Source organism: Mixophyes fleayi, chromosome 5, assembly GCF_038048845.1.
Source record: "Mixophyes fleayi isolate aMixFle1 chromosome 5, aMixFle1.hap1, whole genome shotgun sequence".
Taxonomy (NCBI): Eukaryota; Metazoa; Chordata; class Amphibia; order Anura; family Limnodynastidae; genus Mixophyes; species Mixophyes fleayi.
In genome coordinates, this window is record NC_134406.1 from 116,974,483 (window position 1) to 117,118,661 (window position 144,179).

Sequence of the window (144,179 nt, forward strand, 5' to 3'; positions counted from 1 at the left end):
CAAACTGCAATCAGCGGTTTAAAAACTGCTCAAGCGATTAAAGTGCTTGCGACAACCTACCCATTTTAATCATATTTCAATATTGAACGATTTGATACTCCCCTTTACAAATGAAAAGCACATATGTGACCCACCCAAAATGGGCATGAAACACAATTTGTTTTGTGATTTTAACAGCACCAACCACTGGCTCATATGCCTCCTTTTACCATACTTGCATCAAATCCAGCTGCACACACACTCACGATTAAATCAGTGCAAAAAAAATAAAAGTGTGTTGATATAATTATATATATATATATATATATATATATATATATATATATATATATATATATATATATATTATATCTATATCAACACACACACTATATATATATATATATATATATATATATATATATATATATATATATATATATATATATATATATTTTTTTTTTTTATTTATTTTTTTTTAAAAAGACACTGTAGTTTAAATATACCGTTTGCCAAGGCGTGTGTGCGTGTTTTTAACTGTCACATTTGAAAATATTTTTTCCAACACATTCAAGACACTGGCCATTTGACAAAACAAAGTAGACAGGCTAATCACGGAAGCACTATATAATGTCCGTTGGATAGACATCCTGGATGACATGCATGATGTACATTCAGAAAGTTTCCCTCTAGCATCAACTCCAAGCAGCGTTTAAGCAACTCTGGGGGAAGCAGCATTGTTTATGCTTTGCAGGCTAAATGAATAGTTGATCAGGTCATTCACAAACCTTTATGCGAATTGACAGAGAAAACTTGAGGTGCAGCATGAAGAAAATTATTATTATTATTACATAGTAGCTGCACTTTACTAAGTGGAAGATTTACTAAATATTCTAGCAGGGAAAAGAGGAGGTGTTATATTAGCAAAAAAATAATAAAAATCAGATTATAGTTATCTTTTATCCAGTACATTTTAGAAAGCTAGAATACGATTGGTTGCTATGGGCAACACCTTCATTTTTCCTTTATAAGTTTTAATTACTCTACCCATAAAAAAGATGTATCCGAAACAAATAACAGTTAAGCATGGTAGCAAAATTCCAGGTGCCAAGTAGTTGTGATCAGTTACCACAGGTGTTAAGAAAATACCACAAATCAAATGCAATTGTTTCTGACATGTGGTGTGTAACCAGTGCTTCTACCTGCGATTGACCCACTTGAACATAAGTAAATGAAGCATGTAGTGTTTAAAAGATTCTGTTATGCCACCTCTCCAGACCACAAATGGGAAAAGAAATATATTCTATTCACATACAAGTTTACAAGCTTTTAAAAGTGTTAAAAAATGGTTTAACGCCATTGGGTAGTAAGCATTATGCACCGAAAATGAAAATATAGGGCACCTGTCAGAACACACACACACTGCCAGTCCCAAGCTACCAAGTTATACATATTGTTAAGACACGTTGTAATTTGGAATAAGTCAACATTACTTCTAATCACAACATTTAATAATTGCAAGTTTCATAGACCAGACAAAAAGCAGTGGGGTATACAGAAATCAATTGCCACCTAACCTATATTTTTGGTTTAACTTAGATGTTATACAGACACAAAGAAAAAAACATGGAACAGGGATGGGAGTAGTGAAAGAGGATATTAAAATGATTGTGTTACAGTAAACAGACGGTGGCTCAGTGGTTAGCACTTCTGCCTCACAGCGCTGGGGTCATGGGTTCAATTCCCGACTATGGCCTTATCTGTGTGGAGATTGTATGTTCTCCCCGTGTTTGCGTGGGTTTCCTCCCACATGCCAAAAACATACTAGTAGATTAATTGGCTACTATCAAAATTGACCCGTGTGTGTGTGTGTGTTATGGAATTTAGACTGTAAGCTCCAATGGGGCAGGGACTGATCTGAGTGAGTTCTCTGTACAGCGCTGCGTAATCAGTGGCGCTATATAAATAAATGGTGATGATGATAATCTTACTGACTGGATATTAACTAATTTATACTAGGATACTTATCAGTACACTAGTTAAACCTTCTTCAAACCACTTTTACCATCTAACAGGAGCAATTTGTAGTTCAAAGTAGTGTGTCTTGTTTCGGTTTTATATTCCGCTACCGTCAATGAATATCAATGTTTTGGACACAAACATAGTCAAAGTTTTTTAGATAAAGAAAACAAGATACTCAAAACATGACCCATAGAATCTCCATCAAAATATGTGCCAGTACAACAATTTGATTTTAATCCTCCAGTTGTTACCAAATGTTATTTGTCAGCAACTTCAAGTTTTCAGTTTGTTCAGACTTGAGGTTACTGACATGGACCCAAATTACAAAAAAAAAATCACTTAAAAATATGGAAATTAAACATATTTTATTCTACAGTATCACCTCCAAATATAGAAGTGCAGTTCGCACTGCTTAAAAAGTAGTCTGAATGTTTTCTGCGTGCATGTATCAAACTATAGTCAATGTTATTACGTCAAAACGCCACAATTCGTGGCATAAGGTTTTGACACCACTGACAAATCCAGATCCGGGTCATACACATCAGTTCATGTTCACTAATTCCACAATACTTATGTACCACAATTATAGCCGCTCTCTTCATTTACGTCGTGCTGTTGTGCCACAAAGGCTATAAATCAGAGCACTGATCCTGGTGTGTAAAGACCAACCCTGTCCTGCCAGGAAGATACACAAACCTGCCCAATACACAGCACAGGCTGGACTGTGCCTCATCCACCCTATCGCCCAACCATGTATCCCAGTCGAGAGAACACTCACCCGCAGTCTCCGGTAGCGGCACGATCACCAGGAGTAGGGAAAGCCCTAGAAATCCGGTGGAGCCGGCCGCACTCATGACCCGCAAATAAAGTGTAATCATCACATCACCTCCTCGGAGTCTCCGCTCCCTTCGCTGCTATGTACGAGCCTAGCTCCGTTTCACTGTCTCTCGCGACTTTTCCGCTATCCGAACCGCCCTTCCCGGTTAGAATGTTTTCTATTGGACGACTGGGGCCAGGCTAACTGTCGCCCGTCTTCGGCTTCCAAAACACTAGTTGTGACGTAGTGCCCCGTCTATTCACCGCTCCCCGCCCTGTACATACACACTCACTTCCCCCGGACCACGCCCGTCGGGAGGTGGTGTCTCTGCGCAGCTCCACTCCAATGACTGCTCCTCTGACCGCGCTTCAGCTATGCGGGGAATGATAGTTAAGGAGCAGAGGAAAACAAAGAACTCGACTTTGTCTTGGCCACAATATAAAAGAGCTTTATTAACTAGTGTGATGAAATCAGTGAGAACTCAAACTGATTTATTGCTTTATCTGTCAAATATATTCAGTAAATCTTAAATGGGATTCTGTATTTACATTTTTTTAGTTCATTTGTAGATACATTGTTTTAACGGGGCCGCTCCATATAAGGATGCAGTAAGCTTATCGCAGTCAAGCATGAGGCTCTAGACCTTGTTTACTGGTAAAATATGAAGAGAAACTGGTGAACTGACAGTAAAAGCAGCACACCATGCAGGGACGTCCAAAGGGGCACATTTATCATTCATCTGCAAAAATGAGAAATAGTTAACAATCCTTATCGCATGGATAAGGATTGAACTATTTCACAAATTTATTAAAAACGGATCACAGAAACAGCAGTTTTTTCAGATAAAAAAAATCATACTTACCCCCCTCTTCGGAAGCGCTGTCTCAGGATCTCCTACTGGTCATCTTCGTTCCTCTTCATTCTTCAATTGCGCATGTGCAGTTCAAAGATCCCCACTCTGTCTCTGCAACTATCGTTGCAGAGAGCAAGCGGTGAGTGACAGGGAGGGATCATGTGAACCCTCCACACATGCACTGTCCAGCTCTGCTCTTCGGAGCAGAGCTGACAGCATTGGATTTTTTCAACTTTGATAATGTACGCCAGCTTAAAAAAAAAATGTTTTTTGGGATTTGTTAGATTACGGCCAGAGCAGTCACCATACTGTTGAATGGTGACTGCTCGCAAAAAAGATCAGGAGTGCAAAGCAGCAGATATCCATGATATCTGCTGCGATGCACCTTTAATAAATTTGCGGAGGACACATCGGGGCCTGATTTTCACGGTAAGTGCCGGATAGAGCACTACCGTGATTTCTTAAATATGCCCCTAAAAGGAATGACAGCTTCAGTCTGCTAAAAGGAATGCCAATAGACTTCTATGATAGAAAATTGTAATTTTATGTATATTTTAAAAAATCTTATACTTATTAAATATATCTTTCACACACTTATTGCTAAGGTACTTGGTCATGTTTTACATGTGGAATGACGGACAGTTACTATGGAATGACAGCTGTTTTATACGCTATGTCAATGCAGAAATATCAGTAAAAACTTGCATTTCTCCCAAAAAAACACCCCTATTTCTACCATATCCCCTAATCTCACACACTAATCCCTTTGCATATGCGCTCCCCCACACCTGTTCCCCACCACACAAGTCTCATAATGTGGAATGACGGACGATTAATGTGGAATGACAGCTGTTTTATACGCTATGACAATGCAGAAATTTGCACTAATATGCAAAGGGATTAGTGTGTGGGATTAGGGGATATGGGAGAATTAGGGGTGTATTTTTGGGAGAAATGCAAGTTTTTACTGATATTTCTGCATTGACATGGCGTATAAAACAGCTGTCATTCCACATCTGACCACTGCTTACAGGAGGAATGTAACAATGTCGGTACCCGTCGGTGGGCCCAGGGTGTGTCAGGGTCATTGTAACACTCTTTCTTCTAACTGCAATGGCCTGTGATAACTTATTTGGTTGAGATTTATTATTTGAAATGAAGTGTGTATATACTATGCTTCTAATGTTGTTTTATGAGATATTATGATATTTACTGGGCTCCTTACGAGCTGATGGACGACACTGGATTGGATGGATGATGTAACTCCCTGTTCAATTTAATAAGAATGGGGGATGGGTCATAGATTATTTAAGTGTCATGGGGATTAGTGGAATAGTTGAGAGCCAATTCCCCATAGTGTCCAATCCAGCTGTAACCTTGCTGTAAATCTCCTTTTCTCATCTTCTGCTTTTCTGTTTGCAAATTCTTTCGTTATTATTATTCTTTGCTGTCCTCATTCTTTACATCTCTCTCAGTATCTCATTCTTTTCTTATAGAGAGATACAAAATATATAGACACTGTCCCAAAGGTCCAATACTAGTTATTATCTCACCCACGGGACAAAGATGTTTTTGACAACGGACAGAATTAGGGGTACACACACTACACTGACATAGTCATGAAGATAGCTAAAGGTTTTGTTTTTATGTTTATAGAAGCTGCTGATTTTAAGCAGGAGTTTTTGGTGTGGAAATATGATTTGTTTTATAGATTGCATGTGGTATCTGCCTTTCTAAGTTCTGCCTAAACTAAACTTGTCTCCTGAACAAAGTGTGCCTCTGGATGCACAAAAGGTGGAAGGAAGGAGACAGGAGACTAGTTGAAGGTGATTTAAGCAGACATACAGATATACATGATTGTGTGGAACATTTAATTAAGATTGTTGCCACAAGACCTGACATAAGTGAAACCCTTTAAAAAAATTTAAATTGTCATGTTTTATATTTTTCATAGACAGACATGTACTGGTTATTGTTACAGTTGATAAAGGTGCTAGAAAAATGTACCCCTTTGCCCTCACTTAGCCAAGCAGCTGAACTTGTGGGATTCAGAATGACGTGAATTGGCAGAGGGCAAATCAATTGATATACTGTACATGTTGAGGCGACTGAGGAACTGTTATGACAATAGCAGTACATGAGTAGAACACTCACATTACATGAAGGACAGTGACACAGTTACCAACTGAAGTAGCTGTTATTTAAGTTAAAGCTTACACACATGAATGTACCTGACTTTAATAACAGGGCGGACATAGCTGTCAAGTGGGCAGCAGGTTTAAACATGACAACCAACAAATCAATGTTTTGGTTTTTTTTAATGTTTTTTTTTTTAAAATGTAAACACACATGAATTAGCTAATATATGAGATTTGTGTTACCTGAAGAAAAAAGCGTTCTGGCAGATGAAGGGATGTGGTCAGGAGTCCTCTGGACCCTGGAGAGATGGACAAGGTAGGTCTGTGGCTCCCAGAATGTATCTTCCAGGCCTAGCTGAAGCAGCACATGGTCTGACTGGGTAAAGAAGGTATGTGCAAGCATACTAGTGTGCATCAGACGTTTCTTCTCAAGCTAGTAGGAAAGCAATGTCCTGCCTTACTTGATTGAGAGAAAAGGTCAGGAATACAATACCAATAGAGCCATCCCATACCCCTCCTACAGATGGACTTTCTCCAGGTAAAACAAATCAACTTCATCCAATTGCCACCTTGCAGGATTCTCATATATATACTGGTGTACTGATGTACATTTATCTGGGTAAAAGTTTATTGAAATGTTTCTAATATTGCTGTGTCATATTTCTGTTAGTAATATATTGTAGCCCTAGACTTATAGAGAAGGTCATAGGGGTATTCGTTCTTACTTGATAATGGGTATAATGTATGAGCAGTGATAGTAAGTTACATACTTTTGATCAGCCACAAACCAGTGGGAAAATAGAGTAAATGGTACTAGCTAGAACAAATTGAATAGAATCTTTGGCCACAAGTCCTCCCCACTATCAGAATCACTCCTAAGCCACCTGTTACCTTTTGAAAATACTTTTGACTTTCCCTGAGATGAGTTTATAATGGAGAGACTGTTCAAGATCTTGTAAAGGAAAACAAATAGTGAGACAGCAACAAAAGACGTTCGAAATACTGTCTCCTGATACGTTATACTAACTGTTATGAAGTTGGTCTGGGAGAGTATGTTATTGTTAGGAACCCCTCTAGCCGGTACAGCACAACCCGGAGTCTGCTCTGCCAGTCAGGTGTTCACTGGAGCCCCTAGTGGTGGGGACAGACTTGGCCGCAGACAAGCAGAGGCTCGTGAAGTGCGTACCGACTAGGGAGAACCCAGGAAAGCGGAGTGAAGTCCAGGCAAGGGTCGAGGGCCGGCAGCCGACAGGGAATCCAATACACAAGCCGAGGTCAAGGGTCACGAGCAAACAGGAAGGTCGGTAAACACGCCAGAGGTCGGGGTCACAAGAAACACAGGCAGGGTCCAAATCCAGGCAAGGGGTCATACACAGGCAATCCAACACAATATCCAAAGGACAGGAGCAAGGAGCAGAGCAGGTCAGCAGACTGATGACAGAAGCTATAACCGACAGTGAAGCAGCAGACCACACTGCCTTAAGTACCCAGATGGACCAATCAGGGCTTGCCCCTGGATTGTGCACATTTGCAGGCTAATTGCCTGCTATACCAAAAAACAATCAGGGCTTGGCCCTGGCATACACATTTGCTGGCTAATGCCTGCTAATTCAGCCCACAGACTGAATCTAATTGTTCAACAATATGCGCGTGCGGGGACGCCGCGCTGATGAAGCGTCCGGCCGTTGCCTTGCCTTGGAAGTGACATCCTGGTCATCAGGGTGACGGCCGGGACGTCAGAGGGCACAGGAAGCGAGCCGCGGCGGCTGTGGATACCGCCGCGGCTCGTGACAGTACCCCCCCCCTTGAGGAGGGGTCAAGGAACCCCGACACCCAGGTTTCCTAGGAAATTTTTTGAAAAATTCCTTGAAATGTTTTGAAGCGCGCAGTCGTCTTCGCGGGACCCAGGACCGCTCCTCTAACCCGCGATTCTTCCACTGCACTAGGAAGTGCACCTGACCCTGCACTTTTTTAGAGTCGAGAATCTTCTGGATAATGTATTTTGGTGGTTTGTTCATATTTCTCACAGGCAAACTTGAAGGCTGAGATTGGTTCGGGTATAGTACCGGCTTAAATAGAGAGCAATTAAATGTGTTGGGGATCCTCAGTGAAACAGAACTCTTTAATCTGAAAGCTACCAGATTAATCTGCTTGATAATCATGAACGGACCAATGAATTTAGGCCCCAGTTTCTTACAAGGCTGTCTAAGCCTAATATTCCGTGTTGAAAGCCACACTTTCTGGCCCACTTTGAATGAGCAGGTGGTACAGTGGCGATCCGAATTCTTTTTAGAGAAAAATGAGGCTCGTTTTAAAGATCACTGAACTTTCTTCCAGATACTTCTGAGATCTGTAGCTGTAGAACGTATCTCTGGAATACCAGCGGACCTGAGCGAATATAAAGAATTGGACCTGGGGTGGAAACCAAAATTACAGTAGAACGGAGAAGTATGAGTGGATGAGTGACAGGAATTGTTGTACGCAAACTCTGCCCAGGGTAACAGAGAGGACCAGTTGTCGTGGAATTCTGTGGTGTATAATCGTAGAAACTGCTCCAGGGACTGGTTAACCCTCTCAGTTTGGCCATTAGATTGAGGGTGGTATGCAGATGAAAGGCTGATTTTGATTCCAAGAAGGGTACAGAAAGACTTCTAGAACTGTGCAACAAACTGAGAACCACGATCTGAGACAATATCAACAGGAAGACCATGGAGTCAAAATATATGTTGGACAAAGAGAACAGCCAGATCTCTAGCGCTGGGAAGTCTGGTTAGCGGTATGAAATGGCACATTTTACTGAAACGATCTACAACCACCCATATGGTGTTATGTCCTGCAGAGGATGGGAGATCAACGATGAAGTCCATTGATAAGTGTGTCCAAGGTTTTCAGGGAATGTAAAACAGAACAAGCTGAAGGAGAGTTGCACAAGTCTTACAGGAGAGGACAAAGTCTCTGACATCCGCAGATAATGAGGGCCACAACAATGGATTCCAGGATGCCCGGCTGTCTTGTTGTCATGTGCCTCAGAAAGGACCGCTTTTCTCACGTGGACTGGAACAAACAGACGGTTCCCTGGAGTATTAGCAGGAGCTATCTTTTGGAATCTATGGAGCGTCATACTTAAATCCTGAGTTAGTCCGGCATGGATTATAGAGGAAGAAATGATAGGCAGAGGATCAGAAACAGGAACCTGATGCGACATAAAGCTCCTAGACAGAGCATCTGCCCGGACATTTTTAGAACCAGGTCTGTACGTAATTACGAAGTTGAAGCGGGTAAAGAAGAGTGCCCAGCAGGCCTGTCTGGGATTCAACCGTTTTTGCCGACTGGATGTACTGTAGGTTCTTGTGGTCCGTAATCATGGAGATAACATGTACCGCTCCTTCTAGCCAGTGACGCCACTCCTCAAAGGCCCACTTAATAGCTAATAGCTCTCGGTTGCCCACGTCGTAATTCGCTTCAGCAGTAGAGAATTTACGAGAGAAGTATGCACATGGATGTAAACGGTGAGTGTGAGGATCCTTTTGAGAAATGATAGCGCCAGCACTGGCATCGGAGGCATCCACTTCTAATACAAAAGGAACATCTGGATTGGGATGTCTAAGGACTTGAGCAGATACAAACGCTCTTTTTAAGGCTTCAAATGCAGTTACCGCCTGAGGAGGCCAATTAGTGGGATCCATCACTTTCCGGGTAAGGGCGACAATAGGAGCCACTATATCAGAAAAACTGTGGATGAACCTTCTATAATTTGCGAAGCCCAAGAACCTCTGCACGGCCTTGAGATTGTTCCCAGTCGAGAATGGCTTGGACTTTAGTTGGGTCCATGGAGAAGCCAGCAGGGGAGATGATGTATCCCAGAAATGACACCTTCTGTACCTCAAATTCGCATTTCTCCAATTTGGCGAAGAGATGGTGGTTTCTAAGTTTTTGGAGAACCTGCTTAACATGACTCCGATGCAAGGACAGCGACTGAGAGTATATCAGGATGTCATCCAAATAGACAACAACGAAGTGGTCGAGAAATTCACGGAGAACTTCATTAATCAAGTCTTGAAATACAGCAGGTGCATTACTGAGGCCAAATGGCATGACCAGATACTCGTAGTGGCTGGAGTGTGCATTGAATGCCATCTTCCATTCATCTCCCTCTCTGATGCGGATGAGGTTGTATGCTCCACGGAGATCGATTTTGGTGAAGACGGTGGCACCTCTTAACTGATCGAATAGCACTGAGATGAGAGGGAGAGGATAGGTGTTCTTGACTGTAATTTGATTAAGGCCCCGGTAGTCAATGCAGGGCCGCAGTCCACCATCTTTTTTTGACACAAAGAAGCATCCAGCACCTACAGGAGATTTGGATGGCCTGATGAACCCCTTCTCAAGATTTTCCTCAATATAAGCTTGTATGGCCTTGGTCTCGGGACCAGAGAGAGAATACAACCGCCCCTTAGGCAACTTGGAACCAGGAATCAGCTCGATAGCACAGTCGAAGTCTCGATGAGGTGGTAAAGTGTCAGCAGCCTTTTCGGAGAACACATCCCAGTACTCATGATATTGTGAGGGAAGTTGCTCTGGAATAGACTGGATCACACGCAGAGGCAGAGTCAAGCAAGACTGTGTACAATAAGAGCTCCACTGGACAATTTCTCCTTTTGCCCAGTCCACGACAGGATTATGACGGGAAAGCCACGGATGGCCCAGGATCAGCGGGACTGACGGACAGTCGATAAGGAAGAGGGTTATGGCCTCGGAATGGAGAGCTCCTATGTTCAGTTGTAGTGATGGAGTCTCCCAAACAATTTTACCTCCAGGCAATGGACTCCCATCTAGGCCACAAACTGTAACTGCAGAACGAAGCTTCACCATAGGAATCCCAGCAGAACGGGCAAACCCGATGTCAAGGAAGTTGCCTGCAGCTCCACTATCAATGAAGGCCGACAAGGCTACTGAACTGGCACCGAAAGTGACTTGTGCGGGAATAAGGACAGCATTCTTTTGGGAAACAATTTGGAAGCCTAAGTGGACCTCTCCCAGACATGCTCCTTTTTCAGGTTTGTATGGACAAGAGCAGGAGAAGTGGCCTTTATTGCCACATTAAAGACATATGCCTTGTGACCGTCTCTTGTCTCTTTCCTCAGGAGGGAGGCGAAACGCCCCTGACTGCGTAGTCTTCTCAACATCCGTTGAAGCTGGAATAAATGCAGATGAAAAAGAAGATGACTCTTTCTCTGTCCTCCTCTCCTTGATTCTCCTGTCAATTTTAATAGCGAGCTGCATAAGACTCTCCAACGAGGAGTGGGAAGGATACTGCACAAGTGAATCCTTTATCTCCTCTGACAGTCCTAGGCGAAACTGGCAGCGTAATGCTGGGTCATTCCATTCACTGTCAGGCGACCATCTGCGGAATTTAGCACAGTAGTCTTCTGCCAGACGCTGGCCTTGCTTTAAGGCCCGTAGATGAGCCTCAGCAGAGGCAACTCGATCTGGATCATCGTAGAGGAGACCTAATGCGTTGAAGAAAGCTTCCAACGATTGCATGATAGGACTCGACTGTGGTAGGGTGAAAGCCCAGGACTGGGGGTCACCCTGCAGGAGGGAGATGACAATTCCTGCTGTTCTCTGCTGTTCTGAACCAAAAGACCGAGGTTTCAGCCGAAAATAGAGTTTGTAGCTTTCTTTAAAGTTCCGGAACAGGGCTCTATTTCAGGGGGAACCGGTCCGGCAAATTTAACTTGGGTTCATCAACAGAACCGGGAATGGGCAGTGTAGTCTGGGAGTCCTTCTCATGAGAGGACAACTGCTGGGACAATCCCCAGACCATTTGGCACAGGGTCTCAACATGACCCGCTAGGGCTTGGAAAGGAGACGATTTGGTTCCGCTTTCTTCCATCCCAACTTCGTCTCTGGAACGTCTGTTTTGGGCCGGTTATAATGTTAGGAACCCCTCTAGCCGGTACAGCACAACCCGGAGTCTGCTCTGCCAGTCAGGTGTTCACTGGAGCCCCTAGTGGTGGGGACAGACGCGGCCGCAGACTAGCAGAGGGTCGTGAAGTGCGTACCGACTAGGGAAAACCCAGGAAAGCGGAGTGAAGTACAGGTAAGGGTCGAGGGCCGGCAGCAGACAGGGAATCCAATACACAAGCCGAGGTCAAGGGTCATGAGCAAACAGGAAGGTCGGTAAACACGCCAGAGGTCGGGGTCACAAGAAACACAGGCAGGGTCCAAATCCAGGCAAGGGGTCATACACGGGCAATCCAACACAATATCCAAAGAACAGGAGCAAGGATCAGAGCAGGTCAGCAGACTGGTGACAGAAGCTATAACCGGCAGTGAAGCAGCAGACCTCACTTCCTTATGTACCCAGATGGACCAATCAGGGCTTGCCCCTGGATTGTGCACATTTGCAGGCTAATTGCCTGCTATACCAAACACCAATCAGGGCTTGCCCCTGGCATACACACTTGCAGGCTAATGCCTGCTAATTCAGCCCACAGGCTGAATCTAATTGTTTAACAAGTTGCGCGTGCGCGCCCGGCTTCCAGGACGCCGCGCTGAAGAAGCGTCCGGCCGTTGCCTTGGCAACGGTCGGGCGCTGGGCGGATGTGACGTCCCGGTCGTCAAGGTGACGGCCAGGACGTCAGAGGGCACAGGAAGCGAGCCGTGGCGGCTGTGGATACCGCCGCGGCTCGTGACAGTTATGGACTGTAATTTCCTACGCTCAAGTTTGACAGACAGGTACCAAGTGTTGACAACCATCATCACATCCCTAGGAGTAGCATCGAGACACTTGTACCCATTCCATCCACTGCAGATGAGTCAACACCCGGAGAAGGTTCCAATTAGACTCGTGAATCTGTTCCGGGAGACCCAAGATCGCAGTTAACAACACCTGAGCCAAGGACTTAACAAAGACTGCTATCGAGCATGGAGCAGCGGTCTTCCTGTTTTTCCCTGTCCAGTGTTTTTCTCATCTCATTATCTTTTCAGGACAGTCAATTCTTTCAATTGTGAACTGGTGACGGAGGCTGGTTCAGGTAGTGATATTGAGGAGGTGGGGATGAAGGAGAAGTTGTTAGCACAATCGATCCAGCCAATTAATCTATTCAATTCAGGGGTTAAAGGTAAATTTGTTAACCTTGGAGCTCGGAGACAGTGTGAGGGGCTTTTGTCTGAGGAGTATTGTGAGGAGTATTTTGTCGTAAGTACTTTGACCCCATAGTTGAAGAAAGGTGCATCCAGCGATGCCAGTCCAGTAATAATTCGGACTTGAGTGGGCATCCTTGAGAATGATTATCATTCTTGGGTGGGTAAGGTTTTAAATCAAACTGAGTGCTGGGTGTGCTCTCGCGTGCCTCAGAGATTATATTAAGTATGACTAGTTCTCTTTCCACTAAATATTTCTGAGGTACCGAATTATGGGGTGGGAGGTCAGTAGGGGAAAGGTAATACAGGTAGCTCCCTTAGTTTGAAGTCTCCCAATATGCGGCAGGCCGAGCACCGTTTCACGTACAAAGAAACTTGAGTATTAGGAGACTGGGAAGAACGAACAGACAGTAGCCCGCCCCACAAGTGTTGATGAAAAACCCGTTGATATTATAAGAGAGTATTTACTAACACAGGTTGAATGAGATAATAAATTACATTGTTGACAGACATAGGATGATGTTATTGGTGAACATGTATTATTTCAATGTCATCTAAGCTAAAAGACATGCTGGGCATGAAGAACTGTAGTAGAATATTCTATATTGTTGATACATATTCCATCATACCTAGTATCCTTCCAGATAATGTATTACATATGGGTGAAGGTCATACAAAAGGTTAACTCCGAGATCCAAAGATATATGTTCCATATTAAAAGAAAATTGTTTCTAGTATTGTGACTCTCTTTTGTGGTAATCTTACTGATATCCACAGACAGTGTGGTCATACGTAAGGGGGACATACATTACAGAGAATGAAACGTACTACTGATATCCTGCAATAAAATTTTAAGGTGATATTTTTGTGCATTATCAAAGGGTGGAACTGTGGAAGTCAAATAATTGAATGAAGTAAACCAAATTGATTAATGTTGTTTTACCGTGTGATTGCGATTAGTATGCCACGTGTTATGACACAATCGCACGGATAAATAATGCACACATGTACTTACACTCACACATTCACTTGTGAATAGTTCACCATAATAAAGTTCCAATACACAATCATTTATATTCGAATGTAATAGATTTAATAGTTCAATATAATAATGTTAAACCCACTTTATTGCTATCTAAGGTTCAGGATTCAGCAAACATATATGTATACATACATGTATAGTGTCATTTTAATCCTCTTATTACCACCAGACATGTGCTACAATCGGCTAAGAAATCGCATTTTCCGTATGCAAGTTATGGATGAAAGAGGAATAATTATCAAAATTGTATTGTGTGTGTAATAGACCAGTTTAAACCAGCTGTTGGAGAGCTGAACCCCACCCTTGGAGGGCATTGTTTGAACCGATCTGTGACCTGCATTATACTGGACTGTCCTGAATCCTAAACCTATGGAAACATGGCAAATCATTTCTACTGTTTTCAATGTAACGCCAACTGTATATATATACTGAGCACTGGGACTAGCATATAGTCTTATTGACCACAGACCTCAGGATTGAATGACTGTATGCTGGATCCAGAGTGCCTGCGTATGTAATCGGCTGTACTTATTTTATTAATTGTTACTCATGTACTTTTTGCTATTAAATCGCTTTGTGAGCTGGAACCACAACAATCACATTGGACAATGTTTTATTGGTAAGCGATAAAATGACTTCAATATTGGTAACACTGCAAATGCTATTGAAGGGAAAGAATGCCTTTTTGCAGATGACACAAAGATATGCAACAGGTTATACACAACCATGGGTGCCGAGAGTGGGGAGAGCAGGTACAAATTACCAGGTCCCGGCCTGCCTGGGGGGCCCGGGACCCGCACAGTCAGACAATTAAAACATTTTTTAATGGCTTTTTCTTTTCTTTTTTTCATTAGCAGGTGGCGCGCATACACTCACATTTTTTTCTTGGTGGGGTGGGCGTGTAATGGGGAAGGGAGCATGCAGACAGTTGTCAGCAGCTCCAAGTCTCCAGGCAGTGTGTGACGTCACACACTGTCCTAGTAGCCTGGAGAGGAAGGAGTTCCAGCTCTGCACCAGCTGAGCTTAGGTAAGTATGCTGGGCTGGAGGGGCTTATGATGTGTGGGGGGGGGGGAGGTTATGATGTTTCTAGTGGGTTATGATGCATATGGGGGGGCTTATGAAGTGTCTGCGGTGGTTATGATTTGTCTGGAGCGGTTGTAATGTGACGTGGTGGCGTAATGTGGCTGTGTGGGTGGTGTGATGTCGCTATGGGAGTGGCATGTTCAATGTTATGTATATATATATATCATCAACATTTATATAGCGCCAGCAATTTCTGTGGCGCTTTACAATTGGGAACAAGCATTTATAAAACAATACTGGGTAATACATACAGACAAAGAGGTAAGAGGGCCCTGCTCACAAGCTTACAATCTATATATGTATATATTACTGAAGGTGTGCTCATCTTTACATATATATATTGTGACCATGTGAGGGTAATAGGTATCATCTACCGGGGTAGATGGCAGCAAACAGCAGCAATAAAGTCATACAAGTCCATTATTTTCGGTGTAATTGACCTCAGACAGTTATATTAGCACATTCAAATGAACAAAACATAAATAGAAAAACCTTGCCTGTCTGACACTCACTACACATTTCATGTAAACCCTCTCTCAAGTGTGAAGGACCTTATGTCCCACACACACATCAAATACATATTATTGCTCACCACTGCAGAGTCTCTCAGGAGGAAACCAACCTCCTCCCCAGGTCTGAGAGACTGATTGAAGGAGAGGTGCAACCTTTTAACAGGAACATCTCAGGTGCAGCTCCTAATCAGTCTGCTCTGAGGCTGCAGACCAGAGAACCCGGACTGTTTTTTTTGTTTGGAGCCCACCCTGCTCTCTCCATACAAAACACCAGGGATGCTTACCAGCTTTTCCTAAAGCTGAACACTCCAGCTTTTCATTGCGGTTATCCACAAAATATGCACAGACATTTAAACAAGTCTTTCTTCACTGTGTCTGTCACTTTAAATTTTCAACACACACAGATACCTGCCATTCAGTCTCAAACCAGTGACTCTGTCACATATTCCCCTCCCCTGTTTCAATCCACGGGTGGAACACATGTAACCCCTAAATACACCTTCATTTCTTACCAACGACTCAAGCTGTTGACATGATGTGAGGGTACTGGCTATGGATCCCTTTCGACCCACTGTATTAGTGACATTACCAAGCAGGTCTGAGTTATTCCTCTTAGCAATCAACTAGGTTTCCCACAGCTTCCAGAAGTGGGAAACATCTCTCCCCAATATTTCATCAAATCTCAAACCAGTAACCAACCCCACCGTGACTATCACAAAACCACACTGTTTTCACATTCACTTTAGTGACATAATGCAGTGTATTCCCGTGTATGCATGTTACATCAACAGTTTTCCCTTGTCGTTTTAAGGGGCTCACCAACTCTGCTTTTACAAGAGAGATTGTACTGCCAGCATCTAGCAGAGCTTTTACCTTCTACAGTGATTTCACACATTCATTTTTCAGCCTGTTTGTCTGCATTACAGGTTAGCTAGGCACATAAAGACACACTGCGATGTACATAAGCATTATCACTTCGCACAAATTCAAAGGCACATGAACAACTAACTGCAATGTGGCCTAGGTCACCACATCTAAATCAGGTAATCACATGTCTACCAATGTTCTCGAGCCCGGAACCTTCTTGGTATAACTGGCCAGTCTCCAGGTTCTGAGCCTACAGTCTCAGTACATTTCAGTTCGTTCAACCACCCAGCACCCTTTTTCAATGGAAAAGTCTTACCAGAATCCACAAGAGGCCGACATTGCAGAACTAGAGCCTGGCGGGGTGTATTTATCACCTCTTTTGCTGCAACATACTTGGTCTGCACCACTTTCAGTGGAGACATAGATGAGAAAAGGAACTCAGCTTCCTGATGTGGCTGTTCTTTCAGCCTCTTTAACTGCTGCCAAGGCAGGTTGATAATATTCAAAGTCTGCACCACCTTTTCTTTTACGGAAATACGAACGAAAGGTGCTACCAAGTCATGGACAAACCTCTCCCAGTGATCCTTAACAATTTGTATTCTGCTGATGTTTTCAGAAAGAATCTCTTTAACCTGCTTTACTTTATCTTGAATAGATTGAGTAATGTACTGAAGGTCTTTTTGAACTTTAGACAACTGTGATGGAATTTCTGAGGTTTGCTCCTGTTGAGACATAAGAGTCTATAAGTGGAAAAGAGATTGAAGTTATCGGCTTTCCGATGCTGATATCTTTGTTGCAGCCTGGACACGAGCATTCTTTAACTCTTGTACTTCTTTTTGAGAGGCACGCTGTCAGGATCTGCCTGAAGCCCTCTGCATTGCATGCTGCTTGGTGTCACGGGCACTAGGAGTCTTGCCCAGGATTTCACCAGATGACTGGGCTTACCAGAGTAGTGAAGTTCACACAACGGTCCTCTGGTAGCGGGGTGACTAGCGGAACAGATATCACAGCAGATGGAGAGAGAATGCCAATAAATAATAGGAAAGTCAGTGACTTGCAGCAATCTTTGGTCAATGAATCAGCGACTAGCTGATATAGTGGAAAGGTAGATTTAAACACGGAGATCAGGATGGACGTGAGTAGATGCAGGGAGGTAGCAGGGAAGTCAGTGGTCTGCGTACAGCAAGTTGTACCACTGCTTATGGTGAAGAGACTTGTGCAGGTAGGTAGCGGGGAAGTCAGTGGTCTGCGTATAGCAAGTTGTACCACTGCTTATGGTGAGAAGACTTGTCCAGGTGCAGGTAGGTAGCGGGAAGTCAGTGGTCTGCTTATAGCAAGTTGTACCACTGCTTATGGTGAGAAGACTTGTCCGGGTGCAGGTAGATAGCGGGAAAGTCAGTGGTCTGCGTATAGCAAGTTGTACCACTGCTTAATAGGTGAGGATGTGTACAAGTGTTGATGAGTGGAAGCATACAAAGATAATAGGATGCAGACACTAAGAGCACAGAGGAACTTGATCCCAATAGGTATGCAGCGTATCCAACAAAGTCTATATAACGGTATGTGTGGCGCTGCTTGGTAGAGACTTGCTCAGCACAGATATGCAGGCCAATAATGGATAGTCAATCACAGTTATGCATATAACGACTGAGTAGTATGGTTAATTCCAAATAGGTATGCAGCGTAACAATAACAGTTTATAGCGGGTATGGATACCGCTGCTGAAACTTGTCCTAGCGGATATGCAGAGTAAACGAAGAAAGTCAATAACAGATAGGCATACCGCTATTCAGTAGAACAGTCTGTCCACAGGAAGATGCAGGAACTGCAGAGACGCTGGACGGCAAAGACGAGTGTAGGAACCACAGGTGAGTAGATCCGGTAATCAGAGTCCAGCTGAGGACACAGGAAGGAAACAGAAGACTGTAGCAGGTATGGAAACCAGCGATGAGTAGCACAGGGAATCCACAGAAACTGAAGACACTAGTAGTATACAGGAGATAGTAGCGTGGTATGGAAACCAGCGATGAGTAGATCAGGAATCAGCAGGAAACTGAAGACACTAGTAGAACACAGGGAACACTTTCAGAGACTCACAGGGAATGAGACTCCAAGATCAGGCAATGAGGTAATGCACACAGGTGCCTTAAATAGGGAGTTGCCTGATCAACCAATTTGGATTAAAAGCAACAGTCACAAGAGTTCTTGGGAGCTGAGCATGCGCAGTCCATCAGGATGGCGGACGGCCGCGATTCAGGATAGGTGCAGGCAGGAAGGCTAGGGAGCCACGCACCAGCGCAGAGGCACTCACGGTCCGGTGAGTGACACTTGGCAGCTCCTGCCTCCAGGACCTTGGACTTGTAGTTTATTGTAGTATCTGCAGTACCTCTATTCACCAGAGGTGCTGCTATTGTGCCTTCCTGTTCTTTACTAGGGGTTAACCTGTTGCACCAATTATCTCTTGCACCTGGGTGTTTCTTATTTTTACCTGCCTCTCTCCCTCTCCTGGGCTGGTCATTGTTGTTATATGTTGCTGTGCTGTTCCTTGTTGTGCTCCTTGTTCACCTGTTCCCTGGGATTTGCATCAGCCATTTTCCTGTTATTTGCTTTTTGCACCTCCCTTCTTTATCCACACATTCCGGTTTGTACCATACTGCATTATCTAGAAACATATCTGCAATAAATATCCTGTATTTCACCATATTCCGGGCTCCTTAGCTGTGATTTTCAGCATTGAAAAATGACAGTATGGCCAGCCAAAAAGCAGCTTTGGAGCCGTGTGAAAGATTTTGCTTCAGATTTTTATTCCTGGGACTTTTTCTGCAATTGTTTTTTTTTTTAATTCTTTATTTTAAATGTTCAGTCAATACAAAGCGTATACAATATGATATACAATATGATATATAATATTTATTTACAATGTATACATAGAAAGACATTTACATTATAATAAATTCCAGTAAGGGCGCTGTTCAACAACTCGAAACATAGATTGACCATATTTTCATTCTTTTTTTTTACTTTCGTTAAGTTTATGAATCAATAGTACAAAAGGTAAAGTGGGGGGGAGGGGTAAAGGAGACTCAGAAAGGGAAGGATAGAGGGGGGGGGAGACCACAAAAGCTAATGCAGGAGTGTGCTCAAGAAGGTGAGATGTAAATGTTAGAGGATCAGAAGATGGCGGGACAGGAGGAGGGTCCTGATCGCCGCACACGGATCATGACGGAGTTAAGGGCCAGAGGGAAACAATCGTTCTGCGAACTGCCAAGGAGCCCACACTTGGTTGAAATTATAACCTCTATCGTGTAGGTAATAAGTGATCTCCTCCATGGCTGCCACATGCCATATTTGCTTTTTGAGTGCGGATAGAGATGGAGGAGAGCTGCATTTCCAGTTAAGGGCTATAAGGAATTTGGCGGCTGTACGAATGTGTGCAGTTAGGTTTCTAGAAAATTTGTCAAGGTTTGGGGGGGGGGGGGGGGGTAGCAGAGGAGAAATATCCAAGGATCCTTTGCCACGGGAGCTTCAAACAATGTGTTGATAAAGCCATGGATCGCGTCCCAGAAGGGAGTGATAACTGGACAAGTCCACCAGATGTGTAGCATTGATCCCCTATGGCCACAACCCCGCCAGCAGTCAGGTGATGAGTAGGGGAACATTGTATGAAGTCGAGTGGGGGTATAGTACCAACGATAATACATTTTATAGGATGTTTCTTTTAGTTTGGTCGATATGGAGCTTTTGGCTATCCCCAGTCTCATGTCCTCCCAGGCCTCCTCATCTGCGGGAGGGCGAAGCTCCCTCTCCCAGTCGGCCTCATGTGAGAGTTGCGGATGAATAGTGGCTTCAAGAAAGATACTGTAAAGTTGTGATATCATACCTTTATCCATGGGGCGGAGTTTGCACAGGTTCTCGAACAGGGTAAGGGGGCGTAGTAAATATTTGGGTGGTAGGGATCATAAAAAGTGGGTGATTTGAAAGAACTCGAAAGGGTTAAGCATTCGAGCAGGGGGGAAAGGCTGAAGTTCTGCTAGGGTGAGCCATTGGCCTTGTTTCGAGAAGTCTGACGGGAATTTGAGGCCAGCCTGATTCCAAAGGCGGTATCTTAACCTGGAGAGGCCAGGAGGGAATATAGGAATAAATCAAATGGGAGTCAGGGGGGAAAGGGCAGATGTGAGTTTTATTTTAAAGGAGTAGGAATCCCAAACCTTGATATCAAATTTGGTAGTAGGGAGTAATTTGGAAGGGGGGTGGTGTATGGGGGGTAGACCCCATAGCGGGGTGGAATCAGGGAGGGCAATATATGCCACCTCTAGGTCAAGCCACAAAGTGAAACCCGAGGGGGCATATGAGGCGACAATTTGCGAGAAGTGGGAGGCCAGATAATATAGCTTAATATCGGGTAGTCCTCTGCCGCCACCCGAGATGGTTTTTTTCAGAACATTAAGCGAGACCCTAGGGGGCCTGTGATTCCAGATGAAACAAGTCAGAGCTTTCTGGATACTAGATAGGAGGGTGGAGGGGACAGCGACTGGTACGGTTTGGAAGAGGTACAGCCACTTGGGTATGATGTTCATTTTAACTGCTATGATCCTGCCCAGCCATGAGATAATGAGACGGTTCCAGGAAGCCAGATCAGATTGTGTTTTGGAAAGTAGGGGGTGGGAAGTTCTCCTGGTAAAAGAGGTCATACCGAGATGTAAGATAGACTCCTAAGTATTTTATTTTCCTGGTCTGCCATTTGAATTTGAAAGAGGTCCGCAATATCTCGGCCTCCCGGGGGGGGGGGGGGACATGGATCAGCACAGCCTCCGATTTTGTGTAATTTATTTTGTAGTTAGATATCATACTGTAGGTCTGGAGAACCTTATAGAGGTTGGGGAGGGAAATGGTCGGCTGAGAAAGCGAGAGTAGGACATCGTCCGCAAAAAGTGAAATTTTAGAGTTAATGTCTCCCACCTGCACGCCCCAAATGCTGGGGTTAGAACGGGTTTGAGAGGCCAGTGGTTCAATCACTAGAGCGAAAATGAGGGGGGAGAGAGAGAGCAACCTTGCCTTGTACCGTTTTGGATGGATATCGAATATGAAGACGTACCATTGATCAGGACTTTACCCGAGGGAAAGTAGTACAGTGCCAGGACGCCAGTGAGAAAATCACCAGTGAAGCCAAAGGCCTCAAGAGCTGCCCTCATAAACCCCCAGGAGATCCTATCAAATGCTTTTTCAGCATCCAGAGAGAGGATTATAGTAGGGGATCTGGTGTTTGCAATAGGAATGACATCAATGGCTCTCCTGGTGTTATCCCTTGCCTGGCGTCCCGGAATAAATCCTACATGGTCGTAGTGGATCAATGATGGGAGGAATTCATTTAGGCAATTTGCCAGGATTTTAGCGTATATCTTTAGGTCTAGGTTAAGGAGAGAGATGGGTCTGTAGCTTGCGCAATGGAGTGGGTCCTTTCCCTCTTTTGGGACCACTATTATTTTGGCTTCGAGCATTTCCGGTGGGAAGGAGGTCCCCGGAGGGCACCATTGTATAGGGAATGCAGGTGGGGGGCAAGCAATCTCAGAAATTTTTTATAATAGGTTGCTCTAAAGCCCGGGGACTTGCCACTTTTTTGTGATTTAATAGCAAGTTGGATTTTGTCTAGTGAGATTTCTTCATTAAGCTGTTGGAGGGCTTGAGGGGATAGTTTAGGGAGTTTAGATGTGGCAAGGAAGTCTGAAATCAGCTCGACGTTGGATTGGTGTGAGGGAGGGACCGGGGTAGATGGAAGGTTGTAAAGAGCAGAATAGTATTGTTGGAAGGCTTCTCTAATAGCTGCGGGGTCATGGAGGAGTTGGTTACTGGGATCATGGATCAATATTATATTTTTATGGGTCTTAGCTGATCGAAGCCGTGCCACTAGAATTTTGTCCGCCTTGTCCCCTTTTTCATAAACAAATTGTCAAAGCCATTTAAGGCGCTTGGCTACCTGCTTGGATAGAAGGAGATCAAGCTGGGCTTTGGTCTCGTGTAGAGAGTAATAGAAGTGTGACACAAGACATAACAATGTAAGTAAACACTTAGTAACAGGTAACACTGCAATAAAGGTAACATTAATAAGTAGTTGGGTGGTCCCGTGTAACGCTCCCCACCCGAAACATGACAGGTAAGAGAATAATGCAGAGTAACTAGGAGAGCACCATCATGGACAATCAAGTGGGTTCTACACCCAGCCAAGATGTTGAAAACCCCCCCAAAAAAAAACCAGAACTACGAGAGAACACAATTCACTAGAGTATAGGGGACCCCAGGTCAAGCGGCCACCAACCCCCCCCCCCAAAAAAATGGGGGGAGGGCCGACTGGATGCAGGGGGCACCCCAACAACAATGGGTAAAACCAACATAACCATGTGATATGTGATAGTAAAGGAAGCAATATGTAAAACAATCCAAAAAGGGGTAAGTATGGTAATAAGTATAAGTGATGTTTCTGTGTAAGCCCCTCTAATATAATAAATAGTACTAAAACAATATGGTCATGCATTTTAGAATTAAACAGGGTAAAGTGGAATCATATAGTAATACCATACGACAAAAATTTGTGAATCCTCGGGGCTGTCTCGCATGACAGCCCCCCTCCCCCCCCCAAAACAGATCAGGTGGGTTAGGAAGGCCGCTAGTTAAGTGGACGATAAGGTGGTATCTAAGGAGAGAGGCTGTGACCCCAGAGCACCCAGCAGATATGTTATAAAACAAAGTTGCCAATGAACATAAGGCCATGCAGTTTAAGGGATCTCGAGTCCCGCGGACCCAATCCCCATAGGGGAGAGAAGCCTACAGGAGCCAAGATACCCCAAATAACTTTAGAAAAGACTAATAAACCCGTATGGGTGATCTATAAAACATTAAATATAGCAGATATCGTAGCGTGAGGTGATGTACCTGTGTAGGCCTCTCTTTCTTAATCAAAGATATTGAAAAAGAGTAGGAGAGTTCACGGAAAATAAGCCTAATGGCAAATAATGAGGAAGGATGTGGGTCTTAGAACACTGAGCTGGTGGGAAATCAGTGTAGAGCCACAAGGCAAATAAATAAGGCGGATCTCGTTAGGGGAAGAGATCCAGAGTTAGACACGAGTTTTCTCCAATATGTGGCCTTTAGGCTGGATATCGGAGAAAGAAAAGGGTAACAAAGAAGAGAGTATAAAAGAATATTGAGAGTACAGAAAGACAAAACCTGACAAGGAGAATCAAGTCCCAGAGGGTACATCAGATGGTGGTGATGAAACCGGAACGGTGGTCCATTCGGTACTGTGGGAGGTCTCGTTGCTCTCTGAGGAAGAGTAGATGGATCAGAGTGGGCTGGTAGAGTGGTGGTAATTCCAAGTTTTGGAAGCAAGGACTGGGCTCCAGGGAGAGTTCTGGCTACGAGCATCGAACCTTGGTGCCAAATTAGAATGTGAAAGGGGAATCCCCTGCGGTATTTGATTTGTTGTTCGCAGAGAAGTGTAGTGATTGGCTTAAAGTCTCTTCTTTTGGCTAAGGTAAGTGGGGAAAGATCTTGGAAGATCTGAAGGCTAACATTGTCAAAGGTGATAGACTGAAGACGTCAAACTTCCTTCCTGATGTCTTCCTTCGCTGTGAAATAGTGCATTCTAAAGGATGACGTCTCTAGGTTGGGACGGATCCTAGGATTCTGGGAGCGAGGTCTCAGTGCCCGATGAGCTCTGTCTAGGAGAAGATATTCCTCAGAAGTCGAAGGGGAGAGCTGAGAAAAAAGTTTTTGGAGGTAAAGGTCCAGATGGGCATATTCAATTTGTTCCGGTATCCTTCGGATTCTCATATTGTTGCGTCGTGCTCGATTAACTTGGTCTTCTTGACCTTCTTGTATTTGAGTGATGTCTTGGCGGATTTGATGGAGATCCGAACCCACTGATTGTTGATGGGTCACCACTTCCTCCACTCTTTATTCAAGATGATCAGTTCTACCGCCTATGTCAGCGATGTATGCTTTTAGGCTTGGACTGAGGCTTTGACATCTTTCAACTCTTTAAGGAGGGATAGAAAGTCCCGGCGGGTCATAGGAGCCGAGTCCTCAGCATCAGGATCTGAATCCGAGTGATCACTGGTTCTGGCAGGAGTTTTCTGCTTGGAGAGGTAGGGGAGGAGATCTCTACTTTGGGGCTTCTTCCCCCCTCTAGGCATTGTGATCGAGTAGGGAGTCAACAAATTAGAGAGATAGCAGGGAAGGAGGGATGGTTGCTTCGCCGTATACAGTTCAGGGCCAAGGGCATATTTAGTACCCAGCCATCTGCAGCTCAAAGAACGGAGAAATTGCAGAGAGACGTGGGAGCCACCACAGTGTGAAGAACTTAGTGGCCAGGACTTTAGTAGGTTCGGTCACCACACAGTATTGGCAGCAGACAGTATGTGTTGATGAGTGGAACCACGATTAAGGCAACAGTTACCGGGTGGAGTATGAACTGAAGATTGGTGTTATCGTTTCCCTGTTGTTATGCAGGCACTGATGAGAATTATAGGCCTATAAGTATTATTTCTTAGGAAGATATAGACCACAGTGGCAGGTATTCGCCACCAGGTGGCAGCACTGGCTTTAACATATACAGGTATGGTCGATTAGGTTGATAATCCTGAAAGTTTATGCCTTTCCGAACCCCTATCCCTCCAAGGGGGCCCTACAGATTTGTGTTCCAGATAGGGGGAGGAGGTAATGACTCACCACCTAGTGAAAGAAGACAGAAGCAGGTCAACTCAGCTCCACGGTGGTAGCACAAGAGGTGTAGATCTCTGCTTAGCAGTCAATGTCCATACTGCACAATTCAGGAGATGGGCTCCGGGTGGGACCAGCAGTCCTTATCGGGGGAGACTGAAAGGAGCGCTGCAGGTGCTAGCAAGCTAAAACGAAGGTCCATTGGGCGGAGTCAAGATGGTGTCCGGGCGGTCTGAAAATCAAGGCCGCGGCTTCTCTGAACCGGTTAGGCCTCGCGGGTGCTAGCGGGCTTGTACTCTCAGCGGACCCCTTGGGGTGGAATCGGAGCACAGCGGGGGATTGCCGGCATATAGCGGGAGTAGTGCAGGCTGGTTTTATGACTCTGGCGCTGCAGCACTAGAGTATATCCAGGCCGGCAGGTGGGTTCTCTCTGGGTGAGGAGGTGCACTCTGGGACCAAGGTGAGCGATTATCGGCATCAGATCTCCCCGCGTCTCTGAGCTTGTCAGACAGGCGACGGGGATACAGGTGAATTCCGCTACCAGATCTTGGGACTCCTCGTTCGCACCCAATTAAGCACGGCTCCAGAGGGGTATCTCCAGCTGCAGTATGGCAGCGAAATCAGGCACTGGAGAAACGTCCAGGCTGTCAGGAGTTCAGGTGGCCTGCTTGTCTGTCAGTACACTGTTAGGGGGTGAGATAGCACCCCAAAAACTGTATACAAAGGTAGGAGCTCCTACAGTGTCCGTGCGGCCATCTTGGGTGCCAAGCCACGCTCTGCAATTGTTTTTATTCACTTTATCCTGCACAATGTCTGCCTTACAAATCACTAAACTACCTCAGCTACAGACTCTACAAGTAGATATAATTTTATTATGATCTCAGCTGGCTCACTTTTCTGCTTTACTTTTGGACCACTAAGGAGACTGTTAGTTTTCATTTCTCACAATTCAAATATTGTGGATTTGCCTTAACCAACTTTCTCTGCAGAGTCTGTGCAAACCGCACCTCTTAATAGTGCTATTACTAATTTGCAGTTTACCAACAACTACGATTTAACATACTCCAGGTTCACAGGTGGTCCACGCCCCCACCTGACCGAAGATGAGGGGCGGCACAGAAGAACTAACAAATGATATCTCTACTGTGCCAGTAATGTTCACTTCTTACAAGACTATCCTCTCCGCAGACCACACAGCCTACAGAACCGTCTTATGTTTTTTCCCCTCCTCATTCTCGATTTGTTTGCGCTTCACATCCCATTTCCACATTTCAGTCTGCTCTGCTCCCTGGGATGAGGGCCAATGTGCCAACTCCAGTTACTTGTCTCGATGTGCCAGTTTCTGCCGCCAATCCTGAGGTGCCAGTGTCTGCCGCAGTCCTGAGGCGCCAGTTCCAGCTACATATCCCGAGGCGCCAGTTCCAGCCGTCTGTCCCGAGGCGCCAGATCCAGCCGCCTGTCCCGAGGCGTCAGTTCCAGCTGCCAGTACCAGAATATTGGTGATAATATAGAGGCATTGTGGGTGGAAATATCCGGCGGAGGAAAAAGTTCAGAGAAGTTGCTGATAGGGATATGCTATAAACCGCCAGATATTAGTACGATTGAGGAAACCCAACTTCTACAGCAAATTGAGAAGGCTACACAACTAGGTCAAATTCGAATTATGGGGGATTTTAATTATCCGGACATTGATTGGAGTACTGAGACCTGCGGTACAGCTAGGGGAAATAGGTTTCTGAGCACACTAAAAGACCATTACATGTCCCAATTAGTAGAGGAACCAATTAGGAACGGGACTATAGTGGACCTAGCAATAACAAAAAATGTAGACGTAATATCAAATATTCAAGTAAGGTAGCACTTGGGAAACAGTTTCAGCCGTCTGTCCCGAGGCGTCAGTTCCAGCTGCCAGTCCAGAGGTCCAAGCCTCTGCCTCCACTTCCGAGTTGCCAGCCTCTGCCTCTGGTCCTGAGTTTCCTGCCTCTGTCTCCGGTCCTGAGTTTCCTGCCACTGTCTCCGGTCCGGAGTCTCCTGTCACTGTCTCCAGTTCCGAATCGCCAGCCGCTGTCTCCAGTTCCGAGTCACCAGCCGCTGTCTTCAGTTCCGAGTCACCAGCCGCTGTCTCCAGTTCCGAGTCACCAGCCGCTGTCTCCAGTTCTGAGTCGCCAGCCACTGTCTCTGTTCATGAGCTACAGCCTGCTTCTGAGGGGGCTCTGCAGCTACAGCCTGCTTCAGAGAGGGCACTGCCGCTCAAATCTGCTCCAGAGACGTTGCCAGTCAATACGGTTCAGCCCGAGTTGCCAGTCATACGGTCCAGCCCGAGTTGCCAGTCAATACGGTTCAACCCGAGATGCCAATAAATTTGGTTCAGGTAGAGTTGCCAGTCAATACGGTTCAGCCCGAGTTGCCTGTCATTTTGGTTCAGCCCGAGTAGCCAGTCAATACGGTCCAGCCCGAGTTTCCAGTTAATACGGTCCAGTTGGGCTCGGCATATTGCGGATCGGGTGGACAGATTGTTGGCAGGGGCTGGGAATGACACGGCGATTTTGGTGCATGTTGGCACCAATGACCGAGTTAGAGGAAAAAGGGGTGTTCTAAAGAATGATTTCAGGGACATAGGTCGCAAACTTAAGGCAAGGACATCCAAGGTAGTACTTTCGGAAATACTACCTGTGCCACGCGCTAGTCCAGGGAGGCAGTGGGAGATTAGGGAGGTTAATGCGTGGGTAAAAGATTAGTGTAGGAAGGAGGGTTTTGGATTCCTAGAGCACTGGGCTGATTTCTCAGTCAGTTGCCATCTTTATTGTCGAGATGGATTGCACCTGAATGAGGAGGGGGCTGCAGTGCTAGGGGAGAGGATGGTTAGAAGGTTGGAAGAGACTTTAAACGAGGCTCCGGGGGGGGGAGGGGCAAGCAAGTATTTATGGGATAGACATTGAGAGTAGCAAGGAGGAATTTAACAAGAGTCAAGGGGGTGGAGAGGGGGAAAGGGAAGCATAGCCGATAAGGAGAGGCCCTTTTTAAAGCAAAAAGAAATACCTGACAGGTAAAATGGGGGAGTTAGGACTAGTAGCAATGAATGAGCAGTATGATATTATAGGTATTACGGAGACCTGGTGGGATGATACACATGACTGGGAAGTCAACTTGGAAGGCTATTCTCTCTTCAGGAGGGATAGGGTAAATAAAACGGGAGGAGGAGTATGTCTTTATATTAAGCCAGAATTAAAACCAAGTATTCAGGAAGTTATATACCAGAATATTGGAGATAATATAGAGGCATTGTGGGTGGAAATATCCGGCGGAGGAAAAAGTTCAGAGAAGTTGCTGATAGGGATATGCTATAAACCGCCAGATATTAGTACGATTGAGGAAGCCCAACTTCTACAGCAAATTGAGAAGGCTACACAACTAGGTCAAATTCGAATTATGGGGGATTTTAATTATCCGGACATTGATTGGAGTACTGAGACCTGCGGTACAGCTAGGGGAAATAGGTTTCTGAGCACACTAAAAGACCATTACATGTCCCAATTAGTAGAGGAACCAATTAGGAACCGGACTATACTGGACCTAGTAATAACAAACAATGTAGACGTAATATCAAATATTTAAGTAAGGTAGCACTTGGGAAACAGTGATTATAATATGGTCTCATTTGAAATTAGTTTCCAGAAGCAACGGTATAAGGGATCAACTAGGACTTTAAACTTTAGAAAGTCAAATTTTAATATGCTAAAGGAGTCTATAAAGAGCATAGACTGAGAGTGGGCTGTCTTTGAAATGTTGTTGGAAACATACACGTATAAGTTCATTCCTACGGGTAAAAGAATTAAGTCTAACCCAATGTGGCTAAATAAGAAGGTAAGGGAAGAAATGCAAAGGAAGAAGCGTGCATTTAAATTGTTTAAGTCTGAAGGGTCAGAGGAGTCATTCCTTAGGTACAAGGAATGTAATAAAACATGCACAAAGGAAATTAGATTGGCTAAATTAGAAAATGAAAGGTAACTTGCAAAAGAAAGTAAGACAAACCCCAAAAAGTTTTTTAGGTATATAAATGGCAAAAGGATTAAAAAAGATAATATAGAACCCCTAATAAGTGAGACGGGTGAATTGATAAATAATACTAAGGAAAAAGCAGGTCCAGATGGCTTACACCCAAGGGTCCTTATGGAGTTAAACTCAGAAATAGCTAGACCGCTATTCTTAATTTTCAGAGATTCAATCTCATCAGGCTCAATACCAAGGGATTGGCGAATAGCAGATGTGGTGCCGCTATTTAAAAAGGGGACGAGATCACAACCAGGGAATTATAGACCTGTAAGCCTGACATCAATAGTGGGGAAACTACTGGAAGGTATTTTAAGGGATAGTATTCAGGATTATTTGGTGCGCACTAAAATTATTAGTGGGAATCAACATGGATTTGTGAGTGATAGGTCATGTCAAACTAATCTAATTATTTTCTACGAGGAAGTTAGAGGGAACTTAGACCCGGGCAGCAAAGTAGATGTGGTCTACTTAGATTTTGCAAAGGCCTTTGATATAGTGCCACACAAGAGGTTGGTTTACAAAATAAGGGAACTGGGTCTAGGAAACAACATTTGTACTTGGATCGAAAACTGGTTAGAGAATAGGGAACAGAGAGTTGTGGTAAATGGAACATTTTCTAAATGATCAAAAGTTTTCAGTGGAGTACCTCAAGGTTCCGTGCTGGGGCCCCTCCTTTTTAATATATTTATTAATGACCTTGATGATGGTTTAGAGAGTAAAGTTTCTATATTTGCAGATGACACTAAACTTTGTAAGGTAATAAAATCAGAGCAAGATGTAGCTTCTCTACAGAGGTACTTAAATAAACTGGAGGATTGGGCGGCTAAATGGAATATGAGGTTTAACATAGATAAATGTAAAGTTATGCATTTAGGGATCAAAAACAAGAACGCAATCTATAAATTAAATGGAATTAATTTAGGAGAATCTATAATGGAAAAGGATTTGGGAGTGCACGTAGACAGTAGACTTAGCAATAGCTCAATGTCAAGCAACAGCTGCAAGGCCAAACAAAGTATTGTCATGCATAAAAAGGGGCATAGATGCAAGGGAAGATAGTGTAATTTTGCCACTGTATAAATCATTGGTAAGACTTGAGAATGCAGTACAGTTCTAGGCACCACTCTATAAAAAGGATAATTTGGACCTAGAAAGGGTTCAGAGAAGGGTGCCAAAGTTGATAAAGGGTATGGAGTCATTAAGTTATGAGGAAAGGTTAGCCAGTTTAGGCATGTTTACTTTAGAAAAGAGGCGTCTAAGGGGAGATATGATTACTATGTAAAATTACATTAAGGGTCAATAGAGAACTATCATGGGAACTTTTTACCCCAAGGACTATACACAGGACATGTGTATAGGACAGGACACCCTCTAATTTTAGAGGAGAGGAAATTTCACAACCAGCAAAGGAAGGGGTTCTTTACAGTAAGGGCAGTCAAAATATGGAATTCATTGCCAGGGAAAGTGTGATGGCAGATTCAATAGATATGTTTAAGAAAGGGTTAGACAAATTTTTAGCAGAAAAGTGTATCCAGGGATACGACCGTTAATTAAAATGAAGGATAGTATCTCGCCAACCGGCTTAACTCTGTACTCCCTTCCCTAATTCACTACGATCAGGTGGGTTTTATTCCTGGCAGGCAAGCTAGGGACAATACGAGGAGAGCCATTGATCTTATCCATATACTTTTTGCTAGGAAAACCCCCTCGATTATCTTGGCGCTGGACGCCGAAAAGGCCTTCGACAGGATCTCCTGGCAGTTCATGACCCATACATTGAAGCACTTTGGCCTGACTGGAGATTTCCTGGCGGGGGTGCAAGCCTTATATCCCTCTCCCTCTGCTAGAGTTATGGTCAATGGCTCTCCTTCGGACTGCATAACGATCAACAATGGTACACGACAGGGATGTCCCCTTTCCCCCCTTATTTTTGCCCTTGTTATTGAACCCTTGGCGGCCACGATCCGAGCATCACCGGATGTGAGGGGGGTGCACACGGGGGACCTGGAGAGCAAAATTTCTCTTTTTGCTGACGATGTACTTCTGACCCTTTTGCAGCCAAGAATATCCCTGCCCAACGTATTTTCCATCATGTCCCACTATGGAGACCTCTCTTGCTATAAAATTAATATCACTAAATCTGAGGCACTCTTACTTAACCTCCCTCCCCGTGATTGCCACGACATCACCTCCCAATTTCACTTTAGGTGGCAAAAGAAAAAGTTAAAATACCTGGGGATCTACATCACCACCACCACCTATGAGTCCCTCTACCAGGAGATTTACCCGGCTCTCTTCCTCAAACTTAAAACTGATATCTTCTCTTGGAGGCCCCTAATTATCTTGTGGCTGGGCAGGATCATTACCGTTAAAATGTCTATTCTCCCTCCACTCCTTTTTCTATTTCAGATACTCCCCATTAGGGTCCCCATCTCTGAATTAATTGCTATGCAACGACACTTAGGGAAATTTGTCTGGCGGGGTAGGACTCCCAGGGTTCATCTAGCCCAGCTTAAGAAACCTACAAAATGCGGAGGTAGGGGTTTTCCTGATCTGAAGATGTATTACTGGGCAGCCCATCTCCGTTCTATTGTCACCTCCTTTGCCCCTCCGGCCTCCCATGCATTGGTGGATATAGAAGCAGCTTACCTCTCCCTACCAAATCTATCTAGTATTTGGGGCCTACCTAAACAATCTAGGCTTGCACGGATCAAACGATTCCCTACCTTACTATTTGCTGCCCAGAACTGGAAGACCTGCAAAAGCCATCTCTTTGTTCTCTCAACCTCTTTGAACATCATGCCCTTATGGCACAACCCTGCCTTCCCCCCCGGCGGACTCCGGTCCTTCTCTCTAACATGGGTCGCCGCGGGTATCAGATTTGCTGGTGACCTTCTAGATCCAGGAGGATTTATAACCTTTGATGCTCTCCGCTCCAAATTCCCCAATCTAAACCCGCTATTTTACCAATACTTACAAGTCAGACATTTTGTCCTCTCTCTCCTGTCGGGCAATTCCCCTCCATCGATTTCCTCCTTTGAGTCCCTCTGTCTCTCCTCCGCTTCAGAGAGGTATGATCTCCTCAATCTATAATTTACTTCTAGATAAACTGCTGATCTCTGGGAGGAGCCACGAAAGAGAGTGGGAGAGAGATTTGGGTCCCCCCCAGAGGAGGACTGCTGGGAGACCATCAGATCAAATGTAGCCTCTAGTTCCAGCTCTACTTTAATTAAGGAGAATGCATATAAGATTCTCTACAGATGGTATCTTACCCCTGACAGACTAGCCAAAATGTACCCAACTGCCTCCCGGCCTGTTGGCGGGAATGCGGTCATAGAGGTACCTTCTTTCATATCTGGTGGTCCTGCCCTGTCATTTCCTCCTTCTGGGATAAAGTAGCTGCTCTCCTTTCCTCCCTTCTTCAATTCCCTATCCAGAAGGATCCTTGGTCCTTCCTCCTTTGCTACCCTATACAAGACGCTGATGTCCCCTCCGCAAAATTGGCTTCGCACGTTTTGGCGGCCACTAGGTGCCTGATAGCCAAATCTTAGAAAAGCGCATCACCTCCCCACGTCTCTTCTCTAAAATCCTATGTCTGGTTACATGGAGAAAATCACTTTCCACCTACGGGATAAGGACGATAAGTTTTACCAAATCTGGGCCCCCTGGTTATACCACTAATGCCCCCAATACTGCCCCTCCTATGGGTTGAATCGTTCGTACTAGACACTTCTGTTCATAATAATCCTGCAGATAAAGCTACTCCTTCCGAGGTCTCAGACACCGACATGTTCTATTTCACTAGCACAGACGACCCCCCCCACCCCTTTCCACCCATTACCCTTTCTAATAATAAGGATATTGCCTGTGTCAATACATTTCTCCAATTTTGTGCCACATGTTGCTATGAACAGCAATTACTAACATGTGCTGTGACAGTGATTGCCTTTTTTTTTTGTATTATGTTACTGCTATCTCTTTGTATGCTGGCTGTCACCCAAGTTGATTGAATAAAAATTTGAGTTATAAAAAAAAAAATGAAGGATAGTAGTGGATATAGGGTAAAAATAGGACTACAATATTGAGTCTGGAGGGATTTTCACAATTGAAACAAATTGGCGGTTGCTTACTCTGGATCAATTTCAAATATAAGTGCAGGATCGCAGGCGATCCAAAATAGGTTGAACTTGATGGACTGGTGTCTTCTTTCAACCTCTGTTACGGACTTACCTTATCCCCGCCGCTCCGTCCAGCCGCACTTCCGCATTCAGGACCATGTGACCGCACCCGGAGGCGGTCACATGACCACAACCTAGAGGCGGGGATTTTGAATCCCCTTCTGCATAAAAACCTCACTCTGACACTCGCTGAGTGTCAGAGCAACACTTACCTGTTCCTGGCTCCTGCTCTTCGTGGATTGCAGTGTCTTCCTGTTCCTGTGTCTCCTGTGTGCTGATCTCTGCCTGTTTGACTTCCCTGGCTCTCCATTCCCTGTGTACCGACCCGGCTTGCTGACCATTCTCCTATTCTTGTGACCCGTGTACCGAACCTGGCTTGTTGACTCCGAGTTGCCTTCTGATTCTGCCTGACTCCATTCCTGTGTACCGAACCGGCTCGTTGACTCCGCTACCACCGCTTCACTCCGCTGTACTACATCTTGAGGCGAACCTGGGGACCGCGACCTGCGACTCCTGGCAGCGAAGCCCACCCCGCCTTGCGGCGGTTCTTGGTGAAAACCGGGGAGATCGTTAGACTCCGCACCTCAGGTAAGCCAGCGCTAATCAAGATTAGTAATATAGTATCCAGAATCTGTTACAGTTTGCTCTGACCATGGATACCACAGCTAAAGATCTGTTGGAGCATTTAGTAGGAAGGATGGATAAACAAGAAGCTAACCAAGAGCAACTTTTAAAATTCCTCAATAGTCTATCCACTCGCTTGGATGTTGTCCAGAACACCCTAGTGGCTGGTGGATCACCTGGGCCGGCAGTGGCCCCTGTACCTCAGGCCGCAGCAGCAGCTTCTTCCTCGCAGCTACGGTTGCCTAACCCACCTAAGTTCGATGGAGACCCTAAAAATTGCAGAGGTTTTTTAAATCAATGCTCCATACAATTCGAGCTTCTACCTGGGAACTTCCCCTCCGGAAAAACGAAAGTGGCCTATGTGATTTCGTTATTGTCCGGTCAAGCTTTAGCATGGGCTTCCCCCTTGTGGGAGAGGGACGACCCCATTCTACATAACTTCAACCTCTTCTTGTCCACCTTCAAGAAAATATTTGATGAGCCAGGAAGGGTGTCCAATGCCGCTTCCGGCTTACTACGTCTCCGCCAGGGAAACCAGTCTGTGGGGCAGTATGCGGTCCTCTTCAGAACCATGGCGTCTGAACTTCGCTGGAACGATGAGGCTCTAGTAGCTACATTCTGGCAGGGCCTTTCAGACCGAATCAAAGACGAGTTGGTATCCCAGGAACTCCCTACGTCTTTGGACGACATTATCTCCCTCTGTGTCAAAGTTGATTTGCGTTTCAAGGAACGTAATTCTGAGAAGGAACAGTCGCGGCGTAGCATGATTCGCTTAGCCCCCAACTTCCAAACCCCTGTTCTTCCCCCTGAAGAGCCCATGCAACTTGGGAGGACCCGCTTATCAGCCGAAGAGAGGGAGAGGAGATTTCGGAACAAGCTGTGTTTATATTGTGGAGAGAGTGGCCATCTTCTGAGTTCTTGTCCCAAACGCTCGGGAAACGACAGGGCCTAACGAGTTCTGGAGCTGTGTCGTTGGGCCTCTTTTCTCAGTGTCAGTCAGTTCCCAATAGTAATGATTGCCTGTCTATTCCCATTTCCCTTCAGTTAGGCCAAAAGACCTTCCCGCAGTCGGCTCTTCTAGATTCCGGAGCCGCAGGAAATTTCATTTCCGCCACAGTAGTTAAACAATTCGCTATTCCCACACAAGCCTTGGAACAACCCATCTCTCTGATGGCCATTGATGGGGGAAGAATCCCTGAGGGGTCCATCCTGGTACGCACTATTCCCCTTCTACTTCAGATAGGAGCACTTCATCGGGAGAAGATTTCTTTTTTAGTAATACAAAGATCTACCAACCCAGTCATCTTAGGACTTCCTTGGTTTCGTGCCCACTCTCCCACCTTGGACTGGAAATCTGGTCACATATTGTCCTGGGGACAGTCCTGCTTCTCTCGCTGCCTACAGAGAGTGGTTCCCCCGAATAGTCCCAGACGTACCCAAGAATTTCCTGTGACTCTCCTGCCTGAGCCATACCAAACCTTCTCTGATGTTTTCTGTCAACAAGAGGCCACTAGACTTCCCCCTCACAGAATCTGGGACTGTGGCATTGATCTGATACCTGGTAAACCCATTCCCAGGGGCCGTGTTTACCCCCTTTCCCTCCCGGAATCTAAGGCTATGGAGGAGTACATCCAAGAAAATCTAAACAGGGGCTTCATCCGCAAGTCTGCCTCCCCAGCTGGGGCTGTCTTCTTCTTCGTAAAAAAGAAAGATGGGGGCCTCCGCCCTTGCATTGATTACAGAGGCCTGAATGCCATTACCGTTAAAAATCGGTATCCACTGCCACTGATTTCTGAACTATTCGACCGGATCAAGGGTGCCACCATCTTTTCTAAACTTGACCTCAGAGGAGCGTATAACCTTATACGCATTAAGGAGGGGGATGAATGGAAGACGGCGTTTAACACCCGAGACGGCCACTTTGAATATCTGGTCATGCCTTTCGGGCTATGCAATGCCCCAGCCATATTTCAGAGCTTTATGAATGAGCTGTTTCAAGACCTCTTGTACCAATCTGTAGTCATCTACTTGGACGACATTCTCATCTTTTCTCAAGATCTAGCATCTCATCGTACTCATGTATTGGAGGTCCTCTCTCGTATCCGAAGAAATCAGTTATTTTGCAAATTGGAGAAATGCACCTTCGAGCAGAAACAAATTCCCTTCCTGGGATATATTATTTCGGGCACCGGTCTACAGATGGATCCCACAAAATTGAAAGCCATACTTGACTGGCCCCAACCTTCAGGCCTTAAAGCCACTCAACGCTTCCTAGGATTCTCCAACTATTATCGTCAATTTATCAAGGGGTACTCCTCTCTCGTGGCTCCCATCACAGCATTGACCCGCAAATCTGCTGATGCTGGTATTTGGTCCTCTGAGGCTATCCAAGCCTTCATATTATTAAAGTCTCTCTTTTCATCCGCACCCATTCTTCAACAGCCAGATTGTTCTCGTCCCTTTGTCCTGGAGGTAGACGCCTCTTCTGTTGGCACAGGAGCCGTACTATCACAGCGAGGTCCTTCTGGGAAACTTCATCCCTGCGGATTCTTTTCCCGTCGCTTTTTACCTGCTGAGAGGAATTATGGGATTGGCGACAAAGAGCTCCTGGCCATCAAATTGGCTCTCTCCGAATGGAGACATTTACTAGAAGGAGCGCAATTCCCTATCACCATATATACCGACCATAAGAATTTGCTTTACTTACGCACTGCCCGATGTCTAAATCCTCGTCAAGCAAGGTGGTCCTTATTCTTCTCACGCTTTGATTTCAACATCACTTTTCACTCAGGATCTAAGAACACGAAAGCAGACGCCTTATCTCGCTCTTTTGATCCAGCTGACATGGAATCCTCGGAAGATAAGAAATTCATTGTAAATCCATGTCAAGTATTGGCAGCTACACACCTAAAAAAGGGTTGTCCTCCAGGCAAAACATTCATCTTGCCACATCTACGCACCCGGCTCCTTCACTGGGCTCATCACTCACTCTTCTCTGGGCATGCTGGCATTCGCAAGACCTGGGACTTATTGTCCCGAAGCTACTGGTGGCCTTCCTTGCTGGAGGATGTGAAGAGATTTGTTGCTGCTTGTTCCAAATGTGCTCAACACAAGACCTCTAGGAAGAAGCCTTATGGATGCTTGCTCCCATTACCCATTCCTGATTACCCTTGGTCACAGATCTCCATGGATTTTATCACGGACCTTCCCCCTTCCAAATCCTGTACTGTAGTGCTTGTGGTCACGGATCGCTTCTCTAAAACAGCCCACTTTATTGCTCTCAAAGGCCTTCCTTCTTCCTCCTCCTTAGCCGATATTTTTATTAAAGAAATATTTCGCCTCCATGGCTGTCCTCAACATATTGTCTCCGATAGGGGATCACAATTCATATCAAAATTTTGGCGGTCTTTTTGCAATAAATCCGGGATCAAGCTTGACTTCTCTTCCGCATATCATCCCCAGTCCAATGGGGCTACTGAGAGAACCAACCAAGAATTAGAGAAGTTTCTAAGAATATTTATCTCTAGTAACCAAGACAACTGGGTGGACCTTCTCCCTTGGGCCGAGTTCGCCCATAACAACCATTTTCATGAGGCCATCTCTAACTCCCCCTTTTTTGTCCTGTATGGCTGCCATCCTAGACTACCCACCTTCTCTCAAGTCTCATCTTCTGAAGTTCCAGCAGTGGACTCTCTGGTTCGTAACTTCTCTGATATTTGGGAACAAACCAAGACAAACTTAAAACAAGCAACTACTCGTTCCAAAAAATTCTACGATAAAAGGAGAAGAATGACTCCAAGTTTTGCAGTTGGTGACAGGGTATGGCTATCCACCCAGAACATTCGTTTAAAGGTTCCCAGTAAAAAATTTGCTCCCAAGTTTATTGGCCCATTTGCTATATCTGAGATTATTAATCCCGTAGCCTTTAGATTGAGTCTGCCTCCCTCCTTACGCATACCCAATGTCTTCCATGTCTCCTTGTTAAAACCGATGGTAACTAACAGATTCTCCACCTCATCCAGAACTCCTCCTCCTGCTGTGGATCGGGATCAAGTGGAATACGAGATTAAAACTATCCTAGATTCTCGTAAAGTTCAAGGTGCCATACAGTTCTTGGTGGATTGGAAGGGTTACGGCCCTGAGGAGCGCTCATGGGTAAGAGCCATTGACCTACATGCTCCCCGTCTACTTAAATCCTTCCATAAAAAATTTCCTTTGAAACCCTATTAGGTGTTCGGAGTCCACCTTTATGGCAGGGGGTACTGTTACGGACTTACCTTATCCCCGCCGCTCCGTCCAGCCGCACTTCCGCATTCAGGACCATGTGACCGCACCCGGAGGCGGTCACATGACCACAACCTAGAGGCGGGGATTTTGAATCCCCTTCTGCATAAAAACCTCACTCTGACACTCGCTGAGTGTCAGAGCAACACTTACCTGTTCCTGGCTCCTGCTCTTCGTGGATTGCAGTGTCTTCCTGTTCCTGTGTCTCCTGTGTGCTGATCTCTGCCTGTTTGACTTCCCTGGCTCTCCATTCCCTGTGTACCGACCCGGCTTGCTGACCATTCTCCTATTCTTGTGACCCGTGTACCGAACCTGGCTTGTTGACTCCGAGTTGCCTTCTGATTCTGCCTGACTCCATTCCTGTGTACCGAACCGGCTCGTTGACTCCGCTACCACCGCTTCACTCCGCTGTACTACATCTTGAGGCGAACCTGGGGACCGCGACCTGCGACTCCTGGCAGCGAAGCCCACCCCGCCTTGCGGCGGTTCTTGGTGAACACCGGGGAGATCGTTAGACTCCGCACCTCAGGTAAGCCAGCGCTAATCAAGATTAGTAATATAGTATCCAGAATCTGTTACAACCTCATCAACTATGTTACTATGGAGTTGCCAGTCAATGCGGTCCAGCCCGAGTTTCCAGTCAATACGGTCCAGCCCGAGTTGCCGGTCAATACGGTTCAGCCCGAGTTGTCAGTCAATACGGTCCAGCCCGAGTCGCCATTTACAGCGGCACAACCCGAGTCGCCATTCAAGGCGTTGCAGCCAGAGTCGCCACTTGACACAGTTCAGCCCGTGTTATTACTTGGTGCTGTCCGGTCCGAGGTTTCTCCCAATGCTGTCTGGTCCGAGGCTTCTCCCAGTGCTGCCCAGTCCGAAGCCTCTCCCAGTGCTGTCCGGTCCAAGTGTGCCCAGTCTGGGTCCTCCTCCAAGTGTGCTCAGTCCGGGTCTGCATCCAAGTGTGCCCAGTCAGGGCAGTCTATTGCCCTGGGTGTCCAGTCCGAGCTGCATGTTGCTGAGGGCGTCCTGTTTGAGCGGCTTCTTGCTGAGGGTCTCCTGTCCGAGCCGCGTCTTGCCGAGGGTCTCCCGTCCGAACCGCCTCCTGCTGATGGTGTCCCGTTGATTGACACCTTTCTCAACTTAGTGCTCTACTGAGGTTTTGTGCTTCATATTTCCCCTCAGTATCTAGCCTTGTCAGTGACCCAAAGAGGCAGGTTCTGTTCTTGTTAGCAAATTTGAAAGGAGAAGCCTTGAAAGGGAAAAATTCCTTGATTAAGACTACCATCCCATCCTATTTGCCTTACAACTATTTCTTGAGGCAGTAATCAGCAAGTTTACACCATCTCCTTCAGTGCCAACTTACGGGTCTTCTGTGCGCTGGCAGTGTAATCTATCACCCCAGTCCAAGAACTACCTTTGTGCTTCACCCAGTTGGTTCAGGCTCCTATTCCAGGCAAATCCCGTAATAGGAGAGGAGGTAAGAATAAAGGAGGGTCTGCTTTACTTCAACTTCACTCTGGTATGATTTATTTTGCCTTTCCGTCCATTGACAAGGACTTCTCTTCTGGAACCCCCATTGTGGACTATGGTTCTGAGTTCTGATGTATTTAACTACTTTTGGTAATACGAGCATCTGGATTCCGCCCTAAGGGGGGGGGGGGGGGGTCAGACTGCTAGGATCTTCCTGCAGCCAATGCTGATGTCTTTGCTTCAGTCTGGACACAAGCATCCCTTAACTCTTGTATTTCTTTTTGAGAGACACGCTGTCAGGATCTGCCTGCAGCCCTCTGCATTGCATGCTACTTATTGGCAGCTCCTGCCTCCAGGACCTTGGACTTGTAGTTTAGTGTATTATCTGCAGTACCTCTATTCACCTGAGGTGCTGCTATTGTGCCTTCCTTTTTTTACCAGGGGTTAACCTGTTGCACCAATTTTCTCCTGCACTTGTGCTCCTGGTTCACCTGTTCTCTGGGATTTGCATCAGCCGTGTTCCTGTTATTTGCTTTCTGAATCTCCCTGCAATCCCTGTTCTTTATCTACACATTCCGGTTTGTACCATACTACATTTTCTGGAAACATATCTGCAATAAATATCATGTATTTCACCATATTCCGGGCTCCTTAGCTGAGATTTTCTGCATTGAAATGTGACACACGCTCTTCTGACTATAGTGCCTGGGCTGAGAAGATCTCAGTACCCAGCTTATCATGCTGAATCATTAGCTCTTCATATTGAGCCTTGTATCGTTTTCCCACATTTTCAAACTGGGTTATAGTTTTTATTTTCTCTTGTATAACTGCGACTTTGGATCCAAATTCTTTCTGCAGATTTTCCTTTTCACACCTGTTTTGCTGCTACTTCTTTTGCACTCTGACATTGACTTGTATTCTGAACTGCATTTACCCTTGCAATATCAGTTTTCAACTTTCCAGTCTCTTCAGTGAGTGTCATACTTTTCACACTGAATTCAGAGTTAGGTTCTTGCAACGGCAATAAAATTGCTTCAAACTTTTGTATCTTGGCTTGAAGTTGCTGGATTTCACGATCCAGTTTCTTTGGCTCATTGTTTTTACAGTTACCAGAGCTTTTTCACACTTTGTATTCAAACCCTCTTATAGCTCATTTATTTGCCTCCCCATGTGCTCTATACGCTGCTCATAAACATTCCGCTTGTGTAGCTTCAAATCTTGTTTTAGCAATTTCTTTTTCTTGTCTCACATATCTGAGAAATTCTACGACTTGCTCCTGAGACCTTTCTTCCTCGGTGAATGAGACATTGAGTGCTACCTCTTGAAAAGAGCTCACCATTTTACGGAGGGCTTCCAGTTCTTGTTGCTGTTGGCTCCGGGACTTCTCAATATGCAACTGCTGTTGCCTCAAGGACTCCTCAAGAGCTAACTGTTGTTGCCTCTGACTCTCCTCAAGGGTTAACTGCTGTACCCTAGTGGCTTCCTTCATAGCCGGGGCATCTTTCAACAACTGTTGCCTGACAGCTGCCTGCTGGGCCATAGTAGTTTGTAGCAAGTTTTTAAGCACATTCTCCTTTTCAGAGCACTGCAACACAGTTTTCCTGAGTCCAGACAAATGTATATCTGGCCCTTTATCAGAAACCTCATCATCTTACAACATAGCACAATGTAAAGGGTTATAAACCATCAGCACATCAGTGTGCTCCAAATCCTGATTTTTTTCCTCTCTCTATTGACACTTTGACACACCTGTATGCGCTCTTTCTGGTTTGACACAATAGCCTTCTGCTTTTTCTTGCCCATTGAAGCTTGAGAAGCAGCCATTTTATCTTTATAAAAATGAAGTACTTTCTTTATTGAAGAATCACTTCACTTGACTTTAGGAGTTGTGGCACTACAACACCCAGCATATGTCTCAATAAATTTCTTTATAAACTCTCTTGTTCTTTCGTTTTGCACAGAACCATGCCCCACCCAACTTGTGTCTTGCAGATTCATACACCTGCTTTTTAGCAATTAACAAACCTCATTCTGTGGAAAACACTTGACTTCTTTGCAGAGCAGAAGATATTTTCCTTTAAACTGCAAACACATTTGACCACTTCTATTATGCCACTGTTGCTGTGCACAAACAATTCAGTTTTCCATTGCTATTATCCACAAAACATGTACAGACATTTAAACACAAGTCTTTCTTAACTGTGTCTGTCACTTTAAATTTTCCAGCACACACAGATACCAGCCATTCAGTCTCAAAACATATCCCCCTCCCCTGTTTCAAACCACAGGTGGAACACTCATAGCCCCTGAACACACCTTTGATTCCTCCAACGACTCAAGCTGGGGACGGGGTGCAAGGGCACTGGCTATGGTTCCCTTCCGACCCAAAGGATTAGCGCTTACTGGGGTAGCTGCCAGAGCTACACTGGCTTTCCACGACTTCATAAACCTCTCATGATAAATATATATATATATATACTATATATACACTATACGGACAAAAGTATTCGGGCGCTTGACCATTACACCAACAGGTACTGTAAGGACATTCTATTCAAATACAAATAGTTTAATGTAGAGTTGGTCCCCCTTTTGCAGTGATAACAGCTTCCACTCTTCTTGGAAGGCTTTCCACAAGATGTTGGAGTGTTTCTGTGGGAATTTGTGTCCATTCATTCTGTAAAGCATTTATGAGGCAGGCCCTGGTGTTAGACGAGAAGGCCTGTCTCCCAATCTCTGCTCCAGTTCATCCCAAAGGTGTTCAATGGGGTTGAGGTCAGGGCTCTGTGTGAGCCAGTCAAGTTCTTCCTCATCGAACTCATAAAACCATGTAGTCCTTGCTTTGTGCACTGGTGCAGTCATGTTGGAATAAAAAAGGGCCTTCCCCAAATGGTTACCACAAAGTTGAAAGCATAGCATTGTCCAAAATAACATAGTATGCTAAAGCATTAAGATTGCCCTTCACTGAAGATAAGAGGCCTAGCTCAAACCTTGAAAAACAGCCCCATACCATTATCTGTCCTCCACTAAACTTCACAGTTGGCATAATGCAGTCAGGCAGGTAACGTTCTCCCGGAATCTACCAAACTCAGACTCGCCCATCTAACTGCCAAACAGAGAAGCATGACTTGTCACTCCAACAGAACACATTTTCACTGCTCCACAGGCCAGTGTCGGTGTGCTTTACTCCACCCCATCCAAAGCTTGGCATTGATCTTTGTGATGTGTGGCTTGTAAGCAGCAGCTCAGCCATGACAACCCATTCCATTAAGCTCCCACTGCACAGTTTTTGTGCTTACATTAATGCCAGTGGATGTTCAGAACTCTTCAGCTATGGAGTCAGCAGAGAGTTGGCGACTTTTATGCACCATGCGCACTAGCTGTCTCTGACCCCGCTCTGTGATTTTACGTGGTCTTCCACTTCGTAGCTGAGTTGCTGTTCTAAAACGCTTCCGCTTTCTAATAATATCACTTACAGTTGACCATGGAATATCCAGCAGTGATGAAATTTCACGAACAAAGATGGCATCCTATCACAGTACCACGGTTGGTTGAAGTCACTGAGCTCTTCAGAATGACCCATTTTGTATCATAAATGTTCGCAAATGGATTCTGCATTGCTAGGTGCTTGGTTTTATACACCTCTGGCAATGAGTCTGATTGAAACACCTCAATTCAATAATTAACAGGTGTGGCCAAATACTTTTGTCCATATAGTGTATGTGAAAGATCAAGACTGCCTTTCTTAAGTGCACTACCTTGAGGGGATATTCACTATGGAATGTGATTCACAGATCTACACTTTATGATGAGTGATTCACAAGTTATGGTCTTTTAAGTTTTTTTCACAAAAGGAGAGCCACACAGAATTTATTTGGATGTTTATTATTATTTTTATTATTTGTTATGAGCGTTTTGTCGCTATCCAATAACGATTGTCGAATCTCGATTTGTGTTTCCAACGCACAAATATTTATTCTCAAAAAGTAGCAGAATAATTCAAGCAAAATAATAATAAGTACAGCCGTTACTTATCACAGGCGCTCTGGATCCAGTGTACAGTCATTCAGTCCTGAAGTCTGTGGTCTAGGTGACTGAACACTACATAAGAGCTACTGCTTATATGCAGAGATACAGTGAAACAATGCAGGTGGTATATCTTGCTTCTATTGGTCCAGGCATCAGGAGGGTCCAGGGGGTTACACATCATAGGCTGATTCAATCTAAGGAATCCAAAGGTGGGGGTCTCTCCAGGGGATGAGCTCTGTTCTTCCCGCCAAACTGCTCTGTTCTTCCCGCCACACTCCAATTACAATCAGTCTATTAGCATTTGACAGTTAATAATCATATTAAAGGTTTATTCCCTGACATCAATAACTAGAGTATGCAATGTGCGATCTCTTCGCTGAATGCACCGAACAGCTGCTGATGTAAAGGGGATTACTATGATATTAGACATGACACATTTCTTTTAAACTGAACCATATGTATCACTAATATGCATATAACTTATAATATTACACATAAACACTACTATATTTCGACATAAATAACTATGTGTTGCAACTACGATTAATGTGTACTATTTACAAATGTGTGTGTTGGTGCGAATGTATACTAAAGTGTAAAAACTGTTATTGCCACGTGTTGCGGCTGGATACGCATAATTTCAGACAAGAACAATCAAGTTTGCTCGATATCAATTGAAATGACTTTATCCAATTTGCTGACTTCGACATATTATATATATATGTTTGTGATCCTTAAAATTCTGCACTATTGTGTTTAAATAATTTTTGTTTTTCTTGTTTGGCTCACACCATTGAGAATCCTATTGGGGAACACCTGATCAAGAGATCAAATATAAGTATTATTTATTCATATATATCTATATATATATATATATATATATATATGCCTAGTGGCGTGTGTTAGTCTGTCTGTCTGTGGAAAAAATAAAACCAAGCTGCAGCGCCACCTGCTGGGCGGAGTTATACACTGACCTACTAAATTCTTAGTGTGTGTGGAAAAAAAATTCAGAAAGGGCTGAAATTTGGTATACTAAGATGTTTTTAATTTGTTAATTTAATTTGTTAATTGTTAAAAGTGTTTATAAAGATTTAAAAAAAATATATATATATTTCTTGAAGGAGAAGTGACAGTTGGGAGTGGTTGGTGGTTGCCGGGGGTGACAGTGGGGAGTGGTTGGTGGTTGCCGGGGGGTGACAGAGTGAGAGGAGTGTGATACTCAGGACAGCTGAGAGAGATCCCTGTGTCTGGATAGACATCTGGATAGATGTGGCGATAAAGATGAAGGATGAGGTGATGGAGAAAAATGATGAGGTGGTGACATGTGGACAAAACCACGTTAAAAAAGGGCGCTTGCGTCGGGAAGTAACGCTCTTCCCCTGAGGAGGCCTGTGCTATGGCCCAAATGCATGACAAGAACCTTTTTAACACCTTAAGTAGCTTGATTTGACTAGAATGCATGAGTATCATGCACGGGTTAACTTGTATGTATATATATATATATATATATATATATATATATATATATTGGTACATGTTAGATTGATAGCACTCTAATATTTATATGTTCTTGATGTTTTATCCTATGCTTTGAGGAACACTTTTCCCATTTTATTTTAGTCTTTTATAATGGTTTATAATGAGAAAATTATATGCAGGTGTATGGTCAGCTCTGGCATCAGATGACGAGAGTGTCCAGCTGTGTTTTTACAACACTGTCAGCATCGGCGTGAACTTAGACACCAAACTGATGCAAACTTTACGTGCGGTGCTACGTGAATGGCTGTGTTTGGCAGAGTATGAATCTGACGTATCCGGAGGGAAATGTCCACTTTATGTATTTCTTAGAGTTGTCCGCCCATCACAAGCCCCTTTTCCCTTCCAAAGTCGTCGCCTGTCCTAAGTGCCACTTGCGCTCGCTTTCACACATACTTTGCGTGCGTACACCACTGTATCTCTCTGTTTCGCAGATGTAACTGTCTGTTGAGGGCATGCGCAGGGTGATTTTGAGTACGATACGCACAAAATCAGCAGATACGTGCATTTATGAAACTATTACTTGGATACTCACCAAAAGATTAATAGGTCAAAGAGGTGCCTACATGCTTCTGGATGGTCCATACATAAAGAGATGCATATTTACAGACAAATAAAACACCTATTTTATGTTTTTTCCCTACACCTTTGATTCCTCTCAAGTGGATCTTGTAATCTTTATGTAGACTTACTGGACTTTGTATCTTAGCTTGGCTGTCTGCCAATCTCTTCTAAATTTTTATGCAAGTCCAACTAGCCTGCTGCAGGCCCATCAGATAGAGCTTTAGATAAAATGCTAATTTATGCCAAGAAGCACATCTGTTTTTTAACGGTCATATTCATTCCACCTTATATCATCTTCAAACATCGTGCTTTAAACTTCTAACTACAATGGAGTTATCATTATAGAGAGTCTAGATGTGCATATACCAATATAAACAATATGTGCATTGCCTCCCCCTTCTACATCTCTGTTCCTGTAATGTTATACTCTTTTTTTTCTTGTCCACTCTGTTATGCTCATGACAATCTCCTCTCCTTCCCTGCTATCACCATCTCACACTCTCACCTGCAGGACTTTGTCTACATTGCTGCCCACCTTTGTAATTCCTGACACAACCTGACCAGAATCTCCCCACCAATCTTTCAAGAGCTGACTTAGAATTCAACTCTTCACACTTGTCTGCTGCATCCCATCCTAAGCTAGCTTACTCATTGTGGCCCTCCTGCCCCATCCACTTGTTACCACTACACCCATTGCCTCTGCTTGTTCCATACAGCTCTAGTACAGTATGTTAGCTCTCACAAACCTCTCTCTTGTCTCCTATCCTCATGAAAAGGTTTCTTTATGTTCCACTCTATGTCTTGTGATGTAATTGCTATTTTCTCATGTCTCATACTGATGGAAATTTTTGTTCTCTTGTTCTTAAATGTATATGTAAGATGTAACTTGTAAGCTTCTGTTTTCTGTATTGCTGATTGTACAGCATTGCAGAATTTATGGCATCTCATAAATAAGCATTGATGATTATGAGTTAAAAGACTACTTGTGATTTGTTATAAATAGGTTTACATGGGCATCATTTATTTATTTAATAAATGGGAGCTATCGTGGTGGAGCAACAAGTTAAATATAATCTAAAAATTTGACTGTATATCATACTTGCCAACTCTCCCAGAAAGTCTGGGAGACTCCCGAAATTCGGGTCAGTCTCCTGGGCTCCCGCGAGAGCTGGCATATCTCCTGCATATCGGAATTCACCAAAAATCGCGTCATTTGAAGCGATTCTCTGTGAATTACACCATTTTGGAGGGTGGGAGGGGGCGGGGCGATGCCAATTGCGGCATTTTGGCCCCGCCCTCCACGACACAAATTACGGTTTTGCGGGGGGTGGGGCCAAAATGACGCAATTGGCATCGCCCCCTCCCGCCCTCCAGTCACGCCCCCTCTCCCGGAGATTTCCGGGAGTAGGCAAGTATGCTGTATATAAATATTTGATATATATGATTCCCCACCCCCATCCATAAATTGGTTTCTAACCTGCAAGCTCATTTAAGGACAGGCAAGGCAGGAGTTAATCTGATTTAATTAACAGCCACACTTGTGTCCTGTTAAAAGGAAAAGTTTTCACATTTAGGCTATCTGCCTAAAGCTGGGTACGCAATACAAAAACTTTAGACCAATTTGTTGTCTAACGATTGGATAAACGACTGAAGTCCCAATCAGCCTGCCGATTCAGGTGTACACACTATACCTAATTACCTTCAGATCTCTGTGCTTCTTCTGTCATAACCTTCAGCTACAAGTGACAGCTGCCCTGGGTGTCAGTGGGTAAAGCAAAATGCTCAAAGAACTTTGTAAGATTCAGAAGCCAGGATGTTAATTTCCACACTGCTACATAAGATAACTGTGTTTCTGTCAGGCGCCGTTCCGCACGGCCGCCTGTCTGCTGACAGCGCGTCTGGTTGCCTAGCAACCAGACGCATCACTTCCGGATCCCCCTGCCGTCCGACCTCTGGGTGTGATGACGCGCCCCGTTGCTAGGCAACGGGACGCTATGAGCAGGATTCCCGGCGGCAGGTATGACAGCGCTGCAGCACTGATTCTGATTGGGTTACCACAGTATTTAAACCTCTCCCAGCCCTCTCACCAGTGCCAGAGTATCAGGTCTTCCTGCCTCCAGCATTTGTGTATACCAGTTGCTGTATTTGTTCCTGACCATCCTCGTGCTGCTTGTGACCTTGTGATTCTGCCTTTGTACTGTTCTTCCTGAAAGTTACCGACCCGGCTTGCCTCACCATTCTTCTGGATTTCCCTTTGTACCTCTTCTACCTGAACGTTGCTGACCCAGCCTGTCTGACACCTCCTTGTATCTCGCTGTGGACTCTAGGAAGGACCGCGACCTGCGTGTCCCTGCAGCAGAGTCCATACTTCCTTGCGGGGGTTCCTGGTGAATACCAGGGGCACGTTAGACTCCGCGCCTTCCTCTGAGTTGCGCCAACAACAGCAGGTACCCATTATCAGTCGTGACAGTATACTCTGGCTATGACAACGGAGGGGTCTGGTGAACCGTCTGCTCGAGACCTACTCCTGCATCTGGCTCAGCGAGTGGAGCAACAAGAAGCAGCCCAAGCGCGTCTCCTACAATGTGTCCAAGGGATTGCAACCCGTTTCGATACATTACAGAGTGCTTCACCCGCTACACCAGCCATAACCTCTTCTGCATCTGCAGCATCCAGTGTGGTTACGGTCTCTACAGCGGCCTCCGGTTTACGCATCCCGACACCCGAAAAGTTTGACGGTGATCCCAAGAAGTGCAGGGGCTTTCTGAACCAATGTGCCATTCAATTTGAGTGCAACCCAGGGGCCTTTTCTTCAGAACGCACCAAAGTAGCCTTTCCCATCTCCCTCCTCAGTCGTCAAGCTCTTGCCTGGGCCTCACCTTTATGGGAACGAGGGGATCCACTTCTTAATAGCTCCATCTCCTTCATTGAAGCCTTTAGAAAAGTCTTCGACGATCCCGGAAGAGTTGCTTCTGCAGCTACTAGCTTGTTAAACCTCCGCCAAGGTGACCTGTCCGTGGGGCAATACGCAGTTCAATTTCGGACCCTGGCTTCCGAGTTAAAATGGAATAACGAAGCACTGGTGGCAACCTTTTGGCAAGGTCTGGTTGACCGGATTAAGGATGAGCTAATTTCCAGAGAACTTCCGGCTGATCTAGATTCCCTCATCTCTATGTGCATAAAGGTGGATTTGCGCTACCAAGAGCGCACGCAGGAACGCTCTCCTGGCAAACGGTTCATATCACGGCTAGCACCTCAGTTGCAAAATCCCATCCTGCCAGTGGACGAACCAATGCAAGTAGGACGCTCTAAATTATCCCTTGAAGAGAGGGAGAGACGCTTCAAACAAAGCCTGTGTCTGTATTGTGGAGATCCGGGACACCTGCTAAGAGTTTGCCCCAAGAAACCGGGAAACTCTTCCTCCTAAACGGTGGCAGGGAGGCCGTTTTAGGAGAGTCCACAGTTGCTCCCTATTCTAAAGAAAATTCCCCAGAATTTCAGATGGCTGTCATCCTGAGCACCCCTAAGGGTACCTTTTCCACCACGGCCTTTGTGGACTCCGGCTCCTCCGGGTACTTCATTTCGGCGGATCTAGCTTCGCAGCTCCAAATACCTTTAAACCCATTGCCTCAACTGTTATCTCTGACGGCAGTCGACGGTAGTCGTGTTACCCACGGCTCCATCTCCTCCGTGACTTCTCCTGTTCGGTTGATGGTAGTGTCACGGGCACTAGGAGTCTTTACCCAGGGATCACCAGGTGATAAGCTTACCAGAGCAGTATAGATGGTAATATGGTACTCTGGTAGCGGGGTGATCACGGAGCAGGAGACAGCAGATGATAGAGATGCTCGGGAAAGTCTATGACTAGCAGCACTGGTAATATATATGTAGTAATACACGAGGAACTGAATGGACAAAGGACACGTGAGGGTAGTCAGTGGTCTGCGGTAGCAAGTTGTACCACTGCTATAGTGAGGAGGAATGTCCAACAGAAACGAGGAGGTGATGAGAGTCAGCGGTCTGCGTTTAGCAAGTTGTACCGCTGTCTGGGTGAAGGAATGAAATCCAGGAGAAGGTATCCGGGGAGTCAGTGGTCTGCGTTAGCAAATTGTACCACTGCTATGTGAGAGGACACTGGAACAGGTGACACAGGAAACAGGAATCAGTGGTCTGCCTCTAGCAAGTTGTACCACTGAATATATGAGTGAGGAGGAGCACGGGGAGAGACTGCAATACAGAGGATACACGGGCACCTTGAACTTGAGCCACAATGACATGCACAAAATAGTAATGACTGAACAGCACTGCAATAATACAAAGTCATAGAAACTATCCGGGCAAAAGATAACACAGTCAATGATGGCAAAAGTCTCAGCGGATAGTAAGCTCCAGAGGAGAACAACTCAGTCCAGCAAGATATGCAATACACCAGCACAGTCAATGAGAAGTATGCATACCGTGGTTCAGGAGCAGGCTGTCAGACAGGAGTGCAGAGATACCTGAACGGCTGGAGGCCAGCAGGATGCGAAGTCCCTGGAGGGTGAAGCGGTAATCAAGTAGGTGCAGCGCACAGGTAGGTAGACCAGCAGGGGAACAAATACTCAGGAAGCAGTAGTATGTAGAACTGGACTCCTGGAGGACCCTGAAGAGTAGCGATGGTCTAGACGAGATGAAAGCAGTGAGGCGCAGATCCGATGCAGACTGGCGAGTAGACACCAGCAGGAACACTGAGAAGCACGGAGAGCGGATCAGCTGCTGCAGACACGAGTAGAACTGAGGAGTAGCAGCCAGCAGGACTCTGCAGGTACACGGAGGTAGCGGATAGCAACCAGCAGGTGCAGCCACGATGAAACACGGGAGAGTAGAGCTGAGCTGGAACTTTTGAGCACGGAGAGCAGCGGATAGGAATCAGTTGTAGCAGTCTCGAGGAAACACAGGAGAGTTGAGATGAGCTGAAGACTGTAGCGCACGGAGGCAGCGGATAGGAATCAGCTAAACAGTCACGATGAAACACAGGAGAGTTGAAGAGGTCTGAGGACTGTAGTGCACGGAGGCAGCGGATAGGAATCAGCTAACAGTCACTATGAAACACAGGAGAGTTGAAGTGGTCTGAGGACTGTAGTGCACGGAGGCAGCGGATAGGAATCAGCTAACAGTCACTATGAAACACAGGAGAGTTGAAGTGGTCTGAGGACTGTAGTGCACGGACAGCGGATAGGAATCAGCTAACAGTCACGATGAAACACAGGAGAGTTGAAGTGGTCTGGAAACCACAGGAGTAGGAGTGGTCTGGAAACCACAGGAATCAGCAGCGCTGAAAACACGAGGAAACACAGGAACACCTTCAGAGGCTCATGGGGAATGAGACTCCAAGATCAGGCAACGAGGTATGGAACTCAGGTGCTTTAAATAGGGAGTGTTGCCTGATCAGCCAATTAAGTAAAGGGACAGGTACTGAAGGTTTTGAAAGGGCTGCGCATGCGCAGACCCTCAGGATGGTGGACGGCCACGGTTCCTAAACACACGGGAAGAAGCACTCACAGTCTGGTGAGTGACAGTACCCCCCCTTTTAAAGGTGGGCACAGAACACCTGGAACCGGGCTTGTCCGGATTTTTGGAATAAAACTTCTTAAGAAGAGCTGGGGCGTTGAGGTCTTCAGCTTTGATCCATGAACGCTCCTCAGGACCAAAGCCCTTCCAATGAACGAGGAAACGGAGAACTCCTCGCGAAATTTTTGCGTCCAATACATGGGTAATCTCGAAATCTTCCTCCTGATGAACTTGAACTGGCTGAGGTGCTGAAGGAGGAGCCGAGAAACGGTTGATGATGAGAGGTTTGAGCAAGGACACGTGGAAGGCATTGGAAATACGAAGGTTCTTAGGAAGTAGAAGTTTGAAACAAACTGGATTTATCACTTGAATGATCCTATATGGACCAATAAAACGAGGAGCGAATTTCATAGATGGGACCTTCAAACGAATATTTTTGGTAGATAACCAGACACGATCTCCAATTTTCAGTGGTGGAATAGCCCGCCTCTTCTTATCTGCGAAAGACTTATATTTGGCAGATGTCTTCTTTAAACAGGTTTTGACCTGAGACCAAATATTTTTGAAGGTCTGACAAACAGTCTCTACAGCAGGAACTTGGGTGGGAGGGAGGGCAGGAAATTCCGGAAAAGACGGATGGTGACCGTAAACCACAAAGAATGGAGTTTTGGACGATGACTCATGGTACATGTTGTTATGAGCGAATTCAGCCCAAGGAAGCAATTCTACCCAGTTGTCTTGATTGGCTGATGAGAACATCCTTATAAAGGTCTCGAGATCTTGATTGACCCGTTCAGTTTGTCCGTTTGATTGCGGATGGTAAGAAGATGAGAGTGCTAATCGTATGCCCAAGGTTTTACAAAGGGCCCGCCAGAATCTGGAAACGAATTGTACTCCTCTATCTGACACAATCTCAGACGGACATCCATGAATACGAAAGATTTCCTTAATGAAATGTTCAGCCAGAGTAGACGAGGAAGGCAAACCAGACAAAGGGACAAAATGAGCCATCTTCGAAAATCTGTCTACCACTACCCAAATAGTATTACAATTTTTACTAGGTGGCAGGTCAGTAACAAAGTCCATACTAATATGGGTCCAGGGCTTGGACGGAATGGGTAGTGGTTGCAGCAACCCCGCTGGAGTTCTGCGGGAGGATTTAAACTGAGAACACAATTCACAAGAAGCAACAAACTCTTTGACGTCTCTCCTCATTGAGGGCCACCAGTAACTTCGAGAGAGAATCTCAAAGGTCTTGCGTTCACCAGCATGTCCAGAAAAACGGGAAGAATGGAACAATGAAAGGATTTTCCTCCTAAGAGTAGGAGGCACGAGGGTCTTCCCAAATGGTAGCACTTTAGTGGAAGAAGCAGCCAGCGAGATACATTTGGGGTCTAGTATAGAATGGTTGGGAACCTCTTCAACGTCAGAGGACGTCACAAAAGCTTGAGATAGAGCGTCAGCTGGTTTGAAGGTTATGATTAATTCGAAACGGGAAAAGAAAAGAGACCATCTTGCTTGACGAGGATTCAAGCATTGGGCAGACTGTAGGTATGACAAGTTCTTATGATCCGTGAAAATCGTCACAGGGTGACGAGCTCCTTCCAATAAGTATCTCCACTCCTCTAATGCAACTTTGATAGCCAGCAACTCCTTGTCCCCGATAGTGTAATTTTTCTCCGCAGGCAGGAGACCCCGAGAGTAAAAGGCACAAGGATGGAATTTTTGCTGCTCCGATCGTTGGGAGAGAATGGCTCCTAAGCCCACATTAGAGGCATCTACTTCTAGGAAGAAGGGAAGTGTCACATCAGGCTGTCGAAGAATGGGAGCAGAGGAGAAGGACTCTTTAAGAAATTGAAAGGCTTGGAGGGCCTCGGATGACCATTGCTTAGTATTGGCCCCTTTACGAGTCAGGGCCACAATAGGAGATGCAATGGACGAGAAGTCTTGAATGAAGCGTCTATAGTAATTGGCAAAACCTAAAAAACGCTGGATAGCACGAAGAGTAGTTGGCTGGGACCAATGTAATACAGCATTCACCTTTTCTGGATCCATTTTTAGGCCAACTCCGGAAACAATATACCCCAAAAATGGAATCTGGGGCAACTCGAATGAACATTTTTCTAGTTTGCAGAATAATGAATTTTTCCGGAGTCTGGAAAGGACCTCTGCCACATGTTGGTGATGAGAAGGCAGGTCCTGTGAAAAGATCAATATGTCGTCCAGGTAGACAACGACACATACATATAACAAGTCCCGAAAGATCTCATTAACGAAGCCCTGGAAAACAGCGGGGGCATTACACAACCCGAAAGGCATTACTAGATATTCATAATGCCCATCTCTGGTGTTGAACGCTGTCTTCCATTCGTCACCGGGCCGGATTCTAATTAAGTTATAGGCACCACGAAGATCATACTTGGTAAAGATCCGAGCTCCCTTGATGCGATCAAATAACTCAGTGATCAACGGAATGGGATACCGATTTTTAATAGTAATGGCATTGAGTCCACGAAAATCTATGCAGGGGCGTAGCGATCCATCCTTCTTTTTTACGAAGAAGAACCCGGCTCCAGCGGGAGAGGTGGAAGGTCGAATAAACCCTCGCTGGAGATTCTCCTGGATGTAATCAGATGTAGCTTGAGTTTTAGGTAACGAAAGTGGATAGACCCGACCCCTAGGAGGAGTCTTGCCAGGTAGAAGATCGATCGGACAATCCCATGAACGATGAGGAGGAAGACGTTCAGACTGAGCTTTATCAAAAACATCGGCAAATGACGCATACTGAGGAGGGAGTCCCGGTGAGGAAGATGAGATGGAAGATTGCTGTATTTTAAGAGGAATGACTTGAGAAAGACAACGATGATGACATTCAGCTCCCAAAGACGTAACTTGAGGAGTGCGCCAGTCAATCTGGGGAGAATGACATTGAAGCCATGGAAGGCCTAAGACAATCGGACTTGTCGTAACAGGAAGAATTAAAAACGAAATCTCTTCATGGTGTAGCACACCAATCTGAAGCGTTACTGGAGACGTACTCTGGGTGATGAGACCATTGATGAGACGTGATCCATCTATAGCAGTCACAGTAATAGGTGTTTTCAAAGTAATCACTGGTAGGGACCATTGATTCACTAGGGATTTAGAAATGAAATTTCCTGCTGCTCCAGAATCAATCAGTGCTTGAGACTCAAAGGATTTGGTAGCAAAGGAAATCGTAACATCAAAAGCGCAGACTTTTAATTTCGTAGAAGATGGAGAGGACTCTAGGGACCCTAACTTCACCTCTCCAGAACTAGTTAGGGCCTGGCATTTCCCGATTTCTTAGGGCAAGAACTGAGCATATGTGTGGAATCGGCACAATAGATACAAAGTCTATTCTTTACTCTTCGGTTCCTCTCCTCTGAAGTTAATTTAGAACGTCCTATCTCCATGGGGATCACAGAAGGTGGAGCTGGACGAAATTGAGGGGTTGAGCGAAGAGGTGCTTTAACTGAAGTTGTTTTTTCAGATTCTCTTTCACGAAACCTCATGTCTACACGATGGCAAAGAGAGATCAAATCTTCTAATGACGTAGGAAGCTCTTGGGTAGTCAGTGCATCTTTAATTTTATCGGAGAGCCCCTGCCAGAAGGCGGCAATTAATGCTTCAGTGTTCCACTGAAGTTCAGAGGCTAAGATCCTAAATTGAATGACGTACTGGCCTACTGTATGAGAACCCTGACGTAAACGAAGAATGCTGGAAGCAGCGGAGGTCACACGACCTGGTTCATCGAACACACTTCGGAACATAGAAATGAATTTGGCACTATCTTGTAATACAAGATCGTTTCTCTCCCACAGAGGGGAGGCCCAAGCCAGAGCTTGTCCAGAAAACAATGAGATAAGATAGGCCACTCTGGAACGATGGGTAGAAAAATTTTGAGGTTGGAGCTCAAAATGAACTGAGCATTGGTTGAGAAAACCCCTACAAGTTTTGGGGTCTCCATCGTATTTTGACGGAGTAGGCAGGTGAAGCGTGGAAGCCGTGGACACCTGGGATGGCACTGGGGAAACGGAGGAAAGCACAGGAGCTTCAACATTAGCTGTAACGGTCTGTCCAGATGTTCCTTGGGAGGCTAACGACTGGTAGCATTGAAGTAACAGCTGTTGGTGAGCATCCTGTTGCTCCACACGGGTGACCAGATGCTGCAGCATCTCTTTGGCTGTAGGTTCCGTATCTGGGTCTGTCATGGACTGATCTTACTGTCACGGGCACTAGGAGTCTTTACCTAGGGATCACCAGGTGATAAGCTTACCAGAGCAGTATAGATGGTAATATGGTACTCTGGTAGCGGGGTGATCACGAAGCAGGAGACAGCAGATGATAGAGATGCTCGGGAAAGTCTATGACTAGCAGCACTGGTAATATATATGTAGTAATACACGAGGAACTGAATGGACAAAGGACACGTGAGGGTAGTCAGTGGTCTGTGGTAGCAAGTTGTACCACTGCTATAGTGAGGAGGAATGTCCAACAGAAACGAGGAGGTGATGAGAGTCAGCGGTCTGCGTTTAGCAAGTTGTACCGCTGTCTGGGTGAAGGAATGAAATCCAGGAGAAGGTATCCGGGGAGTCAGTGGTCTGCGTTAGCAAGTTGTACCACTGCTATGTGAGAGGACACTGGAACAGGTGACACAGGAAACAGGAATCAGTGGTCTGCCTCTAGCAAGTTGTACCACTGAATATATGAGTGAGGAGGAGCACGGGGAGAGACTGCAATACAGAGGATACACGGGCACCTTGAACTTGATCCACAATGACATGCACAAAATAGTAATGACTGAACAGCACTGCAATAATACAAAGTCATAGAAACTATCCGGGCAAAAGATAACACAGTCAATGATGGCAAAAGTCTCAGCGGATAGTAAGCTCCAGAGGAGAACAACTCAGTCCAGCAAGATATGCAATACACCAGCACAGTCAATGAGAAGTATGCATACCGTGGTTCAGGAGCAGGCTGTCAGACAGGAGTGCAGAGATACCTGAACGGCTGGAGGCCGGCAGGATGCGAAGTTCCTGGAGGGTGAAGCGGTAATCAAGTAGGTGCAGCGCACAGGTAGGTAGACCAGCAGGGGAACAAATACTCAGGAAGCAGTAGTATGTAGAACTGGACTCCTGGAGGACCCTGAAGAGTAGCGATGGTCTAGACGAGATGAAAGCAGTGAGGCGCAGATCCGATGCAGACTTGCGAGTAGACACCAGCAGGAACACTGAGAAGCACGGAGAGCGGATCAGCTGCTGCAGACACGAGTAGAACTGAGGAGTAGCAGCCAGCAGGACTCTGCAGGTACACGGAGGTAGCGGATAGCAACCAGCAGGTGCAGCCACGATGAAACACGGGAGAGTAGAGCTGAGCTGGAACTGTTGAGCATGGAGAGCAGCGGATAGGAATCAGTTGTAGCAGTCTCGAGGAAACACAGGAGAGTTGAGATGAGCTGAAGACTGTAGCGCACGGAGGCAGCGGATAGGAATCAGCTAAACAGTCACGATGAAACACAGGAGAGTTGAAGAGGTCTGAGGACTGTAGTGCACGGAGGCAGCGGATAGGAATCAGCTAACAGTCACGATGAAACACAGGAGAGTTGAAGTGGTCTGAGGACTGTAGTGCACGGAGGCAGCGGATAGGAATCAGCTAACAGTCACTATGAAACACAGGAGAGTTGAAGTGGTCTGAGGACTGTAGTGCACGGAGGCAGCGGATAGGAATCAGCTAACAGTCACGATGAAACACAGGAGAGTTGAAGTGGTCTAAAGACTGTAGTGCACGGAGGCAGCGGATAGGAATCAGCTAACAGTCACGATGAAACACAGGAGAGTTGAAGTGGTCTGGAAACCACAGGAGTAGGAGTGGTCTGGAAACCACAGGAATCAGCAGCGCTGAAAACACGAGGAAACACAGGAACACCTTCAGAGGCTCATGGGGAATGAGACTCCAAGATCAGGCAACGAGGTATGGAACTCAGGTGCTTTAAATAGGGAGTGTTGCCTGATCAGCCAATTAAGTAAAGGGACAGGTACTGAAGGTTTTGAAAGGGCTGCGCATGCGCAGACCCTCAGGATGGTGGACGGCCACGGTTCCTAAACACACGGGAAGAAGCACTCACAGTCTGGTGAGTGACAGGTAGGAGTACTTCATAGCGAGATGATCCAACTTTTGGTTTTGCCGAGGTCCATTAATCCCCTCATCTTGGGGCTACCGTGGTTAAGAAAGCATTCTCCTCAGATGGATTGGGACCACGCTCAAGTTATGTCGTGGGGTTCAGGATGTCGCCTTAAATGTCTGTCCAGAGATTTGCCTTCAAAATGTCAAGTGATGACTCATTCCGAGTTAACCCATCTTCCTGAGGCCTATATGGAATTCCAAGATGTATTCAGTAAGGTTGAAGCGGAGATCTTGCCTCCTTATCGTCCCTGGGATTGCACTATTGTTTTGTCTCCCGACCAACCCATCCCCAAAGGGCGGACTTACCCTTTATCTCGTCCAGAGACGTCAGCCATGTCTCAATATATTACTGAAAACCTGAAACAGGGATTTATCCGCAAATCCACTTCCCCAGTGGGTGCAGGTTTTTTTTTCGTTAAGAAGAAGGATGGGTCTCTTCGGCCTTGTATTGATTATCGTCCTCTCAACCGCATCACTGTCAAAAATCGATATCCACTACCTCTCATCTCTGACCTCTTTGACAAGCTCAGTGGATCTCAAATTTTTTCCAAATTAGATCTCCGTGGGGCCTATAATTTGATTCGCATCAAGAAGGGGGACGAATGGAAAACGCCTTTAACACCAGAGATGGACATTTCGAGTACCTGGTGATGCCCTTCGGCCTCTGCAACGCCCCAGCCATCTTCCAAACCTTTGTTAACGATATCTTTCATGACCTGTTATACACTTCTGTGGTAGTGTATTTAGACAATATATTAATATTTTCTAAAGATCTGAAAACTCATCGGGAACAAGTAAAAGAGGTCCTACGTAGACTCCGGAAACATCACCTCTACTGTAAGCTGGAGAAATGTGTGTTTGAGATTAGCCAGGTACCTTTTCTTGGTTTCATTGTGTCGGGTCAAGGTCTTTGTATGGATCCCACCAAGGTGTCAGCTATCCTGGACTGGCCTCAGCCACAAGGCCTTAAAGCGATTCAAAGGTTCATTGGCTTTGTAAACTATTATCGCCAAATTATTCAGGGATTCTCCACCATTATAGCTCCCATTACAGCTTTAACCAGGAAGACTGCCAACCCCAGGGTTTGGTCCTCGGAAGCCATGTCTGCCTTCATAACGTTAAAGAAAGCATTTTCTTCAGCTCCAGTTCTGTCCCAGCCAGATCAAGAACGACCCTTCTTCTTAGAGGTAGATGCATCCTCTGTAGGCATTGGGGCGGTGCTTTTTCAAGAGTCTCCTGCTGGCTCACACAACCCGTGTGGGTTTTTCTCCAGACGATTTCTTCCAAGTGATTGTAATTATGGAATAGGGGACAAGGAGTTACTGGCCATCAAGGCGGCTCTGGAGGAATGGCGACATCTGTTGGAGGGGGCTATATTTCCTGTTACTGTGTTTACGACCATCGGAACCTAGTGTTCATTCAAGAGGCTCGTTGCCTTAATCCTCGGCAAGCCCGCTGGGCATCCTTCTTTGCTCGATTTAACATGAAGCTCACATTCTGCCCCGGGGCCAAGAACGGACGTGCAGATGCATTATCTCGCTCATTTGACGATTCCGATCGCTTAAGACCGTTGGTTCCTCAGCATATTATTGATCCTTCTAATATTGTAGCCCTCACTAGGACCAAAACGTCCTCTCCTCCTCCAGGCCGGTCATTTGTGGAACCTCATCTCCGGCTCAAGACCCTACAGTGGGCTCATTCATCCCGCATTGCCGGCCATGCTGGAATAAAGAAGACAACATCGTTGCTTTGCCGTCGCTTCTGGTGGCCTACTGTACGTGCCGATATTTGTAAATTTATTGCTTCCTGTACTACTTGTGCTCAACACAAGACTTGTAGAAGAGTCCCGGCAGGCCTTCTTCGTCCACTCCCTATCCCCGATTTATTGGCCCGTACACCATCATGCAAGTAATTAATCCTGTATGCTTTAAATTGAACTTCCTCCTTCTCTGAGATGTCATAATACTTTTCATGTCTCATTACTACGACCAGTGGTACTCAATAAATTCTATCGACCTCCCTGTCGTCCCCCACCAATACAAACCTCTTCTGGAACAGAATTCGAAGTCAATCGGATCTTGGCCTCTCGCATTCTTCATGGCAAACAGCAATATCTTGTCCATTGGAAAGGATTTGGCCCAGAGAAGAGATCATGGGTGGACAAACAGGACCTTCACGCTCCTAGAATTCTTAAAAGGTTCCTTCAAACAGGAGGAGGAAGAGGAGGGTATACTGTCAGGCGCCGTTCCGCACGGCCGCCTGTCTGCTGACAGCGCGTCTGGTTGCCTAGCAACCAGACGCATCACTTACGGATCCCCGTGCCGTCCGACCTCTGGGTGCGATGACGCGCCCCGTTGCTAGGCAACGGGACGCTATGAGCAGGATTCCCAGCGCTGATTCTGATTGGGTTACCACAGTATTTAAACCTCTCCCAGCCCTCTCACCAGTGCCAGAGTATCAGGTCTTCCTGCCTCCAGCGTTTGTGTATACCAGTTGCTGTATTTGTTCTTGACCATCCTTGTGCTGCTTGTGACCTTTTGACCCGGACCGTTTGACCACCTCTATTTGGATTCTGCCTTTGTACTGTTCTTCCTGAAAGTTACCGACCCGGCTTGCCTCACCATTCTTCTGGATTTCCCTTTGTACCTCTTCTACCTGAACGTTGCTGACCCAGCCTGTCTGACACCTCCTTGTATCTCGCTGTGGACTCTAGGAAGGACCGCGACCTGCGTGTCCCTGCAGCGGAGTCCATACTTCCTTGCGGGGGTTCCTGGTGAATACCAGGGGCACGTTAGACTCCGCGCCTTCCTCTGAGTTGCGCCAACAACAGCAGGTACCCAGTATCAGTCGTGACAGTTTCAGCAAAGGCTGACTGCAGGTTAGACACCAGCTCCATCCCTGATACTGATAATCATGCCTGCACCTGTGACTTATGACCAGACTCTCTGTGTCAAGAGTAAAATTTATGCGCTATACCCTTCCTTTGTGCTCAAATCTCCTGCTCTGAATATGCTGCTGCCCTTGCTGTTAATTTAGTCATTCATGACAGTTCTCACTACCTTTAGGAGCCCGTTAACCCATTCATTGCTGTCCTAAGTTACCTAAAATTACCTTTAAGGGAGTGAAAATCTTCCAGCAGGAAGGGATGTTCAGCTGAACAGAACATTGTATGATGGACACAGTGACAGGCTGCATACATGCTAAGATAGATAAGTGGTGGAAAGGCTGCACAGACACAGTGACAGGCTGCGCTCTGCAAAGACACAGTGACAGGCTGCTAACTCTCTCTCAGGGCAGACAGTGATTAGAATGGCAAAAATCAAACAGTACGACCAACCAAAGGATGATTGCCACTTTGGGACAACTTTCATTCATCGTGTGAGTGTGTGTATGTTAAATCTGACCAAAGGTCGGATGTTGACTGATTTGTCCAATTATGGGACGAAAAACCTGTAGTGTGTACCCAGCTTTAGCCACAAGATCTTCTGACATAAGCTTTATGCCAGGTCTGTGGATTTTCAACTGATAACCCAATTTCCCTCCTACCATAGCTGTGACAGGATGGACCGTCTATGCCACCCTGTCTGTTGTTGCTGGGAACCGGCTGGGCTTACTTTGCCACCGTTCCCTTTTGTTATACCAAATGTGCCCTCTTGCCGCAGTAGGAGGGGCTTATAATACTGCCACCACTGAATTCCTTTATGGCGCTCAGAACCACGTTCCTTCTGGTTACCTGTCACTGCTAGTGTACTCCTGTGCTGGTACACTTGGGCTGGTAACTCCGACCTCTTACTATGGATTCGGGTTGCTGTGGATGGATCCTACCTGGCCTATCACACTGACCAGAACTGCAGGTAGCAGGCAGAGCAGTGGTACTAAAAAAGCTTGGGTCCAAACCTCAGATTCAGCCGGAGAACGGATTCGATTTTAGGGTCTAATCGGCAGGTCACAGGATTACAGCGATATTGAAGAAGTTGTCAAGTAGGTCTTTGAAGCAGAGTGACGTTTATTGCTCAATTGTCCTGACAAGGACACACTCACTGATTTAAGGTAACAGTGGTCAGGTCAGATGGAACATCAGAATGATTCATTACATGCTCACACAGCTCATCTTTTATACAGTTCTGACATAGGCTATTTTTAGAATCAGGATGTAACCCTGCTTAGCAAAACATAAATTTACATGCATTGCAAAGCTAACAATATTTACATTTATCTGTGAAATTCTAGAAAAGCTGTGATGATTTTGAGATGCAAAGAATCCAGGAGCCAGTCTTAATTAAAAGTTCCTGCCTTCAATGTTGGACCTTCACACATCAAAAGATCTAATTAACATGTGGCCTTTCATCAGACCGTTCGGAATACATATTCACACAGAACAACAACAGGACCCACAACAAGCCACTTCCCCAAATCACAATACACCGAAGGATTGGTAAACACAGGCTCATTGTATCAGATATATACTTCAGAAATAGGCATATCATATAGCAAGAGACAAATTTCTTCCCCTGGTCTCAGAAATAACGATTTGCTAACTTACAATATACACAAAATCAAAAAATAAGTGCAAATGCAATTACATAAATAAGTGCCCTGCGTTATTTGCTTTAAATAAATTTTTACCAAAAGTTATTTAATAGTGATCCAGTCACACCCCTCCCCCCCTTGTCCATGCGGCAATCAGGGTGCCAAGTCCAACGATTTGGCTCCTGGTCCGCTGTATCCTAGGGTTAACGGAGGTGATCTGGTGGATCTGGCTCTTCCTGCCGAGACAGTCCATCCGCATTGCTGTGAGCCGTTCCTTGCTTGTGAATTATGTCAAAGTCAGAAATTTGAAGTGAAAGGCTCCAGCGCAACAAACAGCCATTTTCCCCTAAGGCGTGTTGCAGCCACTTTAAAGGATTATGATCAGTTCCCACAGTAAAGCTTTGTCCATACAAATAAGGTTGTAGTTTTTTCACTGCCCCCACAATGGCCAAACATTCCTTCTCAATTGTGGCATACCCCACCTCCCAGTTTAGCAGTTTTCTGCTCAAATAGGCCACAGGGTGCTCCTGCCTATCAGGCCCCACCTGGCTAAGTACTGCTCCCAGTCCGTACTGTGACGTATCAGTTTGCACAATAAAGTCCTTGTCATATTTAGCCACCAACAGTACTGGAGCACAAACTTCCTTCAATGACTGAAATGCCAGCTCACAAGCGGGTTTCCAGTCAACTATTTTGGGGAGTTTATTCTTAGTGAAATCTTGCAGGGGCTTCGCTACAGTACTAAAGTCTGAGACAGAACGTCTGTAGTCCCCTGCAGTCGTTAAGAATGTTAGTACATGTAACTGGGTCGTGGGCTGGGGCCACGCTTGGATTGTCTCTACCTTAGCTGGTTCTGACCTAACCCTTCCTCCCCCCACCTGATCATCCAGGTATTGTACCTCTGACTTCCCCATCTGGCATTTTTCTGCCCTAACAGTCAAACATGCCCACGCAATCTTCCCTAACACAGCCCTATTTTCTCTAGATTATCTTCCCAAATATTACTGAAATTGGAAATGTCCTCTAGGGATCCCTGAACTCTGCCTAACTCATCTACAAAAGCGTAAATACAGGGCAAGGGGTAGTTGTCAGACATGGGCACAGGCAGGTGACCTACTATGTTCACAGCCACTTGCTGAAAAGGTTCCCCAATTATTGGCAAGGACCTGAGGGGAACACGAACACTGGGGCGTCCAAGATGCTGGCACACATCACAGGACTTACAGTAGGCCAGGACGTCATCAGACATTCCAGGCCAGAAAAAGTTCTGTGTCAGGCGCTTCAGTGTTCGGTCTCTGCCCTGGTGTCCCTCCATAGGGATTTCATAAGCAACTGCCATTAGTTGCGCACAAAAGCCCCATGGTACCACCAGTTGAATTTGTTCCCAGACTGGTCTATCCCCATCTACCTTCCTATCTACATGGTACAACAACCCTTTATGCCAGGTCACACTCCCTACCTCCCTCGCTGGAAGGAGGCTGCCAGCCTGGCTCCTCATGCCTTCCAGTGAGGGATCAGAGAGCTGAGCTGCCCTGAACTCTTCCCTGCGGCCCTCACTATCGTCTAAGTCAGGATACGTTGCACGGGGGGTCTATGCTGGGGTGACTAGGGTCAAAGTGGGGTCAGTCAAAGGGTTGTCACTGTGGTCAGCTGTACTCACTGCTGGAGCTGGCATACTGCTAGGGACAGGAGCATCACCGGGCACCCCCACAAGATCAGGTTGGCAAGAGACAACATCCTCTGCGTTGCTAGGAGGCAAAGGGCTGTCGGCTTTCTGAAGAAATAGCAGATGTGGCCTTTTAATCTGGGCTGGGCTGGGCAGGTGTAGATCCTGAAGACTGTAGCTTAGCAGCTTGGCTCCGGGTAATAGAGTTCAGAAATGTGGTCACAATTCCACCCCCAACATCGTTGCTCAAAATCACATCAGTTGGGAGACCATCCATAATGGCTACATCTCGCAACTCCTGCCATCTCCCCAGTCCAGAAACACCCTCGCTACAGGCACTTCTTTTTTAAGTCCATCTGCCACAGTAACTTTGGCAGTGCAATCCTGCAACACTGTAGCAGGATCAATAAGATGGGGACTCACAACAGTAATTGAGGCCCCTGAGTCTCTTAGTCCTTCACCCTGCAGGGGTCCCACTTGGACCGGCTGCAGGTTTCTCCACATGTTTTTAGGGGGTCTTTTTGTTATGGCCACCAGTGCGGCATAAACTCATAGAACAGGTAGAAGAGGTCTTCACCTTTAGCAGCCGCCCGTAGAGACTGGATATGCTCACAGGTACTCGGATGCCCCCAGGTCTTATGCTCAGAGTAGTATGAGTTTATGCTAACACGGCAGCCCACAGGTACAGGAGGTAGCACATGGAGTAGCGATAGGCCAGAGATCAGCGGACTGGACAGAGCACCAGAGAGAATGTCAGATACAGGCAGAAGGGTCAAGGTCACAGGCACAGGTTCAGGATCTGGGTACAGGCAATAGATCAGGGTCAGAAGCACAGGTTCAGAATCCAGGAACAGGCAAAGGCCATACAGGAGTAATCAATCACTGGTTTCAACACCAAAGACAGGAACAGGAGCACGCAGCAGTACTGGAACAGAACGCTATAACCGGCAGTGAGGCTCAGAACTCACTGCCTTAAATAGTACTAAGAGCCAATCAGGACAGAGGAGGACAGGGCTGACAATCAGCCTCAGGAGAAAGCTAATTAATTACTAGCTAGAACTAGCATAAGTAATAACATAACCAGGAAGCATGTATAAAAATATAAATGAACCAGTTTAAATCATATGAGAGCTCCCCCTGGAGTTGGACGATGTCCCTACACCTGCCTACATCTATGCCACAAGTATAATCCCAAAGAATAATAACAGAGCATAGAAACTAGAGCACGCATCCGGCTGCTAGATCACACCAGGATGCGACGTACCGCCGCGGCTCGTGACACTTTTAAACATACAGGTGACTCTCTCCGCTGAGTCACCTTCAGACATGCCACACTCCACTGGGCTGGCAGGGGTGGAAACAGTCTCTAATGGCTCACCTTCGCCAGTTAAGCAAGTTAGCCGGGGGCCAGGACTCGGATTAGTTGCACGAGTCTTTGGTGCTAGGGCTGTGGGACAATCCATCCTTAAATGACCGATTTTCCTGCAGCTGTAGCACTTCTTCTCCAGCCTGGGCTCCGATGATCTCTGATAAATCCCAGGGAGAGGGCGGGGTAGTGGCTGGTGAGGGGTACCCGAAGGGTTAGGTACTTGCTTTTGGGAGTGAGTAGAAGAGGGGTGTCCCCCTGATTGTACAGTCCTTTGGTGTTGGCTGTTAACCTGGCGTTCTGCCAGTGTGGCCTTACTGCCACATACTGATCCGCAAGCTGTACGGCTGCTTCCAGGGTACCTGGCTTCCGGTTCAGCACCCATTCTTTCACCTCCGGTGCGCATCGTCGGTGAAACTGCTCTTGGCACATCAAGTCTATTACCTCATCCACGGTCTGGGCACCTGCCCCGCGCACCAATTTCCTGCCAAACTCCCGCGTGGAAGTCCTTCATAAAGTACTGGAACTTCAGATGATAGGTCTCTGGGGTAATAGTGTACCGTTTAAGGAGTGCCCTCCACTGCACGTCCTTGCAGTGTGTGCACCAGATGCTTAATCCATTCCTCTCTGGGTACAGCGTGTAACCTGCAGGTCCATTCAAATCCCTGCAAGTGTTCATCAATATTCCCAATACAGTCCTCAAATTTGGGGCAAGGTAGAGATGACAGTCCAGATCCTCTAGGGGGCAACTCCCCCCTATGCTGCATGGCTGGCGCCCTTCCCTCTTGGCGCCATGCCTCGATGACCTGTGCTCGCTCAGCTGCAGATGCGTTGTCCCCCAAGGCCACCAGCTGGGCTCATCATAGGATAGAGGGGCTGGTTGTATGGGTGACGTCTGCTGGGTAGAGGTCGTTGCTGTCTGTTGAACGGGAATCTCTGCTGTCTGGGCATCTGGAGTACCATGCTGTCTGTGCCATTCCCTCAGCGCCTCTCCAATCTCCGCCCTGTTTGGCGAATGGCTGATGTCAATGCCCTTGGCACTGCACAGAGTCTCGAGATCCGCTCTTGACAAGTTGGTGTAATCAGACATCCTGTGCGTTCTCCTGGCTGTAGTTATTCCTCTCTGAATAACTCGACTGATTGGTTCACGAAAAGCCGCCTGCGGTTATCCCACCGCTCGCCACCAGAAATCTGTGACAGAATGGACCGCCTAGCCACCCTGTCTGTTGTTGCTGGGAACCGGCTGGGCTTACTTTGCCACCGTTCCCTTTCTGTATCCCAAATGTGCCCTCTTGCCCCAATAGGAGGGGCTTATAATGCTGCCACCACTGAACTCCTTTATGGCACTCAGAACTACGTTCCTTCTGGTTAACTGTCACTGCTAGTGTACTTCTGTGCTGGTACACTTGGACTGGTAACTCCGACCTCTTACTATGGATCCGGGTTGCTGTGGATGGATCCTCCCTGGCCTATCACACTGACCAGAGCTGCAGGTAGCAGGCAGAGCAGTGGTACTAGAAAAGCTTGGGTCCAAACCTCAGAATTTGCCAGACAACAGATTCGATTTTAGGGTCTAATCGGCAGGTCACAGGATTACAGCGATATTGAACAAGTTGTCAAATAGGTCTTTGAAGCAGAGTGACGTTTATTGCTCAAGTGTCCTGACAAGGACAGACTCACTGATTTAAGGTATCAGTGGTCAGGTCAGATGGAACATCAGAATGATACATTACATGCTCACACAGCTCATCTTTTATACAGTTCTGACATAGGCTATTTTTAGAATCAGGATGTAACCCTGCAAAACATAAATTTACATGCATTGCAAAGCTAACGATATTTAATTTTATCAGTGAAATTCTAGAAAAGCTGTGATGATTTTGAGATGCAAAGAATCCAGGAGTCAGTCTTAATTAAACGTTCTTGCCTTCAATGTTGGACCTTCACACATCAAAAGATCTAAGTAACATGTGGCCTTTCATCAGACCGTTCGGAATACATATTCACACAGAACAACAACAGGACCCACAACAAGCCACTTCCCCAAATCAAAATACACCAAAGGCTTGGTAAACACAGGCTCATTCTATCAGATATATACTTCAGACATAGGCATATCCTATTGCAAGGTTAGACAAGAAACAAATTTCTTCTCCTGGTCTCAGAAATAACGATTTCCTATCTTACAATATACACAATATAAAAAAATAAGTGCAAATGCAATTACATAAATAGGTGCTCTGTTCTATTTGGTTAAAATACATTTTTACCAGAAGTTATTTAATAGTGATCCAGTCACAATAGCTATATAAATATATGTTTTTGTAAGGAAATATTGTGTTAGTCTGGTCAATTAACACGGTGGTGTGAGTGTCAAGAGTGTGTACTTAAAAACACACTGTATGTTAAAAACTGTCAGTCTTTTTGGGGGATTAATCAAATTGAGAGCTGTCTTTCTTTTGCCAGGGTTCCGCCCAGTGTCGGACTGGGACATGAAGGGCCCACCGGGGGAAATGCAGCGGTAGGGGCCCACTACAATGGGGTGTGGCCAACTGTAAGAGGGGTTGTGGTCAGTCATTAAAGGGGATGGGGTCAGGCCATGGAGGACAACGTATAGCACCTTAGTATGGTCCATAAAGAAAAAGAGGACATTTGCAGTGAGGAGCCGCGAAGGAAAAGACAGAAGAGAAGAAAGAAGTCAATAGGAAAGTAAGTGAAGGGGAGCAAATGCAGCATGGAGGGCACTGTGTGAAACAGGGGAGACAGGGAAAGGGGAGGGATGAATTGAATACAATCAATCATCATCAGCTATTTGTGTGCTGTCCATTCTTTGTGGTTAGTGTTCTCTCCCCTCATAGTGTACACAGAAAACAAATGCTATACTACAGTACTAGAGATCAACCATTCATCATATGAAAACCACAATATAAGGGTATAGACTAAAAATTAATATATCCATGAAGCACTATGGAGACCACAAAATTATTAGCATAAAAATATATGCACATTTAAAATATTACATAAATCTAATTACACTCTAGACACTGGCAAATAAAAACAGGACTCTAAAAAATGATCTACCCACAAAATGTACACTCAATAATAATCCAATGCCACTACAAAGGACAAAAGCAAAACATTAATATTAAAGCATATAGCAGATGCAATCCTATAAGGACCTAACTGTCTGAATGTGTTTTATTCTGATTAAGATATGCTTCTATAGGGAATAGAGTCCCACAATTGATTGAAAACAAATAAACATGGAACATGATATAAACAGTGAATTTGGTTACTAGTTTATTAGGAATCCATTCATTGGTCAGCTGCAATAGGATCCTTTTATAGAGGCACTGAAGACGTATATTGCAATGAAGCCATTCTAATTTATCTCCCTCCCTCCGAGGTCACACAGTGGAGAGCTCTAGAGAAGTTTGCACGATTTATTACTTACTGATTACACGGACTCACACTGCAGTTAGGATGGCAACTTTATGACTACAGGACGCCTGCAACTACAGCAGAAGGAGTAATCTGAGATCTGTGTCACTGTGAAGCATTTCTGCCTCTCTCTGTCTCAGGAGCAGGAAGTGTTCTCACGTGCTGGCTGTAGGCAGGGATTAGTTTGACAGTCTCCGTTTCATATGTAGACTGACCGCAACTCGGTAATTCTCTGCTCTGCCTCACCAACAAAGAGGGCGGGGTTATCAGGCAACAGGGCCTCCCGGGGGATACCCCGGCTCCCCGGCAGGCCAGTCCGACACTGGTTCCGCCCCTGTTCCCTGTCAGTATTTCTTGCTGTGGCAAAAGAAAACCTACTTTCTCATCATAGCTTCTTGGCCCAACTCCAGCTGTATTATTCAGTGGCTGGGGCAGACTAGAAACACACTGACAATTTACAGTCAGTTACTGTGGGTAGCACCGTCACTCTGGGATTGATAGACACTACAGTCAAAATGACTCCGGTCGATCCAGAATTCTGAATACATGATCCAGAGAAGGACCCTGACTGTCACAGGGACCTGATGAATAAGCCTGGCTATTACCATGGTATTGATGTATCTGAATTGGGCATTAAAGAGGTGGGAGTGCCTAATAATATTCCCACAAATGTGTTATTGGGTATTGATCTGAGATGGTTAATATACCCAGGGCTGCCATCAGAAATTGTGGGGCCCAGTACAAACAAAAGAGGAAGGGCCCCCTTCCTGATGTACGGCGGGAGTATAATACATTGACACCATATTAAGCCACACAGTAGTGCCCCTAGTTCATATTATGCCACATACAGGGGCGGACCCAGAAATTTGTCCTACCCCGGGCGATTTTAGGGGGGGCGATTTAGGCCCCGCCCCCTTTCTGTGTTCTAAGGCTGCCGGCAGCTGCACAGTATGTGCAGGTCCGTTCAGCAGTGAAAGTGTGCTGTCCTGCTGCTCTGATTGTGTTTAAAACACAATCAGAGCAGCCGGGCAGCATACTGTCACTGCTGAACGGACCTGCACAGTGTGCAGCTGTCGGCAGCAAGCCCCTGGTAGGGGGGGGGGGCGATCGCCCTGATCGCCCCCCCCTGGATCCGCCACTGGCCACATATAGTACCCGAAGTTCATTTTATGCCACACAGTATTGCCCCAATTCATATTATGCCAAATATAGTGCCCCTAGTTCATATTATGACACACAGTATTGCCCCCAATTCACATTGTGCCACACAGTAGTGCCTCCAGTTTATATCGTGCCACATAGTAGTGCCCCCAATTCATATGCCACACAGTAGTGCCCCTAAACTATATCATGCCACACATAGTACCCCCAGTTCATATCAAGCCACACAGTAGTGCCCCCCAGGGCTGCCATCAGAAGCTGTGGGGCCCAGGACTAATTAATCTGGCAGGGTCTCCCCACCACCTACCTCTTTGCTGTACCTGCCCCCCGCCTCATTACAGTATTCTTAAAAAATAGAAATATTAATTCCATTTCAAATGGTACTAGACAGGGCTGTCCTTTATATTCTCTGATGTTTGCACTTGCTATTGAACCCCTTGCCCAAACAATTAGATCAGCGCCCGACTTCCCGGGGATCTCTCTTTACTCATCCCCTCTTAAACTATGTCTGTTTGCGGATAATGTGTTCTTGTTTGTCACCAGCCCGGGGACCTGGTTGGCGGCCCTCCTGCTCATTTTAGATCACTATACTGCTGCCTCCTATTATAAACTCAACATCACTAAATTGGAGGCTCTGCCCATTAATATTCCCTTATACACTCTTACACCTCTACAGAGGAAGTTCCCTTTTATATGGGTACAAAAATCTTTGCCTTATTTGGGAATCCGTATTCCGGCCACCACTGCTGAAATATTTGAGACTGACTTTACCCTGCTAATTACGCATCTTACTACACTTACTGAGACTTGGATCAATTACAAGGTCTCCTGGCTGGGTCACATTGCCACCTTTAAAATGATGCTTCTCCCAAAACTGATATATCCTTTTCGCACCATACCTTATGTTGTTCTTAAAAATACATGGATCAATTATACAAACTAATGATAACATATGTCTGGAAGTGGAAACGCCCATTAATGGCTTACCATTGTATGACCCTTCCAAGAAGTCAGGGAGGTCTAAAACTTCCCAATTTGACTTTTTATCAGGAAGTACCGTATATACTCGAGTATAAGTCGACCCGAATATAAGCCGAGGCACCTAATTTTAGCACATAAAACTGGGAAAAGTTATTGACTCGAGTATAAGCCTAGGGTGGAACACAGCGCTAATTTAACCACAAAAACCTAAATAAAAATGAAGTAAATACTGCAACATTTAAATAGTTTGCTTTTACATGGGATACAATCCTAAAAACAAGGGCTGTGTATTAATGAAGGACCTGGAGTTAGGCAGCTAGGCATACTGTTGAACATACACACAACTGCCCTGTATTCACAGGCTGGGATATATTTCAAACCTAAGCCATTTGATTGCTTCAGCCAGCCGTCCTTTCTGATTATAAGCTCAGCCAAACCGAGTAATATGCAGTGGACAAAGGAGGTATAGAGCCAATCAGGAAATAGATTGAGAGATGCTAGGCAATCAGAAGCTTAAGCAAACACATTGTGGGCGGTGTTCTGCAGGTATCGGGTTAGGCTGTGCATTAGTTCGTACGAGAGAGATTTTTTACTTACCCCCGCAGTGGAACGCATATGCGTTCCAACAATAGGAAGTTCGGCATTTGGAACGCAAGTTTGCGTTCCAAATGCCGAACTTCCTGTGTTGGAACGCATATGCAGAAGTTGAAGCCGAGGGACTGGACACCAGGTAAGTTCACCCGTGTATAAGCCGAGTGCCCTTTTTCAGCATACAAAAGTATGCTGAAATACTCGGCTTATACACGAGTATATACGGTATGTTTATTATCAAAACTTGGGGACTGGTTCCTTCCCCCTAACACTAAGCCATGGGTGGACCTGGAACGAGCCTCAACATAGGCCTATCCCCTGCAAGATCTGTTGTGGACCCCTAAGAGTGCTTGCGCTGTACCTACCCACCAACTCCTCTCCATCTCGGATGCTCTGCTGACATAGACCGACTTACAGCCTGTCATAAGGATTTTTCACTTCCTACTCGTAATACGTCCCTCCCTTCAAGCCCTAGCTAAACTTATCCCAAACCTTAACCTTGCTTCCTGGTGTTCTAAAGGAATGCCAGCAGTTAAAGACATTTACGCCCCCAAGATCTTTTTCTTCCCTTTTCCCTACTTCAGGAACGCTTTGATATACCCTCTAAAGACATATTCAAATATGCCCAAATTCATCACTGGGTAAGAGCGGTCTCCAAACCCCCCCATTCTGTGTCTTCGCCCCCGGCCCAGTTGTTAGACAGACTGACAAAAGACTCTAATAGGGATAACTTTCTGGTACCAGCACCTCCAATCCCTACTTATTGTCCCCAAAGCATCCTTTTCAGACAAGCTGGGAGTCAGATCTTAATCTTTCTCTCTCCCTGCAGCAATGGGAAACTATATATAGCACTTCCCATCGTATGTCTAGGTGTGTTAATCACAATGAGATGCACGTTAAAATAATCAGCACTTTATCTCACACACATCAGGCTCCGTGTTATTTGGCCCTCTCAATCCAAATTTTGCTGGCGTCAGTGCACCCATATTGCCGCCATTTTCCATGTCTTCTGGGTATTCCCACGCATCCAACCTCTCTGGCAGGAAGTGTTTAATTTTATATTGGTGGTACTGAGGCTATCCATAGACTCAGACCTGGCAGTGGCATTGCTCCATCTTTAGCCCACATCGGTTCCTAAGCAAGATCGATACCTCCTGGGCCACATTCTGATAGCAACCAGAGCGGCCATAGCCGAAAATTGGAAAGCTCCTGATCCTCCTGCCCTATCTCGGATCATATCCAAAGTTCAGCACAGCTTCGAGATGGAGACGATTGATATGCCGTACTTCACTTCAGCCTCAGCTCCCATTATGAAATGGTTTAAGTGGCACGAATATACAACTGAGCGTGCCGGAGCAACTGGGGGTTCAGCCTCCCCTTCCCTGGCCACCTCACTATCACCCCTACATGAATCCTCCCAAGAGACCTAAATTATCTAATGCTAGTAATGTTCACTATAACTGGTTCAGCTATACTAAATGTAGTAACCTAATCATAGTCTATTATATCTTATTGTTACATGTATTAGTTATCCATATATGGTAAGACTCATTGAGCAAATCCCCCTCCCCCTCTTTGCGAGAGGTCACCCCTCCCAAGTCCTCCTCTGTTTTGTACTCTTTACCCTTTTCTAGTACAAATGTTCTACTGAAAGCTATACAAATATAGACGTGGTACCAGCATGTTTTGTCATAAATCGGATTTATTTCAATACAATTTTCAGATTCAACAAAATAATACAAATTGTTACCTCAAATCAACATTTCTGTTTCTGTAAGCTCTTCCTGCAGTATTCCATCATGAGTCTCTTAAATTTCTTTACATCAACGAGTGAATCCAGTCGGCAAAACAGGGGCTGATGCAGAGTTGCCAGAAATTACTCCACAAATTGCATTCACTAAAAAAGATGCAGTTGCGAGCATATGCAAATCTGCAACTATCACAAGATACATGCAGGTCTGCACCAATAGCATATGGGCCCTTTTTATGCAGAGTTTACGCCAGGCATATGTCATATAGATTTGCGCCCATGTTTATAACCATTTATTTGCTTGCAAAATATTTATTCACAATTAGGTATCAATAAGACTTCAAAACACAGGAGAAATAACTACCAGTCTCACATATGTGTAAAAATAAATACATATGCATAAGCTTGCACACAAAAACATAATATATGCACATGCAAATAAGAAAATAATTAAGCAAAATATAGGCTGGTTTTGTTATGATTCCTAGTGCATTCAGGAAGCAGCAACAGAAGTATAATAAACCAAATGACTTTATTCAGGCTGTCACGGGCACTAGGAGTCTTTACCCAGGGATCACCAGGTGATAGGCTTACCAGAGCAGTATAGGTGGTAATATGGTACTCTGGTAGCAGGGTGATCACGGAACAGGAAATAGCAGATGATGAGATGCTCAGGAAAGTCTATGACTAGCAGCACTGGCAATATGGAGGTAGTAATACACGAGGAACTGTTTGGACAAAGGACACGTGAAGGTAGTCAGTGGTCTGCGGTAGCAAGTTGTACCACTGCTATAGTGAGGAGGAATGTCCAACAGAAACGAGGAGGTGATGAGAGTCAGCGGTCTGCGGATAGCAAGTTGTACCGCTGTCTGAGTGAAGGAATGGAATCCAAGTGGAGGTATCCGGGGAGTCAGTGGTCTGCGTTAGCAAGTTGTACCACTGCTATGTGAGAGGATACTGGAACAGGTGAAACTGTAAACAGGGGTCAGTGGTCTGCCACTAGCAAGTTGTACCACTGAATATATATGTGAGGAGGTGCACGGGGAGAGACTGCAACACAATATATACACGGGCACCTTGACTTTGATCCACAGTAATATGCACAATATAAATGTATAAATGACTGAACAACACTGCCAATATAGAAAGTCTCTTGAAGTAATCCAGCATGAGATAACACAGTCAATGATGGCAATAGACTCAGAGGATAGTACACTCCAGAGGAGAACCAACACAGTCCAGCAAGGTATGCAATACACAGCACAGTCAATGGGAAGTATGCATACCGTGGTTCAGGAGAAGGCAGTCAGACAGAAGTGCAGAGATACCTGAACGGCAGGAGGCCGGCAGGATGCAAAGTCCCTGGATGGGTGAAGCGGTGGTCTAGCAGGTGCAGCGCACAGGTAGGTAGACCAGCAGGGAACACAGGAAGGCGTGGAGAGCGGATCAGCAGTAGATGGATGAGCAGCGCTGAGAAGTAACAGCAGCGGGTCTCTGCGGGAACACGGAGGTAGCCAATAGCAACCAGCAGGTGCAGTAACGATGGGACACCGGAGCAGAGTTGAACTGGAACAGTTGATCACGGAGAGTAGCGGGTAGCAATAGTGGCAGCAGACTCAAGGAAACACGGGAGTGTTGACAAGGACTGAAGACTGAAGCGCACAGAGGCAGCGGATAGGAATCAGCTAAACAGTCACGATGAAACACAGACGGGTTGCAGGTTGAAGACTGTAGTGCACGGAGGCAGCGGATAGGAATCAGCTAGCAGTCACGATGATGAAACACAGACGAGTTGCAGGTTGAAGACTGTAGTGCACGGAGGCAGCGGATAGGAATCAGCCAAACAGTCACGATAATGAAACACAGACGAGTTGCAGGTTGAAGCCTGTAGTGCACGGAGGCAGCGGATAGGAATCAGCTGGCAGTCACAATCATGAACAGGTGAGTGGATGTGAATGAAAGACGGTAGTGCACGGAGGCAGCGGATAGGCATCAGCTAACCGTCCCAATGATACATGGTAGAGTTGAAGTGGTTAGAAGACTGTAGTGCACGGAGGCAGCGGATAGGAATCAGCTCACAGTCACGATGATACAGTAGATGGTAGAAGTGGTATGGGAACCACAGTAGTAGAAGTGGTTTGGAAACCACAGCGGTAGAAGTGGTTTGGAAACCACAGGAATCAGCAGCGCTGAATACACGAGGAATACAGGAACACCTTCAGAGACTCATGGGGAATGAGACTCCAAGATCAGGCCACGTGGTGTTGACCACAGGTGCTTAATATAGGGAGGTTGCCTGATCTGCCAATTAAGTTAAAGGAACATACACTGGAGGTATAGAAAGGGCTGCGCATGCGCAGTCCCTCAGGATGGAGGACGGCCACGGTTCCTATATGTCCGGGAAGAAGCACTCACAGTCCGGTGAGTGACAGTACCCCCCCTTTTAAAGGTGGGCACAGAACGCCTGGAACCGGGCTTGTCCGGATTTTTGGAATAAAACTTCTTCAGAAGGGCAGGAGCATTAAGATCTTCAGCTTTGATCCATGAACGCTCTTCAGGACCAAAGCCCTTCCAATGAACGAGGAAACGGAGGACTCCTCGTGAAATTTTTGCATCCAATACCTCAGTAATCTCGAAATCCTCCTCCTGATGAACTTGAACTGGCTGCGGTGCTGAGGGAGGAGTCGAGAAACGGTTGATGATGAGAGGTTTGAGCAAGGACACATGGAAGGCATTGGAAATCCGAAGATTCTTAGGAAGAAGAAGTTTAACACATACTGGATTGATAACTTGAATGATCCTATATGGACCAATAAAACGAGGGGCGAATTTCATAGATGGAACCTTCAAACGAATATTTTTGGTAGATAACCAGACACGATCTCCAATTTTTAGTGGTGGAATAGCCCGCCTCTTCTTATCTGCGAAAGACTTATATTTGTTAGATGTCTTCTTTAAAAAGGTTTTGACCTGAGACCAGATATTTTTGAAGGTCTGACAAGCAGTCTCCACAGCAGGAACTTGGGTGGGCGGGAGGGCAGGAAATTCCGGAAAAGACGGATGGTGACCGTAGACCACAAAGAATGGAGTTTTGGATGATGACTCATGGTACATGTTGTTATGTGCGAATTCAGCCCAAGGGAGCAATTCTACCCAGTTGTCTTGGTTGGCTGAAGAGAACATCCTAATAAAAGTCTCAAGATCTTGATTGACTCGTTCCGTTTGTCCGTTAGATTGCGGATGGTAAGACGATGAGAGTGCTAATCGTATGCCCAAGGTTTTACAAAGGGCCCGCCAGAATCTGGAAACGAATTGTACTCCTCTATCCGACACAATCTCAGACGGACATCCATGGATGCGGAAGATTTCTTTAATGAAATGTTCAGCCAGAGTAGACGAGGAAGGTAAACCAGACAAAGGGACGAAATGGGCCATCTTCGAAAATCTGTCTACCACTACCCAAATAGTATTGTGATTCTTACTTGGTGGCAAATCAGTAACGAAATCCATACTAATATGGGTCCAAGGCTTGGACGGAATGGGTAGTGGTCGCAGCAACCCTGCTGGAGTTCTGCGGGAGGATTTAAACTGAGAACATAAATCACAGGAAGCAATAAACTCTTTGACGTCTCTCCTCATTGAAGGCCACCAGTAACTACGAGAGAGAATCTCAAAGGTCTTGTGTTCACCGGCGTGTCCAGAAAAACGAGAGGCATGGAACCACGAAAGGATTTTCCTCCTCAGAGTAGGAGGCACAAGGGTCTTCCCAAATGGTAGCATTTTGGTGGATGAAGCAGCCAGAGAAATACATTTGGGGTCTAGAATAGCATGGTTGGGAACCTCTTCTACATCAGAGGACGTCACAAAAGCTCGAGATAGAGCGTCAGCTTTCTTGTTCTTAGCGGCTGGTTTGAAGGTTATAATTAATTCAAAACGGGAAAAGAAAAGAGACCATCTTGCTTGACGAGGGTTCAAGCATTGAGCAGATTGCAAATATGACAAGTTCTTATGATCCGTGAAGATCGTCACCGGATGGCGAGCTCCTTCCAACAAGTATCTCCATTCCTCTAATGCAGCTTTGATGGCCAGCAACTCCTTGTCCCCGATAGTATAATTTTTCTCTGCGGGCAGAAGACCCCGAGAGTAGAAGGCACAAGGATGTAATTTTTGTTGCTCCGAGCGTTGGGAGAGAATAGCTCCTAAGCCCACATTAGAGGCATCTACTTCTAGGAAGAAGGGGAGTGTCACATCAGGCTGTCGCAGAATGGGAGCAGACGAGAAGGACTCTTTGAGGATTTGAAAGGCTTGGAGAGCCTCAGATGACCATTGCTTAGTATTAGCCCCTTTCCGAGTTAGGGCCACAATGGGAGATGCAATGGATGAAAAGTCTTGAATGAAGCGTCTATAGTAATTGGCAAAACCTAAAAAACGCTGGATGGCACGAAGAGTAGTTGGCTGAGGCCAATGTAGTACAGCATTTACTTTGTCTGGATCCATCTTCAGGCCAACTCCGGAAACTATATACCCCAAGAATGGAATCTGGGGTAACTCGAATGAACATTTTTCCAATTTACAGAACAACGAGTTTTTCCGTAGTCTGGAGAGGACCTCTGCCACATGTTGGTGATGAGAAGGCAGGTCCTGTGAGAAGATCAATATGTCGTCCAGGTAGACAACGACACATACATATAATAAGTCCCGAAAGATCTCATTGATGAAACCCTGGAAAACAGCGGGGGCATTACACAGCCCGAAGGGCATTACTAAATATTCGTAATGCCCATCTCTGGTGTTAAACGCGGTCTTCCATTCGTCACCGGAACGGATTCTAATTAAATTGTAGGCACCACGAAGATCCAACTTAGTAAATATCCGAGCTCCCTTGATGCGATCAAATAGCTCAGTGATCAGCGGAATGGGATACCGATTCTTGATAGTAATGGCGTTGAGTCCACGAAAATCTATACAAGGGCGTAATGATCCATCCTTCTTTTTGACGAAGAAGAACCCAGCTCCAGCGGGAGAGGTGGAAGGTCGAATGAACCCACGCTGGAGATTCTCCTGTATGTACTCAGATGTGGCTTGAGTTTCAGGTAACGAGAGAGGATAGACCCGACCCCTGGGAGGAGTCTTGCCAGGTAGAAGGTCGATCGGACAATCCCAAGAACGATGAGGAGGAAGACGTTCAGACTGAGCTTTATCAAACACATCGGCAAATGAAGCATAATGAGGAGGGAGTCCCGGGGAGGAAGATGAGATGGAAGATTGCTGTACTTTAAGAGGAATAACTTGAGAGAGACAACGATGGTGACATTCAGACCCCCAAGACGTAACTTGAGGGGTGCGCCAGTCAATCTGGGGAGAGTGACACTGAAGCCATGGAAGGCCTAAGACAATCGGACTTGTCGTAACTGGAAGAATTAAAAACGAAATTTCTTCATGGTGTAGTACACCAATCTGAAGGGTTACTGGAGACGTACTCTGGGTGATGAGACCATTGATGAGGCGTGATCCATCTATAGCCGTCACAGTAATGGGTGTTTTTAAAGTGATCACTGGTAGGGACCATTGATTCACTAGTGATTTAGAAATGAAGTTTCCTGCTGCTCCGGAATCAATCAATGCCTGTGACTCAAAGGATTTGGTAGCAAAGGAAATCGTAACATCAAAAGCGCAGACTTTAGATTTCATAGACAATGGAGAGGACTCCAGGGACCCTAACTTCACCTCTCCAGAACTAGTTAGGGCCTGGCATTTCCCGATCTCTTAGGGCAAGAGCTGAGCATATGGGTGGAATCAGCACAATAGATACAAAGTCTATTCTTTACTCTTCGTTTCCTCTCCTCTGAAGATAATTTGGAACGTCCTATCTCCATGGGAATCACAGAGGATGGAGCTGGACGAAATTGAGGATTTAAGCGAAGAGGTGCTTTGACAGCCGTTGTTTTCTCAGACTCTCTTTCACGAAATCTCATATCTACACGATGGCAAAGAGAGATCAAATCTTCTAGTGACGAAGGAAGCTCTTGGGTAGTCAGTGCATCTTTAATTTTATCGGAGAGCCCCTGCCAGAAGGCGGCAACTAATGCTTCAGTGTTCCACTGAAGTTCAGAGGCTAAGATCCTAAATTGAATGACATACTGTCCTACTGTATGGGAGCCTTGTCGCAAACGAAGGATGCTGGAAGCAGCGGAGGTCACACGACCTGGTTCATCGAACACACTTCGGAACGTGGAAATGAATTTGGCACTATCTTGTAGAATTGGATCGTTTCTCTCCCACAGAGGGGAGGCCCAAGCCAGGGCTTGTCCAGAAAACAATGAGATAAGATAGGCCACTCTGGAACGATGGGTAGAAAAATTTTGAGGTTGGAGTTCAAAATGGACTGAACATTGGTTAAGGAAACCTCTACAAGTTTTGGGATCCCCGTCGTATTTTGACGGAGTAGGCAGGTGAAGCGTAGGAACTGTAGACACCTGGGATGGCACTGGGGAAACGGAGGAAAGCACAGGAGCTTCAATATTAGCTGTAACAGTCTGTCCAGATGTTCCTTGGGAGGTTAATGATTGGTAACATTGAAGTAACAGCTGTTGGCGAGCATCCTGTTGCTCCACACGGCTGACCAGATGCTGCAGCATCTCTTTAGCGGTAGGTTCTGTATCTGGGTCTGTCATGGCCTGATCTTACTGTCACGGGCACTAGGAGTCTTTACCCAGGGATCACCAGGTGATAGGCTTACCAGAGCAGTATAGGTGGTAATATGGTACTCTGGTAGCAGGGTGATCACGGAACAGGAAATAGCAGATGATGAGATGCTCAGGAAAGTCTATGACTAGCAGCACTGGCAATATGGAGGTAGTAATACACGAGGAACTGTATGGACAAAGGACACGTGAAGGTAGTCAGTGGTCTGCGGTAGCAAGTTGTACCACTGCTATAGTGAGGAGGAATGTCCAACAGAAACGAGGAGGTGATGAGAGTCAGCGGTCTGCGGATAGCAAGTTGTACCGCTGTCTGAGTGAAGGAATGGAATCCAAGTGGAGGTATCCGGGGAGTCAGTGGTCTGCGTTAGCAAGTTGTACCACTGCTATGTGAGAGGATACTGGAACAGGTGAAACTGTAAACAGGGGTCAGTGGTCTGCCACTAGCAAGTTGTACCACTGAATATATATGTGAGGAGGTGCACGGGGAGAGACTGCAACACAATATATACACGGGCACCTTGACTTTGATCCACAGTAATATGCACAATATAAATGTATAAATGACTGAACAACACTGCCAATATAGAAAGTCTCTTGAAGTAATCCAGCATGAGATAACACAGTCAATGATGGCAATAGACTCAGAGGATAGTACACTCCAGAGGAGAACCAACACAGTCCAGCAAGGTATGCAATACACAGCACAGTCAATGGGAAGTATGCATACCGTGGTTCAGGAGAAGGCAGTCAGACAGAAGTGCAGAGATACCTGAACAGCAGGAGGCCGGCAGGATGCAAAGTCCCTGGATGGGTGAAGCGGTGGTCTAGCAGGTGCAGCGCACAGGTAGGTAGACCAGCAGGGAACACAGGAAGGCGTGGAGAGCGGATCAGCAGTAGATGGATGAGCAGCGCTGAGAAGTAACAGCAGCGGGTCTCTGCGGGAACACGGAGGTAGCCAATAGCAACCAGCAGGTGCAGTAACGATGGGACACCGGAGCAGAGTTGAACTGGAACAGTTGATCACGGAGAGTAGCGGGTAGCAATAGTGGCAGCAGACTCAAGGAAACACGGGAGTGTTGACAAGGACTGAAGACTGAAGCGCACAGAGGCAGCGGATAGGAATCAGCTAAACAGTCACGATGAAACACAGACGGGTTGCAGGTTGAAGACTGTAGTGCACGGAGGCAGCGGATAGGAATCAGCTAGCAGTCACGATGATGAAACACAGACGAGTTGCAGGTTGAAGACTGTAGTGCACGGAGGCAGCGGATAGGAATCAGCCAAACAGTCACGATAATGAAACACAGACGAGTTGCAGGTTGAAGCCTGTAGTGCACGGAGGCAGCGGATAGGAATCAGCTGGCAGTCACAATCATGAACAGGTGAGTGGATGTGAATGAAAGACGGTAGTGCACGGAGGCAGCGGATAGGCATCAGCTAACCGTCCCAATGATACATGGTAGAGTTGAAGTGGTTAGAAGACTGTAGTGCACGGAGGCAGCGGATAGGAATCAGCTCTCAGTCACGATGATACAGTAGATGGTAGAAGTGGTATGGGAACCACAGTAGTAGAAGTGGTTTGGAAACCACAGCGGTAGAAGTGGTTTGGGAACCACAGGAATCAGCAGCGCTGAATACACGAGGAATACAGGAACACCTTCAGAGACTCATGGGGAATGAGACTCCAAGATCAGGCCACGTGGTGTTGACCACAGGTGCTTAATATAGGGAGGTTGCCTGATCTGCCAATTAAGTTAAAGGAACATACACTGGAGGTATAGAAAGGGCTGCGCATGCGCAGTCCCTCAGGATGGAGGACGGCCACGGTTCCTATATGTCCGGGAAGAAGCACTCACAGTCCGGTGAGTGACACAGGCAAAATACATAAACAGAGATTCAGTTCATGGGATATGCAGATTTCCAGGTAGCAGTCTAAACAGGTATAACTCAAATCCACAGATATGAACAGTTGTAATATGAACAGTTGTAATATGAACAGTTGTAATATGACAGGTGTAATATGACAGAAAAGTCCACAGAGCAACAGGTTTCAAGTAATGGCAGGTACAGTTAAATAGCAGGGACAAGAATAATGAGATACCCCAGTCCAGGAAGCACAAGGCTGTCCAGGGAAGCAGACAAACGGAGTCCAGTGACCGAGCAGAGATCAGGGCAACAAGAGTTCTAGCAAAATCCAATAGCCAGGCAGAGGTCCGGGTCACAAGCAAATAGGCATAGTCCAGTAATCAAGCAGAGGTCAGGGCAACAGGCAAACCAGCACGGTTCAGTAATCAGGCAGAGGGTCACAACAAGAGATCAAACAGCAGCAAAGCAGAACAGGAACAGGGATAAACAGGCACAGGGATAAACAGGCAGCAGCCAGTGATAAACGATGAACTGCACTGAGCATAGGTTGAGGCAGGTATTTGGACCTGTGAGACAGGTGCAGTTCTAATTAGGCAAGGAGGTTAACTTCTACAGTAATGGAGAAAAGTTCAGGAACAGAACAGCAGCACCTCTGGTGGATTAAAGGTACTGCTGCCACATACAAAAATATAGGCAGAGTCATAACATAGCCCCCTCTTGAAGGAGCGGATTCCAGACGCTCCATACATGCTCCCTTCAGGCTTTTCTCCTCTTCTTTTTCTTTTTATAGGATCTCCCTGGAGACACAATTGGGCTCCTTTCCAATAGAATACAGAGAAGACCCAATACTTCAAGCGCAAAAGAAGTTGGCAAGTTCGTCCACTAAGTCTCTATTATCCTCAATAAATTCACTCTCAGAGTCTGAGTCCCAGCCTAGGGTCAAGATAGGACCTTATATTTTATCACAAGATGGTGATGTACCCATAAAGCCAAGCACCAAGGTTGATGTTTGTTGTGACATACATTTGAGGTGGCATAGAGAGGGTTTTTTCCTTCTTGTTATCCGTCTCTCTAGGTGACACAGACTGTCTGATTGAAGACACGCTCATAGCGATTTATGGACAAATGCAGGAACTGACACATAGGTTTATATGGGCACAGAGAAAACCTGATCAGGTGACTTGACTGTAGATGGAAGATATTTCTCGCAGACTGCATTAACAAAGTCCATGGTGGGTAATGGTATCATCAAAATTAAGAAGGGAGAAGGCCCAAGTCTGTGGCTCCCCTCTGAAACTCATGATAATAGTACCAACTTGGTTAAATTGGTCAGAGAAATGTCCTGGAGATTCTTCAAATTGTTTCATACAGAGTTGAAGGACTAAAGAAAATTGTTCCAGGTCTCCATTAAAGTAGGCTGGAGGAGGGTCTGAAGATTCAGAAGAGTCCTCTGGACGATCTGGCTGGACAACAGACTCTGGAGAGTCCCTGACTGGGACGGCAGAGCAGGAGTCCCCAACTCGGAAGGCAGAGCGGACAGCACTGTGAGGAGCCTCTGAGCGGACAGCACTGTGAGGAGCCTCTGAGGAGACAGCACTGTGAGGAGCCTCTGAGCAGACAGCACTGTGAGGAGCCTCTGAGCGGCCAGCACTGTGAGGAGCCTCTGAGCAGACAGCACTGTGAGGAGCCTCTGAGCGGACAGCACTGTGAGGAGCCTTTGAGCGGACAGCACTGTGAGGAGCCTCTGAGCGGACAAGGCCAGAAGGCATCTCAGGATGAACCGTAGCGTGTGGCAACTTGGGCTGAAGCGCATTAAGTGGCAACTCGGGCTGAAGTGCATTCAATTTCAATGTCTCCGGAGCGGACTGGTGGGACAGGGCCCCCTCTGGAATGGACTGGTGGGACAGTGCCCCCTCTGCAACGGACTGGAGGGACAGGGCTCACTCTGGAATATACTGGAGGGACAGGGCCCCCTCTGTAACGGACTGGAGGAACAGGGCCCCCTCTGGAGCGAGCTGTAAGGGCAGCGCCAACACTGGAGCAGGCTGTAAGGGCAGCACCCCCTCTGGAGCAGGCTGTAAGGGCAGCGCCCCCTCTGGAGCAAGCAAATTCTCTGGAGTGGTGGCTGGCACCTCTGAATTAGAGGTAGGAGTTGTCACCTCCGAACTGGAGGCAGGAGCTGGCAGCACAGGACAGGTGGCTGGAACTGGCAGACTAGGCCCTATCCCAGGGAACAGATCAGGCTGTAATAGGGCAACAGGAGGTGAAGTACAAACAAATTCAGGATCTGGAGAGGAGCATGCTGAAGACTGTACAATAGGATGTTGTGGTCTGCGGAGTGGACAGTCTAGTAAGTAATGTTCGTTATTGGCGCTTTAGAGGCATAGGTTACCAATCCTTCTGCACCATCGCTCCTCCTCAGAGAGATGGGGACGCAGGTAGCTTGGCCGTTTAGAATCCCTAATGGTAGAGACCAATGGCACTACCATAGATGCAGCACCAATGTCAAAAAAAGTTCCGGGAGGATTTTCAGTGGTCTGCATGCTTTCTTTAGGGGAGTTTGTGGTTCTAGACTCAGTATTTGTGTTGAAACTGCTCAACACAGAGGCAGGAAGGGTTTTGAGCAGTTCTTGGAGTAGTGTAGATACCTGTATTATTTGGTAACGGAGCTGAATGTCCATTTGCAACATTTGTAGTTGTGGATTTACTGACATGTCTTAACAGCCAAAGACAGAGTTCAATGCAAAAAACACTAGGAATCCCAGGACTAAAGCAGAGGGCGTGCAATCAGCAGGCCCAGATTGTATGGCAGTTCATTATGTTATGATTCCTAGTACATTCCTAGTAAACGATGAACTGCACTGAGCACAGGTTGAGGCAGGTATTTGGAGCTGTGAGACAGGTGCAGTTCTAAATAGGTGAGGAGACTAACTCCTACAGGCATGGAGAAAAGTTCAGGAACAGAACAGCAGCACCTCTGGTGGATTAAAGATACTGCTGCAACATACAAAAATATAGGCAGAGTCGTAGCAGGTTTGGTCAAAGTTCCTTGTGTTCCTTTCACTAATGAATAAGGGCCACAAGATACACACAGACACTACGGCCATGCTTGGTATTCGAACTCCTGATGCCAGTGATGTGAGCTAGAAGTGCTAACCACTAAGGTACCCATGCAGATCTTAACTGGCATATATTTGTGGGTGATAAGGAAGAGTACTATTGTGTAGCTCTTACATCTGTTGCACACATGCTGTATTGTTGTGCTTCTCACTCTAGTCATTAATTATATACCACCAATAAAGGAACTGCAGTCATGGCCAAATGCTTTGAGAATGACACAAGTATTGGTTTTCACAGTTTGCTGCTTCAGTGTTTTTGGACCTTTTTTCAGATATTGCTATGGTATACTGAAGTAAAATTGCAAACATTTCATAAGTGTCAAAGGCTTTTATTAACAATTACATTAAGTGCAAAGAGTCAATATTTGCAGTGTTGACCCTTCTTTTTGAAGACCTTTGCAATTCACCCTGGCATGCTGTCAATCAACTTCTGGGCCACATAATGACTGATGGCCGGCCATTCTTGCCTAATCAATGCTTGGAGTTTGTTAGAATTTGTGGGTTTTTGTTTGTCCACCCGCCTTTTGATGATTGACCACAAGTTCTAAATGGGATTAAGGTCTGCACAGTTTCCTCGTCATGGTCCCAAAATGTTAATGTTTTGATCCCCGAGCTACTTAGGTATCACTTTTGCTTTATGGCAAGGTGCTCCATCATGCTGGAAAAGGCATTGTTTGTCAAACAAACTGTTCTTGGATGGTTGGGAGAAGTTGCTCTTGGAGGATGTTTTGGTACCATTCTTTATTCATGGCTGTGTTCTTAGGAAAAATTGTAAGTGAGCCCACTCACTTGGCTGAGAAGCAACCCCACACATGAATGATTTCAGGATGCTTTACTTTTGGCATGACACAGGACTGATGGTAGCGCTCACCTATCCTTCTCCAAACAAGCATTTTTCTAGATGCCTCAAACAAATTGAAAGGGGATTAATCAGGGAAAATTACTTTACCCCAGTCCTCAGCAGTCCAATCCCTGTACAATTTGCAAAATATCAATCTGTCCCCGATGTTTTTCCTGAAGAGAAGTGGCTTCTTTGCTGGCCTTTTTGACACCAGGCCATCCTCCAAAATTCTTTGATTCACTTTGCGTGCAGATGCACTCACACCTGCCTGCTGCCATTCCTGAGCAAGCTCTGCACTGGTGGTGTCCCAATCCCACAGCTGAATCAACTTTAGGAAACGTCCTGGTGCTTGCTGGACATTCTTGGGCGCCCTGAAGCCTTCTTCACAACTATTGAACCTCTCTCCTTGAAGTTCTTGATGATCCAATAAATGGTTGATTAAGGTGCAATCTTACTAGCTGCAGTATTCTTGCCTGTGAAGCCCTTTTTGTGCAAAGAAATGATGACTGCACATGTTTCCTTGCAGTATCCATGGATAACAGAGGAAGAACAATGATTTCAAGCACCACCCTCCTTTTAAAGCTTCCAGTCTGTTATTCTAACTCAATCAGCATGACAGAGTGATCTCCAGCCTTGTCCTCTTCAACACTCTCACCTGTGTTAATGAGAGAATCACTGACCTGATGTCAGCTGGTCCTTTTGTGGCAGGGCTGAAATGCCATGAAAATATTATTTTTGGGATAAGTTTTATTGTCATGGCAAAGAGGGACTTTGAAATTAATTGCAATTCATCTGATCACTCTTCATGACATTCTGGAGTATATGCAAATTGCTATCATAAAAAGGCAGCAGACTTTGTGAAAAATAATATTTGTGTCATTCTCAAAACATTTGGCAATGACTGTAGGTTAATTGGCTGCAATCAAATTGACGTGTGTGTGTGTGTGTGTGTGTGTGTGTGTGTGTGTGTGTGTGTGTGTGTGTGTGTGTGTGTGTGTGTGTGTGTGTGTGTGTGTGTGTGTGTGTGTGTGTGTGTGTGTGTGTGTGTGTGTGTGTGTGTGTGTGTGTCCCACTTACAGCTACATAGAGATTAAAAACTTTGTACGGAGCAGCTCTGACCTGCCAACGGGCACCCAGAGTTGCACGGAGCACCGGTACCCACCAACCCAGCTCAGAGATATCTGGGGAAATCCTGAAGCGCTTTAGCGTTTTGTTACTGGCAGACTACAGGGAGCCTGAGACGGAGGTGCAAGAATCAGCTGCCTGTCAGCTTTCGCAGCCTCCCCCCTGAGACCTGCAGTCATTGACAGACATACTCTGCCTAGCCCTCACGTGCCAAGTGATTTCATCAGACAGCCCGCGGAGAGTTCGCTGGTACTGCTGATTCTGGGACTCTTGGAGTGGTCCCTGTCGCCCCTTGGCCGAGACCTACATTGATTGGAGAAGTCGGAAATCGCAAACCCGCCATTGCTACCACACTTCCTGAAGATGCACATGCTCCCTGTTTTTTTGCACTGTGGAAGTCTAAGCCTGTGGAACCCTGAGAGGGTGAGTACCTGGATTCAAGACTATTACACTGATAATACCCGCTAGTACACAGGAAAACTGTGCTCCATTGTCTGCCGACCTGGACTTTATATATCCTTTTGGGACGGGGATCAAATAGTGATATCTCACCCAGGTTACTACAGAACGCCCACTCCCCCTGAAGTTTTGATACTGCTTGTAATACTTGTCTCACTTGCGGATTGACATCCAATTCATTACATAACCTCAGCGCACCCGGACTGACTGAGGATCCCGGCAGCGGTTCCCCTCGCTGTTTGCCCTGACTGTCAGATTAGCAGTGACAGCCCCTTTGGAGGTGCCGACATACAGCGGGTCCCGAACCGTTGAGCGGCTGGAGCAGCGGCCGCCAATATGCATCCCTGGTGTCTTCTCTTCAGCCCCCCTCCCTCACCAGGCTGAGTATGCTGGCTTGAAGATCTGTTAAAGGACTGTACAGTGAGTACTATTGTCCACTGTGCTAAATGTCACAAGCTGTACTCTACTAATTGGGTTCTGGTGCCTGCTGACTATTGTCCACCTCGGAGTGCCTGTAGTCCTGCTTGCCCTCCCCTGGTGCCACATTTTAGATTGATGACAAGCGATCTTACTTACCTTATCACGCAGGCTGCAGGCACCCCCTTGCAGAAGCTGACTTGCTTCACCTCAGCCGTCTGATAAGCAATACTGCCCTCTAATGGCTACTGAAGTGCACTGCAACTACTACAAATTGCTGCTGCAAATATTACTATCTATCTGATGACTGTCTGTTAGAATAGTGGCACCCCAGGTTTTAAGTTTTTGAACTTTTGCTCAAACTATGGATCCATTATACCATTTCACTGCTTTCTAACTAAAAGATCCTGTTACAACTCTTTGAGTGCAACATTGATAATATCTAAAAAAACAAGAATCCGGTGCACAGGATCGCATTGTAATCCCTCTGGAGGAATAAGTGTATTAATTCTATTCTCCATGCTGAATGTATATCCTGAGGAGGCGTTTAGATTTCCTCTGTGGCACCTGCGGACCCTCATCTGACCTCACGGCGGCACGGGAGTACCACCAACTACACCTGTTTGAAGAAAGCTTTTCATAGAGCCTTCTCCACCATCTCTTTCGAGGTTCCTTGATATTCCACACTGTTCATCTACAGCGACCACTATTGCTACGATTTCTCTGATGTAATGCTATAATAATAGTCCTTGACCGGACGGGCCTTTCTCATGTTCCCATAGGATAAGACGCAACAGCTCTCTCCTCCTTCATCCCCTCTCCCCTTTTTTTCCCCCTGCTCTGGCCTCATTTCTCTGTTCATAAGTTACATCCTTTACGGATTGAAGAAGTATGTTACAAAAACAACAAGCCTTGGATCAACCTCCGCATGAAATCATTGTCCGTCTTCACTACTTTCGTACTAGGGAGAGAATCCTCATGGCTACTAGAGACAGCTCTTCCATCTCCTTTCATGAAATGGACATACAATTGTTTCAAGACCTGGTACCTTCCACCATTCAGAAGCGTAGAGATCTGCAGCCAATCATGAGGCTCCTTCGACAACACAACGTTAGATACCGTTGGGGCTTTGCTTTCCAGCTACTTGTCTTTACCGCTAATGGCTCACATCACGTTAAAACTCTGACCCAGGGTCAAGACCTACTGGCAAAGCTGGCTATCCTCCCTGCTGCACTTCCCTCCCATTCCGGTTCTCCGAAGCCCTAATGATTTGCTCCTCCAAATTCTGAATGGTCCAGGGTCTCTCGTCGACGAGCTAGAGATGCTTCTCCACCATAATTGAGATGATTATCTTCTTGAGGGCTCCTTTCCATATTTCATTGTGGGGATGGACTATCTCTGTCTTTTCTTTTACAGGTTGATGCCCGCCATGGACGACTCATATCTCTAGACAATCCTTATGGCTCTCCTGGTTTATGTTTATGCACCGCTACACATTTCGTTTTAATATGTGATCAGTGCTTTTGGTTTTCTTGTGTCATTACTCTCTTTCAGTTTGGATGTCTTATCTTGAGCTTCGCTCCCTTCTTCCCCCCCCCCCCTTTTTTCCCTCCCTTCTTTCTTGTCCCCCCCTACCTCCCATTTTCCCTTTTCTATTTGCCTCTCTCTCTGCTTTCTCTCTTTCCTTTCTGGTTTTTATCATAATTTACTGAAGATAACATGCTAATGTTTCTACAGTATTATAAGCTGTTTGATCCAATATATTTCCCCCCCCCTTTTTTTTTTGTCTTCTTCCTTTGCTCCGGGAAGGTCCCACGCTTTCCCAATCTCCTTCCTCACCCTTCTTTTCCTTCTTCCCCTAGCCTTCCCCATTTTTTCTTTCCTCCCTACCTTTCCCCTTTAACTTTCCCTTTATCCCCCCCTTTTTTTTGTTGCCCCCTTCTCCTTCTGCACTTCATTTCAATTTTAAACTTTGTTATGTTAGTTATATTTGTTACTCATGTTAAGTTTATCACACTGTTGCGTACTACCTATGGTTTCTTCTATTTCTCATATTATGTTGTTATACCTGGCCGTCGGTCTTGACTGTCTTCCAAGCTAGATATCAGGCCTACTCCCCAAACACCCTATTAGTCTGTTACTTGATATTATGTATTGTTTGCATTGCAGTTCTGATCCCTTTGGGGTTCCCATGCTTAAAGGTTCTCGCCCAATTGGGCTTCCCCTTTCCTCTCTCCCTCCCCTCTTCCGATGTGGCTATCTCTGCCTTTTCTCTTCCCCTTCCTGTTCTACCGGAAAAACGAATTATCTCTTCCAATTTTTTTTTGGCCGCATTTTGCATCCCGAGTTCGAATGCTCCCTGTTTAAATGGCGTTGAAACTTCTCTCTATTAATGTGAATGGGCTTAACTCCCCCCGCAAACGTACTATAGTCTTGGCGACCTGCAGGAGAGAGAAGACAGATATTGTCTTCTTACAAGAGACTCACCTCACAGGTATTCACACTCAGCTCCAAGGTAAACAATTTTCACATACCTATTTCGCTTCTGCTAACTGTAAAAAAAGAGGAGTTGCGATACTCTTTTATTGCAAGGATTCTTTTTCCCATACCTTCACATATGCGGATCCAGAGGGCCGCTTTCTGATAGTTTCTGGTAATATCCACTCTTCCCCAATCACTTTGATATCTGTTTATGCTCCTAATAAAAGGACAAAGTTCCTTTTTTACCAGCGTATTTAAACATTTGGAGGGATTATCACCAGGACAACTGATAGTAGGCGGAGACTTTAATGCAGTTCTTGACCCGACCTTAGATAAATCCTCTCCTTATCCCTCTTCAAAATGAACCCTTCCTCCTCTATAGATTCATTGACTCTAACTTCTCTACTTAAGCAGTACAACCAACACGACTCCTGGCGCCTCAAAAATGCAATAGCTAGGGTCTACACTCACTTCTCGGCACCTCATCAGGTATACTCCTGTATTGATATGCTTCATGTTTCCTACTCGCTCATGTCCCACACAACCCATGTGGGCATCACGCCATTTTCAAGGACTGATGATGCGGGAGTATACATCTTATTAGATCTTATCTACCAACCTCCTCGCTCTAGGCGATGGCGCTTGGATGATTCGATTCTTCTGATTGACTCTGCTGCATTATCCATCCACACATCTATCACTAATTATTTCTTAGAGAACTTCTCCCCCTCTATGGCACCTGGGGTCGTTTGGGAATCTCATAAGGCCACCATTTGGGGTCAACTGATTAGTACGTCCGCTGCAGTTAGAAAGAAGTCGGCAGCAGAGATTTCTTTGCTTGAACACTGAATTTCCGCCTTGCTGACCCAGCACATGGTTTGCCCTGATCCCGGCTTATTGACACAAATAGATTCTCTGAATGACCAACTGAATACCCTTCTTTCCCGGAAGGCTGCTCGCATAATGCAAAAACTTCAACAACACTTCTATGACAAGGCCCACAAAGTGGACTCCGTGCTGGCTGGGAAATTACAGAAATAAAGGGCATCAGGTTTTATTGATAGACTTTGCAAGACAGTTAAGGCCCCTATTACATATGACCCCTCCTCTATTCTCCGTATTTTTCGGGAATATTATTCCTCTCTCTATAAACTTCCTGCACCTCTGCCCTGTGGGGACCTTCCTATAGCAGAACTTGGGCACTTACCTAGCCAATACTCCACTTCCCAAGCTCACTACAGCCCAGCTTTCTAACCTGAACTCTGTTGTTACGCAAGACGAAGTGCTGACAGCCATCAAATCTCTTAAAACCTCCTCAGCCCCAGGACTGGACGACTTTACCGCTCAATACTATAAAAAGTTTGCGCAGGTCCTTGTACCCCATTTGACCACCCTGTTTAACTGCATCTTAGAGGGCGCATCTTTTGACCCTTTCTCCACCCAGGCCAACAATGTAGTGATCCCAAAACCAGGGAAGGACCATACCTTATGCACCAGTTATAGGCCGATATCACTTCTTAATGTCGACTTGAAGCTTTATGGAAAAATATTGGCCAATAGACTAAATCCCCTCCTACCTTCCTTTATTCATCCTGACCAGGTTGGTTTCATACCCGGGAGACAGGCCCCGGACAATACCAGGAGGACCATCGACTTGATCCACTCTATTCATACAGGTAAAATTCCCTCTCTAATCATGGCATTAGATGCCGAAAAAGCCTTTGACCGTATCTCCTGGTCATTTATGGGTGGGGTCCTTGAGTCGATGGGCTTCTCTGGTAGATTTTTAGCCGGCATATTGGCATTATATAGATCCCCTTTGGCCACTGTGTCAGCTAATGGCATCACGTCAACGCCGCTTGGAATATCAAACGGAACATGGCAGGGGTGTCCCCTCTCTCCTCTTATTTTTCCCCTCATGATTGAACTATTGGCTGCCAGGATTCGTGCCAATCAGCAGATTTTGGGTAATAAGGTGGGCTCTACAGAGCACAAACTGGCGATTTACGCTCATGATGTTTTACTCACTGTGGCCAATCCGACTACTTCTATCTCCTCCCTTTTGTCTGAGCTGGACCAGTATGGGTTTTTCTCTGGCTATAGGATCAATGCAGACAAAACTGAGGTTCTAGACTTTTATATACCCGGGCCTGACAGGGTCTGTTTGGAACAAATTTTTCCCTTTAAATGGCATCTTCAAAAAATAAAATATATTTAGTTTATATTACTAAACGATACCACCAATTGTTTCAAGCTAATTTTCCCCGTCTGCTTTCTCAAGTGAAAAGCGACCTCAACTAATCTAACGCACCCCCAGTGTTCACCATGGACCCCCAAAAGGAAGTATGGTCTTTGCTGCGTGAGGTGCGTAGGTCATGGTTCTCTGAGTTAGTCACCAGCGCAGTCGTATAGAGTTCAGGAATGGTCGAATGATCGGGGTCAAAAGCAGCTGTAAGTGCAGTACACAGGGATGATAAAAGGGTAAACGATAACAAGCCAAAGGTCAGAACCAGAACGAGCTGTGCAGTACCAAAACGAGATCAAATAGGGGAGCCCAGAAGCGAGTAAGTCAGGAGCCAAATACAGGAAGCAGAGGTAAGCAACAGGAATGCTGGAGTAGGTGTGCACCAATACTCTGGCACCCTAGTGGTGCCAGAGGCTTCCTAAAATAGAAGGAAGTTAGCCCTGATTGGACAATGGGGAATTCTGCGGTCATCACCATCGTCAACATTTATTTATATAGTGCCAGCAGGTTCCATAGTGCTTTACAATGGGATCAGAATACAGCTGACCACCGACGGAAAGCAGCGGAAGCGCCCATTGCTAAACGACACGCGAATGCCACTGCGCTTGCGCGTGCAGTGCGTGAGCCCAAATACAGGAAGAGCATCCCGTTGCTAGGCAATGGGAATCAAGAGGCCAGGACAGGCAGATGACTGTCTCCAGCACCTAGGGGATGTTTGGGTGCGGCCCCCGACACATGGTCTCTCAATGAACAGGGAATGATTTCCTATTTAATGACAGGCCTATCACCAGAATTGTCCCAAAGGCCTAGTATCTGAATTAAAGAGTGGCCACAAGCTATGCTTGAATTTTATTGTCTCCTCTTCCAATCCTATGCTGGGCGCGCTCTAAGCCTGATTCACATGTCTGTATCCAACATAATTTTATATTAAAGAACCTACAATATAACTGAGGTGATCTCAGGCATTGTTCCTGACTGCCTGCTTCACGGACCTAGTGCCCAGAATTGTGTTCACAGACGTTGTGCCCGACAGTGGTGGTAGTGGTACAAAAAGTATGTAAAAGATACTTACCTGCTCCCCACAGGACTCAGGTTTTCCTTCAGCTCTTGCAGCCGGCGGCGCCTCTTCAGTCCCCAGCATCTGTCTTCCTTCTTTGTGCTCCTGCACGTTTGTCATCTTGTCTTCACTCACCTGCTCTGTTATGCTTCTTTTTTGGCCACCTGCAGTGGTGTGACCAGTACAGGGGGTGGGGCTTACAGACATAGCAAGCACTGATTGATTTAGTGATGCCAAATTTAAATGGCTGGCATTGACCTCTGATTGGTTCACAGCCCTATCCACTGATTGGTTGACAGCTAATATGATCAGATTCGCCGTCACCAATGCCGGAGAGCACAGCAGGAACAGTGGACTTACCTGTGCTGGATCGCTGCTCTGGTAAGTTGTATCTTCTTTTCTTCACCCTCTTCACGGGCTCCACTACAGGGGGCACTCTGCTACAGCAGTATGCAAAAAGAAGCCTTATGTCAAATAAAACATAACAGGGAAATTAATAAATGATGTGTAAGAAGCCATGCAGGACTGGGGGAAGTCATTGGGGATGCTCCTGGTACGTATATATAATCATATGCAATGTTAAATCCTATATAGTCCAATGAATCCAGACACAAATTTGACAGAAGGCATTTTGTGTTTGATATTTTTGGTGGAGAGCTCCTATAAGTCCTGGAAGCAAACAAGGTGCCGTTGACAACAATTTTAATTGAGTAATAGAAGCTTTAGCTATGTGGTTGTTTCTAGATATCATAGAGATTAGCAATAGTGATTGCTACAGCGGAAACCTCAAAGAAAAAATTGATAATGAATTTCTAGAATGGGTACTAGAGACAATGAAAAATAGGGAGGAAATCTGTCCAGTCAATTTAATGTGCAAACAGGTTTTATGCAGATGAAAATTTGTTATTGAGAATTTCTCACTTTTATTGAGCTGTCATAGGACTGCTCTTCATCTGATTGAAAAATATCAACCTAAGGCATGGTGTTGATGAACTTCAGGTTGTGGCCCCCCAAACTAACCTCCCTAGGCAGCAGCTGATTATGAAGAAGAATAAAACAGGAATTGAAGTCAATATACAGTCCAACATCAGAGTAGGCAGAATATTTTCAAAAATGTTAGACAAGCTGGAGTCATGGTCTCAAGCAATTCATGACAATTAGAGTAAAAAATTTGCTGGGTCAGCATCAGACGGATAGACAGGATAATGTTTAATCGGAAATTATGCAAATACAACACTGGTAATCTATGAAGTACACCGGATATGCACTGCAAATGGCCTTGGTTGTGCACAGCTGCGCCTAGGTAACCAGCTCACATCAAGGTGAAAATCTACTCTCCATTCTTGGGAGCCACCACTGCAAATTAAAAATTAAAAGTGTAGCTCACTGTGCAAAAGTGTAGACATCCAACCACCAAATCCTTTAGTATAGCCAAATCAATTTGACTGATTCCAGAAAAATGACTCAACGTCTGTCCTGATTTAACTAATTAAAAGGCAGCATGTCCTTCTCTCCAAATTATGAACCAGCCCCAGAGTTAGGCAGACTAAGCTGCCTAACTTTGCAGTCTATGAGGTAACCATACCATAGAAAACAACAGCCCAGACTGTTCAGTGTAGAGCTTGTGTGTCTATGGGGGAGTTACAAAAAACAGCAACCCTCCCATTCCCGGTAGTAATCTGCGCTGTGCTTAAAAGTGCTGGGGCTCTTCCTGACCCTTCAGGGCAATTGGAACTGGGATAATTAAAAACATTGGGACCCCTGTAGCGGCAACTTTACCACCCTAATGGCTCCAGTATAATGAACAAAGATCCCCAAGATCTTGTGCCACGTAAAAAAAGCTAATCCATATTAGGAAAAGACCCATACAATCAAAAACATATCTCTGTGAGTCGGATACATCTCAAGATGCGTCCAAAAACAGTAGTAATTTGGTTAGATGTATATCAAGTATATACTTAAATGTACGTCAAGCGTTAACTTACAATAGTGATATACTTGCCGCACAAGAGGAGTGGCTTGACAGGGTTAGTAGTAAAAGCTAAAATTGTATTGTCTTATTTATACATAAAATAATAATGTAATGTTGTCTCATACACATAAGATAATAGTGACTTGACAGTAACTTTAATCAATTAGAATGTCACATTTTCCATATAAAATGGAAGTAAATATAAACACTAGTAGATGGCAAAGATCACAACAGATACTCCTCCTAAAAAGCGTATCAGGAAAGATATATAACACTTTTTGTATCAGATGTTGAAAGATGTTTCAAAGTTAAAACCATTTTGAGGAATTTGTAACTGAATTCCCTTTAATAATGCAATTATCATTGCTGCACGATTTGCACGGAAATATTTAAGTGTGGTACCCTAGGAACTTATGTTTCACATATAGGATCTGTACATCTCTTTTCACAAAATAATTTCTACATTTGAGAACCTCCTATATGAGAGAATATATGTTGCATGCGAAATAATCTACCATTAGTAGAAACAGTTCTGAATCATAGGCTGGTATTTTAACTACATGTTTAATTAATTTGAAATATATTACATATGTAGTCACAAAGGGAATTTGTCAACTTCCTTTCCTAGATGTTTTAACCTTTCAACATAGTTCTTGCCTTGACACACTGCCTACCTTTTGGGTATTTAACAGTCTAGTAGTAGATCCTTACTCCACAAATATCATAATAAATTTTTAATCTGAAACAATTCTCTGTATCCTCTTTAATTGAATTCTGAGCCACTCTATTTTTGTGCCCAGGGAGTGATAGCTCCACATATAAATCTGTGGTTAACTGTCCACACTCTTTCTTGATGTTAACTTCTAAATAATATATCTCTTTCTGACTGTATACTAATGGAAAACTAAAAGTGTCATGTTCATTACTTACAACTGATAACATTTTCTGGCAACATAAAAACGTTATCATTCACAAATCTCAGTCATGTACTCATTTTATTACACACCAATAGATTAGGTAAAGATATGCTTTCCTATATGTGCGACATGAAAATATTAGCACAACTTACACCCATACTAGTGCCTTGCAGTCGCAGATAAAACTTTTCATCAACTGAAGTGAATTCCTAAATGCAACAAGTATATGCAATAGAATCTTTGCTCTTCTTCTGCTAATAGACTTACATGAAATTGTCATACACAGTGTATGATAAATTGGTATCAGACAGACAGTGAAGTTCAAATAATGTGAGGCAATTACAGGCAAAGTGCAAAAATAATACTTTTTGCAGGAAATTGTTAATAATCATTTGAACTTCTTTAGTATGTGGTACCAAAAATGCACATAAATCCTAAATAATGTTAGGAACTCCTCCAGCCGGCACAACACAACCCGGAGTCTACTCTGCCAGTCAGGTGTTCACTGGAGCCCCTGATGGTGGGGACAGGCTGGGCTGCAGACTGACAGAAAGTCGTGAAGTGTGTACCGGCTGGGGAGATCCCAGGCAAACGGAGTGGAGTCCAAGCAGAGGTCAAGGGCCGGCAGCAGATAGCAGATCCGATAAACAAGCCGAGGTCAGGGGTCACAAGCAGACAGGGTGCTCGGTATTCAAGCCAGAGGTCAAGGTCACGAGAAACACAGGCAGGGTCCAAATCCAGGCAAGCACTCATACACGGGTAGTCAATAGAATTTCCAAGAGACAGGAACAAGGCACAGAGCAGGTCAGCAGACTGGCAAACAGAAGCTTTAACCGGCAAGGAGGCAGCAGACCTCATTGCCTTAAATACAGCCAACAGTCAATCCCTCCCCCCCCCCTTGAGGAGGGGTTAAGGAACCCCGACCCCCAGGCTTCCTAGGAAATTTTTTCAAAAATTCCTTCAACTGTCTTGAAGCGTATAGTCGTCTTCGCGGGACCCAGGACCGCTCTTCTAGTCCACGATTCTTACACTGTACTAGGAAGTGCACCTGCCCCTGCACTCTTTTAGAGTCGAGAGTCTTCTGGACCACAAATTTTTGTGGTATGTTCTTGTTTCTCACAGAAAGACCTGTAGGCTGGGATTGATTCGGGTATAATACTGGTTTAAATAACGAACAATGAAACGTGTTAGGGATCTTTAGTGAACCAGGAATCTTCAATCTGAAAGCTACCGGATTACTCTGCTTGGTAATCATGAACGGACCAATAAATTTAGGCCCCAGTTTCTTACAAGGCTGTCTGAGCCTAATATTTCGAGTTGAAAGCCACACTTTCTGGCCCACTTTAAATGAGCAGGTGGTACGGTGGCGATCCAAATTTTTTTTAGCAGACAATGAGGACTTTTTCAAGGAGGACTGAACTTTCCTCCAAATTACTTTCAGATCAGAAGCTGTGGAACGAATCTCCGGGATACCAGCAGATTTGAGAGAATATAGAGAATTAGACCTGGGATGGAAACCGAAGTTACAGTAGAACGGGGAAGTTTGAGTAGATGAGTGAGGTGAGTTATTGTAGGCAAACTCTGCCCAGGGCAGCAAAGAGGACCAGTTATCATGGAACTCTGAAGTATAACATCGGAGGAACTGTTCAAGTGACTGGTTAACCCTTTCAGTTTGCCCGTTAGACTGAGGGTGGTATGCAGATGACAGACTGATCCTGATTCCGAGAAGGGTGCAGAAGGATTTCCAGAATTGTGCTATGAATTGTGAACCACGATCAGAAACAATATCAGAAAGAAGTCCATGGAGACGGAAAATATGTTGTATAAAGAGAATGGCCAGATCTCGAGCGGTAGGAAGCCTGGTTAGTGGAATGAAATGTGCCATTTTGCTGAAGTGGTCTACCACAACCCAAATAGTATTGTGTCCTGCAGAAAGTGGCAAATCAACACTAAAGTCCATGGACAAATGTGTCCAAGGTTTTGCAGGAATGGCCAATGGAACCAACTGACCTACAGGGCGAGTCCTGGGAATTTTGTTCCTGGCACAAACCTCACAAGAGAGGACATGACTCTTGACGTCAGCAGACAAAGATGGCCACCATACAGTGCGGTAAAGGATTTCCAATGTTTTGAACACTCCAGGATGTCCAGCAGTCTGATTATCGTGTGCTTCAGCAAGGACCGCCTTCCTTAGATGAACTGGGACAAACAAGCATCCTACTGGAGTATTATCAGGAGCTAACCTCTGAAACCTTTGTAAGGTACAGCTCAAGTCTTGGGTTAAGCCAGCATGGATCATAGACAAAGGAACAATAGGCTCAGGACTAATAACAGGAGCGTGGTGTGCCAGGAAACTTCTGGAGAGGGCGTCTGCCCGGACATTTTTAGAACCTGGACGATAAGTGATTACAAAGTTAAACCGGGTAAAGAACAGTGCCCAACGAGCCTGCCGGGGATTTAGTCGTTTGGCCGACTGTATATACTGCAGATTCTTGTGATCTGTTATAACGGAGATCTGGTGTGCAGCGCCTTCCAACCAATGACGCCATTCCTCAAAGGCCCATTTGATTGCCAACAGCTCTCGGTTCCCCACATCATAGTTGGTCTCCGCTGAAGAGAACTGATGGGAAAAGTAAGCACATGGATGTAAGCAGTGAGTATGGGAATCCTTTTGTGATAAGATGGCACCAGCACCGACATCAGAGGCATCAACTTTCAGAATAAACGGTACCTTAGGATCTGGATGTCTAAGGACCTGAGCAGACACAAAGGCTTTCTTCAGAGTTTCAAAGGCAGTTATTGCCTGATGTGACCAATCAGCTGGATCGCTTCCTTTGCGAGTCAAGGAGACAATAGGAGCCACAATATCAGCAAAACCGCAAATAAATCTTCTATAAAAATTGGCGAATCCCAGGAATCTCTGGACCGCCTTGAGGTTATTTGGTTGTACCCAGTCCAGGATAGCTTGGACCTTGGTTGGGTCCATGGAGAATCCCTCCGAGGAGATTATATAACCTAGAAAGGATACCTTCTGAACCTCAAACTCCCATTTTTCGAGTTTAGCATAGAGATGGTTCTCTCGCAATTTTTGTAGGACTTGTCTGACATGACCCTGGTGTACTGATAACGACTCCGAATATATGAGGATGTCGTCCAAGTAGACAACCACGAAAAGTCCCAGGAACTCACGTAACACCTCATTAATCAGGTCCTGGAATACTGCAGGGGCGTTACTAAGACCAAACGGCATGACCAGATACTCGTAGTGGCCAGAAAGCGTATTGAATGCCATCTTCCACTCATCACCTGCTCTTATACGTATGAGGTTATATGCACCACGAAGATCGATTTTGGTGAAGATGGTTGCACCTCTTAGTTGATCAAACAGTACGGAGATGAGAGGAAGGGGATAGGTGTTCTTGTCCGTAATGAGATTCGGCCCTCGGTAATCGATACCAGGGTCTTAGTCCTCCCTCTTTTTTGGACACAAAGAAGCATCCTGCTCCTACTGGAGACTTAGATGGCCTGATAAAGCCTTTCTTCAGGTTCTCATCAATGTATTCCTGCATGGATTTGGTCTCTAGACCAGAGAGAAAGTACAAGCATCCCTTAGGTAATTTAGAACCAGGAATAAGCTCGATGGTACAGTCAAATTCACGGTGCGGTGGTAAAGTATCAGCAGCCTTTTTGGAGAAGACATACCAGAACTCATGATATTGTGGGGGAAGCTGCTCCGGAATAGACTGAATCACCTGTAGAGGCAGTGTCAAGCAAGACTGTGTACAATACGAGCTCCACTGGACAATTTCTCCTTTTACCCAATCCATGACGGGGTTATGACGGGATAGCCAAGGGTGGCCCAGAATTAAAGGAACTGACGAACATTCGATGAGGAAGAATTTTATGGACTCTGAATGGAGAGCTCCAATGTTCAATTGTAATAGCGGGATCTCCCAAGTAATCTTGCCGCCAGGCAATGGACTCCCATCTAAGCCACACACAGTAATGGCAGATTTGAGCTTTACCATCGGAATTCCAGCAGAGCGGGCAAACCCGATGTCGAGGAAGTTACCTGCAGCTCCGCTGTCAATGAAGGCCGACAGGTCCACAGATCCAGCACTAAACGTGAGCTGTGCAGGGATTAATACAGCATTTTTTGGGGAAACAATTTGCAGACCTAGGTGAACTTTCCCCTCATTCCCTAGGCATGCTCTTTTCCCGGCTTATTAGGGCAGGAACGGGAGAAGTGGCCCTTAGTGCCACAATAGAGACATAGGCCTTGTGATCGCCTCCTGTCTCTTTCCTCAGGATAGAGACGATACGCTCCTAATTGCATCGGCTCCTCACCATCCGTGGTAACAGGAATCAAGGCAGAGGGAAGAGATGATGCCTCCTTCTCAGACTTTCGTTCCTTAATTCTCCTATCGATTTTAATGGCGAGGTGCATCAGATCCTCCAATGAGGTAGGAGTCGGGTATTGCACCAAAGAGTCTTTAATCTGCTCCGACAGGCCTAGACAAAACTGACTACGTAAGGCAGGGTCATTCCATCCACTGTCGGGTGACCATCTACGAAATTCAGCGCAGTATTCCTCTGCCGACTGTCGGCCTTGTTTCAAGGCCGGTAGATGAGCTTCAGCGGAGGCCATTTGATCCGGGTCATTATATAGTAAAGCCTCGCAGAAAGAGTCTACTGACTGCATGGCTGGGCTGGTCTGCGGCAAGGAAAAGGCCCAGGACTGGGGATCACCCTGCAGAAGGGAAATGACAATTCCGACTCTTTGCTGCTCCGAACCGGAGGAGCGGGGTCTCAACCGAAAATAGAGCTTGCAGCTCTCACTGAAATTCCGGAACAGGGATCTATTTCCGGAGAACCGATCCGGCAAATTCATTTTAGGTTCACAGGTGGAACCTGGAGTGGACTGTGAGGGTTTTGTAGCTTCTTCTTGAACGGTCAAACGCTCAGCCAATCCCTGGATCATTTGGTACAGGGACTCAACATGGCCCCCTAGGGCTTGCGCTGGAGACGGTGTAGTTCCGCTTCCATCCATTTCAACCACGTTTTCGGTACGTGTTAAGGCCAGTTATAATGTTAGGAACTCCTCCAGCCGGCACAACACAACCCTGAGTCTACTCTGCCAGTCAGGTGTTCATTGGAGCCCCTGATGGTGGGGACAGGCTGGGCTGCAGACTGACAGAGGGTCGTGAAGTGTGTACCGGCTGGGGAGAACCCAGGCAAACGGAGTGGAGTCCAAGCAGAGGTCAAGGGCCGGCAGCAGATAGCAGATCCGATAAACAAGCCGAGGTCAGGGGTCACAAGCAGACAGGGTGGTCGGTATTCAAGCCAGAGGTCAAGGTCACGAGAAACACAGGCAGGGTCCAAATCCAGCCAAGGGGTCATACACGGGTAGTCAATAGAATTTCCAAGAGACAGGAACAAGGCACAGAGCAGGTCAGCAGACTGGCAAACAGAAGCTATAACCGGCAAGGAGGCAGCAGACCTCATTGCCTTAAATACAGCCAACAGCCAATCAGAACCTGCCCCCTAGACAGAGCACACTTGCAGCCTAATTGCTAGATATTAAAACCACCAATCAGGGCTTAGCCCTGGAGTCACATTTGCAGGCTAATGCCTGCTAATTGTCACGATCCGCCTGGCAGCTCCTACCTTTTGTATTTGTTCTTTTTATGTGTTTGCAGCAGTACCTCTGATGTCCAGAGGTGCTGCTATTGTGCATTTCTTGTGCTTTAAGGGTTAACTTTTCTGTTCTCCAATTATTCCATGCAGCTGGGTGTGGTCTCTTTTTTCCCTTTATATACCTGTTACTCCCAGCACACAGGGCTGGTTATTGTTGTCCCATCCTGTGATGTCATATCCTTGTTGCAACCTGTGGATTCTTCCTCCTGCCTTGCTCCTCTGGTTCATGCCTGCTTGGAACCTGTTCATACATCCTGCTTCCCTGCATTAGCTGTTTACCTGCTGGTTTCTGAACATTCTTATTATTTCCTGCATCAGCTTGCACCTGGTATTTACTACTGCTCTTGATTACCTGCTGTTTATACTTTTCTGCAAATAAACAGAGTGTTTTCACCATATTCGTGACTCCTAGCTGTACTCCTGTTGTAACCGTGATACTAATTCAGCCACAGGCTAAATCTAATTACCTGCCCCCATGCGCGTGCGCCCTCGGCTGCCGGGACGCGGCGCTGAAGATTCGTCCGGCCGTTGCCTTGGCAACGGTCGGGAGTTGAGGGGAAATGATGTCCCGGTCGTCATGGTAACGGCCGGGACTCTGGAGCGGACAGGAAGTGAGCCGTGGCGGCTGTGAGTATCGCCGCGGCTCGTGAAACATAAAACATAAGTTACCTTATAGCATATTACCCAAATGGAATGCATTTGCAATGCATGAGCAGTGAAAAACACTGGAATGGTCCATACAATAAAGAGTATGACAGTATTTAGGTAACCTACCCAGGATATTAATGGAAAAGCTGCTATCTATATCTCACTTAGTCAAGTGTAATTGAAACAATGGAACAATTCTTTGAAATACAAATAGATGAAGCACTCCTGCCTTATTGCGCCTCAATTGTGGACCAATTTACTAAAGTGTGATGAGTTAAAAATCTGGAGAAAACAGCTGTTTTCGCCAGAAAATGTCCATCATAGCTATTTTTCTACTTTATCAAGGGGTTAAAGCAGGAGAAATCAGAGATTTAACAAGCGGTGAAAAGATTTGGTTTTCACCACCAGCCTTAAAAAACTAACGCGTTATCTTACCTTATTAATGGAGTCCCTATGGACTCCATCGCCACTGCAAAAGTCTATCTTCGTCCAGTGCCTAGTCCCATCTCAATGCGCATGTCAGACCTTAGCCATGCATACACAGTAGGCACTGGGGTCAGATCCTCCCTTTTTTCAGCAGCGTTATGCTGCCAGTGAAGGAGGTTTTAGTTCGTTTAGATCAGGACGAGTTTACCAGTGCTCACTAATGAGCCCTGACATGGTAAATTTCAAGCTGCAGTACGTTTTGTATACAAAATGAATCTTACTGCTGCCCACCGAGCACCAATGTTAAATAGACCCCTTTGAGGCCTATTTAGGAAGCTCCTATTCCCCTGAAAATTACTGTATTAAGGATCCCAGCTATTTATAGCTAAATGATCGCAGCAGATATCTCCAATATCTGCTGCGGTCCCACTGTTATCGTATATAAAAACAGTCCCGGTAGGTTTCTATGGGGTCTGTTATTTAACGTAATTTACCAGGTTCCAAAAATCAAAGATTTTTGGAACTTGTGTCTGATGGCTAATATCATTGAAGCCTATGGAGAGAGCATTGCAGTAGAGGGCTTTTTGGATACCTCACCGTATGTTATCTGCTCTTCCCTTCGGTTACTAACACAAAGGTGAAGGTGGGCACTTTGCGATCATGACCATAGAGGAGATGGAAAACTGTGTTCGCTGGGATAGCCATTTATCGTGATCACGATCACGTGATGGTCACGATCTTTCATTCCTTATCATTGTGATAATGAATAAAAATGATTGTGTCAAAAATGAAGTTTATGTTAAATATGCTCCTTAGATTGTTATGAAGAGGATACTCCTCTTCTTCTATCCTGAAACGGTGTTTCCAATTCATATACATACGTGTCTCAAAACACTCAGATAACGAAAGGCAGAGCGACATGTCCCCAGTAATAAGTTAAATTTTTAGTCAATGTGAAAGTGAATTGTAAATATAAAGAAAAGATAAGACACTTACGATTGCCGGTGTCTTCTACTTAAATCCCACAGGGTTCAGATCTCCTGACTCTGGGGTATCACAGATGGCACCAGACAGGAGGCTTTCACTGTTGACCTGTTCACTGGGGGGTGAGAGGAGAATAGTGAGATGGTTCTTCAACCAGGAACACTCTTGTGGAAATCTGCGACTGCTTCCTCTCTTTCGTGCTTACATGGTGTGAGAACCTAGGTATAGAGTCCCAACAGATATTTATGGTCTGCCTTAGTGTCACAATAGGGATGTGCTAACCAGATAATCACAGAAAATGATGATCGGGATGATTGCCTACAGTTAAAAAATGTTTCACCCAATGCTTTCAATAAAGAAAAAGCAAGTTGCATATTAAATTCGTTGTATTTAAAATAAAGTAACGTTCAATGTCTACGGTATGTTTCCTACTTTAAAAATGCACATTGAATAAATAAACTTTAATATACATACTGTGGCTGGATCACTTATAAATAAAATATTGTATAAATTTATCGAAATTTATAGCGCAGTGCACCAATTTAAATAATTGTAAATGCATCAATTTTTCTATTCGTATGTATTTTGTATAGGAATGTATTGATTTCTGAAACAGTTTGTCATGACTTGATTTTTGTAGCTTTTTTAGAGGAAATCCCAAATAGGCATATGTGTGGAGAAAAACACTGGAGGGGGTAATTAGACTTGCTTTAGGCTTCCTATCGCTGTAAGACTCAGGATGTAAGTGATTGAGAACATCACAGATTGATGTGAAATTTGTAAGTTAAATTGCGTTGAATACAAGATTAGAGGGTACATTACATCCTGATGGTAATAATTGAATGTGATATGTCAGATGTTACGGTGCTGTTAAGACAGGGGCTGGGTTGCCTCATGCTAAGTTAGGCCTACAAATCTGTGTAAAAAGAGCAGTGTCTGACCATGTCATGTATTATTCCATTTGTAACTTCTGGAAATATGCTAGTACCATAAATTGGCATATAACTGTCCTTATTAGGACTGCTTGAGCTCATAAAACATCACTGCTCAAGATCCTGCTTTGACGCTTGCTTACCTGCTGTAATTCCTCTGATGTACAGATTAGACCAATGAAATCCATTATTCGACTGTTCTGAGATTGGGACCCAGCATCACGTACCAACGTACACTAGCAGCGATAGTTACCCAGAACAAATCGTTTCTAGGTGCAGACGAAGGAAACTAGTGGTGGCAGCACAAGCCCCTCCTGCTGCATTTAGAGGGGAGCAATTTCGGAAAAGAAATTGGGACGGTGGCAAGGCAAGGTCAGCCGGTCCCAAGCAACCTGGACAGGGTGCATACAGGGGCAGGCTGGGCTGGGAGGCAGGGTGGCATCTGCCCTTGGGCCGGTGCAATAGTGGGCTAGCTTGTGCTGGGTCACCTGCATTTTTTTCCTTTTGAAATGTTCCTAATAGGCTGCTGAGTTGAGTTTTGCCCCCTTTTCCGGGCTAAAATTTGCCAGCCCTCCCCTGGTGGCATAGTCGGTCCATCCTCTCACAAATACCTGTTGATTAAAAAAGTAACGTAAAAAAAGGGAATAACAACAAATAAATTTACATGTATTTATTTATTCTAGCAAAACAGCTCTATCATTTTTATTTACGTTGGATGATCACGTTTTAAGCATGGATATGTACACTGTGGAGTGTTTTCTATGCGTTTGCAGTGGAAAAAAGGTGCTATATTTTTTATTTACATGGGATGATCACGTTTTAGGCATATATATGTACACCTGGGACTCTATTCTATGTGTTTCCAGTCAGAAAAATTATCTATCTTTTTTATTTATGTGGGATGATCACGTTTTAAGCATAGATATGTATACCTGGGACTGTTTTCTATGCTGTTCCAATGGGAAGATGACCATATCTTTTTTTTTTTTATTATATGTAATCCTATTTAGTTTTTTAAATGTGAGCTATATAAATTGGGCAGTTCTATTCTATTGTAATTAGCTTATGTATTATATTTATAAGCAATTATAATATTGTCATGTATTTTTCTTTCTTGAGTTTTATATAATGTTTTTCATTTAAACCTTGTTTATTTTAACTGTGTGTATATATATATATATATAACAAATAAAAGATATAAATATATATATCTTTTATTTGTTATCCTATCCCTTACCATTTCGTTTTTTCTGTATCCCCAATTTCTATTTTTATAAACTCAAGAAATAAGTTTAAAACAAAACAGTAAATAGCTACAAGTGTACAAAATGGTGCAAATGTAGAAAAATTGTATATTTAAACTTTTTTTTCACCAAACAAAACTAAACTACCTTTGCTACTTGTTTCTGGAAATTCATCTGTACTGATCCCTTGAATAATCATTCTTATGTAGACTGTTCAGAGGCACAAAAATATAGATCTCTCCTCCTTTTGGAGCCACAGGTGGGTGATGCATTACACGTTCTCCAGAAACACTTTTTTAAATACACTTTCAATTATATCACAAATGTATTAATATGTGAGCTCTTCTTGAAAATATTGTAAAAATGGCTTGTTGGCCATTTTGCAAAATTCAAAGACCTCACAGAATATTTTGTCCAAGAACCACTTTGCATTAATAGTATTAATTCAGTTCCAATTATGTTTTATTATTATTATCATTTATTTATTTATAAGGTGCCACAAGATTTCGGCAGTGCCGCACAGATTACAAATAATAGACAACACAGGGTATACAGCACAGAACAAACACGAGTACTACCAAGACTTCATAAGTTCCAAGCATAGCTAGTACTTGTGTGGCTGGAGCAGAAGTAATAGGTATAGAGACAGGGGGAAGAGGGCCCTGCTCGTAAGAGCTTACATCTTAAAGGGAGGGCAAACAGACAGCAGACACAAGGGAGTCAGTGGAGGGGATCAAGGGCAAGAGGAGCTCATAAGAGGGACAGGGGATGAGGGAGGGTGAGGTAGTCGAACATAGAGAGATGGTTAGGCAGATGGTTTGTAGGCTTTTAATAACAGATGAGTTTTCAGTGCCTGTTTGAAGGTGCACAGACTAGGGGAGAGTCAGATAGGACGAGGGAGATCGTTTCAGTTGAGGGGGGCAGTCCAGGAGAAATCTTGGATATGGGAGTGGGATGTGGTGATCAGAGTAGAGGAGAGGCGTCTGTCATTGGCCGATTGCAGGGGACGGGAGGGAGTGTGTATGGAGAGAAGGTTGGAGATGTAAAGGGTGGTGGAGTGAGAGAGGGCCTTGTGAGGGTGACGAGTTTGAAGAGGACTCTGTAAGGTAAGAGGAGCCAGTGTAGTGCTAGGCAGTATTAAAGTAATTCTATTGTTTTCAAATAAGCATTGCATAAGTGATTGTATTGTGTTTCCAAAGCACAAAGTAATTTATTTTAGCAGATGTAAAATTTAACAGTTCAATACATAATTATAATACAGTACAACCAATACCAAAAAGAAACATACATACCGCGCCCGCATGCGCTCACTAAGCTGCGCTCCCACTGGTACCAGCGAACAGTACTTCACTACAGAATACTGTGGTCAGAGTAGACTGAGGCCAGTGCCAGTGAGAGCCTGTTATTATATACACTCAGTGTTACAGTGAGAACAATGCAGATGGTGTGGCTTGCTTCTATTGGTCCAGGTATCGGGAAGGTCCAGAGTGCTGCAGGTCATAGGCCAGTTCAAACCAAAATATCCAAAGGTGGGGGTCATCTCTCCAGGGGTTGTGCTCTGACTTTCTAGCCAAGAATTCAGTTACAACTAGTCTATTAGCATTTTATAGTCAGTATTTCTTTAAACATTTATTCCCTAACATCGCTAACTAGAGTATGCAATGTGCGATGACACATTTCCTGTAACCTGAACATTAAATAACACTAAAGTGTAAATATAATCATAATATGTAAACTGATAATAGTATTTAGTTTATCTGCTCACAAATCACTGTGGAATGGAATCAATATAAATATGAAATATATAAATAACTAAATGTTGTAGTGCGAGTGTGTGCGTGCGTATTTTACCGTGTGATCACGCCATGCCACGTGTAGCATGGCATACTGAGTGCAATTGCACGATAAAACGATATTAACCAATATACTTTCGTTCATCCAATTATACGACTTCGACAGTTCCACCCTTTGATAGTATGATAACCTATCACCCTAAAGATTTTACATGCAGGACCTCAGTACCACGTTTCATTGCTCTGTAATGCAAGTCCCCCTTGGTGAATGACCACGCTGTCTGTAGATCTAAACAAGTTATCACAATAGAGAGTCTTAATCCTCAAAACAATATTTTTCTTTTACTATAGACCGTATACCTCTAGAGCTTGGAGATAACCTTTTTGTATGCCCCTTAAGGGTACAATAAAACATGTAATACATTATTTGGAGGGGTACAGAGTACAATAGAACATGTATCAGTTATACAAAATACTCTACTACAGTTATTCATGTCTAACAGGTTCATCTGACCAAAGTGTGTCTTTTAGCTCAGACAACATTTGTGTCACGGTTCAAATACAAAGTGCAGCTCAGGAGCCAAGAATGAGTTGAAAACACACAAAGTTTATTGCTGGAATAACAATCTGATGGTGTAATACTGAATATACAGGAAAATGCAGGAAAAAATCCTGGGTAGATGGCTGATGTAGGTAAGTGGTAATATGGAGAGATCCCAGATAGCAGGTAAGCAGTGATATGGAGAGATCCAGGCAGCATGAAACCACAAGCACAGCAGAGGGAAGGAACAACAGAATGCAACAACAGGATGGAACAACAATAACCAGCAATGACTGCTGGGAGAGACAGGTTTAAGAAGGGACACACCCTGGTGCAAGAAATAATTACAGGGCAGGTTAAACCCTGATACAACCAAGTAAGGCACAATAGTAGCACCTCTGGTGATCAGAGGTACTGCTGCAACATATAAAATGAACACAAATACTGCACAGTTCAAAACAAACAGGGGCTGCAGGATGCAAGCAGCATTCAAGAGGGAGATGTTGCAAAGCAGACGGAGGCAGACCGTGACAATTTGGATAGTACATGTTCATTAATAACATCATCCTATGTGTATCAATAATGTCATATACAATCTCCTTCAGCTTGCATTAGTATATACACTCTAATAATGTCATCAGTTCTTTTCATTAACACTTGTGGGCGGGCTATTGTCTGTTCGTTCTTCCCAGTCTCCCAATACTCAGGTTTCTTTGTACATGAAACAGTACAAAGAAACCGGCTTGCAAAATATTGGGAGACTCCAGACTAAAGGACCTAGGTGTCGTACTTTTTTCCCTAGTGACCTCCCATCCATAATTCGGGTACCTCAGGAATATTTAGTGGAAAGAGAACTAGTCCTACTCGATATAATCACTGAGGCATGCGAGAGCACGCCCAGCACTTAGTTTGGTCTAAAACCTTACCCACCCAAGAATGATAATCATTCTCAAGGATGCCTGCTCAAGTCCGAATATTACTGGACTGGCATCGCTGGATGTACCTCTCTTCAACTATGGGGTCAACGTACTTACGGACGTAATGCTACTCAGACAATAGCCCCTCGCACTTTCTCCAAGCTCCAAGGTTTCCAAATTTTCCTTTACCCCTGAATTGAATAGAGTAATTGGCTGGACCGATTGTGCTACTAACTTCTCCTTCATCCCCAACTTCTCCTTCACTACCTGAACCAGCCTCTGTCACCTGTCCACAATTAAAAGAATTGACTGTCCTGAAAAGAGAATGAGATGAGAGAAACACAGAACAGGAAAACTACAACTTCATGCTGGACAAATGTCTTAGTCTTTGGCTCAGGTGCTACTAACTGCATACGAGGCCTCCCAGAACAAATTCATGAGTGCACTTGGACCCTTCTCTGAGTGTTGGCTCCTCTGCAGTGGGTGAAATGGGTACCAGTGTCTCTGCTACTCTTGAAGTCGTGATGCTGGTAGCTTACACTTGGTACCTGTCTGTCAAATAACCTGAGCCTAGGAAATTACTGTTCCACAGCTTACTCTCCCGGTCTAACGTCCTGACAGTTAGTGTAACTTTTCAGGAGACAGTGTTTTAAACAGTCTTGGTTACTGTCTCACTATTTACCTCTCCTCTCAAGGTCTAGACTAGTCTCTCAGTTAGAAACTTATCACAAGAGAAGTCAAAAACATTTCAAAAGTCAACAAGTTAGGAGGCAGTTCAGGAGTGGTCTTGATAGTGGGGAGGAGTGTGGCCAAAGCTATCAGCCACTACAATCAAGTTCCAACTCTCATTCTATTCAATTCGTTCTACCTAGTACCGTTACTTTATGTTAACACTGGTTTGTGGCTAATCAAAAAGTATGTAATTTGTTACCACTACTCATACATTATACATTTATTAACAATAACATGAATATCCCATCACCTATTATAACTCTAGGGCTATCACATTGAATAATAAAAGCTTTGAGTATGACACAGTAATACATTAGACACATTTCAATACACCTTTACCCAGACATATTTCATCAGTCCACCAGTGTATACTTGAGGATCCTGCAAGGTGGTAATTGGATGACTTAGATTTGTTTCACCTGGAGAAAAACCCATCTGCTGGAGGGAAATGGGATGGCTCTATTGGTATCATCTTCCTAACATTCTCTCAATCAAGGCAGGACTTTGCTGTCCTACTAGCTTGAGAAGAAACGTCTGGTGCACCCCAATATACTCTTACCAGCTTGCGCATACCTTCTGTACCCAGCTGAGCCATACCATGTGCTGCCTCCGCTAGGTCTGGAAGATACACTCTGGGAGCTACTGGTCTCCCTTGTCCATCTCTCCAGGGTCTGCCAGACTCCTCACCACATCTCTTCACCTTACAGACAGTTTATTCGTCAGGTAACACAAATCTTCATATATTAACTAATATGTGTATGCGGGCATGTGTGTGTGTGTTAGAGATGGGCGGGTCCGGTTCCCCGAGAACCGAACCCACCCGAACTTTGGGTATCCGAGTACTCTCCCGCCCGTTCCGCATCCAAATCGAGGCTGAACGTCATTGTGACGTCGTCGGATCTCGGGGCTCGGTTCTCGCGATACTTCAACATTATAAATACACGCCTCCACAGCAATCCATCGCCATTTGACAGAGGGAGAGAGCAGGGTGCAGTCACAGGCTGATTAGAGCAGGGACAGATAATCCAATATTCTTCTTGCAATTGCTCTAACAAAAATCGCTAGAGAAGAGAGGAGGATAGAGGTTTATTATTTTTTGTTAATATTTGGCACTCCTGCTTTTGGGGTGTCCCCCATAATTGTGCATAAATATTTCTGGCTGTCAAAAGTCATATCTGTCAGCAGTATCTACCAACTAATTGTTAGCACTCCTCAGTGCTTTTGGGGTGTCCCCCATAATTGTGCATAAATATTTCTGGCTGTCAAAAGTCATCTGTCAGCAGTATCTACCAACTAATTGTTAGCACTCCTCAGTGCTTTTGGGGTGTCCCCCATAATTGTGCATAAATATTTCTGGCTGTCAAAAGTCATATCTGTCAGCAGTATCTACCAAATAATTTTTAGCACTCCTCGGTGCTTTTGGGGTGTCCCCCATAATTGTGCATAAATATTTCTGGCTGTCAAAAGTCATATCTGTCAGCAGTATCTACCAAATAATTTTTAGCACTCCTCGGTGCTTTTGGGGTGTCCCCCATAATTGTGCATAATATTTCTGGCTGTCAAAAGTCATATCTGTCAGCAGTATCTACCAACTAATTGTTAGCACTCCTCAGTGCTTTTGGGGTGTCCCCCATAATTGTGCATAAATATTTCTGGCTGTCAAAAGTCATATCTGTCAGCAGTATCTACCAAATAATTTTTAGCACTCCTCGGTGCTTTTGGGGTGTCCCCCATAATTGTGCATAAATATTTCTGGCTGTCAAAAGTCATATCTGTCAGCAGTATCTACCAAATAATTTTTAGCACTCCTCGGTGCTTTTGGGGTGTCCCCCATAATTGTGCATAATATTTCTGGCTGTCAAAAGTCATATCTGTCAGCAGTATCTACCAACTAATTTTTAGCACTCCCCAGTGCTTTTGGGGTGTCCTCCCTAATTGTGCATAAATATTTCTGGCTGTCAAAAGTCATATCTGTCAGCAGTATCTACCAACTAATTTTTAGCACTCCCCAGTGCTTTGCGCTCAGAATGGATTCAAAGCAGTCCACTTATGATCAGAATGAGCAACCAGGTTCTGTCACCAGTCCTGATGTTAGTGTTCCCAGTACGTCATCTGGCCAAGGCGATGTCAAACAACAGAGTGTTTCCAAATTAGTGCAAAAAACAAAAACCAAACAATTTTTTACTGTATTGAAGCGAAAAAGAAGTGTAACTGAGCAAAAGTTAAGTGCCGATAAAAAAAAAATTGCAAGCATGCCATTCTACACACGCAGTGGCAAAGAGAGAATGAGGCCTTCACCTTTGGCTATTAGTGGCAGATCCCAAAAAGTTACCGAGCCTACAATTGGTGCACAGCTACTGTTACGTGTCAAAGCCGAGCTGCAAGATAACAGTAAGGCATTAGAGGATAATGTTTGCTCTGAATCAGAAATGACACCAATCCCTGTGGAGAGTCCATCCAACAGTGGGATGTCTAATCGTGACCATTCTGTTAGTGTACCCATAAAAAAGGGCCCTTTCAGCAGTTCTGCTGATGTGTACCTGAACAGCCCGAGTGTAGCCGGTGATACACCAAGTGAGGATGACACTTTGGAAATAGAAGAGGATGAGGGGGAGATTTGTGGAGGTGACGAGGGCGCTAATGAGGATGTTGATGATTATGATGCAGACAGATACCAAATTGCCTTTCTCAATTTCTATTTATATTCTAGATTATATAATGGCTGAATAGTTTTCTATTTTACTCCTAGTGGAGAGGGGATCTGATGCAGACAGATACCAAACTGCCTTTGTCCATTTCTTTCTATATTCGAATTTCTAGTTCTACAGTTTATGCAGGCTGCTTTTTTTTCTATTTTACTACAAGTGGATGGGAGGGGGGGTCTGATGCAGACAGATACCAAACTGCCTTTGTCCATTTCTTTGTATATTCGAATTTCTAGTTCCACAGTCTGTGCAGGCTGCTTTTTTTATATTCAACTACAAGTGGAGGGCGGGGGGGGGGGGGGGGGGGGCATAGATAGCCACCAAACTACTGTGGTCCATTTAATTTTACTTTCTAGTTCCACCGTCTGTGCAGGCTGCTTTTTTTTAATATTCAACTACAAGTGGAGGGTGTAATATACACCCAAAGACGATGGCTACATTGCCAATAATCAAAGATGGAGGAGGTAGACAACCATGTTTGTCTGTATAATTTGCAGACAAGTGTTCGAATTAAGGACGGCCTACCAGGGATTAAACTGTTTTTTTCATAATTTATTAGCTTTAGAATTACCTCACTTATCTAAGAAACTGGTGGAGCACTAAATTAGGCTATTTTAGACCAAAAAAAATGTATTTTTTTCAAAAATAGCAAAACAAAACCAAAACCAAAACACGCAAGGGCGGTTTTGCAAAACCAAAACCAAAACACGAAGGTAATCCAGATCCAAAACCAAATCCAAAACCAAAACACGGGGGTCAGTGACCATCTCTAGTGTGTGTTCACATTTTAAAACAATACAACGAAAAACAAAACAAAACATAGATTTGTCAGCTGTCACATCAAACCCTGCTGTCTATTTTACAGCTATGTTCGCCCTGGTGTGACAGCCATGTATAGTCATGTGTGTAAGTGTGGACTTTACTAGCAGCTACTTCAGTTGGTAAATGTGTCAGTGTATCAAGTCCTCTATGTAGTGTCCTACTCATGTGTTGGTATTGCTATAAAAAGATTATTCAGTCACCTCAACGTCGCCCCCTAGACTAGAAAAATGCTGAAGACCAATATATATCAATCAATTTTCCCTCTGCCAACTCACATGCCATTTTCAGTACCCCACATTCAGCTACTTGACTAAGTGAGAAGGGCAAAGGGGTCTATTTCTATTAGAGATGCTCACTGACCCCCGTGTTTTGGTTTTGGTTTTGGATCTGGATTACAGTCGTGTTTTGGTTTTGGTTTTGCCAAACCGTCATTGCTTTTTTTGGTTTTGGTTTTGTTTGGTTTTGTTTTGCTATTTTGTTTAAAAATCAATGTTTTTGGGCCTAAAATAACCAAATTTAGTGCTCCACCTGTTTCTTGGATAAGTAATGTAATTGTAAAGCTAATAAATTATCCAAAAAACAGTTTAATTCCTGGTAGGCCTTCATTAATTCTGCACACAAACCAGATTGTCTTCCTCTCCATCTATGAATATTGGCAATGCAGCCATCGTCTTTGGATGTATATTACACCCTACATTTATACTTAAATATGTAAAGAAATGGACAAAGGCAGTTTGGTTTCTGTCTCTCTAGGCCCCCCTCCAGTTGTAGAAAATACAAAAAAATTCAGCCGTTATAGACTGTACAATATTAATAGAAATGGACAAAGGCAGTTTTGTTTCTGTCTCTGTAGACCCCCTCCACTTGTAGAAAATACAAAAAAATTCAACCGTTATAGACTGTACAATATTATTAGAAATGGACAAAGGCAGTTTGGTTTCTGTCTCTCTAGGCCCCCCTTCACTTGTCGAAAATAGAAAAAATTCAGCCGTTATAGACTGTACAACATTAATTGAAATGGAGAAAGCCAGTTTGGTTTCTGTCTCTCTAGGCCCCCCTCCACTTGTATAAAATACCAAAAAATTCAGCCATTATAGACTGTACAATATTAATTGAAATGGAGAAAGCCAGTTTGGTTTCTGTCTCTCTAGGCCCCCCTCCACTTGTATAAAATACCAAAAAATTCAGCCGTTATAGACTGTACAATATTAAGAGAAATGGACAAAGACAGTTTGGGGTCACTCTGTGTATGACACCCTACCCTTAAGGAGAAATTGCCCAAACAGCAGCCTTTCTAGACGGTAAGTGATATGGAAATGCCCCAAGTCCCTTTCCTCTTTTGGGGTAGATTGCACCCTACACTTACATAGAAAGTTTTAAAAAGATGTTATCTTCATCATCTTCAGCTTCATCCTCACCCTCATCAGTGTGTACGTCATCATCACAGACTATCAATTCATCGCCGCTTGAATCCGCCATAAGAGAACAGTCAGTGCTTGGATGTCTTGGATGGTGAAGGCCTTCCTCGTGGAAGATGTAGTTCATTTTTATAAACATCATTTTCTCTTCTTTTTGCGAAGTAACCTTCTACGGCGATCACTGCCTGTGCTGAACACTCGTTCAGAGTACACACTGGAGGGTGGGCAGCTTAAGTATTGCAAAGCAAGTTTGTACATGGGTTTCCAAATGGCCTGCTTTTCTTCCCAGTAAGGAAAGGGACTGTGACAATTCCATATCAATTACCTCTTGAAAATAATCCTCCACCATCCGTTGCATGTTAATACTCATATTGGATGGAGTTTTGGGCAAGGTCACACATTTTTTTGAAAAATCCTTCAAACCAGCCCAGATGTTAAACTGTTCTGGTCTGCCCTCTGCGTCCTCCCTGCTTCTTTTTTGAAAATTATTTTTTTACGAGCAACAGCTGCTTGAGAAACTGAAGGAGGACACGTCGTCAAGCCAAGGCCCAGTTTAGCGTACAACTTGCTGAGCAATAGCTCCTTGCAAAAGTTCACATCTCGTTCATTTTGAAGCAAAGACTCAATGTAGGTCTTAAACCTTGGATCAAGCACAGTGGCCAAAACGTACTGATCTGAGTTCAAGATCTTAATAACTCGTGGATCATTGTGACGCGAATTAAGTACTTGATCGACAAGGCCAAAATACTTTGCGGAATTGCTTGCTTTCATCTCCTCCCTCAGTTTCTCAAGCTGCTTTTCCAATAGTCTAATTAAAGGAATGAATTGGCTCAAACTAGCGGAATCTGCACTCACTTCACACATCACAACTTCAAATGGTTTCAGCACCTTGCACAGCACTGAAGGGATTCCCCACTGTGCAAGAGTAAAATACATGCCCCCTCCTTTCCCAATGTCATGGCTTGTGCAATACGCTTGGATGGATTTGCACTGTTCCTTCATCCTCTGCAGCATGTACAGGGTGGAATTCCACCTAGTTACCACCTCTTGCTTAAGTTGGTGGCAGGGCAAGTTAAACTGCTCTTGGAGCTGCTGCAATCTCCTACATGCTGTGGCTGAATGCCTGAAATGGCCTGAAATCTTACGGGCCACCGAAAGCACCTCCTGCACCTCACGGTTATTTCGTAGGAAGCTCTGCACCACCAAGTTGATGGTGTGAGCAAAACAGGGAATGTGCTGGAAATCACCCAGCTGTAATGCTCGCACTGTATTGTTGACGCTATCAGAAATGACATATCCTGGGGAGAGTCCAATATTTATAAGCCATGTATCAATCACATCTCTTAGTTTGCGTAACAAATTGTCAGCTGTATGCCTGTTAGTGAAGCCGGTGATACAAAGAGTGGCCTGCCTGTGACAAATGTTACGTAGTGGTGTACATGCTGCTGCTGTTCCTGCTGGTGAAGGTGAATGACCAACCCAGTGGGCTGTCACAGTCATATAGTCTTTGGTTTGCCCACTTCCACTTGTCCACATATCTGTGGTTAAGTGGACAGTGGGCAGAATGGCATTTTTCAGCGCAATCTCTACATTTGTACACACTTTTTGGTAGAGCTGTGGAATAGCTTTTATGGGAAAAATGGTGTTGCGATGGAATTCTGTAATGCGGACAGAAAACCTCAATTAACTGTAAAAAACTAGCTGTGTTTATTGTGGATATTGGTGTTACAACTCTGTCTGTTGTTTGTACCTAGCAGCAGTGCCTCATACCACCAGAGGTGCTGCTGTTCTGTTCCTGAACTCTTCTACTTGCCTGAAGGAGTTAATCTCCTTGCATTATGCCTGATTAGAACTGCACCTGTCGCACTGCTTTTAGTACCTGCCTCTAGCTGTGCTCTGTGCAGTTCATACGTTTGTTCCTGGCTGCTGCTAACCTGCTCCTGTGCTATTTGGTATATACCTGCTGGATTAAACTTCTGTGTATGACCCCTGCATGTACCTTGGACCTTGCCTGCTTGCCTGAGACCCCGTATCATTTGCCTGTACCTTGGACCACGCTGTTTTGCCTCTTGCCCTGACCTTTTGGACAGACTGATCACTGCATTATCCCTGGACTCTGTCTGCTTTCCTGGACAGCCTTGTGCCTTCTGGAATGGGGTAAAACTTATAATACCTGTTCCTGCCATTTTTACTATACAGTCTCCTTAGAAACCTGTTCTTATCAGTGGATCTGAGTAATCTTTGTGTATTTACCTGAATAAAGACACTTTGCTTTACACTTCTGTTGCTCTTCGTGAATACACTGGGATTCATAACAATTGGACACAGATCTAACACTATCATGGCAGCCATGGCGTCTGTGATTCGCTTGGCGACTGGGTGACTGCTGTCATATTTGCTTCCCCTAGCAAATGATTGTTTCACAGTTAATTGTTGAAATGTAGGACTGCTCTTTTTCTTGGCCTTCCTCTGGGCTGACGATTCACCCCCAGCAGCAGCAACAGCAGCAGCAGTGGGACTAACGCTTTCTTCAGAGGAATCAATAATAGTGCAGGAGTCATCAGCCTTAATAAGTGGGATGCAGGGCTAACTTCGAGCGCTACTGAGGATATTGATGAGGATGGTGTGGTTGGTGTATTTTGTAGTCGTCGGGATGTCGGTGAGCGGAGGGTCCTAGCTGATGATGGAGTGCTTGTAATTTTTTTGTAAGAACTTTCAGCTTTTCACAACACTTTGCCATGAACTCTCGTCAAATGGCGTAATATAGACGAGGTTCCAAGATGGTTAAGGTCCCTCCCTCGACTGACTGTGGCTTGACATACACTACAAATGGCTATACAGTTGTTGTCTGGAATGGGGTAGAAGTAATTCCACACATAAGAAGTGGATTTTTTTGTTTATTTTCCTGGCATGACAATGGCCTTTTTCTTGTCACATGCCAGGACTGCTGCCACTGGTGCAGGACTTACACAAACAACCTCATCCTCATCAACATCCTCATTAGTGCCCTTGTCGCCTACACAAATCTCCCCCTCATCCTCTTCTATTTCCATAGTGGCATCCTCAATTTGTGTATCACCGGCTACACTCGGGCTGTTCAGGCACACATCAGCAGAACTGCTGAAAGGGTCCCTCTTTATGGGTACAATAACAGAATGCTCACAATTAGACATCCCACTGTTGGATGGACTCTCCACAGGGATTGGTGTAATTTGTGATTCAGAGCAAACATTATCCTCTAATGCCTTACTGTTATCTTGCAGCTCGGCTTTGATGCGTAACAGTAGTTGTGCACCACTTGTAGGCTCGGTAACATTTTTTGATCTGCCACTAATAGAGAAAGGTGAAGGCCTCATTCTCTCTTTGCCACTGCGTGTGTAGAATGGCATGTTGGCAATTTTTTTTTCTCGGCACTTAACTTTTCCTCAGTTACACTTCTTTTTCGCTTCAACACAGTAAATTTTTTGGGGGTGTTTGTTTTTTTGACTGATTTCAAAAGACTGTGTAGTTTGACATCGCCTTTCCCAGATGACGTACTGGGAACACTACCATCAGGACTGGTGACAGAACCTGGTTGCTCATTCTGCTCATATGTGGACTGCTTTGAATCCATTATGAGCCCAAAGCACTTGGGAGTGCTACAAACTGTTTTTGATACTGCTGACAAATATGACTTTTGACAGCCAGAAAAATTAATGCAAAAGAATGGGGGACACCCCAAAAGCACTTGGGAGTGCTAAATATATTTTATTGACACTGCTGCCAAATAGGACTTTTGACAGCCAGAAAAATTAAAGCAAAAGAATGGGGAACACCCCAAAAGCACTTGGGAGTGCTAAATATATTTTATTGACAATGCTGCCAAATAGGACTTTTGACAGCCCGGAAAATTAATGCAAAAGAATGGGGGACACCCCAAAAACACTTGGGGCTAGATTTACTAACAGGCGTGTTTGTAAACCCGCCGACTTTCGGCGGGTTTGGCGGCGGTTTAGCCATCGCCGGGTTTACTAAGGCTAAACCCGCCGTCCAAACGGCCAAAAATTATGTTTCCAAACCCGCCTCTGTATAAAGCGCCATGACGGTTTCAACAATGTTCTACATACAAACAGCCGGATTTACTATTAGGGGGTTTATAAAACCGCCGGAAAACCGCCATTCAATAGACCAAAATGAAAGCGCTGCTTGTGAGCAGCGAGATTGTTCAAACAGTGTGCTGTTTGAACTATTTAGCCATTTCTAACATAAGAGAGCCATTTTGTGCAAAGTTTCCTCCTTTAGGATTGTATATGGGAAATGGGCAAACTGGCATGTAATTTGAGGTTTTTTTTTTTTGTTTTTTTTTAGTATTATTGATTCCTATTTACTGATGTAAAGGTTTACCGGCCACTCCACATGCATTTAAAGTGCGTATGAATCTGGAATCTTTGCCTGATGTGGACGTAGTACCAATGTTTGTACTCATGTAAACCAGGTTCCTAGATATATTTGGTGGGGTGCTTATGTATGCACCTGTTAAGGTGTCTGATATTATCCTGGCTTGCTGTCTGATACATAATCTAGCTTTACATCAACTTACCCCACCGATTATTGCAGTACACAGTGAACAAGTAGGGGCCCGTGTCCCATTTGGTGATGTGCAGAGCACACAGGGGGAGGCAGATTTGAGACCGTCTCATTACAAACTACTTTAAATGTAAGTGCATACAATAAAAAACATATATTGGTTTTTGATTTTATGTCAGTGCAATGGTTTTATTTATGGAATATTTTAATAAAATTGGACCCTTTAAACAGAGCATAGTGTGTACTGTGAATGTTGTAATTGTTAAAATCCCTGGAAAGTGACAGTTAGAGGTCAATGTGGACGTGAAATTAGTGCATCGTTTTAAAGAAAACAGTATACTCTTGTTTAATGGGAAGAAAAGAAAGAATGATATGAATGAAATATAACTGCATTTATTGCATTACAACATAATAAAAGAAAAAGTATAACGCTTACACAAAACATTCCGCAATAATAAATTTTTTACCCTAGCGCCGTCTTTTCGCTGGCATATCACTGTGCTTAGCCCCACTCTCTACCCTCCCTCGCCCACCCCTGGTGCGAGCACCTCTCCTTGGAGGAGTGCTATGTGTAGATCTGGTCGGCGTACTAGCAGTACTGGTGGAGGCCGATGAAAAAGGTGCCGGCAAGCGGGCAATGAGTTCCTGCTGGAGTTGGCCTGCCAGCCGGATAACATTGGCATTCCCTTCGCGAACGGAGGAATGCATGGCGTCCACAGACCCAGACATTTGGGCCAGCTGCACATTCGTTTGCTCCAAAGCGCTTGCCAGCCGGTTTATTGCAGCAGGGATTTGGCTAGTGGAGCGGTGTATTCGCCTCAACTGGGCCGCAATTTGTGACATGTGGCGAGTTTGCCTGTCCATGAACAATGTCTGTTGCTGCTGGAATGCGCCAATAGACAGCGCCATTTCTCTGGCTGGGTCCATAGTTTCAGGTGCAGGTTGGTGGTGTGATGGTTCAGCAGGGCCAGGTGAAACTTCCTGGAGGCCAGACACAGGGGCATCCACTGTTACCAGGGTGATGGTCGTTTGATCATCTGGCTCAGGGGACATTTCCAGGGACTCCGCCGGAGGCGGCTGGTATGAAGAGGGCCCTGTGTATGAAAAATGACGGTAAGTATATAGTATATAATATGTTTGTATATTGCATTCTGAACACTGGATAGGAAAGAATATTCTTTAGCAACTACAGATTCGTTCACAATGTTTGCATTCCTGATTTCTAGTCCTATGCTACCTGCTTATGGATGCACTTATTAGCCTTTTAATACCCATTATCATTTGGACTGTGTAGTACATGCTGGGTTATTTTGACTAAACGGCATGCTATAAAAAGTGGAGATGTTGCCTATAGCAACCAATCAGATTTTAGCTGTCATTTTGTTGAATGCAATAAATAAAGTAAAGGTATATTCTGATGGGTTTCTATAGGCAACATATCAGTTTAGTAAAATGTAGCCCTAACTTCTCATTGCAAACAATAAAAAAAAAAAAAAAAAAACATTGACAGCAACATTTGCACAGAAAATCAAGTAACTCCATTATTTCTCTCCTAAACAGAAATCACGCTCCTGCTTGCTCGTCTGTGCCCGAATCTCTCGCTGAAGGTGGAGGTGTAGGTCTGGCACTGGGACTGAACTGCGGTCCTGGCGATTCTGGATGTATTAGAAAAAGCATACAATGTATTTCCAGAAAAAAACAATTTCCAAATATACTGTTTATTGCACAAATGTGTTTGCAATTCTTGTATTTTTTTTTCTATGAGAAAAAAAAACCTTTACAAACTATTAGAGTCAAAAATACACTTTGAAAAACAAAAAAAAACAAATAAGAAAAAAACAATTGCAAAGAGAAAAGCAGTTTTGCAAAGAGAAAAGCAGTTTTAAAAAGAGAAAAGCAGTTTTAAAAAGAGAAAAGCAGTTTTAAAAATAAAAAAGCAGTTTTAAAAAGAAAAAAAATAATTAAATACTGTTAAGAGTAAAATATGCAAACAACTCACCAACTACTTGTCCAAAAGAGGGCGAATCCGTGTCTTGGACGTTTATCCCCTCGACAATCTCTGCCGGCATTATCTGTCGCAGCTCCTCCTCGTACGTTGTGTACTCAATACGAAGAGGGGGGCCACCACCCGTGCGCCTGGTTGCCCTCTTTTCCTGGGCCATCTTCTCTTTCAGCCTCCTTTTTATATCCGAAAACCGCTTGCGGCAGTGCGCCACTGTCCTCTTTAGTGGGCCCACTGCGTTCACGGCATCACAGACACGCCCCCACAATTGGTGATGCCGCCTTAGAGGAGTCCGGGCTGCCAGGTTGCCTAGTATGACCTCATAACAGGGAACGATATTGTGCACCAACACACAATTCTCATCATGTGAGAAGCGCACATTCCTCCCTGTCTTGGTCTTCCTGCCCTGACCTGTCTCCTCAACCTCTCCCTCTCCCTCCTCTGACCCCTCAACCTCCATCTCCCTCTCCTCAGCCTGTTCTCCCCTCCTAACTCTGGACATAATGACAAATAAATGTCAAACACACAAAACACAGAAAGACTTACAAACACAAAAGACAAACTACACTAAGTACAGACACACTCTCAACACAGTCACACACAAGTAACACAGACAAAGGACAAGTCAAATACCAAAAAAACAATACAGAAAATAAAAGAGAAAATAAATGTACAAAACAGAAAAATACCACAGGACTACTCACACTTCAATCAGATATCGCTCCACCAATCCACCAAACTCCAACTCTCACCAACTCACAGCAAACCACTATCCTCCAAACTCCTCTCACAAAACTCCTCAAACCCATATCAAAGAAAAAGTGTCAGGCCAGTGGTTTATATAGGACTTGTGATGTCAAATCTCCTGAGTTTGAAAATAGCCAATAGTAACAGGCCAGGAGACAGGTGTAATTTTCAAAAAAACCGCCTTTACACAAAGCGCCGTCATTTAAAGCAAAAGCGCCATGTTCTATTCAAAGCCGCCGGCGGCTTTGAGCATTACATCCCGCCGTGACATCGCCGGCGGCTTCAAATTGAAGCTGATATGCGCCCATTAGTAAATCCGGCTGTTTGCAATGCAAACCCGCCGGAAAACCGCCGCGATGCATGGCGGCTTCAAGCCGCCATGCATCACGCCTGTTAGTAAATCTAGCCCTTGGAGTGCTAAATATTATTTTTATAGACTGCTGACAAACAGGACTTTTGCAGCCAGCAAAATTAATGCAAAAGAATGGGGGACACCCCAAAAGCACTTGGGAGTGCTAAATATATTTTATTAACATTGCTGCCAAATAGGACTTTTGACAGCCGGAAAAATGAATGCAAAAGAATGGGGAACACCCCAAAAGCACTTGGGAGTGCTAAATATATTTTATTGACAATGCTGCCAAACAGAACTTTTGACAGCCAGAAAAATTAATGCAAAAGAATGGGGGACACCCCAAAAGCACTTGGGAGTGCTAAATATATTTTATTGACAATGCTGCCAAATAGGACTTTTGACAGCCCGAAAAATAAATGCAAAAGAATGGGGGATACCCCAAAAGCATGTCGAAGTTGTATAATTGGATGAACGAAAGTATATTGGTTAATATTCTCACTATATGAGGTCCAATTTTTCCTGAGACTAATCCACAGTCAAATTTTATTAAACAGCATACAGTACATCAAGGGTAGTCTCTATAAAAATGATACTGAGTAGATACATAAACATCATTTGGTAATATTTCAACTCCATGAAATTTTAGTATTCCCTAGTGTAAATAGATATATATATATATATATATATATATATATATATATATATATATATATATATATATATATATAAAACACACTCCTCCCTCAAAATGCCTCCAGATAGGAAGAAGTCTTATCGAAATTGATACAGCATCGGCCGAAAGAATAATTCCCTATGCATACAGAGGTATCACCATATCCCATTAGATTAACAGTGTATAGAAGAGCCAGAGTAAAGATAAATAAATATAAAAATCAAAAATATATAAGCGCTTCTTCAAAAAACTAATACATGCACGATTCAGAAAAATTAATGACTGTAGAAATAAAAAAATAAAAATATTTTACTAAAAATTGCGATTTTGCAACTCCAGCGATTTTCTCGGGAGAGTTGAAACTCGCCGATGTATGAAGCTGAGATTGCATGCAAAATCGCCAGAGTTCTGCTTCTGTCAAAATCGCTACTTGCAAAATCGCCAGAGATCAAACTCCCGACTGTTTGCCATTGCAGCTATACAGCTCTCAAATGTATGAAGCTGCGAGTTAGCAAACTCAGGAGAGTTTGCTTCAAAACACGCCAGATGCTTGATAGCAGCGTGTTGTAGAAACACATCACTGTTACACTGCCCTGGCAGTGTTAAAATGTTAAAGAATAGATAAAAGTTGAAAAAAAAAGCGTGAGGTCCCCCCTCTATTCATGCTTAACCCTAGTGCTGCCTGACTAGTGCTGGTCCCGTGAAAATTGGGGAAAAATTTTGCGTGGGGTCCCCCCGATTTTCACTTTACCAGCACTAGGCAAACCAGCCAGGGTTGGCGGCACTATAGCAGGGGGACGCACGGCAGGGGTCCCCCTGCCATAATGACTAACCAACACTAACCAACCCTAGACTGTCCAGCGCTGGGCTGGATTCCCTAGGGAGTGGGGTCCGCTCAAAAAAACGAGCGGGTCCCCCCCTAGAAAGAACCAGCCCAGTGCTGATAGCACTAGGGCTCTTCCTACTACCCCTGGGCTGTGGGTAGTAGGGTAATACGGTGATAAAGTATAAAAAAAATAAACAGACGCCATTTTGTTTTGTGGAACTACAAGTCTCAGCCAGCCAGGTTGCCCAAAAAAGTGCGGCCATGCTGGTGCTTGTATAACTAAAAGCACTAGCATACCCACGGCAGCCAGGGCATGTTGGCACTTGGAGAACCACAAGTGCCAACATGCCCTTACATCCCTGGCTTGCTGGGACCTGTAGTACCACAAAAAAAAAGTTAAATAAATAACAACACCCTTGTAAATACCACACATGTTTATTAAAAATAAAAACCCCACAATAAATACACTAACCACCCTCATTAAAACCACATCTATTTATTAAAAATAAAAACACCCCAAATACTCACCAAAGATGTCTTCTTTCTTCTTCCAAACGTCCAGGCTTGTTCCAGTCCCTTAATATTTATACCTCCAATAGTCCAGGCTTGCCCCAGTCCCAGCCATTTTGTACTTCCAAACGGGAACTGGTTGAAGAATATCTTCGTCTCTTCTGCCAGAAGGGCCCCATATTTCTAGCATCCCGACACTTTGATTTTGCTTGAAGAAAAATAATAAAAGTCTTTATCCGCCGCAAACACCTCCTACTATGGAGGTCCGACCCGCAATGAACTTACGTTCATTGCGTAAGCTAAAACTACAGTACAATGTGATTTTCCCACGCTAGTGGGGGAATCATCTAATACTGTACCTAGAGCTTACGCAAGTAACGTAGCTCATGCGGGTCGGACCTCCTACATAGTAGGAGGTGTTTGCGGCAGATAAAGACTTTTATTATTTTTCTTCAAGCAAAATCAAAGTGTCGGGATGTTACAAATATGGGGCCCTTCTGGCCGAAGACACGAAGATATTCTTCAACCAGTTCCCATTTGGAAGTACAAAATGGCTGGGACTGAGGCAAGCCTGGACTATTGGAGGTATAAATATTAAGGGACTGGAGCAAGCCTGGACGTTTGGAAGAAGAAAGAAGACATCTTTGGTGAGTATTTGGGGTGTTTTTATTTTTAATAAATAGATGTGGTTTTAATGAGGGTGGTTAGTGTATTTATTGTGGGGTTTTTATTTTTAATAAATATGGGTGGTATTTACAAGGGTGTTGTTATTTATTTAACTTTTTTTTGTGGTACTACAGGTCCCAGCAAGCCAAGGATGTCAGGGCATGTTGGCACTTGTGGTTCTCCAAGTGCCAAAAAAAACAAAATGGCGCCCGTTTATTTTTTTTATACTTTATCGCCGTATTACCCTACTACCCACAGCCCAGCGGTAGTAGGAAGAGCCCTAGTGCTATCAGCACTGGGCTGGTTCTTTCTAGGGGGGGGGGGCGCTCATTTTTTTCAGCAGACCCCACTCCCTAGGGATCCAGCCCAGCGCTGAACAGTCTAGGGTTGGTTAGTCCTTATTCCCCTGCCGCGCGTCCCCCTGCTATAGTGCCGCCAACCCTGGCTGGTTTGCCTAGTGCTGGTAAAGTGAAAATCGGGGGGACCCCACGCAAAATTTTTCCCCAATTTTCACGGTACCAGCACTAGTCATGCAGCACTAGGGTTAAGCATGAATAGTGGGGGGACCTCAAGCTTTTTTTTTTTTCAACTTTTATCTATTCTTTTACATTTTGACAGCTGCCGGAGCTCCGGCAGCTGTATGGCAGGGTGTCACGGGCACTAGGAGTCTTTACCCAGGTATCACCAGATGATGGACTTACCAGAGCAGTATGGTTGGTAATATGGTACTCTGGTAGCGGGGTGACCACGGAACAGGAGACAGCAGATGGTAAGAGAATGCTCGAGAAAAGTCTATGACTAGCAGCACTGGTAATAGGTAGATAACTGTACACGAGGAACTAGATGGACAAGTAAACGTGAGGGTAGTCAGTGGTCTGCGGATAGCAAGTTGTACCACTGCTATAGTGAGGGGGAATGTCCAGGAGTACCGAGGAGGTGGTGAGAGTCAGCGGTCTGCGTATAGCAAGTTGTACCGCTGTCTAGGTGAAGGAATGGAATCCAGGAGAAGGTATCAGGGGAGTCAGTGGTCTGCGTTAGCAAGTTGTACCACTGCTATGTGAGAGGATACTTGAAACTGGTGTCACAGGGAACAGGAGACAGTGGTCTGCATCTAGCAAGTTGTACCACTGCAATATATATGTGAGGAGGAGCACAAGGAGATGAATGCAATGCAGAGTATACACGGGCACACAGACTTGATCCCACGATTATATGCACAATATAATAATAACTGAGCAGCACTGCACAAATATACAGAGTCACAATAACTATCCAGGCAAATAGGAAACACAGTCAAATGATAGCAATAGTCTCAGTGGATAGGAACTCCGGAGGAGAACAAACTCAGTCCAGCTAGATATGCAATACACAAGCACAGTCAATGAGAAGTATGCATACCGCGGTTCAGGAGAGCAGGCTGTCAGAGAGACGTGCAGGGATACCTGAGCGGCTGAAGGCCGGCAGGAGGAGAGACCACTGGAAGATGGAAGCGGTAACCAAGTTGGTGCAGCGCACAGTAGGTAGACCAGCAAGAACACGGCAATACTCAGGAAGCAGTAGTATATGGAACTGGACACCTGGAGAACACGGGAGAGTTGAGGCGGTCTGATAACCAGTAGCTGAGATGAAAGCAGCGGAGCGCTGACCCGATGAAGACAGGCGAGTTGAAATGAGCAGGAACACTGTAGAAGCACGGAGACAGCGGATAGGAATCAGCTGGCTGCAGACACGATGAACACTGGAGTGTTGAAGTGAGCAGGATACTGTAGAAGCACAGAGGCAGCGGATAGGAATCAGCTGGTGCAGTCACGATGAACACAGGAGAGTTGAAGTGAGCAGGATACTGTAGAGGCACGGAGGCAGCGAATAGGAATCAGCTGGTGCAGTCACGATGAACACAGGAGAGTTGAAGTGAGCAGGATACTGTAGAAGCACGAAGGCAGCGGATAGGAATCAGCTGGTGCAGTCACGATGAACACAGGAGAGTTGAAGTGGTCTGGAAACCACAAACGAACAACAGGAATCAGCAGGAGCTGAATACACGAGGAAACACAGGAACACCTTCAGAGGCTCATGGGGAATGAGACTCCAAGATCAGGCAACGAGGTATTGACCACAGGTGCTTTAAATAGGGAGTGTTGCCTGATCAGCCAATTAACTAAATGCAACAGGTACTGAAGGTTTGAAAGGACTGCACATGCGCAGACCCTCAGGATGGTGGACGGCCACGGTTCCTAAACACACGAGAAGCGGCACTCACAGTCCGGTGAGTGACAGTACCCCCCTTTTAAAGGTGGGCACAGAACACCTGGAACCGGGTTTGTCCGGATACTTGGAGTAAAACTTCTTAAGAAGAGCTGGAGCGTTAAGATCTTCAGCTTTGATCAATGAGCGCTCCTCAGGACCAAAGCCCTTCCAATGAACGAGGAAACGAAGAACTCCTCGCAAAATTTTTGCATCGAAAACGTGAGTAATCTCAAAGTCCTCCTCTTGATGAATTTGAACTGGCCGAGGTGCTGAAGGAGGGACAGAGAAACGGTTGATGATAAGAGGTTTGAGCAAAGACACATGGAAGGCATTGGAAATACGAAGGTTCTTAGGAAGTAGAAGTTTGAAACAAACTGGATTTATAACTTGAATGATCCTATACGGACCAATAAAACGAGGAGCGAACTTCATAGATGGGACCTTCAAACGGATATTTTTGGTTGATAACCAAACACGATCTCCGATTTTCAGTGGTGGAATAGCCCGTCTCCTTTTATCTGCAAAAGACTTGTATCTGGCAGATGTCTGCTTTAAACAGGTTTTGACCTGAGACCAAATATTTTTGAAGGTTAGGCAAACAGTCTCTACAGCAGGAACTTGGGTGGGAGGGAGGGCAGGAAATTCCGGAAAAGACGGATGGTGACCGTAAACCACAAAGAATGGAGTTTTAGAAGATGACTCATGGTACATGTTGTTATGAGCGAATTCAGCCCATGGAAGCAATTCTACCCAGTTGTCTTGGTTGGCTGATGAGAACATCCTTATAAAAGTCTCAAGATCTTGATTGACCCTTTCAGTTTGTCCGTTTGATTGAGGATGGTAGGAAGATGAGAGTGATAATCGTATGCCCAAGGTCTTACAGAAGGCCCGCCAGAATCTGGAAACGAATTGTACTCCTCTATCTGAAACAATCTCGGACGGACATCCATGAATACGAAAGATTTCTTTGATGAAATACTCAGCCAGAGTAGAAGAAGAAGGCAAACCAGTCAAGGGAACGAAATGCGCCATCTTCGAAAATCTGTCCACCACTACCCAAATAGTATTGCAGTTTTTACTAGGAGGAAGATCAGTAAAAAAGTCCATACTAATATGGGTCCATGGCTTGGACGGAATGGGTAGTGGTTGGAGCAAACCCGCTGGAGTTCTGCGGGGAGTCTTGAATTGGGAACACAGTTCACATGCGGCTACAAAATCTTTGACATCTCTCCTCATAGAAGGCCACCAGTAACTTCGAGAGAGAATTTCAAAGGTCTTGCGTTCACCAGAGTGTCCAGAAAAACGAGAAGAGTAAAACCACAAAAGGATTTTCTTCCTAAGAGCAGGAGGCACGAGGGTTTTCCCAAATGGTAGCACTTTAGTGGAAGAAACAGCCAGAGAAACAAATTTGGGGTCTAATATAGAGTGGTTGGGACCCTCTTCAACGTCTGAGGACGTCACAAAGGCTCGAGATAGAGCGTCTGCTTTTTTATTCTTAGCAGCTGGTTTGAAGGTTATCATTAACTCAAAATGAGAAAAGAAAAGAGACCATCTTGCTTGACGAGGATTCAAACATTGAGCAGACTGTAGATATGACAAATTCTTATGATCAGTAAAAATTGTCACAGGATGACGAGCTCCCTCCAACAAGTATCTCCACTCCTCTAATGCTACTTTAATAGCCAGCAACTCCTTGTCCCCGATGGTGTAATTCTTCTCCGCAGGCAGGAGACCCCGAGAGTAAAAGGCACAAGGATGGAATTTTTGTTGCTCCGATCTTTGGGAGAGAATGGCTCCTAAACCAACATTAGAGGTATCTACCTCTAGGAAGAAGGTAAGCGTCACATCAGGCTGTCGAAGAATGGGAGCAGAGGAGAAGGACTCTTTAAGAAACTGAAAGGCTTGAAGAGCCTCAGATGACCATTGCTTAGTATTGGCCCCTTTACGAGTTAGGGCCACAATAGGAGATGCAATCGATGAGAAATCTTGAATGAAGCGTCTATAGTAATTGGCAAAACCTAAAAAACGCTGAATTACACGAAGAGTAGTTGGCTGAGGCCAATGTAACACAGCATTCACCTTTTCTGGATCCATCTGCAGACCAACTCCGGAGACAATATATCCCAAAAATGGAATCTGGGGCAACTCGAATGAACATTTTTCTAATTTGCAGAATAATGAATTTCTCCGGAGTCTGGAAAGAACTTCTGCCACATGTTGGTGATGAGAAGGCAGGTCCTGTGAAAAGATCAATATGTCGTCCAGATAGACGACGACACAAACATATAACAAGTCCCGGAAGATCTCATTAATGAAGCCCTGGAAAACAGCGGGGGCATTACATAACCCGAAGGGCATTACTAAGTATTCATAATGCCCATCTCTGGTGTTGAAAGCTGTCTTCCATTCGTCACCGAACCTAATTCTAATTAAATTGTAGGCACCACGAAGATCCAACTTGGTAAAGATCTAAGCTCCCTTAATACGATCAAATAACTCAGTAATAAGTGGAATGGGATAACGATTTTTGATAGTAATGGCATTAAGTCCACGAAAATCTATGCAGGGGCGTAGTGATCCATCCTTCTTTTTTACAAAGAAAAACCCGGCTCCAGCGGGAGAAGTAGAAGGTCGAATAAATCCTCGCTGGAGATTCTCTCGGATGTATTCAGATGTAGCTTGAGTTTCAGGTAACGAAATTGGATACACACGACCCCTGGGAGGAGTCTTGCCAGGTAGAAGATCGGACAATCCCACGAACGATGAGGAGAAAGACGTTCAGACTGAGTTTTATCAAAAACATCGGCAAACGAAGCATACTGAGGAGGAAGTCCCGGTGAGGAAGGTGAAATGGAGGATTGCTGTATTTTAAGAGGAACGACTTGAAAGAGACAACGATGATGACATTCAGCTCCCCAAGACGTAACTCGAGGAGTGCGCCAGTCAATCTGGGGAGAGTGACATTGAAGCCATGGAAGGCCTAAAACAATCGGACTTGTAGTAACGGGAAGAATTAAAAATGAAATCTCTTCTTGGTGTAATACACCAATCTGAAGGGTTACTGGAGACGTACTCTGGGTGATGAGACCATTGATAATGCGTGATCCATCAATAGCAGTCACAGTAATAGGTGTCTTCAAGGTAATCACTGGTAGGGACCATTGATTCACGAGGGATTTAGAAATAAAGTTTCCCGCAGCTCCAGAGTCAATAAGTGCTTGGGACTTAAAGGATTTGGTAGCAAAGGAAACTGTAACATCAAAAGCACAGACTTTTAATTTCGTAGCACATGGAGAGGACTCCAGGGACCCTAACTTCACCTCTCCAGAACTGGTTAGGGCCTGGCATTTCCCGATTTTTTAGGGCATGAATTAAGCATATGTGTGGAATCAGCACAATAGATACAAAGTCTATTCTTTACTCTTCGGTCCCTCTCCTCTGACGTTAATTTGGAGCGTCCTATCTCCATGGGTATCACCGGAGATAAGCTGGGCGAAGTTGAGGACTTGAGCGAAGAGGTGCTTTAACTGAAGTTGTTTTTTCAGACTCTCTTTCACGAAATCTCATGTCTACACGGTGGCAAAGAGAAATCAAATCTTCTAAAGAAGTAGGTAGTTCTTGAGTAGTCAGTGCATCTTTAATTTTATCAGAAAGCCCCTGCCAGAAGGTGGCAATTAACGCTTCAGTGTTCCACTGAAGTTCAGAGGCTAATATCCTAAATTGAATGACGTACTGGCCTACTGTACGAGAACCCTGACGTAGACGGAGGATGCTGGATGCAGCGGAAATGACCCGACCTGGTTCATCAAATACACTTCGGAACGTGGAAATAAATTTGGCACTATCCTGTAATAATGGATCATTTCTCTCCCACAGAGGGGAAGACCATGCGAGAGCTTGTCCGGAAAACAAGGAAATGAGATAAGCCACTCTGGAACGATGAGTAGAGAAATTTTGAGGTTGGAGCTCAAAATGAACTGAGCATTGATTGAGAAAACCCCTACATGTTTTGGGGTCTCCATCATACTTTGACGGAGTAGGCAGGTGAAGCGTGGAAGCCGTAGACACCTGGGATGGCACTGGGGAAACGGAGGAAAGCACAGGTGCATCAACAGTAGCTGTGATATTTTGCCCAGATGTTCCTTGGGAGGCTAACGCCTGGTAACATTGCAGCAACAGCTGTTGGCGAGCATCCTGTTGTTCCATACGGGTAACCAGATGCTGCAGCATCTCTTTAGCTGTAGGTTCCGAATCTGGGTCTGTCATGGCCTGATCTTACTGTCACGGGCACTAGGAGTCTTTACCCAGGTATCACCAGATGATGGACTTACCAGAGCAGTATAGTTGGTAATATGGTACTCTGGTAGCGGGTTGACCACGGAACAGGAGACAGCAGATGGTAAGAGAATGCTCGAGAAAAGTCTATGACTAGCAGCACTGGTAATAGGTAGATAACTGTACACGAGGAACTAGATGGACAAGGAAACGTGAGGGTAGTCAGTGGTCTGCGGATAGCAAGTTGTACCACTGCTATAGTGAGGAGGAATGTCCAGGAGTAACGAGGAGGTGGTGAGAGTCAGCGGTCTGCGTATAGCAAGTTGTACCGCTGTCTAGGTGAAGGAATGGAATCCAGGTGAAGGTATTAGGGGAGTCAGTGGTCTGCGTTAGCAAGTTGTACCACTGCTATGTGAGAGGATACTTGAAACTGGTGTCACAGGGAACAGGAGACAGTGGTCTGCATCTAGCAAGTTGTACCACTGCAATATATATGTGAGGAGGAGCACGAGGAGATGAATGCAATGCAGAGTATACACGGGCACACAGAACTTGATCCCACGATGATATGCACAATATAATAATAACTGAGCAGCACTGCACAAATATACAGAGTCACAATAACTATCCAGGCAAATAGGAAACACAGTCAAATGATAGCAATAGTCTCAGTGGATAGGAACTCCGGAGGAGAACAAACTCAGTCCAGCTAGATATGCAATACACAAGCACAGTCAATGAGAAGTATGCATACCGCGGTTCAGGAGAGCAGGCTGTCAGAGAGACGTGCAGGGATACCTGAGCGGCTGAAGGCCGGCAGGAGGAGAGACCCCTAGAAGATGGAAGCGGTAACTAAGTTGGTGCAGCGCACGGTAGGTAGACCAGCAAGAACAAGGCAATACTCAGGAAGCAGTAGTATATGGAACTGGACACCTGGAGAACACGGGAGAGTTGAGGCGGTCTGATAACCAGTAGCTGAGATGAAAGCAGCGGAGCGCTGACCCGATGAAGACAGGCGAGTTGAAATGAGCAGGAACACTATAGAAGCACGGAGACAGCGGATAGGAATCAGCTGGTGCAGTCACGATGAACACAGGAGTGTTGAAGTGAGCAGGATACTGTAGAAGCACAGAGGCAGCGGATAGGAATCAGCTGGTGCAGTCACGATGAACACAGGAGAGTTGAAGTGAGCAGGATACTGTAGAGGCACGGAGGCAGCGGATAGGAATCAGCTGGTGCAGTCACGATGAACACAGGAGAGTTGAAGTGAGCAGGATACTGTAGAAGCACGAAGGCAGCGAATAGGAATCAGCTGGTGCAGTCACGATGAAAACAGGAGAGTTGAAGTGGTCTGGAAACCACAAACGAACAACAGGAATCAGCAGGAGCTGAATACACGAGGAAACACAGGAACACCTTCAGAGGCTCATGGGGAATGAGACTCCAAGATCAGGCAACGAGGTATTGACCACAGGTGCTTTAAATAGGGAGTGTTGCCTGATCAGCCAATTAACTAAAAGCATCAGGGAATGAAGGTTTGAAAGGACTGCACATGCGCAGACCCTCAGGATGGTGGACTGCCACGGTTCCTAAACACACGAGAAGCGGCACTCACAGTCCGGTGAGTGACACAGGGCCAGTGTAACAGTGATGTGTTGACAACTCACTGTTACAACACAGGAGAGTTTGCCAAACACAGGAGAGTTAGCTAAACTCTGGAGTGTTTACATCGCCAAAAATCACCAGAGATGACCAGCGATTTTGAACATCAGTGTCAAAATCACAGCTTGATACATTTCCAGGTTTTTTTTCAAAACTCGCTGGCAAACTCGCACTTTGATACATTTACCCCCTGGAGGCTTACTGTGAAGCGTGAATGCAACACATGGGCGTTCGTCCATCTGCAAGTGTGGCAGTGCGCACCTCTTTGTTGTCCGGGAGAAAACAGTCCTCGGAGATATTAGTTCCACTTATTGCAGCAATCTTGATCGGAGAAATAAACTCCTATATCTTGGGTATCTCTGAAACTTTACACAGCACTGTGTTTCAAAGAGAAAGGTAAGTTGTTACTGACGCGTTTCGTCCTATAGAAACTAGGACTTTCTCAAAGTTAATTCTCCCACACCTCTGACTCCTATTTAAGGAACACTTGGGCGTAGATACCCTCCCGGAGATTAGTCTCTTAAAGTGAACTCTTCCATTTTTCCAAAAAGATACGGGATGATGTCTGATATGTGATATTTCCAAGTTGCATTATTAGTCATTTCTCTAATAAATGTTTTTTCATCCAAACGGCTCTGGCTATTTTTGTATGTCAAACCATCTCCACTTTGCATGCAAATATATATATTTCTTCTATCCTAATAATAAGGCATACGCTATAGATAGCTCCATATACTGGCTCGTGATATCTCAGAAGCACATTTTTACATCAACAAGACCTCTACCATATTAGATCTCCCCTACATGAATGTGGCCCACAAATCTAAACTTATATGATTTTTATATCTTATGGTCCCCCTAAAAGAAATGTCAGATTTAATCACAGAAGTCCAATGCCTCATTTAAACCTCTCGGGGAAAGGGTTCCTAATTTAAAGATCCAGGAAGATTCACAATGACATAATTTTTGGAATCTATCTCCTTTACTTACGGTCGATAGTACATGTTCTAGACCCGTAATTCTGAGACATTCTGGATTTTTTCTGTGGACTTCTAAATAATGCCACAAAACGCTATGTGTAGAGAGACCATTAGGAATATTGAGCCTATGCTCCCGAAATCTTACTTTAAGGGGCCTGGTGGTACGGCCCACATATTGGAGATGAAAGCTACACTCCAACATGTATACAATATATGAGGTATCACAGTTGATAAAATGATCTCTGAGGAAATCGCCTATATGGGGATGAAACGCGTCAGATGAACAGCAAACAATTTTAAATTATTCTTGTGGATTTTGGATTAGTGCCTACACCAGTGCATCTTTTTACCTACCGTTCACTGTTATACTTCTGATGAGTCCCGGAGGAGACGGGGACGCACTCCTATGACGTCAGTCACCAGCGGGACCGCGCGCTAGTGGTTGGAGTTGATGTGGTGAGGTTGAGAGCTATACACGGAGCTCCGTATAATATCTACATCTAGAAGAGGAGGATCCATTTCGGGTACACAGTACATAGTACATATCAAGGTACCGGTCTTGTAATACATCGCCATAATTGGTAAGAGACTTTTTGTTACCTTTGACATTCCGTATTGGATCTCACCAGCTATTCCGGAGTTGGACCTCCCAAATACATCACTGTATTCTCCATACTATTATCCCTAATATTAGGGTTTGGATATCCCGTGAAAATCATATCACAATCTTTACAATAATAGAGTGGAACGGCTCTTATACAGTTGCTGGACTGGTACACATATTATCTGGTTGGCGGGTAGGTGCACCTACCTCGCTAATAATTGGTTTGGCACCGATAACAGCCCACATTGGTTGTACCTATTATGGTTTTTTTATATGTTAGAATAAACTATTTTTAAATTATATACTTTGTGCATGAGTGTTTTTGTGGCAGACTCGGACATACCACCGCACACTTTGGTTGTTATATTTATCTATTTTTGGGGTGCAGATCTCCAGCGTTGGTACCGAGTCTGAGCAGTCATTTCAGTACCGGACTAAGTTATATATTTTGTTGATAAAATGTTTAATGGAATGTTCCTCTCCACAAGAGTTTGACTTCACCTTCAATGTTCTATTCGTGATACTGCCACATGTTAATTTACCACACCTGTGACACCCCTTTGGTTTATCGGGAAGCCATGTGGCACCATTTTCAAAAAAAATTCTGAATCATGCATATATTAGTTTTTTGAAGAAGTGCTTATATATTTTTGATTTTTATATTTATTTATCTTTACTCTGGCTCTTCTATACACTGTTAATCCAATGTGATATGGTGATACCTCTGTATGCATAGGGAATTATTCTATCTGCCGATGCTGTATCAATTTCGATAAGACTTCTTTCTATCTGGAGGCATTTTGAGGGAGGAGCGTGTTTTATATATATCTGTTTACACTAAGGAATACTAAAATTTCATGGAGTTGAAATATTACCAAATGAGGTTTATGTATCTACTCCGTATAATTTTTATAGAGACTACCCTTGATGTACTGTATGCTGTTTAATAAAATTTGACTGTGGATTAGTCTCAGGAATAATTGGACCTCATATAGTGAGAATAATTGATAATATTATTGGTTGTCCCAGCGCTTTCTGTTCTGTTTATGCTTTCTGCTTTTACGGTCTAGTGAACCGTGTGCAAGCTGCAGGGTCACCTCTACATTATCACATTTACCTTGAAAAATAGTTTTAGTGACTATTAGCGCCGGGGTGATCCCTTAGAGGTTTGTTTGTTTTGTATATTGGTTAATATTGTTTTATCGTGCGATTGCACTCAGTATGCCACGCTACACGTGGCATAGTGCGATCACGCTGTAAAATACGCATGCACACACTTGCACTACAACATTTAGTTATTTATATATTTCATATTTATATTGATTCCAATCCACAGTGATTTATGAGCAGATAGTATTTAGTTTATAATTAGTTTATATAATATGATTATATGTACACTTCAGTGTTATTTAAGGTTCAGGTTATAGGAAATGTGTCATGTCTGATATAATTTTAATCCCCTATTCATCAGCAGCTGTCCGGTTCATTCGCCGAAGAGATTGCATATTCTAGTTATTGATGTTAGGGAATAAATAGTCAGAGTGATACTAAACTGTAAAATGCTAATGGACTAGTTTTAACTGTTTTTTGGGCGGGAGAATCATCTGGAATGTTGACCCTCAGCCTTTGAGTGGGTTGTTTGAACTAGCCTAACCGAGCTCAGAAATACGAATACTTCACAATGACGTTTTGCCTTGATTTCGAATCCGAACGGGTGGGAGAGTACCGAGCGTGCTCGGCTCGGTACTCGGATAGGCTAAATTTGGTAGGATTCGGATCTCGGGGAACCGAGCCCATCCATCTCTAATTTCTATAACACTTTCTTCAAAATATAACAGTATCCAGTACATGTCGGTCTAACAGTGAAAAAATATAAAACACGAAAATTCTACATTTTATAGGCTTTCACATTATGTCGTATCTTGTGGAAAAAATCCTACTCCAGTGTTCTACACAGAGATGCATATCTGTATGTCTAACTTCTAGTGATCCATCCACCCTTTGTGCATAAATATAAAGAACACTTTGTACAGGAGGCCCGAGACAAAAAACAAAAACCGATATGCAATCTATAAAACGTGAATCGTATTTCCACAACAGAACTGCTTAAGTTAGCAGCTTTTATACACATAAAACAAACCCCTAACTGTTTCTGTAACTCATGTCAATCTAGTGTGTATATCCCCGTGTCCGTCAAAAATGTCTTTGCCCCATTAATGAGACCATGTCTACGTCTTTTTATATATCTATACAAGAGAAGAGAAAGAGATACTAGCATAGATGTAAAGTATGAGAAAATAGGAGAGCAATGAATAATAAGAATACAAGGGTTTGAGAACAAATAGACATGCAGAAAGGGAGATTTTACAGCAAACAGGACAGCTGGATTGGACACTATGGGGAAATGGCTGTATTCATTCCACTAATCCCCTTAGCTATTCGCTAAACTATGACCCCTCCCCATACTTGACTAGGGGGTCCTACATCAACTGTGCAATCCAGTTACGTCCGTCATTTTGTTCATTAAGAACTCGATATCACCATAACTATATACCTTTGCGACGGACTTCCTGACTTTTAATAGAGAAATTAAAAATTAACTCTTAATGACTCACTTATCTGATATATATAAAACGATATTTTAGAACAAAGTATGTACATACATTTTTTTGGAATAATGATTCTCAGCTAAACAAATTATCATGAGCCACTGCTGACTAAAACAAAGAGTGTTCCAATGATACATTGTTAATTTGTCTTTCAAGAGTAATTTTTCTACTTCTCTATCCCACCCCCTTAATCACTAAGGCTATATTTCTTTTGTCTACCCTTATCTGTGAGAAGAAAATACAAGATAGTTATCTTTAAACAACAAATGTAACAAACATTTTCATTCTTTATCATCGGCCAGCGATCAGGAAAGCAAACATATGACACATAAAACAAACAAGCACTAACAACAAAATATACTTTTAAATCAGTTTCTTTCTAAACCTGCACACTGATACTTACCACAGATTAACATTTACCTTGACTGGTTGTAGGACTACAGATATGACCTGACTTCTAGAGTTGACTATAGTTCTTCCTCAAAGTATTTGTTGCTATGAGGTGTGCAGGCAACTGTTGGGAAACCTTTGAGAATTGTGTACGCCTTGTTTGTGAGTGTCTTTTATCTTTTCTCTTTACAGTATCTCCTTATGTGACCCTCTTTATGGCAGTTGTAACACTTTCTTGTCTCATATTGTTTCTGTTCCTTAAACCAGGTGTTATTATACTGTGGTCGTGTGTGCAGTCCCTCTAGTGCTGGGATACTTACCATCATTACCCTATCACTTAGTATCTCTTTCTGTTCATTTATACTTCTATCATGTCCTATAACTGACTCCCTGAGAGCATTTACAGTGATTCTTTTCCAGTGTGGTAATGAAGTTTGCACCCTTCTTTTCAAGTTTTCCCTGAGGCCATCCATTAGAACTGAAACAGCAACCTCCCTGTAGTGTACATTATCTTTTATGTCTGATACCCCAGTGTATTTGGCCATTGCTGTCAGAGCCCTGGAAAAATAGTCTGTTACATTTTCACTATCCTTTTGTTTGATAGTAAAAATTTTACTCCAGTCCACTACCATAGGAAAGTATATGGCCAACTGAGAAATTATGCGTTTATTATTTTCATGGTTATCACCCTCTGTTGAGGATCTATCCTTCTCCAACATACAATCCTTAATAAACTTAATAATAAACTTTTGTATATCCGTATTGAGAGGAAGACAGGTCTTCAACACTACTCGCTAATCATTATTAGTTGGCTCATACACATTACCATAATATCTAATAAACTTCTGACATTTGGCCAAATCTTTTCTAGGATCAGGGAAACCAGACAAAATTGAAAACATTTCCGACCATGGATCATGTTTTGCTACATGTTTTAAGGGAACTTCGCCATCTTTGTCCGCCTTCCCATTGGGAACTGCTGTTGTGCGAACAGGATGTAAGCCTACCAAATCACTATGTTCTGAACTTGTTGCTGGAATTGCTGTTGCAGTACAATGGATGTCTCCCCCTTTGTTAACCTTTACATTATTCTCACCACTTTCAGCTGCTGCCCCTGCTGGTGGGATCGCTCCTTTTCTTTGTCCTGAAACATTACTTCTAACATTACTTAAAACAACATACAAGTGTTAGGGTTCTGTACAAAACCAATTCCTTAATTACAGCCAGACACCTGATGTAAACATTTTAAACTGTTTATTGCAGAAAAGTGTAGTCCAGGATAGGCAAAATAAACAGTAAACAGTTCAGGCTGAATGGAACAATGGATTTCCAGATCTTGGCAAACAATCAGGTAAATAATAATGAATTGCAGCAAAACTTAACTGAAACCAGGAACAGAGACACAAGCAGGTAATCCAGGAACAGACACATGAGCAGGCTAGGAACTTCAATGACCAGCAAAGGGTTTCAGGAAAAGACAGGCATATATAGGCCACAGACAGGTGTGGATAATTAACTAGCAGTGCTAGTTAACCCCTGATAGAGGAATGGCCGGCCAGCAGCTCCTCTGGAGAATCACAGATACTACAGGGTAATGTGTACACAGGGTAACAAGGCAAATCATAACACAGGGTAAAATGCACACAAAGAAACAAGGCAGATCATAACATAGCCCCCCCCCCCTTAAGGAGCGGATTTCAGACGCTTCATACATGCTTCCTTCAGGTTTTTCTCCTCTTCTTTTCTTTTTATAAGATCTCTCTGGAGACACAATTGGGCTCTTCTCTAATGGAGTACAGAGAAGACCCAATTCTTCAGAAGCAGAAGAATTGGCAAGTTTGTCCACTAACTCTCTAGTATCCTCCAAAAATTTGCTTTCAGAGTCTGAGTCCCAGCCTAGAGTCGGGAAAGGACTTTTTATTTTATGAGAAGATGGTGCTATGCCCATTAAGCCAGTAACCAAGGTGTGTTGTTTGTGATTGTTCTTTTTATTTTTTAAAGATATAGGTTGACCAATGGAAGCAACGGACATCGATGATTTGTGAATAAGCTTAGGTGCTGAAGCACAGGCTGGAATGGAAACAGAAGAACTATGACCAGGAAACTCAACTGTCGACGGAGAGTACTTCTTGCACACAGCGTTAACAAAGTCCATGGTATTATGGATAATGGGGTTATCGGAATTTAGAAGGGAGAAGGCCCAGGTCTGTGGCTCCCCTCTAAAACTCATGATTATGGAACCCACTTGGTTAAATTGGTTGGCAAAGTAATCTGGAGAGTCTTGAAACTGTTTTATGGAAATCTGAAGAACTGAAATAAACTGTTTGATGTCTCCATCAAAGAAGACTGGAGGAGGATCTGATGACTTGGAAGAGGCATCTGGGCATTCTGGCTCACTAGGAAACTCTGAGGAGTCCTCAACTTGAGCAGCAATCTCTGGAGAATCCCTCACTGGGAAGGCAGAGCATAAGTCCCCGACTGGGACGGCAGAGCAGGAGTCCACGACTGGGACGGTAAGCTGGGCACATCTAACGGATAGCCCAGACTTAGCACACCACTCGGACTGTACAGCACTGTGAGGAGCCGCATTCAGGCTCAATAGCAGTCTCTGGAGAGTACCCAGCTTGTGCAGCAGTCTCTGGAGAGTCCTCAACTGGAACGGCAGAGCAGAAGTCCCCGACTGGGACGGCAAGTTGGGCACACTTGACGGGAAGCCCGGACTGGGCACAACACTCTGACTGGATAGCACTGCGAGATGCCTCAGAGCAGAAAGTACTTTGAGATGCCTCAGAGCAGACAGCACTGTGAGATGCCTCAGAGCAGACAGCACTGTGAGATGCCTCAGAGCAGACAGCACTGTGAGATACCAAGTGGTAACTCGGGCTGAACCGCATAGAGGGGCAGCTCAGGCTGAACCGCATGGACTGGCAGCTCAGGCTGAACCGCATGGACTGGCAACTCGGGCTGAACCGCATGGACTGGCAACTCGGGCTGAACCGCATGGACTGACAACTCGGGCTGAACCGCATGGACTGGCAACTCGGGCTGAACCGCATGGGACAGGGCCCTCTCTGGAGCAGACTGGAGGGACAGGGCCCTCTCTGGAGCAGACTGGAGGGACAGGGCCCTCTCTGGAGCAGACTGGAGGGACAGGGCACTCTCTGGAGCAGACTGGAGGGACAGGGCACTCTATGGAGCAGACTGGAGAGGCAGCGCCCCCTCTGGAGCAGACTGGAAGGGCAGCGCCCCCTCTGGAGCAGACTGGAAGGGCAGCGCCCCCTCTGGAGCAGACCGGTAAAGCATCGCCCCCTCTGGAGCAGACTGGAAGGGCAGCGCCCCCTCTGGAGCAGACTGGAAGGGCAGCGCCCCCTCTGGAGCTGACTGTAGCTCAGGAACGACAGCAGCTTGTGACTCGGAACTGGAGGCAGCAGCTGAAGACTTGGAACTGGAGGCAGCGGCTGAAGACTCTGAACTGGAGGCAGCGGCTGAAGACTCGGAATTGAAGGCAGCGGCTGAAGACTCAGAACTGGGCAGCACAGTGGCAGGAGACTCGAGTGCAACGGCTGCAGCAGGAGACTCGGGACCGGACACAGTGGCAGCAGGCTCAGGACCGGACACAGTGGCGGCAGGCTCAGGACCGGACACAGTGGCAGCAGGCTCAGGACCGGACACAGTGGCAGCAGGCTCCAAGCTGGAGGCAGGTGATGTGATCTCAGAGCTGGAGGCAAAGGCTGGCACCTCGGGACAGGAGACAGAGGCTGGCGCCTCAGAACAGGAGATAGAGGCTGGAAACCTCGGAACAGGAGACAGAGGCTGGCGCCTCGGAACAGGAGACAGAGGCTGGCGCCTCGGAACAGGAGACAGAGACTGGCGCCTCGGAACAGGAGACAGAGGCTGGCGCCTCGGAACAGTAGACAGAGGCTGGCGCCTCGGAACAGGAGACAGAGGCTGGCACCCCGAAACAGGAGACAGAGGCTGGCGCCTCAGGACAGGCGGCTAGAGCTGGCGCCTCAGGACAGGCGGCTGGAGCTGGCGCTTCAGGACAGGCGGCTGGAGCTGGCGCCTCAGGACTGGCGGCTGGAGCTGTCGCCTCAGGACAGGCGGCTGGAGCTGGCGCCTCAGGACTGGTAACTGGGGTTGGCAGATTGGGTCTCATCCCAGGGAGCAGAACAGGTGAAGTGTAAACAAATCCAGAATGTGGAGAAGTAACAACAAAAGATAGTTTGGTAAGCTGTCGTGGTCTGCGGAGAGGACAGGCTTGTAAGAAGTGTATATTACTTGCACAGTAGAGACACAGCAGCGGCTGAAGACTCGGAACCGGGCAGCACAGTGGCAGGAGACTCGGGTGCAACGGCTGCAGCAGGAGACTCGGGACCGGACACAGTGGCAGCAGGCTCAGGACCGGACACAGTGGCGGCAGGCTCAGGACCGGACACAGTGGCAGCAGGCTCAGGACCGGACACAGTGGCAGCAGGCTCCAAGCTGGAGGCAGGTGATGTGATCTCAGAGCTGGAGGCAAAGGCTGGCACCTCGGGACAGGAGACAGAGGCTGGCGCCTCAGAACAGGAGATAGAGGCTGGAAACCTCGGAACAGGAGACAGAGGCTGGCGCCTCGGAACAGGAGACAGAGGCTGGCGCCTCGGAACAGGAGACAGAGACTGGCGTCTCGGAACAGGAGACAGAGGCTGGCGCCTCGGAACAGTAGACAGAGGCTGGCGCCTCGGAACAGGAGACAGAGGCTGGCACCCCGAAACAGGAGACAGAGGCTGGCGCCTCAGGACAGGCGGCTAGAGCTGGCGCCTCAGGACAGGCGGCTGGAGCTGGCGCTTCAGGACAGGCGGCTGGAGCTGGCGCCTCAGGACTGGCGGCTGGAGCTGTCGCCTCAGGACAGGCGGCTGGAGCTGGCGCCTCAGGACTGGTAACTGGGGTTGGCAGATTGGGTCTCATCCCAGGGAGCAGAACAGGTGAAGTGTAAACAAATCCAGAATGTGGAGAAGTAACAACAAAAGATAGTTTGGTAAGCTGTCGTGGTCTGCGGAGAGGACAGGCTTGTAAGAAGTGTATATTACTTGCACAGTAGAGACACAGCAGCGGCTGAAGACTCGGAACCGGGCAGCACAGTGGCAGGAGACTCGGGTGCAACGGCTGCAGCAGGAGACTCGGGACCGGACACAGTGGCAGCAGGCTCAGGACTGGACACAGTGGCAGCAGGCTCAGGACCGGACACAGTGGCAGCAGGCTCAGGAACGGACACAGTGGCAGCAGGCTCAGGACCGGACACAGTGGCAGCAGGCTCCAAGCTGGAGGCAGGTAATGTGATCTCAGAGCTGGAGGCAAAGGCTGGCACCTCGGGACAGGAGACAGAGGCTGGTGCCTCGGGACAGGAGACAGAGGCTGGCGCCTCGGGACAGGAGACAGAGGCTGGCGCCTCGGAACAGGAGACAGAGGCTGGCGCCTCGGAACAGGAAACAGAGGCTGGCTCCTCGGAACAGTAGACAGAGGCTGGCGCCCCGAAACAGGAGACAGAGGTTGGCACCTCAGGACAGGCGGCTAGAGCTGGCGCCTCAGGACAGGCGGCTGGAGCTGGCGCCTCAGGACAGGCGGTTGGAGCTGGCGCCTCAGGACAGGCGGCTGGAGCTGTCGCCTCAGGACAGGTGAAGTGTAAACAAATCCAGAATGCGGAGAAGTAACAACAAAAGATGGTTTGGTAAGCTGTCGTGGTCTGCGGAGAGGACAGGCTTGTAAGAAGTGTATATTACTTGCACAGTAGAGACACAGTTTGTTGGTTATTCTGCGCTGTCGCTCCACTTCGGTCAGGTGGGGGCGTGGACCACTTGTGAACCGGGCAT

The 144,179-nt window shown here is 45.1% G+C and overlaps 1 protein-coding gene across 1 annotated transcript in view; it reads right to left on the reverse strand.

Moving 5' to 3' along the window:
• The window catches only part of TGFBR1 (transforming growth factor beta receptor 1), a 75,030-nt gene extending 71,956 nt beyond the window's left edge, over positions 1-3,074 (reverse strand). The window contains exon 1 of the mRNA XM_075212750.1: positions 2,780-3,074. Coding sequence (XP_075068851.1) covers positions 2,780-2,879 — 100 coding nt within the window. The 5' untranslated portion in view covers positions 2,880-3,074. The remainder of the gene's footprint in view (positions 1-2,779) is intronic.
• Between the last annotated feature and the right edge of the window lie 141,105 nt (positions 3,075-144,179).